The 135734-nt window shown below is 53.0% G+C and overlaps 2 protein-coding genes and 2 pseudogenes across 2 annotated transcripts; 1 reads left to right on the plus strand and 3 right to left on the minus strand.

The window, feature by feature from the left end:
* Window positions 1-6376: 6376 nt before the first annotated feature.
* LOC136303644 (zinc finger protein 391-like) lies at window positions 6377-11714 on the minus strand. Its single transcript, XM_066207241.1, has 4 exons — window positions 11379-11714; window positions 7480-7552; window positions 6922-7293; window positions 6377-6837 (listed from the first exon to the last, which is right to left on the minus strand). The coding sequence occupies exons 1-4, from the start codon at window positions 11712-11714 to the stop codon at window positions 6377-6379; spliced, it is 1242 nt and encodes a 413-aa protein (XP_066063338.1).
* Window positions 11715-19518: 7804 nt separating this feature from the next.
* Window positions 19519-94465, plus strand: LOC136303688 (zinc finger protein 850-like; annotated as a pseudogene).
* Window positions 41920-42848, minus strand: LOC136303684 (olfactory receptor 14J1-like; annotated as a pseudogene).
* A 6954-nt stretch (window positions 94466-101419) lies between the features above and the next one.
* Window positions 101420-114732, minus strand: LOC136303672 (spermatogenesis-associated protein 16-like). Its single transcript, XM_066207262.1, has 13 exons — window positions 114610-114732; window positions 114333-114413; window positions 112302-112527; window positions 111790-111968; window positions 109789-109934; window positions 109033-109122; window positions 108458-108542; window positions 107618-107765; window positions 107102-107242; window positions 106748-106860; window positions 104597-104761; window positions 103327-103404; window positions 101420-101658 (listed from the first exon to the last, which is right to left on the minus strand). Exons 1-13 carry the CDS (start codon window positions 114730-114732, stop codon window positions 101452-101454), a joined length of 1782 nt encoding a protein of 593 aa, XP_066063359.1. The 3' UTR covers window positions 101420-101451.
* Window positions 114733-135734: the final 21002 nt, after the last annotated feature.

A 135734-nucleotide genomic window follows, 5' to 3' on the forward strand; every position in this document is an offset into this window, starting at 1 on the left:
TGGTTCACAATTTCAGTCAGTGCAGGGTCTACTTTTATACACCTTTTCTGGTTTGCACAATCTATTACTTCATCCGTCTTTGTTCCTCTGGTTCTTGATGCATATTCACTGGGTTTCTTTTCTGGTCACTGGTCTGGTGAATAGTTTTTTCCAGGGAGGAACAGGCCTTTGTCTGGGCGTCTGGGAGTCTGGTATTCAGATGTACATCCTTGATGAGGTAGAAGAGATTGATATCAGGTGTTGATCACCCGGCCAACGATCGCTGATGGCTGTGCTTATCTCAGACAGCCCCATCTCCCATGGGTGCCACCCTCCTTTGTCTCGAGAGTGGGCGACTCTCGGATTCCTGGCAAAGGCAGTCCTTCCAGGAATGTTTCATTCCTTAAACCTAAAAATACGGTTTTATACAGCATATCATGATAAACACGAATTAATTCCAGGACATTTATCACAGATGGGAAGAGCTCTGCAGTGCTCATCTCATCCAAATCCCTGCCATGAGCAGGGACATCTTTCACCAGATCACGTTGTTCAGAGCCCTGTCCCAGCTAGACTGGAATGTTTCTAGGGATAGGGCATTGACCACCTCCCTGGGAACCTGTCCTGCTGGATCACCAACCTCATCATCAAAAATCTCTTCCTTATCTCTCCTTATCTGAACCTCTCTTCCTTTAGTTTAAAACCACCACCCTCTGTCCTATTGGGACAGGCCCTACTAAAACCTTTCTCCACCATTGCATTCCCAATGAGCCGGGTTTCCATGGCAATTGCCAGGACAGGTGACCCAGGTGTGGTGTCCCAGGGAGGGCTGCCATGGGAACAGTGGCCAGCACTGCCCCTTTCTGTCTGGCTGAGCTGCCTTTGGCCCTGGCAGTGGCGTTTGCTGCTGGTTCCGCGGCGCCTGAGCAGCCAGCGCGGCACAGGGCAGGTGGCCGTGGCACAGCCCCCAGCAAGGGATCCCCTCTGGCTCTGGCCACTGACAGCAGCCCTGAGCAAGGGGCCCAGGCACTGGGCTCAGGGCAGTGTCCATGGCCACAGCCCCTCACTCCTGGCCCAGGCCAGGCCTGCAGTGCCCTTCCCCACAACCTGTCTGCACAGAAGCACTCCCAGGCCTCTCTGCATTTCCCTTCCCCTCACTCTGGGGACACTCACACACCTCCCAACAACCCAGCTGCAGCTCAGAGCTGCAAGGAGTTCAAAGTTTGTCTGTCCTTCAGGAGTTGGTCTAATTCTGCCTTCAGCCAACTCTGGATTTGTGTTTATTGTACAACTTCCTGTGTGTCTAAAACATTCTTTGTTTGGTTGTTTCTTGGGGAAGGGGAACCTCCTTGTTGGCACCTTGGGTTTAGCACACCCATTTGAGGAGATTGTCTGAAATTTAGGAGTTTTAGATTGCTAAAAAAGGAAGAAAACCCCTCTTTGCCTGAGTGCAGCCAGTTCTCCAAGCAAAGCAGGTCCCAGGTGAGAGAGGAGAGACAGGATGGGCTTGTGGAATGTGGAGCAAGGTTGTCCATACTGGGTCAGACCTCAAGGCACAGCTTCACTGAGCAGGCCAGACCTCCTTAGGAGAGTCCCTGGGTTAATTTCAGCCACTTAATGCCGCAATCACTTCTTCTCTAAACAAAACAAACACACCCTTGAAAATAGGAATGTGGGTTTATTTGAAGCTCTTTGAAAGATTTCTCCATTACTCCAGGAAAAAAGACTTCCTAAAGAACTGCACTAGAGCAGAGGGAAATCAAGGCACAGCCATGGTTTGTCAGGAGTTGCTTGATCCTCATGAGCCCCGTGGTGCATTTGGTGCTGAGCCCTGGAACCTCAGGGCCTGAGAGGAGATTGCACAAACCTTTCCAGGAGTCAAAGTCGGAATAAAAACCCAAAGTGCCTGGAAGCATTAATGGGTCCCACTGATGTCCATGTCCAAAACAGGCTCCTCATGGAGTCCTTGGAGGAGAGAATTGGAGACCAGGATTGCACAAAAGCCTCTCAGAGACTCAGTGTGGGAAAGAACAAAGTACCTTAAACACCTTGAGTATCTCAAAGCATTAATGAGCCCCACTGAGTGTCAATGCAAAGCTCTAAATTGACTCGTTAAAGCAGATAATAGGAGGCCAAGATTGAACAAACCTCTAAGAGACTCAGTGGCACAATAAGTACTTCAATTAACCTGACTACCTTGAAGGATTAATGAGCCTGAGTATTGTCACTGGCTAAGAATCTCAAGGAACTAATTAAAGCAGATAATTGGAGGCCATGATTGCAGAAACCTCTCAGAGACTCCAAGGCAAAAGCCAAAATCCATGGTCCTTTGAAGAACCTGCAGTCCCTGGGAGCATTAAGGAGCCCCCCGGGGCCATTCCTGACCAAGGCTCCCCAGGGACTCCTTCCAGCAGATCCTTGAGGCCACTGGGATGGGAGGGGGATGCTGAGGGCAGGACAAGGGGCTGACAGTGCCCAGCCTTGCTGGGGCTGTGCCAGGAGGCCCCAGGGCCTCAGGACAAGGTATCTCCTCACAGCCCTTGGTGGCACAGAGGCTGCTGTGCCCCAGGACACCAGGACTTGGCTTCTCCTGGGCACTGCCAGCCTTGCCAGGGCCCTTGGCCATGTCCGGCACAGCTTGTCCTGCGCTGTCCCCCAGCTGCCGCTGTGTCCCTGCAGGCTGCACACTCCCATCTCTCTGCCCCCCTGGCTCTGCCCTGACATTGCCAGCCCTGCCCTGACCTCTGCCCAGGGCGCCTCTGCAACCCCCACAACCAATGGGCTGGGGGTGGGAAAGTGTTCCTGAGGGCACAGGGAGGGGACAGCTGGGCTGGACTGACCCCAGGGATGTCCCATTCCTTGTGAGGTCATGGTCAGCAATAAACTGAGGGAAAAGAAGGGGGATGGGGGTGGTGGTGAGGGCTGCGGATGTCTTTTACTGAGACATTTCTCATACCAAGTACAAAGTGCATGAATTCGCTCCTTTCCTGCCAGGAGCTGGCTGGACATTGTCTGCTGATGGGAAGGAGAGAATTGATCTCATTTGTTATTTCTGTGCTTCCACATGTGGCCTTTGCCTTTTGAGGCCCTTACTGTGGAGGGTGGTCACAGCACGGACACGCAGCAGGACAATGACCAAACTGCCACAGCAGCCCAGCCTTGCACCCACAGAAGGGCTCTGCGAAGGGGAGTGTGGAGCTGGGAGGAGCAGATGTGGAAAGAGCCAGGGCCATTGTCCCTGGCTGTGCTGGCTCTGCTGGGAGCCTCTTTCTTTCACATCTGCAAAAAATCATTATTTTATTCAGATACACAAGGAACAAAGCTTTTGAAAGTCATTGAGATACTGAAAAATGGCAGATATTCATGTGGAAATACTGTGAGTAATGATATTTGTTTGCGGAAAACATACAGTAAGAATATATTAGGAAAATGCAACAATGAAAAAAAAGGACAAAAAGACTGAGACTGAAAAAAGTTACATTCAGAAGGTTCTGCAGAAGAAAAGAGGCAGTTTATGGCTTCTGAAATCCAGTCAGCAGTTTCCTCATGGACTCCAGGAGTTCCTAATTCCTCAGACTGGAGATGAGGGGCTTCAGTGCTGGAGGCACCACTCAGTTCAGAACTGAGAGGGCCAGATCCAGTGATGGGGAAGAGATGGAGGGGGGTTCAGGTGGGCAAATAAACCACTGCTGACAAACAAGGACACCACAGCCAAGTGAAGGTGGCACATGGAAAAGGCTTTGTGTCCCAGGAGGCCCCACTTTGCCCAAGCAGAGCCTTGCATCCGTGAGATTCCATGTTGTCACAGTGGTCTGCTGAGTTCCATGGGGCTGTGCTGTGTCACAGTGGACACTGAGTTCCACGTGCCCTGGCACTGTCCAAGTGGCCCCTGGCTTCCATGAGGCCCCGCTGTGTTTGCAGCTGACACTTGGCTCCCCAAGAGGTCATTGTGTCACAGTGGTCTCCTGGGTGTCAGGAGGCCCCGCTGCGTTGATGCCTTACAGAACCTAGAAATAAACCTTTGGAGACAATATTATAGAGGAGGTAATAGAAAGGCTGATCTTTATTGGACACCTCCAAAAAGCAGATATGGGAAATGTCCACAAAACAGCCATCACCACCCACCCCCCAGGGAGAATACAGTTTTACAAATTTAGCAGATTAGCATATTTGACAAAAATCACCAGTTAGGAGAACAGCTGCAGAGGCATGACAAAGTTTCTTGAAAAGAGTCATTCTACCCCTGACTGGACACTTGAGGCACAATAAGAAAGCAAAGAAAAAAATACAACCAAACAAAATCCAGGCCATCAAACTAGAAACAAACCCAGAACTGTCCCTTTGTGTGTGTGACAAGAGGACAGTGAGGGCAAGGATAAAAGGAACACGGCCTAAAAACTGAACAGAGCTCAAACTTAACAGGACTTAACTTCTACCTTAACCTTCACTTACACCTTAAAGTTCACAATTTAACAGAAGAACAGCACTTGACAGTATTTCTCCGAACTTATAACCTATGTCTAAGCCATTTACAGAAGAATAGTATTTACCTTGCCTTATAACTTATCTTAAACCTGGAATTATGATAAGGCACTTCACCAAGCACTGACTCAGAAAACCCTAAACCCTACCACTCCAAGTTGTCCAGACTTTGAGAACAGGAAGTCAGGAGAAGAGAGAGAGATCCACAGTCAGGACTGTTGATCCAGCACCATCTCAGCTGCTGGGAGTTCCAGGGCCATGGGATGTGTCAGTGTCACAGCCGTGTCACAGCCTCACCTGCTCTGGTCCCTCTCACAGGTGGCGTTTTTGGGATGCCAGGGCCTTGGCAGCCACTTTGGGGCTGGAGCAGAGGCTGCAGTGGCTGGGGCAGGAGCAGTGAGCGCCCCACTTACGCAGAACTTGCCCTGGCCCCCCAAACACACCCTGCAGATGTCTGGGGCCATTCATCATTTCTCTGCTCTCCAGCACCAAAGCAACGGACTCTGGCTGCAGCTCTGAGCTGGTGCCCAAGGCACCCACCCCTGGCAATGGGGCTGCATGGAGCTGCTCTCAGGAAACCCCCCAAGAGCTGGGGAGTGCCCCAAAACCACCTCAGAAACGTGGGATGCACCAAAATTCTTACAAGAATGCAGAATACCCAAAAACTCACTCAGAAACGGGTTACTCCTTTCTTCATCATCCCCAACCTTATGCTGTCTCATTCCAGACTTCACTACACCCTCCCAATCCCCACCACAACACATCCCACCCCTGCTGGACATCAAGACCCCCTTCTCAAGCCTGGTTTCCCCCATCCCACCCCTCCCAAACCCCATCCCATCCATCCTGCTCCACCCAATGCCCATCTCACCCCTCCAGATTTGCAGCACACTTCACCCTAACTCCTTCCAACCCCATTCCACCCTGAGGGCCTGTGGAATCAAGTACTTTTGGGCTGAGACTGAGTAGTATTCAGTGGCAGTGAGTGGTTTTGAGCTGAGAGATCAATCCTGACGCAGTGCCAGAGCCGGCTGGCCCTTCCACGGCACCACGCCGGGAGTGGGACACTCCCCAGAAGCAGGATGACCTAAGGAGCGGCTTGGAGATGATGCTCTACGGCACTTGGGCGGTTACCAGGCACACGGTGGAGACAAGGACGAGAGGGAGAGCTCCGGGCTGGGTTCCAAAGGGTTTTATTCCAGTGGAGGGCCCAGGAACTGAAGACAGGGGCAGCTGTGTGCCAGCTCGTTTAAAACGGAGGAGGTTTCAGGGGAGGGTTCAAATCTTTAGCCAAGGGTAAGAGAGTAGGGGAGGAGTGAACGGTGGGGTTTACATTTGACAAACCAAGAGGGAAAACAAGGGGAGGAGCGTGGGTCACCTGAGGCCATGAGGCTTTGAGGGTCAGGGGATTGACAGGGAACAGTCTGGAAGGAAGGGGCAGGTGGGGGAAGGATTGACAACTGGCTAGGTGGGGACAAACTAGGAGAAAACCAACAACCCAGGGAAGTAACAGAACAAACCAAAAGAACAAAACACACCACAACACAATCCCCCATGTCTTTTGGAGTGCCAAGAAATGGAGACAACTACAACAAACACCTTAAACCCCCCATACCTTCCCAAGTATCTCCCTGATTCCCAGATTCCCCCAAAAGACTAAAAAGTGATGCTTTAGATGCCTGTGATGAATTGGTTGATTTTACCTGAATTTGGGTTGTTTTAAAGGGATGAAAATGAATCAAAAGATTGTTAGGGACCACCAAACAAAAGGACCACCAGCCCAGTGTCTCCCCAGTGCAGAAAACCGGGAATGTGGAACACCAGGGCTCTGCCTAATTAGGGCCCTCAATGGGGGAAGGAGTTGGAGCAGTGCAGGAAACTCTTCCCACAGTCAAGGCATTCCCAAGGTCCTCACTTACCGGTGCCCCCGTTGGTGTCGGGTCAAATTAGAGGTGTGGCTGAAGCTCTTCCCACACTGGGGACACTCATAGGGCCTCTCCCCAGTGTGGATGCGCTGGTGGACTACCAAGCTGGAGTTTTGCTTGAAACCCTTCCCACAGTCGGGGCAGCGGAAGGGCCTCTCCTCTGTGTGAATCCGCTGGTGCATGAGGAGATTGGAGCTGGTGTGAAATCTCTTCCCACACTCAGAACACTGATAGGGCCTCTCCCCAGTGTGGATCATTTGGTGGATGATCAGGTGGGACCTCTGGTTGAAGCCCTTCCCACATTCCCCACACTTGTATGGCCTTTCCTCAGCGTGGATGTTCTGGTGGCTGATCAAGTTGGAGCTCTGGCTGAAGCTCTTCCCACATTTCTCACACTCGTAGGGCCTCTCCCCAGTGTGGATGCGCCGGTGGGTGATGAGGGTGGAATTCCACTTGAAGCCCTCCCGGCAGTCGGGGCAGCGGAAGGGCCTCTCCTCTGAATGAATCCGCTGGTGCTTGAGGAGATAGGAGCTGGTCTGAAACCTCTTCCCGCACTGGGGACACTCATAGGGCCTCTCCCCAGTGTGGATCCGCTGGTGGCTAATCAGGTGAGATCTCTGGCTGAAGCCCTTCCCACACTCCAAGCACTTGTGGGGCTTCTCCCCATCATGAACCTGCCCATGGACCACAAGCGCAGAGCCCTGGCTGAAGCTCTGGCCACCTTCCTGGCTCAGGGTGGATCTTTCCTCCTCAGAGCACCCTGGGATGGGTTTGGAGCCCCTCCTCCTCTGGGATCTCTGGGGCTTTTCCTCCCCCTTGAAAAGCGTAGAGTTGCTCAAAATGGCCTCTTCTACGAGGTTCTGCTGTGGGCATTTGTCCTCCCTGGTCTCCATCCTCAACTCCTTGTCTGGGGGAGGAAGGACAAGGAGAGGATGGGATTTGCCTCCGTGCCAGAGGGAAGATGAAGGAGATCCCCTCAGTTCATCCCCAGCAGGACGGCGTTGGCAGCAGGGTTGTCCTGCAGCCGGGGGCCATGCTGGGCTGGGAGATGAAGCAGGAGAGAGGGGGAAAGGGGCACTGACTTCCTCCTCACCTGCCTGGCTGTCCCGGGGCATCTTCCTCTTCCTCGCAGCCTCCTCCTCCACCTGGCCAAGGTTTTGGAAGTCCTGGTTTGGGGTGAAAACAAGGGATGAGTACATTGAGTTTGAAAGTTGCCCTGCCCAAGTCCATCTCTAGAGGTCATTGGGCATCGAGGGTCCAGAAAAACCTCTCAAACACCAAGATTCAGCCCTGAAGACGCCTCCCAGGAGTTCCCTGTCTCTGCTCTCTCCCCTTGGGTGTTTGGGGGTTCCCCCCATCCCAACTGCTGGGAGTCACACTTGTACTGGGGGTCCCCGGTCTACTTGGTCCCTGCCCTCCCCAGACTGCTGAGAGTCCCAGGAATCTGAAGAGTTCCCCCCTTTTCCACCTCCCCATATATGGATGATGGCAGGTGTTGGGGCCTTGGAGTCCCTTCTCCCCTTATTCTCTGCTTTGGGGTGCAGGGGGTCCAAGGAGTCCCCCCTGCCCCTCTCCAGGCTGTTGAGGGTCCCGCCAATGGCGGCGCCCCCCCTCTCTGGGCTCCCCACTTTGGGCTCCTGGGGGGCACAGGGCTCTGCTCCTCCAGGCTTTCTGGGGACCCTGGGTGGGGACTACAGCCCTTGGGGCTCCTCTCAGGAGACTCACAATGGGGGGAACGCAGAGAGGGCTGGGGGATCCCAGCAGTGACATCACTGGGAGTGACTGGTTTGTACTGGGGTAACTGGAAACTTACAGGGGCAACTGGGACTGACTGGGAATGACTACAAGCGTGCTGAGGGCAACTGGGCTATACTGGAAATGTCTGTGACCGTAATGGGGGGACTGAAACCACACTGGGAACAGCTGGAATCATGCTGGGGAGAACTGGGACCATGCTGGGGGCAAGTGGGAGCAAGTGGGAGTGAGTGGGTCTACAGTGAGGCAACTGGGCATGACTGGGAGCGTCTGGGATCATCTATGGAGTGACTGGGACTATACTAGGGGTAACTGGGTGCAACTGGGATGACTCTTGGAAGAACAGGGAGAAACTGGAACCATGCTTGGGGCAACTGAGATCATACTGGGATCACAGTGGCAGCAACTGGGATTGCACTGAGGGTGACTGGGAGGGGCTGTGAGCAACTGAGATGAGGCTAGAGCAACTGAGCACAACTGGGAGTGACTGAGAATGTGCTGGGAGCAACTGGGACACACTGGGAGAGACTGAAACCACAGTGGGTGTAAATGGAAAAAACTGGAACCAGGCTGGATGATAATGAGAACAGCTGTGCCCATGCTGGGGTCGTACTGGGATCCTACTGGAACCAGATTGGGAGTGACAGGAAAGGTGCTGGCTGTGACTGGAACCTTGCTGGAGGTGACTGGGAGCAACTGGGCCCACACTGGGAGAGATAGGGAGTCACTCTCGGCATGACTGGAAATCATACTGGGAGTATCTGGGAGTGACTGGGGTCATACTGGGGGTGACTGGAACCATACCGGAGGTAACTGGGTGCAGCTGCGATCATCCTTGGAGCCACTGGAATTACAGCATGTGTGAATGAATCCTGACTGGGGGTTACTGGGATCTACTGGGCCCATGTTGAGATAAAATGTAGACATATTGGGAGCAACTGGCATCAACCTGAAGGTACTGGAACCATGCTGAGGAGACTGGACCACAACTGGAGTAATGAGAATAATACTGGGAGAAACCGGGACCACACTTTGGGAAACTGCCAGAAACTTGGATCATGCTGGAGGCAACTGGGAAAGACTGGGATCATTCTAAGGTAACCAGAACCACACTGGGCCAATTGGATAAACTGGGAGTGTCTGTAACCATACTGGGGGGAATGGAACCACACTGGGAACCATGCTGGCACCATGCTGGGAGCAACTGGGAGTGAGTGGGATCATCCTGAGATGAACTGGGCCTATTCTAGGGACAAGTGGGATCATACTGGGAGCAACTGGGAACAACTGGAACTTTACTGGCAGTAACTGGAATCATACTGGGATCACAGTGGGAGAAGCTGAGCCCCTCCTGGATGAGATTGGGATCACATTGAGGGTGACTGGAATCATACTGCGAATGATTGGGAGTGCCTGTGAGCAGCTGGAATCATGCTGAAAGTAACTGGGTGAAACTGAGAGTGACTGGGAGCATGCTGGGTTTGACTGGAATACACTGGGAGAGACTGGGAGCCATGAGGATCATACTGGAGGGTACTGGGGTCATGCTGGCATTGACAGGGAGCAACTGTGATGTCACTGGGGGCCACTGGCATCATACTGGGAGTGACTGGCATCATACTGGGATTATAGTTGGTGTCAATGGATCCTGACTGGGAGTTACTGGGAGCCACCAGACCCATGCTGAGAGCCTACTGGGAATACCCTGAGAAGAACTGGGACCAACTGGGATGTACTGAGTGACTGGAATAAAACTGGGGGCAACTGAACCATGCTGAGGGAACTGGGAGGGCCTGGCAATGACTACAAGAATATTCAGGGCAACTGGGATAGACTGGGAGTACCTGAGACCACGCAGGTGGTGACTGGGACAAGAGTGAGAGTCACTGGGAATGTGCTGGGGGCAACTGGGGGTGTGTGTGAGTGACTGAGGCCCTGCTGGGAAAGACTGGCATCATACTGGGAGGGACTGGGACAATACTAGGGGCAACTGAAAGAACTGGGAACACACCAGTAGGAAGAACTGGGAGCAACTGGGACCCTGCTGGGGGAAAATTGTATCATAATGGGGAATAACTGGGATTGACTGGGCTCGTACTGGGATCCTACAGGGAGTGAGGAGAAGTGACCAGGATCATACTGAAACATTAATTTTGAAGAATTAAAGATTTTAGTTAAACCAGATATTGCTGAAGTAAGACAGATAGACTTCCCTTTTGATAAGCAGAAGCCAGATTTAAGGAACTGATAAGTCATGAGGCCTGTCAACTTATGTTTGTGTATTCTGACTAATCAATAGGCTTCAAGCAGGACAATGAATTCATAAATCAAATACTCCTGGGAAAACAGGATTCAGTTGTCACACAACACTAAAAGGTTAAAAAGTCAAAGCGAAGAAGACTCACTTACTTCATCATTTTGAGACCCTGCCCCATAAAAAGAACCACCGACCCATTTCAAAGAACAAACCACGCATGCTTAATAGCTTTTGGCTAATTACCATACGAGGCGGGGAATGGGATGTACTAAAGTCAAGAATACACATTTGTGTTTTGGGTATTCAATACTTCTGTACATAAAAAGACCCTGTGATCTTCTGTGAGCGCGCGTGTTTGGGAGCTATCCCGCACGCTGCCCGGCATCGTAATTAAACATACACTTTCTAACTTTAAACTGTTAGAGAGTCTTTTGTCCGTCATAGTTGGATATCGGCGTTAGGGCGATATTCATATTTTTTTTAATAATTCAATACTGGGACTGACTGGGCTCATACTGGGAGTGCCCAGGAAACTGGAACCACACGGGGGGGACAACTGGGCTCATCCTGGGAGCAGCCACTGCCGGCAGCGGGAGCCCCGAACCCCTTTCCCGGCCATCCCGCCCCTCCAGCCCCAGCACCCCCCAACGGGGTCCCGGCAATCCCAGGGGTCCCCCCCTCTCGGGGTCCCCGCTTTGGGCTCCTGGGGCTCTCCTGTCTCTGGGGTCCCGCTCAGGGGGTCCCCAAAGCCCGGATCTCTGCCGGGCTCCCCAAACCCGGTGTCCCCCCGCCGGTCCCGCCGCTCCCCACGTGGCCCCGGCAGAGCTCGGAGGGCCCGGCCCGGGAAGCCCAACCCCCACCTGGGGGGACCCGCATTCCCCCGGCCCCCGCCGGGGCTCTGCCGACACCGGGACCCCCCAAAAACACCTCCCGGGGACCCCCCCGGGATATTTGGGGCGAGGTCCCCGCTCCCAGCGCACCTGCGGGATGGGGCCGATGGTCCCGGGGGGCTGCGGGTTCAGGGAGCGCTGCAGCCGCCCGGTCCCTCCTCTGCTCTTCTTCCTCCCGCTTCCCGCTGCCGCTCCGCCTCTTCCTCCCTCCCCCCCCTCCTCCTCCGTTCCCGGACCCCTCGCAGCCCGCGGGGCGCGGGACGAGCGGGGATGAAGCCGGGAAAGGTCGGAAGGCGGGGGGGGGGTGGGGGGGGGATGCCAGGAGTGAAAGTGACTGGGCTGTACTGGGATCCTACTGGGATCATACTGGGATCCTACTGGACGCGCGCAGGAGCAGCGCGATGGCTCCAGCCGTCCATGGGGCATCCAGGTGGGATCCCACCACTACAGGGGTGTTTTTTCCTGCCCATTTTAGGGTGTTTGTGGGACCGTAGCCCCACAAGCCCCTTTAAAGGGTTGATCATGACCCCTTCCAGTGACATTTTTAAGGGCGCCTCCATTCCAAGCCCCTGTGGGGGATGTTTTGCCCCCCAGGGTGGATTTTTGGGATTCTCTCTACCATCGCCGCTTTAGGAGCCGCCGCTGTTGTCGGTTCCCAGGATAACTCCCCTGAAAAGGGCAACACCACGCCCGTTGGTTCCGGCAGCGGAGCCCGGGGGGGGGGGGGGTTGGGGGTACCGGGGGGATTTGGGGATCTCGGAAGGGTTTGGGGGTCCGGGTGATGCCGATGATGGCGATGGGGACCCCGTGCTGGGTGTAAACGTGTGGCGGTTCCTGGGGTGGGGGGGTTCTGTGGATCCCAGGGGTTTATGGGGTCATGGTGGATCTTTGGGGGTTCCGGAGGGGGTTCACAGGGGTCCCGAAGGGGGGATTAGGCGATCCCAGGGGGAACCCAAAGGCTGTTTTGGGGAACCTGCCGGTGAGAAAGAGGGGGACCCCGTGCCAGGTATAAACCTTCTCAAGGGGGTCTTGGGGGTGTTGGGAAGTCCTGTGGGAATTTTGATGTTCTGAGACGGTTGGGGGGGGGGGGATCTGTATGGGGTTTTTTTGGTTTTGGGGAGCTTTTAGAGTGTCACAGCGATGTTTTTTGGACTGCAGGGTGGTTGGGGTGTCCTGAGAGGGTTTGGAGTATCCCGGGAGGTTTTGGGGGTCCCTGGGCGATGCCGGTGACAGAGCTGGGACCCCGTGCCGGGTCTGAACCTTCTCACTGTGCACGGGCAGCGTCAACGTGTTCAGGGACATCCTGGGGGCCCGAGGGGTCACCCCCAAATCCCCGGGGACCCCAAATGCTCAGGGACCCCCTGAACTCCCCTCAGCGCTGGATCTGCTGCAGGCAGGGGGGCACCAGCACTCAGCCCCCACCCCCCACCATCACAGGGGGGCAGGAATGGGGGAGGGGCACGGACAGGTCGGGGGGACCCCCAAAGTCCTGGGGAAGGGGACACGGGGGGACTCCCAGGAATCCCCGGGGGGGGATGAGGGGGGACCCAGGAGGAGCTTGGGGGGGCTGGGTGGGTCATGGGCGGACCCCCAGGAGTCTTGTGGGGGTGGGGAGGGCAAAGAACAGGGCCACCCCCAGGATGGGTTTGGGGGGAAACCGGATAGGAGCTTCCATGGCAGTGGGATGGGGATGAGATCTGCCCGTGGAATTCCCCATGGGAATGGGATGGCAGGGACATCCATCTACAGAATTCCCATGGGAATGGGACAGCAGTGGGGTCCATCATTGGAGGTCCCATGGGAATTCCCATGTTCCCAAATTTTGCCATCCCAAATCCCACATTTCTCAATCCCGCATTCCTATGGGAATTCTTCCCTCCCCCCCTTTGGGCCCCAGTGCCTCCTGCCCATATCTGACACATTTCCGGAGACATTCCAGGCAGGTGTGCCCCAGGGAATTTGTGAATTCCTCAGATTCCATCTCATGTTCCCGGCGCCTCTTGGTGACCTGGGCAGCGCCGTCGGCCACCACGAATCCCCCCCCCCCCCCCCGGATCCCTGTGTTGTCGGGGAGAATGCCAGGAGTGGGAGTGACTGGGCTGTGCTGGGATCCTACTGGGATCATACTGGGAGTGAGTAGGAGCAGCGCGATGGCTCCAGCACTGGGGCTGGGGGCGCTCCTGCGGGGGGAGGGGGAGTGGGACCCCGGCCCCGGGACCCTGAACCGCCATTCCCGGCACCAGAACCCCCCTGCTCCCCTTGTCCTGCACAGGGTCCCCCCTGAATCCCCCATTTCTGAATACCAGGACCCCCTGCTCCCCTTTTCCCGGCCATCCCATGACTCCCAGTCTCCACATTTCCTGTATGCTTGACCTGGGATGCCCTGGAATGCCTTGGACCCCCATTCCTGCCTTTCCCAGCCCCCAGCCCCACCTTTCTTCAAAACCAGAGATCCCCTGGAACTCCCTTCTTCTTCTCCAAGTCCATGTCCCCTCATTTCCCTGACCCTGAGACCCCCCTGCACCCCCATTCCTGAGAACCGAGGTGCCCTTTTACCCCTTTGCCCGGCCCTGAGACCCCCCTGCACCCCCTGATCCGGCACCAACACAACCTTTTCCCAGCCACCCCGCCTCTCCCAGCCCCCAGAGCCGCCCTTTTCCCTGACCCTGGGCGCCCTGGGCCCCCATTCCTGCATTTCCCAGCCCCCAGCCCCTCCTTTCCTCACACTGAGGAGCCCTGGCACCCCCATTGCTGGGCACAGGATTCCCTGGACACCCCATCCCACCTCTCCCACTCCCTGCACCCCCTTTCCTTGACTCTGAGCCCCTGAAGCTACTTCAGCTGTCCCAGCTCTTCAAGTCCCCCCTTTCCTTGGCCTCTTGACCCCCCTGGATCCCCAAACTCCCACTTTCAGCCCCCCAGCTCCCCCAAATCTCCGTGTCTCCCCGCTTCTCCACTCCCTGCAGTACCTGGAAGTGGCGCTGTCGGAGCCCAGCCCGGGGATCCCCCGGTCCTGGATTGTGGGGATGTGGACGGGACCCCTGCGAGCGCTGGGACAGCGAGCGGGGCCGGATGGAGCCGCAGACACCGGGGATGGCAGCGGGAGCTGAGCTGGGATATTGGGATAGGCAGAGCTGGATATTGGGATAGGCAGAGCTGGGATACTGGGATAGCCAGAGCTGGGAGATTGGGATAGACAGAGCTGAGATATTGGGATAACCAGAGCTGAGATATTGGGATAACCAGAGCTGGGATACTGGGATAGCCAGAGCTGGGAGATTGGGATAGAGAGAGCTGAGATATTGGGATAGGCAGACCCAGGACACTGGGATAGCCAGGCCCGGCTCAAGGAGAGGAACCGGCTCGTTGCCGACGGTGACCTGGAGACAGGGCCGGTACAACCAGAGCGGGGGAGTGGGGGGAGCCAGGGGCTGGGCTGGGATCTGTGGGAATGGAGGACTCTGAGGGGCTGGGATGGGATCTCTGGGGATGGGGGTGGATCTCTGGGGCTGGAATGGGAATCCAGGGAGCTCCAAGGGGCTCTGTGGGGCTGGGACACAACTCCATTGCTCCGTTCTCTCCTCATTCCCAGGTCTCCACACGGTGCAGGTGGTTTCCAGCTGTGACCTCCTGACCAATGGAGCATCCCTGGATCCCACAGGTACGGCTATGACAGATTTCATCTCCTTCCAGCTGGGATCCAGGAGCTTTGCGGTGTCCCACGGTGCCACCTGGATCCCCCAGAGGTGCTGGGAATCCAAAGGGATCATGGTGGAGCAGGTGATGCATTACCTGGGACACACCATTATTGAAGAGCTCCCAAAATACATCAGATATGGTTGGGAGGCTCTGGAGAACAAGGGTGGGTGTGAGAGGGGAAGGGGAATTCCTGTGGAAATGTAGGATTCAGAAATGGGGAGACTTGGGAATGCAGGAATTCCCATGGAATTTCCATGGCATGACCCCACTCTCATCGCAGTCAGGTGACAATTCCATGGATGGATCTCCTCTCCAGCCCACTGCCATTGGAATTCCATGGGCAAATGATTTGAATCGCTGACCAATGCAATGACAGCAGTGAGATGAGAAGCAATCCCTGCTGGGATTCCATGGGCCATGAATGCCAATCCTTTCCCCAGGCCGGCTCTGTTGTGCCCGTGGCAGCGCCAGGGGAGTGCCCTGTCCCTGCCCTGAGCCCAGCACGAGCCTTTCCTTGGCTGTTCTCTGCCCTGCCCGGGGCAGGAGGGCACTGCCCGAGCGGCTTTGGTGGCCCCGGGCACCCGGCTGGGCTCCAGCCACTGCAGGTGGCTCCTTGGGAATGTTCCAGAGCAAAGCTTAAAGCAAACAACAGTTTCTGGAGAGGATTGTCCCCCCTTGGCCTGTGCTGGGAGCCCAAGGGCAACAGCCCGGGCACAACAGCCCAGAGTGCTGGAGCTCAGTGTCCCTGGGCCAGGCCGTGTTCCCTGGCTGTCCCCTGTCCCTCAGTTCTGCCCTGTTCCTCAGCTGTCCCCTGTCCCTCAGCTGTGCCCTGTCCCTCGGCTCTGTGGGGCTGCGGGTGGCAGCCCTGGGGCAGAACAACCCTGAGCCCCAGCTGGGCCAGTTCCCCCAGTTCCACCCCAGGGAAGGCCCAGGTCACTCCCAGCATGGGCCCTCTGCCTCCCAGTCACCCCCAGTGTGATCCCAGTCACTTTCAGTTACACTCAGCATGATCCCGGTATGATCCCAGCATGGTCCCAGGTGTTCCCAGGTGTTCCCATCCCAGCATGGTTCCAGTCACCCCCAGGATCACCTCAGTGTTGGGGGTTCAGTGTAGTTTTTTTTTTTTTTCCCTTTTCTTTTCTTTACTCCTTACCGGTGGAATTTTTTCCCATTGTGTTGCTAAGAGGCACTGATGGCTGGGTGCTTGAGACGGGGCAGGGAGGGGAAACTCGCAATCATTTTCTGATCTGAGCCTTCAGAGGAGAGTGCTGTAGCTGCTGTTTGGGGAAAAGAACTCACTGCTGCTGCAGAAGTCCAGCTCGGTCCTGTTTCTTCTGGTGTGGGGTGAGCCTCTGCTCCTGGAGCAGCCACTGACCTGGGGCCCGGTTATCTCCTGCCTCACTAACCCGGGGCCTGTTGCCGTGCTGGGAGCGGGGTCGCTCCTGTCCCTCCCCTGATGCTTCTTGGGCCCTGCTCTGAGTCTTTTGGGGCTGCTCTGAGGCCCGCACCCCCTGCCTGCCGGGACCTCCCGCGTCTGCAGCCTCAGCTCCGGAGTTTGTGGTCCAGCCCTTCCATCCCTTCATCCTCAGCTCCGCAGTTCCCCATCCAGCCCTTCCATCCCTTCAGCCTCAGCTCCGGAGTTTGCCATCCAGCCCTTCCATCCTTTCCCCTCTGGTCAGAGGCGCCATCCCCTCGCGCTCCCCGAGCCCGCCCCGCTGCGCTCCCTGCTCCCAGTGGGTGCCAGTCCTGGGCCTGGTGTATCCCGGTGTATCCCAGTGTATCCCGATGTATCCCAGTGTATGCCGGTGTCCCAGTCCATCCCAGCCTGTCCCAGTCCGTGCCGGTCCCTTCCCGGCAGCCGCCGACCTTTCCCGCATCCTGCCCCTCCCGCCCCCGGAGCTGCCACCGGACGTCCCCCAAGATGCTGCCAGGGCTCGGGGGCTTCGTCTGCCGGGGCTGGGGCTCGGCCTCCGCTGCGGGAGAAGGTGAGGGGGGTCCCCGGGGCTCGTATCCCCCCTCGGAGCACCTGTGACTCCCCCATGTCCCCCCAGGCCGGGCTCACCCCCTTTTCTCTCCCCACAGCTCCTGACCCAGCTCCTTCTCCCCCCTGAGAGGGGCTTTGGGGAGCCCAACGGAACCCCCTGGAATCCCCATTCCTGGGAACTGGGACCCACCCGCATCCCCTTCCCCAGCTCCGGGACCCTCTGCATCCCCTTATTCTGCACCGACACCGCCCCGCACCCCCTTGCCCGGGGATCCTCCTCTCCCAGCCCCCGCATCCCGTTTCCGTCAGCCCGGGGAGCCCCGGAGCCCCATTCCCGGCCAGCCCGGGGCACCTCACCCCCAGGCCTCCCTTTCCTGGGAAACCCGGGCTGGGCACGCGGCTCTCCAGCCACTCTGCGATTGATGATCACCCGAAGGAAAGGGAGAGCACAGCAGAGAGCGAGGGAAGGAGATTGGGAATGAGGGATCGGAGTCCCCGCGCCCAGTCCTGCTCTGCCGGGGGTGGGAGCCGCAGCCGCAGGAAAAAATGGATCCGCGGATGGCGGCGCTTCCCCCGCTTTGGGCCGACGCCCGCGGGTTCCCGGCACAGTTGGAGCGCAGGCGCCGGGAGTTGAGCACAACCCGGCCCGGGGGTCCCGCAGGGCGTGGCCGAGGAGGGTCCCGGGGGATGCCCGGAGGGGATCCCGGGGCATTCCCGGGAATTCCGCCGTGCGCTCCCCCCGCGCTCCCTCGGGCACTTTCGGATCTGCCCGGCGACCGGTGACGTCACTGCACACTCGGGCTGCCATTGGCGGGCACCAAAGAGGGGCCCCCCAAACCCCCATTCCTGGGCGCCGCCATCGCCCCGAACCCCCATTCCCGGCCATGGCTTCCACCCTGCACCCCCTTATCCGGCACCGACCGCCCTGCACCCCTTTCCCGGACATCCCGCCTCTCCCTGCCCCCAGAGCCCCCTTTTCTTTGACATAGAGACCCCCCAGACCCCTATTTCTGCCCGTCCCAGCACCCAAGCCCGTCCTTTCCTCAACACTGAGTGAATTATTAAAAAAATATGAATATCGCCCTAATGCTGATATCCAACTATGACGGACAAAAGACTCTCTAACAGTTTAAAGTTAGAAAGTGTATGTTTAATTACGATGCCGGGCAGCGTGCGGGATAGCTCCCAAACACGCGCGCTCACAGAAGATCACAGGGTCTTTTTATGTACAGAAGTATTGAATACCCAAAACACAAATGTATATTCATGACTTTAGTACATCCCATTCCCCGCTTCGTATGGTAATTAGCCAAAAGCTATTAAGCATGCGTGGTTTGTTCTTTGAAATGGGTCGGTGGTTCTTTTTATGGGGCAGGGTCTCAAAATGATGAAGTAAGTGAGTCTTCTTCGCTTTGACTTTTTAACCTTTTAGTGTTGCGTGACAACTGAATCCTGTTTTCCCAGGGGTATTTGATTTATGAATTCATTGTCCTTCTTGAAGCCTATTGATTAGTCAGAATACACAAACATAAGTTGACAGGCCTCATGATTTATCAGTTCCTTAAATCTGGCTTCTGCTTATCCAAAGGAAAGTCTATCTGTCTTACTTCAGCAATATCTGGTTTAACTAAAATCGTTAATTCTTCAAAATTAATGTTTCACTGAGGACACCCTGGACCCCTATTCCCAGCCATCCTGGGTTTCCTTGCCCTGTCATGGGAATGGGTACACCGGGGACGCTTGGAACTTCTTTTTCTGAGTACAGGAACCCCCTTAACTCCACCCATCCCACATCTACCCACCCCCACCACCCCTTTTTCTCAACCCTGGAAGCCCCAAAGCCCCTTCCCTGCTCTCCCAGCTCTCCCCGTTGCCCCTTTCCTTCAGCCGTGCCCCCCCAGCCCCCAAATGTCCGTGTCCCCCCAGTTCTCCTCTCCCTGCGCTCCCTGCCCGTGGTGCTGTCGGAGCGCGGCCCGGGCTTCCCCCAGTTCCTGTCCATGGGCTCCCTGGATGGGATTCCCTTCCAGTGCCGCCACCGCCAGCGGGGCCGGGCGGAGCTGCAGCCGCCGGGGATGGCGGCCGGAGCCCAGCCGGGATTTTGGGATGGCCAGAGTCGGCACAACGAGCGGCACCGGCACGGGGCCACCAGGCAGCTGCAGATGCCGCAGGAGCGGCACAGCCAGAGCGGGGCTCAGCGCGGGGAGCCGGGGCTGGGGGATCTGTGGGGCTGCCACGGCACCTGTGGGGCTGCACTGGGGATCCGTGGGGCTGCACCGGCACCTGGGCTGAACTGGGGGACCCTCAGTGGGTCCCACATCCCCCTGTGCCCCCTCTCCCACCCCCTTCCCATTGTTCCCCCCAAACTTACGCTCCCCCGAGCTCGGCCTGGAGTGACCCAGCCCGTAGCAATCGTGTCCCGGCTGGGAGGAAGAGGAGGAAGAGGAGGGACAGAGAAGGAGGAAGAGGAGGAGCAGAAGGACCTGGAGGAGGCAGAGGAAGCACCACGTGCATTCCCCGCTCCCTGAATCTGCAGCTCCTTCGCCCGGACACCATCGGCCCCATCCCGCAGGTGCCCGGAGAGAGGGAGCTCGCCCCAAATATCCCGGCGGGGTCCCTGAGAGGTGTTTTTGGGGGGTCCCGGTGTCGGCAGATTCCCGGGGGGGGCGGGGGAATGCGGGTCCCCCCAGGTGGGGGTTGGGCTTCCCGGGCCGGGCCCTCTGAGCTCTGCCGGGGCCACGTGGGGAGCGGCGGGACCGGTGGGGGGACACCGGGTTTGGGGAGCCCGGTAGAGATCCGGGCTTTGGGGCCCACCTGAGCAGGACCCCAGAGACAGGAGAGCCCCAGGAGCCCAAAGCGGGGACCCCGAGAGGGGGGGACCCCTGGGATTGCCGGGACCCCGTTGCGGGGTGCTAGGGCTGGAGGGGTGGGATGGCCGGGAAAGGGGTTCGGGGCTCCCGGTGCCGGCAGTGGCTGCTCCCAGGATGAGCCCAGTTGTCCCCCCCGTGTGGTTCCAGTTTCCTGGGTGTCACGATCCGCTCACACAAGCGGGATTCGTGATGGTTCGTTTTAGGGATCTCAGAGCGCAAAAGACACAGCGGGGGACAAACTCAGTTTACTCAATCACTAATGGACCTTTATTTAGTGCCAACAAATGTGATAGTAGGGAGAGAAAAGAGAATAGTAAGAAAGACAGAAAAAGAGGGGAAGGGGTTTATAGCTACCAACATGGAGGGTCGAGTCCTCGAGGCTTTTGAAGATACCTATAGACGCGAGTTTCTCCAGTGGGGTGATCACAAAAGTGAGCGGGGGTCTCCAGGGTTTTTATAGTCCTCTCCGAAGCGACAGGCAGTTGGCCAAACAGGTGGGGGAAATCATTGCAGTGTGTTCATTTCCATCAAACACACCTGCAGGCAGCACTTGGCCAACATCCCACCTCAGCCAGGCCAGAACTCCTGTGTTGAGATTTTAAAGACCCTTTTAGGGGTTTCAGTCTCTGTTGTTGATGATGGTTGTGAGGCAGATGAGGGGTCTTCGGACCATCTCTTACACTGGGGACTCCCAGTATGAGCCCAGTCAGGCCCAGTATGATCCTGGTCACTTCCCCTCACTCCCTGTAGGATCTCTCTTGCTTCCAGTATAAACCGAATAAGTCCCTATTATTCTCCATTATGATACAATTTTCCCCCACAGGGTCCCAGTTGCTCCCAGTTCCTCCTACTACCGTCTGTTGTGTTCCCAGGTCTCCCAGTTGCCCCTAGTATAGTCCCAGTCCCTCCCAGTATGATGCCAGTCTTTCCCAGCAGGGCCTCAGTCACTCACACACACCCCCAGTTGCCCCCAGCACATTCCCAGTGACTCTCACTCTTGTCCCAGTCACCACCTGCATGGTCTCAGGTACTCCCAGTCTATCCCAGTTGCCCTGAATATTCCTGTAGTGATTGCCAGGCCCTCCCAGTTCCCTCAGCATGGTTCAGTTGCCCCCAGTTTTATTCCAGTCACTCAGTACATCCCAGTTGGTCCCAGTTCTTCTCAGGGTATTCCCAGTAGGCTCTCAGCATGGGTCTGGTGGCTCCCAGTAACCCCCAGTCAGGATCCATTGACACCAACTATAATTCCAGTATGATGCCAGTCACTCCCAGTATGATGCCAGTGGCCCCCAGTGTCATCACAGTTGCTCCCTGTCAATGCCAGCATGACCCCAGTACCCTCCAGTATGATCCTCATGGCTCCCAGTCTCTCCCAGTGTATTCCAGTCAAACCCAGCATGCTCCCAGTCACTCTCAGTTTCACCCAGTTACTTTCAGCATGATTCCAGCTGCTCACAGGCACTCCCAATCATTCGCAGTATGATTCCAGTCACCCTCAATGTGATCTCAGTCTCATCCAGGAGGGGCTCAGCTTCTCCCACTGTGATCCCAGTATGATTCCAGTTGCTGCCATTAAAGTTCCAGTTGTTCCCAGTTGCTCCCAGTATGATCCCACTTGTCCCTAGAATAGGCCCAGTTCATCTCAGGATGATCCCACTCACTCCCAGTTGCTCCCAGCATGGTGCCAGCATGGTTCCCAGTGTGGTTCCATTCCCCCCAGTATGGTTACACACACTCCCAGTTTATCCAATTGGCCCAGTGTGGTTCTGGTTACCTTAGAATGATGCCAGTCTTTCCCAGTTACTCCCAGTTGCCTCCAGCATGATCCAAGTTTCTGGACTGTTCCCATTATCATTCAGCCTGGTTCCAGTTGTTTCTATTTATTCCCACTGTGGTTTCAGTCTCTCCCAGTGTATCCCAGTTGCTCCCAGCACATTCTCAGTCACTCCCAGTTGTGCTCAGTTGCTCTAGCCTCATCTCAGTTGCTCACAGCCCCTCCCAGTCACCCTCAGTGCAATCCCAGTTGCTGCCACTGTGATCCCAGTATGATCTCAGTTGCCCCAAGCATGGTTCCAGTTTCTCCCTGTTCTTCCAAGAGTCATCCCAGTTGCACCCAGTTACCCCTAGTATAGTCCCAGTCACTCCATAGATGATCCCAGACGCTCCCAGTCATGCCCAGTTGCCTCACTGTAGACCCACTCACTCCCACTTGCTCCCACTTGCCCCCAGCATGGTCCCAGTTCTCCCCAGCATGATTCCAGCTGTTCCCAGTGTGGTTTCAGTGCCCCCATTACGGTCACAGACATTTCCAGTATAGCCCAGTTGCCCTCAGCATGCTTGTAGTCATTCCCAGTCAGTCCCAGTTGCCCCTGTAAGTTTCCAGTTACCCCAGTACAAACCAGTCACTCCCAGTGATGTCACTGCTGGGATCCCCCAGCCCTCTCTGCGTTCCCCCCATTGTGAGTCTCCTGAGAGGAGCCCCAAGGGCTGTAGTCCCCACCCAGGGTCCCCAGAAAGCCTGGAGGAGCAGAGCCCTGTGCCCCCCAGGAGCCCAAAGTGGGGAGCCCAGAGAGGGGGGGCGCCGCCATTGGCGGGACCCTCAACAGCCTGGAGAGGGGCAGGGGGGACTCCTTGGACCCCCTGCACCCCAAAGCAGAGAATAAGGGGAGAAGGGACCCCAGGACCCAACATCCTCCAACATTCCTTAAGCGAGGAGGTGGAAAAGGGGGGAACTCTTCAGATTCCTGGGACTCTCAGCAGCCTGGGGAGGGCGGGGACCAAGTAGACCGGGGACCCCCAGTACAAGGGTGACCCCCAGCAGTTGGGATGGGGGGAACCCCCAAACACCCAAGGGGAGAGAGCAGAGACAGGGAACTCCTGGGAGGCATTTTCAGGGCTGAATCTTGGTGTTTGAGAGGTTTTTCTGGACCCTTGATGCCCAATGACCTCTAGAGATTGACTTGGGCAGGGCAACTTTCAAACTCAATGTACTCATCCCTTGTTTTCACCCCAAACCAGGACTTCCAAAACCTTGGCCAGGTGGAGGAGGAGGCTGCGAGGAAAAGGAAGATGTCCCGGGACAGCCAGGCAGGTGAGGAGGAAGTCAGTGCCCCTTTCCCCCTCTCTCCTGCTTCATCTCCCAGCCCAGCATGGCCCCCAGCTGCAGGACAACCCCACTGCCAACGCCGTCCTGCTGGGGATGAACTGAGGGGATCTGCTTCCCCTTCCCTGTGGCACGGAGACAAATCCCATCCTCTCCTTGTCCTTTCTTCCCCAGACAAGGAGTTGGGGATAGAGACCAAGGAGGAAAAATCCCCACGGCACAACCTTGTGGAAGAGGCCATTTTTACCGGCTCCACATTGCAGGAATCCGATGGGGAGGAAAATCCCTGGAGATCCCACAGGAAAAGAGGCTCCAAACCCATCCCAAGCTGTTCTGAGGCTGAAAGGCACACCCTGCGCCAGGAAGGCGGCCAGAGATCAAGTCAGGGCTCTGCGCTTGTGGTCCATGAGCAGGTTCATGATGAGGAGAAGCCCCACAAGTGCTTGGAGTGTGGGAAGAGCTTCAGCCAGAGATCCCACCTGAGTAGCCACCAGCGGATCCACACTGGGGAGAGGACCTACGAGTGTCCCCAGTGTAAGAAGAGGTTTCAGACCAGCTCCATTCTCCTCAGGCACCAGCAGATTCACACAGAGGAGAGGCCCTTCCGCTGCCCCGACTGCAGAAAGGGCTTCAAGCGCAACTTCCATCTTCTCAGACATCGGCACATCCACACTGGGGAGAGACCCCACGAGTGTGGGGAATGTGGGATGAGCTTCAGCCAGAGATCCCACCTGATTCACCACCAGAGGATCCACACCCGGGAACGGCCCTACGAGTGTGAGCAATGTGGGAAGAGCTTCCGCCACAGCTCCAACCTGATCCATCACCAGAACATCCACGCTGAGGAAAGGCCATATGAGTGTGGGGAATGCGGGAAGGGCTTCAACCAGAGGTCCCACCTGATCATCCACCAAATGATCCACACTGGGGAGAGGCCCTATCAGTGTCCTGAGTGTGGGAAGGGGTTTCAGACCAGCTCCACTCTCCTTGTGCACCAGCGGATTCACAGAGAGGAGAGGCCCTTGCGCTGCCCCGACTGCAGGAACGGCTTCAAGCGAAAGTACGACCTCGTCACCCACCGGCGCATCCACACTGGGGAGAGGCCCTACGAGTGTCCCCAGTGTGGGAAGAGCTTCACCCAGAGCTCTATCTTGACCCGACACCAACGGAGGCACCATTAAGAGAAGCCCTGTGAGTGCCCTGACTGTGGGAAGAGCTTCCTGCACTGCTCCAACTCCATCCCCCATCAAAGGACCCACACTGGGCAGAGCCCTGGATCTCCACAGGCACCTGGATGAACACAGGGTCAGGAACATCTACTGGGACTCTGATCAACAATGTAAATGAATTGAGAAGAGCGGATTTTTTTTTTTAATTTACAGCCCAAAAAATTCGTTTTGCTGTGTTTTTTCTTCTGATGGCATCAAGACAAATTGGATGATCTTGGAGATATTTTTGTACCTGATTAATTTCTCTGATCTTTCTATAAAACACCCAGAAGTGGATTAAAAATAAGCAAAATTAAGTGAAGAGATCTAAAGCTGAATCATTTTACCTGGATTTGAGTGTGAATTTGTGGTTCAGGGGAATATTCAGGAGGGTTTAGGTGTTCTGGGAGCACCCTAGCCAAGGGACATGGCTATGGTCTCATAGTTGTTGCAGCAGAACGTGTCCACTTGAGCCCATCTGTTCTCCAGGAATTCCAGCTTTCTGTCCCTGTCTCTGGCCTGGATCTCCGTATTGTTGGTGTCCCCCGCAACGTGCCCAAATCACTGCTGAAGTGCCCGAGGTGCTCCTGGCTGTGGATGTTCCTGTCCACCAGCCTCTCCTGGTCAGTGCCATAGGGGCCTGTGAGGAGTTTCTGGGACTCCTGGTGGGACTGAGAGAGGCTTTTGTGGCTCTTGGTGGCATTTGTGTTGCTGGGAGGAGGTTTGGGGGCCTTCTAGGGGGAGGGGGGGTGAGGGAGTTTTGGGGTGGTGGCAGGGCTGTGTGTCTTGGAGAGGATTTGGGTGGATCTTGGGGGGAGATGGGAAGGGGGAATTGTGGCTTTTGGGGTCATTTATGTTGCAGGGAATGATTGGGGATGTCCTGGGCAGGAGCTGTGAGGTGGTTTGAGGGGTCTGGGAGTGGGTGTGGAGCTGGGAGGGGGTTTTGGGGAAGTTGTGACTCCCCCAGACCCCCAAAGCTCCCACCAAACCCTGTCCCATAGATGCTGCCGGGGTTTGGGGTCTCCATGTTGGGATTTATCCTCCTGGTCCTGCAGGAAAAGGTCAGGGGGAATCCCCAGGGCCCGTGTGTGTCCCCCCAGAGCGTGTGTGACCCCCCATGCCGGTGTCACCCCCTTTTCCCTCCCCACAGGGCTCCTGCCCCAGCTCCTGCTGCCCCCGGGGGGAATTTGGGGAGGGGGCAGAGGGGGTGCGCAGCCCCCGCCGGGGGATGACCCCGGCCCAGCCCCTTTGTTTAGCACCAAGCTGGGCTTGGGGCCGCAGGGGGAAGAGGCCCAGGGGAAGCAGATCCTGCAGGTGGGACAGGGCTTGGGCTCAGGGCAAGGTCCTGCCCTGCACACCTAGCTCAGGTGTGACCCTGCCCCGGGAAGGGAGCGGGACATTCCCATCCCCACAGATCAGGGCTGGGAGCAGCATTTGGAGCATGGACGTGGGAATACTGGCAGTGACTGGGACCACACTGAGGGTTACTAAGAGTGACTGGGAATGACTGGTGCATGCTGGGGGTAACTGGGATATACTGGGAATGAGTGAGATCATGCGGGAGGCAACTGGAACCATACTGGGGACTCTGGGGTGACTGGGAATGAGCATGCTGGGGGCAACTGGGATATACTGGGAGTGTCTGGAATGATTCTGGAAGGGACAACACTGGGAACAACTGGGACCATGCTGGGGGCAACTGGGAGAAGCAGGGTGTTACTGTGTCTGTACTGGGGGCCACTGGAATCATTCTGGCAGTGACTGGGACTGTACTAGGGGAAACTGGTGCAACTGTGATCATACTGGGTGGAACCGATCTGACACTAATGGGGGACTGGGATCCCACTGGGAGTGACCAGAAGCAGGCTGAGGGCAGCTTGGAACATGTTGAGGGCAACTGGGATATACTGGGAGCAACTGGAATTACCCCAAGGGTGACTTAGAGTGGCTGTGGGCCACTGGAATCATACTGGAAGCAACTGGGAGGAAGTGGGAGTGACTGGGAGCATGCTGCGGGTGACTGGGATATACTGAGAAAGACTGGGAGTCCCTGGGACCATACTGGGAGTGACTGGAACCATGGCAGTGGCCTTGGCTGGGTGCTGTGGGGCCTCAGGGTGCAGAGGGAGCACTGTGACCCTGCGGGGCCTGCTGGAACCAAGGGGACATTGTGACACTCTGGGCCCGCCCTGCCCGTGGGGTGTTCCAGGAGCCCCGGGGTGCCCAGGGTGGCAGAGCAGAGCCCCTGGCTCAGGGCCTCTGTTTCCTCAGAGCTGGAGCCAAGGAAAGATGGAAGTGGCCCCTTAAAGAAACCCTCAAGTTTCCTGCAGTGGCTTTCATTTATTCCCTGCATGTTTTCCATTGGAACTCCGTCCCTCTGGAAGGGACACACACAAACCAAAGCCCCTCCTGACACCCCTCTCTGGCCCTTTGGGCACGGGGCAGCTGCTCTCAGTTGGCAGCAGGGCTCCCTGCACTCCCACAGGCTCCACTCCTGGGGAACTGGCACCACGCAGGAACAGCCCCAGACCCCACAGCCTGGGAACACTGCCCCTGACCAAAAACACCCACCCAACCTGACAGATCCAGCCATGCCCAGGAGGATGCTGAAGCCTTTGACCTCCCTGGGGATGACCTGGCTGGAATGAAGGAAATACAGGGCCTGCAGGCTCTGACAGAGGACAAAGAAAGATGAGGGTCAAAATGAAAGACCTGAATTCATCCCACAAAGAAAGGAAATGGCTCCAAGAGATTTCTTGTCTTGGGGAATGGTGAGTATAACAGAACATGGTGTGGCCAAGAGGAAGAGCTGCTGCTCCAACACCATTAGAGTAGCATCTTTCTAAGTGAAGGCAGATTAGGGTATTTTTGTTCTTATCACCTGTTCACCAGGGCAAGCATGTCCATGGCATGGGAAGCACCAGAGAGATCCCTCACCACCCAACTGAGAGCTGCCATCTCTCCTTCAGCCACAACATCCTCTAAAGTGCCTCTGTCCACGAATTCCATAACCAGCCACAGTTCCTTAAGGACAAGGTAGCTCAAAGAAGAAAAGAGTGGCCTGGAGATCAATGTGCACAGCTAAATCACCTCCTGGAAAAGGCTCCAGCTGAGTCTTGTTCTCAGGTTACTTGTAAATGAAAACAGAATCAAAGGGAGAGACATTCTTTTGAAGCCAAACAGCCCTTGGAATCTGCACAGTCTGAATGAGAAAGGCCCATCCCTGAAAAAGGAGATGTCTTAGATGACAAGCATGGGAGAAAGGCAGTTTAGAACCAGCAGAGATGAATCTGGCAGCAGGACACAGCCCATCAGCTGGGTCACCATCCTAACTCATCAATGCCACCAGGAGCTCCAGGAACAAGGCAAGGCAACTTCGACAGTTCTCCATGGGAGGGAGTGAGGGGAAGGCAAGGCAAGGGAGGGGGAGGCAGGGCAAGGAAAGGTCAGCGAGGGGCAGGCAGGTCCAGGCAGACAAGTCAAGGCAAGGGAGGAGTAGGCAAGGCAAGGGAGGTGTGTACAGGGCACGACAAGGCAGGGTTATGCCAGGCCAGGCAAGGGACAGGAAGGCAAGGCAAGGCCAGGCCAGGTGTGGGTAGAGCAGGCAAGCAGAGGAAGGGGGAGGCAAGACAAGGAAGTCAGTGGGGGCACAGAAAGGGAGGGTGTGCAAGGGAAGAGAAGTGAGAGGTAGGCAAGGCAAGGCAGGGGAGTGGAGGGGACAGGCAAGGCAAGGGATGGGTCTGCAAGGCGAGGTAAGGGGGAGGAAGGCAGTGAAAGGCAAGGCTGATATTGGGACCCCTCTGGGTTTGGCTCCTCCAGAGCACACAGTGGGTCAGACCCTGGGCTGAGGGAAGGGGTCCCATGTAAACCCAGCACAGGCATTGCTCTTTGAAGAGGGCAGGGAGAAAGGAGAAGAGACTTTCCTGTCTCCAGAGATTCCCCCCTCCTCCTTCAGCAGCCATACCCCAATCAATCACTGCCAGAGTTCATATGATCACTTCCATGCCAGGGAGCACAAGGCACTCAAAACTGAACCCTGCCAGAGCCCAGCCCTGCCTGCCCATTTGGAGGCTGTGGGGGAATGGAATTTCAGCGGGAATTGACCCACAATGATACTTTGCCACTTGTGGGTTTCTCACAGCCTTAGAAGTTGTGTGAGATGTCTGTCCCAGCAACTGCTCACCCTTCAAATGCACACAGGTGCCTGGGGGCAATTCAGCTTCCCTGCAGTGGTGGCTGATTCCCTTTGAAACAGAAGCTGTTGCCTTTTCTGGTGTGCTTAACTCCCTTCTAACGACTAGAAAGTGGGTGAGTAAAGGAAATGACCCTGGGGGAAGGGACCAAAACCTTGGAAAAGGATGAAATGCATCTGAATTACAAATGAAATCTATTTCATTCACTTATTTAGTACTAAACTATTAATACAAAAAAAGCCATGTTTCTGAGCTGAAGCTACTCACACCCTGGAAAATTTTTCGGTTGCTTTATTATTTAAAGGATGTTCCCAGCCTGTGGAGCAGCCCAGTTCTCTGCCACTCTGCCCATAGGGTAGAGCACTCCCAGCTCCCCCAGGAGCCACAAGAGAACTGGGAGAAGGGCCCCTGGGAGGGAATCTTGGGGTTCCTTTCAGCAGGATCCTTTTGTAGCTTCAGGCTGGGGTGGGCAGCACTTCCATCTGCAGCTTCCATGTGCTGCTCCAGCAGCTGCTGCTGGGGGCCCTGAGGGAAGAGGCCCCAGGAGGGATGGAAATGCTGCCTGGACAGCAGCAGCCAGGGCCAAGAAAGAGCTTTGCCTTCCTGGCTGGTGCAATGAGGCTCCTTTCGTGCAAGAGGAGGCAAAGATAAGGTCAAGTTCAACAGTTCAAGGAAAACTGTAGAAAATTGGAAGCCTCTGAATAAACCACACACATTCATCTGTTAGCTCTTCAGTGTCAGTCCTTGTGAAAAGCCTTTCCAGATTTCTTTTGGATTCCAGGGCCCACAGCTGGGCTTCAGAGTTCAACTGATTTGTATTTTCCAGGTTTTTAAACAGAGCTCTGAATTGGGCAGCTCTTGTCATTTTTCTTCTGCTCTCCTGATGTTGAAAAATGTTCCGTGCTCCTGTAAGCCACATCTGGAGGGGTGGTTGGCAACCACGGAATCCTCGGGGAAAGCACCTGATTGACTTCAGGGCCTGGCTGGAGAGCTCAGCCTGAGGACAGAACTGTTCCAGATGCCTCTGTCCATGTCCAGCTCCTCACAGCTGAGTCCCTGAACACACAGGGTGGTTTATAGGGATTGATTTTCCCCTCCTGTTCACGTGGAGGTGATTTTGTGGTCCTTTAGAGGAACATCTGACCAGCCCCTGCCCCCATTCCATTTTATTCTCTCCACTTTGGAGACAGCCTGCTGGGTTTGACATGGAAATTGGTGGTGTCTCCCCATTGTTCCCTCCAGCCCTCAACTGCAACTTGTATTAAACACTGCAAATGGCCTCATTTGTCTGGTGGGGAAGATGTGAGGTGGAGAAAGTTAATAGGATTCGTTTTCATGAACCTTGTGCTAGTAAAGAAAAATGAGGTTTGTCATTTTGGGGTGGTGCTGAGTGTTTGGATTTGGGAGTTTATTACTTGCTATAGTTATTATTATTTATTAGTGTTACTTTTCATTGGTAAGCCTTTCAAATCGTAGACATGATTAACTAAAGCTGGATGTCACTCACTCGGAAAATTCCCTTGCTTTTCCCACTGGGATTAAACTGTACAGTGGACTCCAAGTTGCCAGTAGCTTCTAAAGAGGGACAATCCTGTTAGCGGTGGGTTTGGTGTGGTTTGGAGCTGGGGAAGGCTCTCATCCCCTCCCAGAGATGCCCCAAGCCCGCTCTGCTGCCACGTCTGCACTCGCGGCCCCTCACGGCTGCCCTGCCCTGGGGACATGGTGGGACCCCGCTGCTGCCAGGGCTGAGGCTCCTCACGGCCCCTCAAAAACCCTCCTGGCTACACAGAACCTCTCCTGGCCCCTCACAGCCCTTCATGGCTCTTCATTCCCCTTCACATCCCCTCATGGCCCCTCACTTCCCCTCACAACCCCCACAGCCCCTCACTTTCCCTCACAGCCCCAGGCATGGGGCTCCTCCCAAAGGAGAGGGGGTCGGGCCCTGCTTGTTCTCCTTTCATTTCGGTCCCTTCCCAGCCATGAGTCAAGAAAGGCTGAAATGGAGCCTTTCCCCAGCCTTTCCCTCTGCGTTAATTGCGGCTGAAGCTCTGTGCTGGCGCTGGCCCCAGCGCCAACATCCCCGCAGCCCCGCCGGCCTTTGGTGTCCCCCCGTGTCCATTCCCTGTCCCCGAGGCCCGCCCGGCTCTGGCAGCAGCAGGAGCCGCAGCGCAGCGGGCGCCGGCCCGGCCCGGCCGGGGCTCCCGGGCAGGAGCAGCAGCAGCGCCGGCCCCTTCCCACCTGCTCCTGCCTCGCCTTCCAAGGCCTTTGTCCAGATCAGTTCTGGACTAGAGCAACAATCACCCACCAACAGCCCTGATTCCTCAGGGCCCGCCTGTGCTGCCCTGACCCAGCCTCCAGAGAAAGAAAGGATTGGGTTGCAACGCTGTTTTCAGCACTGTTTTACTCACCCTGAGTGACAGCAGGAGGCTGCTGCTGCCTTTGCCTTGGCAATTGGAGATCATGGCTGCTCTTGTCCCTCTTCTGCTTGCCACTTGAAATTTTATTCGTAAAGCTGCAATTGCCTTTTTTGATCAGTGCCACCCAGAGTGCTGTCATGATGGCAAACTCTGGCATCATGAGCAGCTGATCTCCAAATGTTCACACGTCCCTGAGCACAGTGTTGAGGAAAATTAAAGCCACACAGGCCACATGTGCAGCACTCAAACACAGCCCTGCTGCTGGTGCTGCTGAAATAGAATCAACTGACAGAGGCCACCACAGAAATTGCCTCTGGCCTGTCAAATAAAGTGAAAAAAATCCACCAGGAGAAAGAGAAAGCAGAACTTCCCAATTCACTTCATTGCTTCCTCCGAGCAGCAGCAGAAAGTGGTGAGCAATGCCCAGAGGTATTTCCAGCTCTGCTGATCCCAGCTGGAGCCCAGCCTGCGGCCCAGGGCCAGCGGGAACCTGAGCCCAGCCCGGGGAGCTCCCGCAGTGTCGGGAGCTCAGCGCACGCGGGGCCAGGCCCAGAGCCCCGGGCACGGCCGCCCATTGCGGGGCAGCGGCGCAGGCGGAATGTCCTGGGCCCAAACCTCCTGCTCCTGCCACACAGCGCCCATCCTTCTCCCCCTGCTCCTCCTCTCCCAGCACGGCACAAATTCTAGCTCGGAGGAGGCTTCCCAAGACAGGGCTCAGGCTCCTGTTTCAGCCTGAGTGTCCCTGCAGAGGAACAGGGCATCTTTCAGGTACTTCCACAAGCTCAGGCTTCTCATTTCATGAGGTATCTGGGATGACAGTTGTTTCGCAGAAACACAACAGCCGAGGGAATGGATTAGAAATGATTAGAAAAATATGACCCTTCTTGCAGACAAACTTCACCAAATCATTCCCTGCATTTCTCCTATTCCAATTCTTTCAGTCATCTGTTTGGAGAGGTTGAGCTTGTTCTGGTGCTTATCATGAACTGACTATGCTCTTGATTTAAATCAGTGCATGAGATGTAGAATCATCAAAACTTAACACAGAAACAAACTCTCCCTGTCAGCCCATTTTCATGTTCTAGATCACTTTCAAGGTGTCCCTGGGGATGTTGGAATGATTATCACACAAATCCCTACTTCTGGATGCAGCCTCTGGAGATTCTTTCTCTGCATTCAGCGAGGTTTGCATTCTCTAACCACTCCTGGTACCCTGTCATATTTTCTTAGGGTAGAACAGTAACAATGAAAACCTTAAAAATGGCACAACTCCCCAGTCCAAAAGGAAAAGAAAGAACAAGTTACAAAGTTCTCCAAACATTTTTCCTGCTTTGCTGCAAGAGTCGTGCTGCACACACTGTGTGGAAAGCCAAGAGAAGTTGCAGTTTGTGGCACATCTCATGACAGAAGCTGCACCTCATTCTCCAGGAGAGGTCCTTGAAAAAAGCAGACCGGACTGTGGAGAAGATTCCCGGAAAACTGAAACAGCTTTCCAGAAGTGAAATGAAAATGGAAAGAAACAATCCAATATGTTTTCCTCTAGTTATTTCTATGCTCCTCTTTTCTATCTTGCACTACATCTTCATCCTATTCATTCCAAATGGATTTCACCTCTATGACCGATCACTTAAGAAGTTTTAGACACTAAAATACTATGAGCTACACACAGTTTGCCTTCCCCCATTTTTGTTGGAAAGCAGTGCTGGAGCCACAAGTGCAGTGCTTGGGTTGAGCACAAATCCTACAGGCAGGGAGTGTGCCCTAACAGTGTGTGACCCTCAGCAGGGACAATGCACAGCTGCGTTGCTGTGCTCGGCTTCCATGGAACCATCCCAGGAGCAGCTGCTGAGGTCAGGAGCCACGGCAGCCACCAGCCTGCTCCAAAGGCCCTTGGCAGGGTGGGCTCCTGGCCTGGCTCTGTGTGCCAGGAGCTGGCAGGGCTGGGTGCAGGGAGCCCAGGGAGGGCACAGAAATGCTGGGCTGAGAAATGCTGGGGGGGACAGCGAGATGGGCATGTGCAGCCGGCCAGGACACAGCAGCAGCACGCACAGGGGGCACAGCCTGCAGGACACATGGCCAAGGGCTGGGCAGGGCTGGCAGGGCCACAGGCACCCAGCCCTTTGTCCCCTGGGCTCTGCCAGCGCCTCTGGAGGCCCCACAGAAGGAACTTTCCTTTCAGGGCCTGCACTTTGCTCCTCCCTGGCCCCTCCCTGAGGAGGCTGGCCGGGCTTGCAGGTTGATGCCATTTGTCCTTGCTGCCCCTGCCATCCCACTGCCCCACAACCAGCCCCGAGCCAGCCAGGAGGGACAGGCCCTGCTGTGCCAGGCCTGGGCTCAGGGCTTGGCCTTTCTGCTCCCTCCAGCCAAGCCAGGCCTTGCTCAGCATTGCAGTTCCTGCCCCCTTGGGCGGCGCATGGGAGAAAACAACAAACTTCTCAGGAGGGTGGAGAACAAACTTTTAGTCGAAAACTTCAGAGAATGAGATACTTGGAAAATCTGAAAGCAAGATGGAATAACAGTAAATCATTTCACAAAGCACTGACTGATCAAACTCCACCCTGTCCAACTTCCAGTGCTCCAGAATTTGAGAAGAGGAAGTCAGGAGAAGAGAGAGAGGGAGAGAGAGGTCCACAGTTGCCCTTGGATCCAGCACCATCTCAGCTGCTGGGAGCTCCAGGGACGTGGGACATGTCAATGTCAATGTCACAGCCGTGTCACAGCCTCACCTGCTCTGGTCCTTCTCACAGGTGGGGGTTTTGGGGTGCCAGGGGCTTGGCAGCCACTTTGGGGCTGGAGCAGAGGCTGCCGTGGCTGGGGCTGGGGCAGTGACCGCCCCACCTACACCGAACTTGCCCTCGCCCCCAAACACACCCTGGAGATGTCTGGGGCCATTCATCATTTCTCTGCTCTCCAGCACTGAGGCAACGGACTCTGGCTGCAGCTCTGAGCTGGTGCCCAAGGCACCCACCCCTGGCAATGGGACTGCATGGAGCTGCTCTCAGGAAACCCCCCAAGAGCTGGGGAGTGCCCCAAAACCACCTCAGAAACGTGGGATGCACCAAAATTCTTACAAGAATGCAGAATACCCAAAATCTCACTCAGAAACGGGTTACTCCTCCCTTCATCATTCCCAAATTTTGGCTTCTTCATCTCAGACTTCACCACACTCTCTCAATCCCCACTGCAATCCATCCCACCCTTGCTGGACATCAAGACCCCCTTCCCAAGCCCTGTTTCTCCCATTTCACACCTCCAAACCCCCCTCTCCCCAGTCCTGCTCCACCCAATGCCCATCTCACGCCTCCTGATTTGCATCCCACTTCACCCAAACCCCCTCCAACCCCATTCCACCTTGAGGGGCTGTGGAATCAAGTAATTTGAGGGTGAGATTGAGTAGTATTCAGTGGCATTGGGTGGTTTTTAGGTGACAGATCAATCCCTTTTGTCTTTTGTAGTGCCAAGAAAGGGAGACAACTACACCAAATAACCCCCCAAATCCCCTGTATCCACTCAGGTATCTCCCTGAATTCCAGATTCCATTGAAAAACTGTTTAAAAATGAGGCTTTAAATGCCTTTGATGACTTTGTTACTTCCACCCCAATTTTGTGTGTTTTAAAGGGCTGAAGATGAATCAAAAGAAAATTAGGGCCAAAACAAAAGGACCACCAGCCACTCACCAACATGGATCATAGGGAATGTGGGTCATGAGGGCTCTGCCCTGTGTGGGTCCCCAGATGTGGATAGAGTTGGAGCAGTGCATGAAGCTCTTCTCGCTGTTGGGGCACTCACAAGGCTTCCCTTACTGGTGTTTCTGTGGGTGTTGGCTCAAGACAGAGCTGTCAGAGAAACTCTTCCCATACTGGGGACACTCGTAGGGCCTCTCCCCAGTGTGGAAGTGCTGATGGGTAATGAGGTGGGAGTTATGCTTGAAGCCCTTCCTGCAGTCGGGGCAGCGGAAGGGCCTCTCCTCTCTGTGAATCCGCTCATGTACGTGGAGATGGGAGCTGGTCTGAAACCTCTTCCCACACTGGGGACACTGATAGGGCCTCTCCCCGGTGTGGATCCTCTGGTGAACAATCAGGTTGGAGCTGTCTCTGCAGCCCTTCCCACATTCCCCACAGATGTAGGGCCATTCCTCCGTGTGGAGCATCTGGTGGCAGATCAGTTTGGAACTCGTGCTAAAGCTCTTCCCACACTCCAAGCACTTGTAAGGCTTCTCCCCACCATGAAGCTGCTCATGGAAAACCAGCTCCAAGCTCTGGATCGATCTCCGGCCACCTTCCCAACACAGGGAGGGTCTTTCCTCCTCAGAGGACCCTGGGATCGGTTTGGAGCCCCTCCCCCTGTGGGATCTCCGGGGATTTTCCTCCGCGTTGGATTCCTGTGCTGTGGAGATGCTCAAAACCACCTCTTCCACAAGGTTCTGCTGCGGGGATTTGTCCTCCCTGGTCTCCATCCTCAGGTCCTTGTCTGGGGAACAAGGACAAGGAGAGGATGGGATTTGCCTCTGTGCCAGAGGGAAGGGGAAGCAGATCCCCTCAGTCCATCCCTGGCAGGACGGCGATGGCAGCGGGGTTGTCCTGCAGCCAGGGCCATGCTGGGCTGGGAGATGGAGCAGGGGAGAGGGGAAAAGGGACACTGACTTCCTCCTCACCTGCCTGGCTGTCCTGGGGCATTTTCCTCTTCCTCACAGACTAAACTATAAAATTTTAAAAAACCTAAAATTGGAGTAGGAAAAAAACAAACCAACTCTGACAGGGACAGAATACAACCTGACACCCCGTTAGTCAGGGTGTTGGTAGCAGTCCAATCAAATCGTGGCTGCAGTCCTCCTGGAGTGACAGATGTGGTTTTCTTGAAGCAGCACTCCTGTAGAAGGCTGTAGTTTTCCTCTGAAGGTCCAGTGGTGGTGTAGATGGGTCTGGTCCTCCTCTGGGAATCCAGTGGAAACAGGCTGCTTCTGATGTTTTCAATGTCAGATTATATCCAGGTAGGAATGCTTGGCTCCTCCCTCTGGGTGGAGCATCTCGCAATGGGATGATGTAATTTTATCAGTGACTCAGTGAGACTCAATGGCCCATTAACAGATGATGTGCCCCTGTAGGGAGGATGGGTCGTGGAAGAGATAAAGAAAACCGCCCCACCTTTGTTTAACAGCTGGCTCATTAACAGAAGATATCCTGCAGAGTGATGAGAAATGGGTCATGGAACAATTCTTACTTGGCATCTCCAGCTGGTTTGTTTTCAAACTGCCACACTGGGGAGAAGTGGGACCTTGCTGGGAACTACTGTGAGCAGGTTTAGAGTGACTGGCGTCTGTGGGCAACTGGGCATGACTGGGAGCATGCTGGGAGTTACTGGCATCATATTGGGAGTGACTGGGACTATACTAAGGGCAACTGGAAGAACTGGGAACACACAGGATGAAAGTGAGAGCAACTGGGTGTAACTGAGTGTAACTAAGACCATGCCTGGGGTAAACTAGCTAGCCCAACCCCCACCCAGAGGGGAACCAACATCTCATCGCCCCGCCAAGGCTCTGCCGACACCGGGACCCCCAAAACCACCTCCCGGGGACCCCCCGATGTCCCCCCGGGGGCCATCTGCGGCTTGGCTTTGGAGCGCTGAAAGCTCCAAACATCCTCCCCAAAAAACCTCAAACCCAGGAACAACCCCTTGGATATTTGGGGCGAGCTCCCCCTCCCCGGGCACCTGCGGGATGGGACTGATGGTCCCGGGGGGCTGCGGGTTCGGGGACAGCTGGAGCCACCAGGTGTCTCCTCTCCTCTTCTTCCTCCCGCTCCCCGCTGCCGCTCCGCCTCTTCCTCCTTCCCTCATCCTCTTCATCTTCCTTCCCCTTTCCCTGGACATCTCACAGCTTGTGGGAAGAGCAGGGATGGAGCCGGGACAGGTCGGAACATGGCAGGGGGAGGTGCCATAGAAATGTCATCACTGGGAGCGACTGGTGTGTCCCGGGGTCATACAGTGACTGGGATTGTACTGCGTTTGTACTGACATCAGACTGGGATCATACTGGGAGCAGCTGGGCCCATGCCAAGGGAGACTGTGATCACACTGAGGGAGACTGGGATCATACTGGATTCATCCTGGAAGTGAGGAGCCTGCAGGGGGCAATTGTGGCCATGGTGGGGGAAATTGGCATATACTGGGAGTGACTGGGATCATGGTGAGCTTAACCAGGAGCAGCTGGGAGCAACTGGGACAAACTGGAAGTGACTGGGTGCATGCTGGAGATGATTGGGGTCATACTGGCAGTGAGTACAGCTAGAGTGAAGCTGAGTGGTTCTGAGACAATGGGATGATGCTGGAAGGAACTGGGGTACTCTGGGAAAGACTGGCACCGACTGGAACAAAAGTGAGGGTGAAAGAGTACAATTGGAACCATGTGGGACAAAACTGGTTCATACTGGCAGTGACTGGGACCACACTGGGCCCATCTGTGGTTCATATTGGGAGGGATGGGACTAATACTGGGGGTACCTGAGAGTGACTGGGAACATACCCTGCACATCATCCCTGTAGTGGGGGTGACTTGGAGCATGATGGGAGCAAATGGCATCATACTGGGACTGATGGGGTTGATCTAGCTGGAGGGAACTGGGACCATACTGTGAGTGATCAGGGGTAACTGGGATTATACTGGGACCAGACTGGGAGTGTTGGCATGTGTCAAGTATCATACTGGAGGTTATTGGGCTCATGCTGGTGTTGAAAGGGGGCAAGTGGGATCACACTTTGGGCTACTGGGAGCAACTCTCCATGAGGCCCTGCTGTGTCACAATGGTCCTTAGGATAGATGAGGCCTCAAAGAGTCACAATGGTCTCCATTGTTCCATGAGGCTGCACTGCTTCAAAATGGCCTCCTTGGGTCCATGATGCCCTATAGTGTCACAATGTCACTCCTTTCTCACAGTGTCAGAAAGGACCTTTCTTCTCATGGAGCCCTGCGATGTCACTGTGGTCCCCTTGATTCCATGACGCCCTGCTGTGGTAAAATGACCCCGTGGTTAAACAAGGCCCTCCAGTGTTCCAGTGGCCCCTTGGATCCTGTGGCTCCCAAAGAGTCATAAGGGTCTCCATTGTTCCATGAGGCTCTGCAATGTCACAAGGGACCTTTGGTTCCATGAAGCCCGACTGTGAAACAACTGTGTCCTTGGTACCTTCAGAATGGCCCCTTTGTTTCATGGAGCACCACAGTATCAGAACAATCCCCATGGCTCCACAGGGCCCCCCAGTGTAACAATGGACCCTTTGTTCCATGAGGTTCCTCAGGGTCACAAAGGTCTCCTTGGATCCCCAGTGTCACAATGGCCCCTTGGCTGCAACTGGCCCTGCTGTGTCACAAGGGCTTGTGTCTTGGTTTAGATAGACAGGTATCTGCCAGGAAAGATTGGAGTCTCCCTTGGAATGTACGGGCCCTCCCCGTTTACAATTTATTATAAATTTGCAATTAATAGGCTGTCAGGCAAAGATTTTGGGAATAGGTAGAGCAGGTCTTTACTAGGGATATAAAAAAAGACAAATGTTGTGGAACAGAAGAACAAGCAAGCAAGCAAACAAACAAGAAATCCTAGAAAACCCTGACAGAGTCAGAAATACAACCTGACACCCTGTTGTTCAGGGTGTTGGAAACAGTCCAAAGGGAAGCCCTCCTGAAATGGCAGATGTGGTCCTGTTGGAAGCAGAGATGGTGCTGTGGAGACAAGGGTGCAGAGATGGGTCCAGTCTTCCTTCGGGAGTCCCATGGGAACACTGGGATGACTGGTGACACTTGTGACTCCCTTTTATCTAGATGAAATCGGTTTGGCTCGTCCTCCCTGGGTAGAGCATCTCACAATGGGATGATGTAATGTGTCATGTCATTGGTGAGCTTTAATGGCCCATTAACAAAAGATATCCTCACGGAGGGAATGGGAGGGTGAGCAGAGATAAGGAACAATGACCCACTTTGTTTTAACAGCTGGCTTGTTATCAGAAAGGCCATTGCACACTCCCTCCTGGAGTTACAACAGGTAAAGAAAAAACACCTCCCCAAGTGGATTTCACCAGATGGAATCGAATATTTTTTTTTTCTTTTTGGTTACAAAACCCAAGACAGCTTGTGGTTCCATGAGGCTGCAGAGTGTCACTATGGACCTCTGGTTCCCTGAAGCCTTGCTGTGTCACAATGGACTTCTGGTTCCGTGAGCTGTCCTGTTGTCAACAACGGCCTCCTTGGTTCTGCAGTGTCACCATGGATCCTTTGTTCCATGAAGTTTCTCAGAGTCACCATGGACTTCTTGGCTCTGTGAGGCCCTGCTGTGTCACAATGGCCCCTTGGTTCCATGAGGCCTTTCTCTTCTGTCACATGGACTTTTGATTCCATGAGTTTCCATAGTCCCACAATGATCTGCAGCATCAGTTCCATGTGGCCACACTGTGTCAAAACAGATTTTGGTTCTGTTGGGGGTTAGATTTGTTCCTTCTTTCTCTAAAGATTTTTTTCCCCATAAGTTACCAAGGAGACCAAGTGTTGGATACTTGAGAGTACTTAACCAAAACAAAGAGGTGGACAAAGGTGGAAGGGGGGGATAACGCAGGTAAAAGACAGAGCTTGAGGCAGCTGTGGGCTTTTCTTTTTCCGGCATTCGGGGAGGGAGAGAACGGCTGTTGCTGGCTGGAAGAGTTTCACTGTGGCCAAAGGGATCCAGTCCTGGGAAATCTACTATCACCGGTTCAGCCTGAATCCTGAGTTTTCTCTGCCACTCGCGGGAGCTGGGCCGCTTTCTGCCTCGCCTTCGGCTCCTTCGGCGCTGCTGCCAGGACATCCTGCCCCTGCCTGCCAAGACACCCTGCCATCCCAGCTACCACCCCAGGACTTTTCCACTGTTTCAGCTTGGTGCTCTGAGGATCCTGCAGGGACACCGAAACCAAACTGCCCTGGGTTTTGTGAAACAAAGCCCTCAAGGTTCTTGGTAGTGTTTTCGTTTGTTATTAATGCTGTAGTTGTTTGGTGGGGGGTTTTTTTGTGTTTGTTTGCTTTGTAATACATACTAGTAAAGAACTGCTATTCCTATTTCCCAACTCTTTGCCAAAGAGCCTCTGATTGTAATTTATAATTGAAAAAGAAAATAAAAGAGGGGGGGGGGGGTTACACTCTCCATCCCAAAGGAAACTGCAGTTGTTGTTTTTTTTATTGCCTGGCAGATACCTGTCTTCCCAAACCAAGACAGGTTCCATGCAATCCCACTGTGGCAAAATGTCCCCTTGATTCCATTGGATTCTGCAGTGTCCCAATGGACCCTTTGTTCCACCAGGTTCTAGTGTCACAGTTGACTCCTTGGGTCCGTGAGGCCGTTCTCCAAAATATCAGAATAAGACTCCTTAATACTAAAATGGTGTTAAAGAGGGCATCATTTATTCAGGGCTGAGATCCAGCAGGGGATAACACCAAACCTTATGTGGATACATGATTCTAAGTGTGCTGCTTATATACATTTGCTAAATGTGTATTTCAGTTTATGCATTTTCATAAAACCCACCCCAAGTTCCCAGTTTCCGTCCGTGCTTATTCTATCACTGCACCCGTGAGCCAGATTTCTTCTTCTTTTGTCACCATCCCTGCTGGGAAAGCAGCCCCTCAATGCCTTGTTTCTCTGCTGAATTTTCACAGGCACAGAAAAAATTGAATTAACCCTTTTGGCATCAAGCCCAAGGCTTTGTGTGCCCAGGCAGAGGCAGGCAGGACGCAGAGCTGTCAGCAAAGGAAGAGCCCAGCCAGGTGGGGCAGCCGGGGGGTGACGACAGCCTGCAGGGACAGAGGCGCAGGGCAGGGACACCGTGGGACAGCCTGGGCTGCACAGGGCACAGGGATGGGCAGCAGCTGCAAGGCCCTGACAGAGCCAACTCCTGCAGCACTCTGCCCATGGCTGCTGGGCCTGGGCCTGAGGCCAGCAGGGGACAAGGGACCCTTGCAGCCCTGGGGCCTCATTGCCTCCTTGTCCCTGCTCAGCAGCCTGGCAGGGGCTGCCCCATGGTGCTGCCCTTGGCATTGCACATCTCCACATCCCAGTGGCCCTAGAAGAGCCCTGAGCACCGAGGAAGGGACAGGATCTGCCTTGCCAGGGGCTGGGGCTCAGGCCTTGGCCTTTTGGATTCACGGAACTCATCCAGGTTTGCTCAGCACCAGAGACACCTTTGCCTTGTCTGTCCCTACTTGTCATCACTGCTTGCAGTGTTCTGCTCTAACTAAAACCTGAGGACACTTTCTCAGTCCTGTCCCCCAGTGAGACTCCTTTAAACGATAAGAATCTTCAGTGTTTCAATTTCCCTTTGAATTCTTGAGAAGTTTTTTCAGCACACTCTGAAGGGCTGAGTCTGATGTAAACAGCACCAAAGCCCCGAGAGGGTCACATTGAAGTCCTTGTGCTGTGTCTGTGCTGCTGAGCTGGGCCGGGCTCCTGGCACAGAGGCAGCTCCTGGCAGGGGCAGCGCTGCAGAGAGACAACTCTGCCCAGGAGCAGCCCCTGCGCACAGCACAACAGGGCTGGGGCACTGCCAGGGCACCTCAGGGACACGAGCAGGGCGCAGACAGAGCTCACAGGGGCTCAGCACTGGCAGGGGCTGTGTGCTGTCCCAGAGGGGGCTGTGCCACAGTGGCACCTCTGTGGCTGTGTCACAGAGCCACAGAGCAGGTGAGATGTCAGAAAGGGGCTGTGTGACAGCACAGAGTGGGTTGTGTGAGGTCACAGATTGGGCTATGACATCTCGGAGTTTGTTGTGTGATGTCATCGAGCAGCTACAGCATCACAGACGGCAGTGTGTGACATTGCAGAGCTGGCTGTGACATCATGCTGTGGCTTTAAGACATCATAGAGTGGGGTGTGAGGTCATAGAGTGTGCTGTGACATTACACGGTGACTGTATGGCATTACTGAGGGGGTTGTGTGGCATCACTGAATGGGTTGTGACATCACAGAGCTAGCTGTGACTTCACAGAAGGTGTCTCTGTGACATCAGAGAGTGGATTGTGACATCACAAAGCAGTAACACTAGAAAAAGAATAAGGAAAGATCCCAATGAAAAAATGGGCAAATAGGAAAATAATGGATTACATTCTGAGTTACATTCTGAAGGTTCTGGAGCAGGAAAGAAGGAGTTTATTGCTTCTGAAAAGATCCAGGCATCATTTTCCTCAGGGCATCCTTGAGCTCCTGCTTCCTCAGGCTGTAGATGAGGGGGTTCAGGGCTGGAGACACCACTGAGTACAGAACTGACAGGGACAGATCCAGGGATGGGGAGGAGATTGAGGGGGGCTTCGGGTAGGCAAATGTGCCAGTGCTGATGAACAGGAGAGCACGGCCAGGTGAGGGAGGCAGGTGGAAAAGGCTTTGTGCCAACCCTGCTCAGAGGGGATCCTCAGCACGGCCCTGAAGATCTGCACATAGGAGAAAACAATGAACACAAAACAACACAATCCTAAACAGATGGAAAATGCAATGAGTCCAACTTCCCTGAGGTAGTAGTTAGAGCAGGAGAGTTTGAGGATGTGTGGGATTTCACACAAGAACAGGCCCAGGGCATTGCCCTGGCACAGGGACAGGGAAAATGTATTGGCTGTGTGCAGCAGAGCATGGAGAAAGCCACTGGCCCAGGCAGCTGCTGCCATATGGGCACAAGCTCTGCTGCCCAGGAGGGTCCCGTAGTGCAGGGGTTTGCAGATGGACACGTAGCGGTCGTAGCACATGATGGTCAGGAGGAAATACTCTGCTGAGATGAAGAGAAAGAAAAAGAGTTGTGCAGCACATCCTGCGTAGGAGATGGTCCTGGTGTCCTAGAGGGAATTGTGCATGGCTTTGGGGACAGTGGTGCAGATGGAGCCCAGGTCGCTGAGGGCCACGTTGAGCAGGATAAAGAACATGGGGCTGTGCAGTTGGTGGCCGCAGGCTACGGCGCTGATGACGAGGCCATGGCCCAGGAGGGCAGCCAGGGAGATGCTCAGGAAGGGGCAGAAGTGCAGGAGCTGCAGCTGTCGCGTGTCTGCCAATGCCAGCAGGAGGAAGTGGCTGATGGAGCTGCTGTTGGACATTTGCTGTGGCTGCATATGGAGGCATGTTCATGGATAAAGGGCAGTGACAAGTCAGGACTGGCTGCTTTGAGCCAAACTTGTGCCATTCCCTGTAGCCTGTCCTGCTGGTGTTGGTGTCTTTGGTGCTGACCCTGTCTGCTGACAAAACAGCAACGCATTCGCTTAAGAGCTGGACTAGGTCGGTGCAAAAGATGGTGGCCAGGGCTGGAGAACCACACACAAGATGGCGGCCAGGGCTGGAGAACCACACACAAGATGGTGGCTGGGGCTGGGCTGCCAGGGCGGCTGATCTCACTAGGAGGCGCAGCCTCAGCCCTCTGGCTGCCATCCTGTGTGGGGCAGGCAGAGCCCCCCTTCAGTGCCTGTTGAAATGGACATTAACGGACACCCGGGAAAAGGACACGGTTTGGCACCTTTGGTCTGTGCACACAAACATAGACCAGCCAGTTTGGAACGTTGGCTGGCAGTGTTTTGATGTCAAGTCAATTCAAATAGGTGAAAATAGAAAGAAACTCCAGGCACTGAACGTTTTAAAATAAAACCTTCTCTTTTTTTTTCTTTTTTTTTTTTCTAAAAGAGGGCTAAAAGCACTTCTTGTGCACATGGACTTCAATTAGCATCAAGCAGCATCACAAGTGGTTTCATCCAGGCAGGAGTCACAGTGACTGTGAGGTGATGAAAATGGAGATGGGATCTGCTTGAGATGGATGGTGCAGCGGCTGCTCACCTGCGACGTGTATCCCTCAGGGTGCCTATTTCTTTAGAACACTATGAAGACTAGAGAGAATTGAAAGTCCACTGCAGTTTAGGTTGTTCTTCACGAGATTGTTCAAGTTGAGCACAGCCATTCTGTTCAGCAGACACACGGGCAGGGGCTTCTTGGAGCGCTGCTCTGGCACCCATTCTTTGGAGGAGGGGATTGCAGGAAAGAAGAAAAGAAGCTCATCAACTACTGAAGAGGAAGAGTCACTGACAGGAAGCAGTGGGTTAAGAAATGTGAGGGGAAAAAAGGCAGAAAACATGAGGTGACAAGTGTGAGAAATGGGAGTGGAAAAAGGAGGGAAGTGTGAGGGAAGAAAAGAGTAGGAAACCTGTGTGAGAAAGGGTGAGAAAACTGAGGGGAAAATGGTGAAGATGTGAGTGAAAATAGGAGAGGAAGGTGAGAGGAGGAAAAGGCAGGACATATGATGGGAAAATTCTAAGAAACGTGATCAGGAAAGGCTGAAAAACATAGGGGACAAAATGGAGGGAAATGTGAGGGGAAGAGAGTGAGAAAATTACTGGCAGAGAGAGAGAAACAGGCAGCAAATGTGAGGGGAACATTGTGAGAATCCTGAGGGGAAAAGAGTGAGAAACCAGAGGGCAGAAAAAGGCAGAAAAGATTAGGGGGAAAAAAGGGGTGGGAAGTTGGATGGGAAAAGTGGCAGAAAACAGGAGTGAAAAAAGGGCAGAAAATGCTAGAGGAAAAGTATAAGCAACATGAGGGGGAAAAAATGATAAATGTGAGGGGAAAAGTGGGAGAAATGTAAGAGGAAAAGCCTGGGAAACATGAGGGCAAAAGTGAGAAACATGAGGAGACAACTTGGAGAAAAATGACTGAGGAAAGGAGAAAGGCATGAGGGGAGAAAAGGGCAGGATAAGTGAGGGGAAAATTGTGAGAATCGTGAGAGAACAAAAAGGCAAGAAAAAGTGGGAAGCTGGGGAAATGTGAGAGGCAAAGTGTGAGGAAAGTGAGCTGAAAAGGGTGCAGAAAATAAGTAAAACTTGGGAGGCAAACATGACAGGAAAACTGTGAGACTCGGGAGGGGGGAAGGGGTGGAAATGTGAGAGGGAAAAGAACAGGAAATGTGAAGGGAGAAAAGGAGAGAAGGCAGTATTGGCAGAACAGCTGAAATGATTCCTAACACATTCCCCCATGCATTTGCCCATTTATTGCACTAGCCCAGGGCTTCTCTGTATGTCCGTCTCCCCCCGCCCGGCCTTGATTCCTGTTTGGAAGCAGTAGAAGTGCAGGATGTGCCCACCAGCAGGAGCTGCTCCAAGCTGGGAAGGGGCCAGGTGGTGCTGATTTCCAGAGGCTTCTGTGTCCCAGGTGAGGCCAAGGCAGGAGTGGGTTGAAAGGTGCTGCTGCTGCTCCTCTGTGCCAGAGAGGCCTGGCTGGGCAGGGCACGGCGCCCACCGCACTGCGGGCTCTTTCTCCTGCCACAGCTGGGCACACCTGGCAACAAATCATGATGACTTGTGGGGAAACCAAGGGCTTTGTGGAGGCTGCATTGCTCTGCACACACCCGGGCCACCTGCAGCACAGAGCTTTGGCCCCCAGAAAGGTAAACCCGAGGGGAACAGCTGGAAAAGGTTTCATTTTCACCTGTCAATAGATGACTTTATTTCAGTGCTGGGTGCGTGGGGAATCACTTTCCTAACACGTGCTCAGCCAGAAATCCCACCTACTCATTTGTAACCATGGAAATAAGACCGACTCATTACTCATTACTCAAACTCACAGGCTAAACATTCCCTCAAATTAGTTGACATATTTAAATCACTTCTCAGAAGTTACCGACAGGAGAGTAGGGCTCTCTTGAGAGTCTCGGGTGGTCATTTGGGGAACATCCCATTCCTGCAATTCTCCTCTGATGCTCAAGAGCCTCCTACAACCACTCTTTTCCCCTTGAATGCATTCCAGCTACCTTCTTAGGAAGACTACTCTATTCTCAAGGCTAAGGTAGCCACTTGCACACATTAATCACTGCGCTGAGGGAATAGAGGGCTCAACACTCTGTTAATGCAAAGGGAATTCACAATTTGGTACAGTTCAACATTTTCTCAAAACCTGCCTTCTCTGGGAATTGCTCACAAGCATTTCTTTAATTCACCTTGAAAATGTTTTTGCTGACTGAAGCCAGAGTGTGTCTTTCCTTCAGCAATTCAGAAGAAAAACACAAACTGCCTACTGAAACCCTTCTGCTCCCTTCCAAATCAGTTCACTGCTCAAGCACGAGCCACAGGCTCATGCCCGATTCTCTCAGTGAGATAGGATATAATATTTTGCTGCAGCTTAAGAATTATTGGAAGAAAGAATAAAAGCTGTTGGTTCTTGGTGTTGTTATTTAGGGTTTGGATTTGTTCTAGTTAATTTTTTGGGTGCTGCTGTGAGCTGGGAGAGGGGCCAGCTTGAAGACCAGACCAAAAGGGAAGTAGGAGAAGAGGAGAGGGGACAGAAAAGGAGGCGGTGGGGACAGAATACAAGTTTCCTATTACCCAGCCAAAGGGAAAGGGGACACGGTTTGCCCTGGGCTGGGAAAGGCAATAAAAAGCAGCATTCTGTGTGAGTGTGTGTTGTGTGTGTGTTTGGCTCTTGGGAGAGGGAGATACACACCCAGCTCAGGTGAATCCTTACTAAGAAACAGTTCTCTTTGGCTTTGATGACTTTGTCTCCCCATCAAATTTCATCTAAGAGTTGGCTCCTCTCTAACACCTCTCTCCCAGCAGCTCAGGGCTGTATTGCGCAGTGCTTGCTGTGTGCCAGACAGCACAAGGAGGGCTGGCCTGGTGCCCCTGAATATTTCTGCAGAACACTCTGCATTTCGCCCCTTTGCTCTGGCTCAGTGTACAACTCCAGCACTGCAGGCACTTTCTCCCAGAGCCGTGTGAGGCCCTGGCTCCTGCAGATGTGACCTGACAAGCTGTCCCTGCCTCCCGCTGGCCTCGGTTCCCCCGGCAGAAGCGCCGTGCCTGAAGGACGCTGCCCTGTGCCGGAGCCTGCGGAGCAGCCCGGCTCCCTCCCCTGTGCCCAGAGCGCTGCACACACTGCTCGCCTTGGCCAGGAGTTACAGGGCAGCCGGCACAAGGGTGGCAATCCTCAGCCAGGCCTGCAGCCCTCTGCTGTGGTTTGCCTTTCTCGCCTCCTGTGCACACTCTGGACAGCCGATGGCACCAGTCTGTGCTGTGCCCAGCACAGCCACGCTTCCCCTCGGGAGAGCCTTCCCCACTTTCCAACTGTACCAAAGAAGCCATCAATGTCACTCTCCACCTCTAAGAGAAAACTGACAGTTCAGAAGAAAATATTGAGCTTTCTCAGAGGCTCAGAAGGAGGGGAATCATTCCTATGCTACTATCCTACTCCACTGTCCTAGCTGCAATCCTTCTCTACAGTCCTAACTACAGTCCTATTCTACAATCCTTCTCTCTACTGCTCTTGGAGAAAACAGTTCAAAGGGCATTGTCGCCATCTTGTCTCCTTCTTCCACTCTTTCACTGAACTGATCAGTGGCACCAGGCCAGACACAGGCTTGGCTGATGTTACAAATGGATGCTGCACAAAGAAAAAAAAACCAAGAATGAACCATTACTTTCCAAGCTAAGAGCCGCAAAGGCAGGGCAATATTTTTAAAAGGAAGAGGAGATTGAATCAGAGTAGGTCTAAGGAGCAACACTGGGGCCACATTGGCATGGCTTGCTGCAAGAGCTGCTAAGTGCCCCAGGCCTGGAAATATCTCAGGTCTGAGCATCCTGATCTCTTTAAAGAGCTCCCTGGTCATATTGCAGGGCACTTGGACCAGATGAGCTTTACAGGTCCCTGCCAGTCCAGCCCAGTCTAGGATTCCTGGCTGTTTTCATTTGAACAACACCAAGAGTGGAGGTGAGGAGGAGGAGGCTCATCTGATGCCTGGCAGTTCAGTGCAGGAGGAGCCCATCCCTGGGACACTGTTTCCCCTGCAGCCCCTTGGCATTTTACCTGCAGCAGCTCCTTGGCAGACCAGCGCTGCGCCTCGTCTCTCTGCAGGCAGCACCTCAGGAAGTCACGCAGAAAAGGGGAGCAGAGCTTGGGCTGCTGCAGCTTTGGGATCCCTTTGGTGGCTAGCAGTTGACCCTGGAGAAAAAGGAAACACGAGTTTTTCACCTGCTTCTTTCAAGTCTGGAACTGCTCTCCTAGATCCCATTGTTGAAGCTGCACTCTTCAGTGACAGTTTCTGCCATGGCACAGAGGCAGAGATGACTTTCCTGGACCAACAAAACACCCAAAGCCCAATGCAGCCACAGCTTTTCCAGCAGATCTTGCCTTGGCAGTTGATTTCATTGACTGACCTTGTTAGTGGAAACAATATCAGCAAAAGCAGGTTTCCTTCTCTGAGGATTCACCTGAGCAGCTTGACAGGCTATTTGGAAGAGGGACTTTGCTCTACTAACTCACTCTACTATTTCCAAAGATAATTACATGAAAAGCATCTCTGCAGCGCTTGTTGGTCCCTTAAGCACAGCTGCCATCAAACAAAAGTCATCAAGCTTTTTTCTTGGTTCTTGAAAACAATGGGAATTGCAAGCAAAGAAAGGAAATCCCTCAGTTATTCCTCAGGTAAGGAAACAAACATTTGGAATCTCATCTTCCACACAGACACATGAAGATGCACGCACAACTGTCTTGGGACGAAAATGCCTCTTTGGGCACACAGGAAACACCTGCACCTCCGTCTCTCATCAGACTGGAAATTTCAGCTTCCCTTATGCAGCAAAAGGAAAATTTTGGTGGTCAAAGCAGCAGATGGAGAAACGCCATCCATGTGGTAGCCCTCTGCTCATTTGGACACTCAAGTCAATGCATTAATGGTATGGCCATCCTAGAAAGTGCCAGGAAACAAAGGGGTGGGTTTGGCAGGCTCTCCACATGGTCAGGTTTCATCTTGGTGACATGGAGGTGGCGGCTTGGGTTAGGAAAGAAAGACGGTCACTAAGTGTTTCAGCAGCACCGCACAAGAAGCACAACAGACTCTGTGGCCTTCACACCCTCTTGTCAAGGTTTCAGGCGAATTTCCCTGTCAGAAGAACGGGGGTGCACTTCTTCTCTCCAAACCACTGTTTTATAAACTTTCTTGGGTTTGGGTTACTTTCCTTCATTTCAGGAAAGATAACACCACTTCTAAGATGCTTGTTTGCTGTTATTAGGGCCATCTACAAAGCCAAAAGAGCTGGAACGACTTCTAAGCCAAAGCCAAATGTTGCCTGAGAAGGGAGATTGTTTGCGTGGGCTAAGGCTTGAGTTCCCCCACGGATGCAACCAAAACTCCAGCAGATGCTGATGTGCTGCAGGGACATTTTCAGAAAGGGACTGTGGTGGAAGTAGTTCTTCCAGCAGATGGCAATGGCATTTTTTCCAGTGGCACACAAAACGTGGGATGGGGGAGAAAGACAGTGGGATCAGAGAGTATTTACACCTTACCGAGGCACAATTTTTCTTCCAGTAAGGAGGTTCTCCTTCCACCATTTCAATGGCCACAATTCCCAAAGACCATATGTCCACTTTGTGGCCATAGGGTTCACCGTTCACTTCAGGTGCCCTCCACCGAAGAGTCCCGACCACCGATCTCCGTCTACTCTGCCCAGGGGTGAGTTGAGCAGAGAGGCCAAAATCAGCTGGGGAGAAAGCAAAAGACTGTTTTTATTTGAATCCTGTGCAATTAGGAAAGCAAGCAAAAGAATTTCCCGGTAGAAGTTTGAGGATGTGCTCTTGAATCTCCTGGACAGCTGTCCCTGCTCTGTTTCCTCAGGACTTTAGCCAAGGAAATATGGCACTGGCTGCTTCAAAAATCCCCACATTTTTTACACTGCCTCCAGCAGGGGCTTTTCAAACTTTAGACATGTAGCTCCCTCCCTCTGGAAGGGACACACACAGAGCAATGCCACTGTGGACTGCTCGTTCCTTGCCATAGGTCTGTGCACGTTGCCACCGTGTGGTCAGTTCACAGCAGGGCTCCCTGCACTGCCACCAGCACCATTTGGGGGGGGCTGGCACTCACTCAAAAGCAGCCCCACACCCCACATATCCCTGGAACGCTGCACCTGCCCAAGAATATACTGACCCAGCTTGACAGAGCCATCGGTTTTGAGAAGGATGTTGGAACTCTTCAAATCTCTGTGCATCACATGGTTGGCGTGGAGAAAATGCAGTCCTTGCAGGCACTGAGAGAGAAACCAGAAACAGGAGGGCAAAAATCAGTGATGTGATTTCATCACACAAGAAAGGAAACAGCTCTCCAAGATTCCCTCTCCAGGGGAATGAGGAGTAATGGCAGAACACAGTGCCATTGAGGGGAAGAGCTCGCTGCTCCAACACAGGCAGGGCAGCACCTTTCTAAAGAAAGGCATGTCAGCTTGTCAAAGAGCAACAGCAACTGCTGGTGTAGACTCTGCCCTGCAAACCAGCCAGGATGACTGCTGCTGAAGTCGATGTGCTCAGAAGTAAAGAGCATTCTGGCTGCACTGCTAACCTTTCCAGCTGAGGACTGAGAGAAATGACTCTCTCTTTCTTTGCTGTTCCTTTCAAATGCTACCACCACCACCTTTGCTTTTACAGGCAAGGAATGCAGTGCCAACAGGCCAAAGTTTAGAGAGGCAAGATGGAGAAGAGCAAATACAAGAACCAGAGTGAGAATGCAACAGCAGGAGAGAAGAGGACAAGAACAGAGTCCAGTGAGTGCAGGGGCACTGGCAGGCAGTTCACTTGAGATGCTCTTGCTTGCCCAGAGCATACCAGCGACACAGAAACAAAGCCTGGCTCACGGAATCGCTCCTGTTCTGAGCCCCTTTCCCAGACAATCCTGCCCAAGCTCTGGGAAGCACAGCTGGGATCCCCGACTGACCTCCCGACTGATGGTGGCGATCTCGTCTTCTGTCAGGCGAGTCTTTTGGATTATGTTGTAAAGAGTGCCTCCATCCATGTACTCCATCACCAGCCACAGTTCTTCATGCACAAGGTAGCTGAAAGAAGGAAACAAGGCCATGCAGATGAACATGCATTCGTTGGTTCCTTTGCTTGATTCCTGTTTCCAGGTCCCTTTGTGACAAGGGCAGAATTCAAAGAATTAAAGACATTCCCTCCAGGCTGTGGGTTGTTTGCAGTCTGTGCAGTCTCAAGGAGAACAGCACATCTGGGAAAAAGGAGATGTCTCTGATGGCCAGCAATCAAAAAGTGCAGTTTAGTAACAGCCAAGATGAAAAACCTGTCATGCGTGGTATTTCTGGAAATAAGCACCTAGTGTTCCTGGCATGGACAGCCATGGAAAAGAGGGGCAACAATCCAAGGGAAATCCTCCCTAGCATGCTTCATCAGCATTGAAGAAACCTTAAAAAATCAATCCTGAGACAACATGGAGGCAGTGAACTTAGAGAGTACTGACTTCTTATGGTAGAGTTGATGCAGGTTTTTGAACAATTTTTCAACTATGTGTTGGAAAGCCAGGGATGACTCATGGAGACAAACTGCACTCTCTTCCCATCCATTGGAGATGAGTAGTGAAATAATAATGAACCAATAATAATGAACAGCTTTCTTTTCTGCCAGTGTCCAAAGTGGGGTTTTAACCTTGCATGCTTTTACTATGTAAACAAACCCTCATGGGATGAGACCACGACCACTCACCCGTCTAAATAATGGACAAGATGGGGACTCATATTCCTCTTCATGACCGTGATTTCAGTAACAATATCTGGCATCTCGCTTGGTCCTTGAAGATCGATTTTCTTGATGGCCACCTAGAATGACATTGAAAATCAGTAACTTTAGAAGTTGGTGGAATGAGACCACAACACACATGGGGAGAGAGATTTTGCAATGACACCGCCAAGCCGTGCCAAAGTGCCTTGTAATTAGACAAAGGAGTAATTAGGAACTGACATTCCTACAGCCCATTTCTCTGCTCCTTTGGGGGCCAGATACAGAACATGTGGCCACTGACCACATTTTGCCTTGTCCACTTGTTAGCAATGGTGTGTCAACTATCATCCCCCAAGCTCTGAGCACACTCTCTGTCTGTCTGTACTTCAGAAGAAGTAATGCGTGCCTTGGTACTCTGTGGATACATCTTGGGCTATAGGCAGGGCTTGGGGCTTTTAGGGACGCCTTGCAGATCTCTCCCTATGTGCAGTTCCCAACTGCAGCACTGCAGGTGGCTAAGGAACTGCCAGGAACATTCAGATGGATTTGCTGGCAGCCAGAAATGAGAATTCAGGACTCTGAAGCCGTAGCCCCAGAGAGCAGTGAGATGCTCCTTTGTTGGAGCAATTGAGAGCCAGGGAGAGCGTCCTTCTCTGAAAGGAACCGCTGCCCTCCTTGCCTTCCTTCTGGCAGCTGAGCAGGACAAAGACTGTCCCAAATGCAGCTGGCAGGCTGGCACCAGTCTGTGCTTCTTGTGCCTTTGCAGCACAGCTCTAGCCACAGCTGCAGCCACAACAGACACGAGAGAGGAAAGCCCTGGAGAGCAGCAGAATCTGCAGGGGCTGTTGACATTTACCTCTCCTCCCGTGGCAGTGTCGATCGCTCTGCAAACCTCTCCAAAAGCCCTAGAAACAAAACAGCAGCAAAGAAAGGAGAAAGGAGAAGCCGTTTAGACCTTGGAGTGAAAGCCAGCCCAGACAGGAGATGTCTGCTGGAAATGCCTCAAACCTGCAGCATGCAGGAGGGCTCTGCCAGAAGGCAGATGATGCATTTTCCTCTCCAGTGCATGGGCACTGGGCCTGTTTCTGAAGCATTGGGGTTTAGTGCCTCAGGTCAAATGGCCAGGTGATTCTTTCATCTTGGATTTCAGTTTCTAAACTGGGCAGTTTTTATCCTCACCACAGACTATTTCCTTCAGCAAACTCTTGGGAAGAAATGTTCCTGAGAAGTGTTATCTGACTGCTATGATAGGGGGTAGGTTGCTGTTTCTGGTAATGAAATAGAAGTGTCTTTGATAATGCCTTCTGACCACACTTACAAATTCTGGCCGGTACTGAGAGATGGGGCAGACTAACCCCAGTGTCTGAATATGTTTGCAGCTTGCCTGACTTCACACTTGATAGATATTCCAGCAGCAAATCACCTGCCCCATGATTATGTAGAAGCAACTGTGGTTGGACTCACCCTCTGCCAACAATTTCCTTTTCAGTGTATTTCTTTCGGGGATTCTCTGTGCTCACCATTTGCCCTGAGGGAAACAAAATGCAAGATGCTCACTTGAAAGCAGACATCCCACCATCCAAGAGATACAAAAGGCAGCCCCACTGGGGCTCTACAGTCCGGGCTTCTGAGTCCTTTGTGGCCAGCTGGGTAACAACAACAACAACAACAACAACAATTGCAACAAGACAGGCAGCTCTGCAGTACAAGCAGGCCAGCACAGAGAATGGTTTTCTACAGTCCTTTGAAGAGATCTCTTGACAGAAAACAAAGCACAGGGAGAGGCATTCCCAGGAGAGGAGGGCATCTTCCCCACCTTGCAGCAGTTTACCAAAAGAATGCCTTTCCCTTTGTAAACCCAAGCAACTCATGGTCTAACCAATCCCAAGGGGCCTTCAGCAGCAGGACCCTCTCCCTTGATGAGCAGGCTGAGCTGGAAGACGCCCTTGCCCGTGGCCCACGTGAAGAACCACACTGCTTCTCCTCCCCCTGACAGCAGGGATCAGTCCCTGCCATTGTACTCGCCCTCTCAGCCCCGCACACATGCCCATCTTCCCGCAGCGGGCAAAGGCAGCAAGGACAGCAGCGCTCCTCAGGTGCTGGCGGGACACGGACAGCTGCCCAGAGGAGATGCTGACCCTCTGTGAGCCCAGCCCAGGCCGTGCAGGAGCCGGCCCAGAGCAGGGGCTGCTGCCTCGGGGCAGCTCCGCGCTGCAGCGGCCGGGCGGCAGCGGGACTCTCCCAGCTAAGGAAGGCTCCAGCCTCGGCACTCACACCAGCCCTCAGGGCCAGGGCAGCCACCGCCACAAAGCTGCCAAAGCCCAGGCACCAGCACTGACAAGCAATGGCAAGAAGGCACGGCCACACCCAGCCCCTTCCAAGCTGGTGCCCCCACTGAGGACACGGCAGGATTGGCTTTGAGAGCAGACACACCCAGGTGCACATCAGTGCCCTTTTGTGCCAACAGGTGATGGGAGACAGAGAGTCAACTGGGCTCTGTTCTCAGCCCCACCAGGTCTTATCTGAGAGCACAGCACTGGCAGCGGTTCTGGGCAAGAAGCAGATTCAATGACTTGTGCTGCAGAATCACAAAGGGCACCCAAGTGAGGAGGATCATTGGGTCCAGCTATGCTGACACGTGCTCACAATACACTGTCCCTCAGAGAAGAAAGACACACGACGTACTCAGGAGCTTCAGGGAGTCATACTCCATGTCCTGTTGCTGAGCAGCAGCTGTGTCAGTGCTGGAGATGAAGAAACTGCCCGGCCTCCGCTGCTCAGCTGGGGCAGCGAAGGCGCCTTCATCAGGTGACACTGCTGCTGCTGCTGCTGCTGCTACTGCAGCAGCTTCAATAGAAGAGCCTGTGGAGATCTGAGACAACAAAAGAGTTTGTGTCCGAAAAGTGACTGGCAGAGATTAGCCCCAGATCCCATTTTAAATGCAAGCCCTTAGGAAGGTGCTGTCAGCCACATGCAGGGCTCTCCATGGGTTTTTTTCAGATATCCACTTCTCAAACTGGATGGGTAAAAAGCCAAAGGCTGGTTTTACTTGAGTTCAGGGCCAAATTCATTTTCCATTTCCTCCAAAATCCATTTGCATGGATTTTCTGAAGGGTGACTGCCAGAAGTCCCCTTTCTCCCAAAGACTCTCTTCCCCCTCCAAGGGCTGCAGACACGCTTGCAGCTCCTTGTTCAAATGTTCTACCTCCTCCCATGGAGTCCTCTTTTCCTCCACCATCCTCAGAACGTGCCCAACTGGCAGCGCTGCTGCTTGGGACAGTTTCTGTGCCTCACTGGAATCCTGGGGCTCCTCGCCGCTAGTCACTTGCTGGAAATCTTTGCAGGCTGCCAGGTGAGATGTCAGCACTTCCACCTGAAGTCAAAGAGAACAAAGCAGTCAGAGAGTCCAGCTTGTCCCTGTCAGCCAAGAGTCATCGATTGTGAGGAAAGGGAGAGGACCAGATTCACAAGGGATACAGACAGCTTCTTTCCAGATCCATCTGGGTCACCGTGTTCCCCTGCAAGAACACCTCAAGAAACAAGCAGAGCAGGAAGAGGCCAGCAGGAATGCACTCAGATGACTGCCGGCCAAAAGGCCAAAGCACTAGTGCCACTGTGCAGGGCAGCAGCTGAGATTCAGCAGGGCAGGGAGTGTCCTTCAGAGTGCCTGTGACACACACTGGAGCAGGATGGCACTCAGAGGCATCACCCCACCCCCCTGCTGCTCTGCAGGGGAAAGGCAAGAAGGGCAAAAGCACCAGGTTGGGGACTGCAGTGGCTATTGCTCTCTCACTCACGGGTTTTTCTAGAGCCTCTTGCTCCTCAAGGAGATCAACTTTCTCTTCTCTTTCTCTTGGAATTTTCATTTCTTCGTCCAGCCTCTTGTCCGTCGCCCTGATCCCAGACTGACTTCGCTGCAGCTCTGCCTGCAGCTCCTCCGCAAAGTTTTGTGAGGAACAAGAGAAAGAATTATTAATGAGTGGCTGCCACTCGCCCGCTCACCTGGTTTTGTTGTATGTGCCTCTGCCAATAAACATTCCAATGCCCTTGAATTCTTCTAATGTCTTCGTCGTTCCTCCTCTTCACTACCATCATATCACTGGGAGCTTTGGGCAGGTCTGCCTCTGCCTCAGCCTCACAAATGCAGAGCAAGTGACTGGGAGCTGCTGTCAGGCTGAGCTTTTTCACTTTCTGCCCACAAATCACATTAATTCAGCCACTTCTTTCTGCTTCCCTGCCCACCTCTGCTTCCATTTTACCAAAAGAACAACCTGGCAACCAAGGCACCAAAATCCCTGACTTCAAGCAGAAACTCCATGTCCCCAGTGTGTCCCTGAAATGCTCCCAGGTAAGCACAGCCAAGAAGCTCACGGGGACAAACTACCCCAAAGAGTTTGTGTTGTCACATCAATACTTTTTGTGCCTGTGGGTACTTGGCGAGTCTGTGGAGGGGGACAGGTGTCCCCAGACCACAGTGTCCCCTACGTATCCGACAAGGCTGAGCGCAGTGTCTTTGACATGCTCCCTCCTCTGCACACAGGGAGCCTTCCTGCTCCAGGCTGGCCTCTATCAGAATCCCAGCAAGCTGGGGCCTAAACATGGCAGCTCAAAGCCCATTTTCCAGCTGTCACTGGCTGAGGGGAATGGCTAGGTCTGGCAGGACTGCAGCACTCAGCATCCTCAGCCACCAACAGCAAGAGCTGGCTGCTCAGAAACTTGCAGCTCTGCCTTGTACTAAAGACAGCACCCTCCAGAAGTGGCACTTACTGGCTGGGAAAGTTCCGGCTGTGGTGTGACCACAGCTGGAGCCTTGTGGTCATTTGGCTCCTCTTTGGCTTCTTGTCCAGGAGCAGAGGGAGCCAGAGGGGAGTCTGTTCTTCCTTCACTGATCTGTGGACAGACAGGAGCGTGAGACACAGGCTCATTTAGAACCTTCCTTCTCTTCAGCTCTAGAACCAGCTCTACTAAGCACAAATCATCAACTTGGAGAGCAATGGGATTCTAAGTCACTCAGACTAAATTCTAATGGGCTGATTCAACTGGACTTGGCAAATTGCTCTGAATTAGATATTCCCCCCCTGGCTACTATCAGGAAGCAGCATTCTCTCTGCAAAACTGGGCTTTTAGTTCTTTCAAAGCTCTGAAATGGAAAATTAGGAAATAGCCAGTGATGCCTTTGCTCTTGCTGCTGTAGACATGGAAATGGATTTTCTTGCAGCCTACTCAGCTGGCCCTCTACACTCTACTGCCACAGGCCAAGCTCACAGCTTGCTGCACAATTCTTAAACACCAGGAATATCAAATGTGCCTTTCTTACTCACCTCAGGGTCAGAACCTCTGAATACCCGGCTCAGGTGACCTGCAATGTGCAAGGGAAAATGAAGCAGACGCTTTGAGAAAACTGGAGACAACCACAGCATTTTCAGAAGATCTTCCAAGAAGGCCTCCCAGTCTACATTTTCAAAGTTGTCCTGCTTGACCCAGCAAATGGAGGAAATGACAGACTCTGCTGCCACAGACTCTCCCATGGAGGGAACGCAACCCCTGCAGGTTCCCTTGCAAATGCTGCCCGCACAGCCCTGGCTACAGACACCCCCTTTTGAGCTGAACGTGTTGACAACACCTTTACCCAAGTGGCATCCAAAAGGTCTTTCTGTTTCCAAATCAACTCAGTCCCCAAGAAAGAGCAGGAAGACATACAAAAGGCAGGTTAGGTGACACCCAGGGAAAACCTCTACTTACGTGCCAGGTGAGTCAGGAAATAGGTGGAATATCCAACTCCATAAATGGAGAAAACTACAGCAGCCAGTTGCCCAATCATTGTGGCAACTGCTGTGCAAGTTTGCCAACTGTTCTCTAACACTACAGAAAAGCAAGTCTCCTGTCAGTGTGCACCTGCCCACTGACAGAAGCCTCAAGCAGCAGGATGCTCCTGCACTGAGCAAGCTCAGGAGCTGCTCTGACACCCCTGAGGCCTTCCGTGCACCAAGGCAACCTTGTGATGTCACCACGACCACGTGGCAACCGCGCCCTGACATCACAAAGCAAACGCTCTGCCTTGGTCTGTGAATTGATACAGATGGAGAGACTGATGTTTGTGTAGGCCTAGGCTGCATTTTTACCTCTTTCCCCCCTCAGCTGCCTGTTTCAGCTCTTGTTTCTCCCCCTGTGCCCCCTGTGTCCCCTGTTGCTGTGCTGGGTCCCAGCTGGCGGCCGGGCCGGGCGGAGCAGCAGTTCCAGCCCCGGCTGTCCCTGGAGCGCTGGGAGCTGCCGGTGGCCCCAGGCACTGTCCCCTGAGGAGCTGCTGAAGGACGGGGAGACACAGGGGGCTGAGGGGGCCGAGGAGGCGCTGACGCTGCAGGGACGGTGACCTTGAGCTGCTGGGGGACTGAGGGCTGTGGGGGAGCAGAGGGCCATGGTGGCACTGAGGTGACAGGGAAGGGGCACAGGCTGAGGGGGGTCTAAGGGGTCGGGACGGGTCAGAAGGGATTGAGTGGGGTGAGAGGACTGTGAGGGGCTGAAGAAACCAAAGGGGGATGGGGGTTTGCCGAGGAGACGGTGGGGCTGAGGGGATGGAGGGGGCCAGCAGGGAGCACAGAGGGCTGCGGGCCTGCAGCTCTGCCAGGCCTTGGAACCAATTCCAGAGGCTCCACTTTTGCCACGGCTGCCCTGCAGACCTTGAGGACAGGCGGGGACTGACAGGAGGCCGCGGGGAGAAGCTGAAGGCCACCATCTCCAGCAGTGACCAGGGAGCTGCTGCTGCCAGCCCAGAGCTCAGGTGAGGCCGCAGGGCCGGTGAGGCAGCTGGGGGTGAGGGTGGCCTGGGCTTTGGCCGTGGGCTTTGGCCAAACTTTTTCTTTCTCACCCTCCTGGGGAGGCGCTGAGATTTTCCCTTCCCTGACTGAAGGGCAGGTGCTGCCAAGGGAAACGTCCCGACCCTGACTCAGTGTTCCCTTTGCTTCCCACATGTCCCATCTGCTGTCCCTGTCCAGGAGAGCTGCTCTGCACGGGAGGAAGCAAGGACGGAGCGAAAGGCCTTGAAGATGGGGCAGCTGGAATCCCTCTGCTTAGAGTTCTGTTTAAAAGATAAGTGTGTGGAGATTTATAACTGTATATTTTTATTAGTGCAATTGGATGGATATTGAGATTGGTAGCTACCTATTCACAGAGAGGTTTTTTGATGCATTAATATATTTATATATTTTATGTAATATGGTATATTTAATCTATATTTACTTCTGTATAGTGAATTGGTTATATATGTATATCTTTCTATTTAAACATGTTTGCAGATGTATAGTTGAATTAATTGTATTGACTGAGTTCTTTGTAGAAGGCTATTTAGATAGAAATACTGATATTTTTGTATTCCTAGATGGGCTTTAGCTTGTAGTAATATGCAATAAATTAAGTTGTTAAACACCTAATTGATCTTTGTGTATAGTGAGTTGTTGTAGAGGGTGGCAATAAATTAAGATTTTGTTAAATGAAGTTGGTATTTGATATTTTTACCTGGCATTGCTTTAAAAATCTAATAAATTCCTTTTTTTAACCTAAATTGAGATCGGCGTAGTTCTATACTGTCAGCACAGGTGCAGCAATTTGTAATAAATGACATTTTTCATGTGAAATCAATTCCTGTGCATTTGTTGATCAGCAGTGCAGCTTTAGGAATCTGCAAGAAATTACAACTGTCAACTGCAATGAGTGTTTTGTGATTTGTGCTGTCCAGAGCAATGAGCAGATCTAAATGCTGGAGGATTTTGGCCATGGAATTCTCCATCCATGCCCAGCACATGCCCCACTTGCACTCAGGCTGGGCAAGGCAGGCGCAGATTTGGGATGGCAGCAGAGCCACACGTTGGCTGAGAACTCACTGCAAAGGCGGCTGAGAACTCACTGCAAAGGCAGCTGAGAAAAGTGAGAATCCACAAGGATGGGGGAGAACTGGCAAGCAACAAGTTCTCACAGCCACGACAGTGATGGACACCCTTGGTGTGAAGTTCCCTGGAGGAAATCCCAGGGGAGTTGCTGCTCGGATCAGCAGCAGAAGCCAGCACGATCTGCTCCTTTTCCTGGCTCTGTGTGCAGGGCACAGGCTGTGATGGCCCCTGCTCCCACAAAGCTCTTGCCCGTGGAGGCTGCAGGCTCAAAGCAATCCCATTGCAGAGAGAGGCTTTGCAGTTCAACACCACTGCCCTCGTGTTTCGGGCTGGAACGGCTCTCATGCCAAAGCACAGCAGGTCACCAGGGCTTTGGGAGGCAGAGCCTTTAGAGGGAAAGAGAGATCAGGCACTCACATGCCTGAAACCCCTTCAGCTCTCTTCTTTGGTAGAATGAGAAAGAAGCAACCTGGGGAGAGGTACATGCAGTCCTTTGAGAAAACACAGTGTCTAACAAGTCCTGTGGCAGAAGAAAAAGAGGTAGCAACCTTGCCTTCTTTTCATAGCCTGTGTCTTCGGCAGAGGAGACAATGGGATGGACAGGAGGAAGGGGAGGGGAGGAATGACTGTGCTAACCCAGTCTGCCTTGCTGTGTACTGCTATACTTTGTACCAGTGAACATTAGAGGTAATGCCAGATTATTATTTAGCATCATGACACGCTGCCGCTTCATTTGAAAACTGACTCAGTGTTGTTATAAATACATATTAAGTGTTTGGCTTTTTACAAATATGAAAATGAATCTTATATGTGTTATGGTAGAAAGCTATGCTACAGTAATATACCCTCTTGTAGTAGTGTGATAAATACAGTTTTTAGGCTATAGCAGATGCTTTTTGTAACTAGCTAAAAAACAAACAAAACAAAACAACACACGCACAAAAAAACCCCACAACTCAAATGGGAGAAGCAATTAAGAAATTCCTCACATCATCTCACGTGGATAGACATAACAGCAAGGACACCGACGACTCCAATAGGAAGAATTTATTGCCTTTGTTATCAAGAGATTTGCGACTTTCGTGGAGCCATGAAAAATTTATGTGCAAGAAAGAATGGTGGGGGAGAAAAGTTGCAATTAAGCAGAAACACCTAAAGTCAAAAGGATTGTGTAAATCACATATGAAATTTATGAATATGCAATAACCTATGGTATTTAAAGGAAAGATCCTTTGTTAGCAAGCTGTGCTTTGGGTGGAAACACCAGGCACCCAGACATCTGTAGTTTTGCTTTTGTTATGCCTCTTCTTGTCTTATTTTTTATTATTAAACTTCTAAAATCTTAACAAAAAGTGACCCGTATTTTTCACAGAGAAAATCAGCTGAATTTCTTGTCAGTTGAAGTAGATGTGGTGAGAAACAGTGACAGCGATTCAAACTGATTTTCTAACCTCGTAATCCAGAGGGAATTTAGTGTTGATTTTCTTCATTGTATGCACAACATTTTGGAGTTCTTCTGGATCCTTCAAGGAGGTATCCACTACGGACCAAAAACTAAAAGGGGGATTATGGCATTCATTCTCTTGTAACACCTATTTCCACTAAGCTGTAGCTTCAACTTAGTAAGGAAAAGGAGAGATTTTCTTTAGTCATGCAGTGTGGAATAAATGGTGTAGGAACAGCCACAATCCCAGGTGTAAGAACAGCGTGTTCTTGCTCTTAACAGGACATTGTGGACAAAAAAAGCCCCAAAATCTTCATGATTCACCTCTTAGGTAAAACCAGAATGGTTCATGTTGTCAAACTAGCAGGTAATAGAAATAACAAATGTCCCTGGGCTGGGGCAGAAGCCTGGGAGTCAAAGGCTTGGGAAAAGAGAGCTGGCAAAGCCAGCCCAAGGTGCAGGCAGGCATTGGGCTCAAGGCAAGAGGGAGCCTGTGCTGCCAGCACGGGAAGGGACTCCAGGAACAGGAGCTGGCCGGTGGCAGGAGCAGCTCCTGCTGTCGCTGCCAGGGAAGGGCTGGCAGCGCGCAGGAGCTGTGGGCACTTTGCTGATGGACAGCTGGCAAGTTTGAGCGGGCCAGCCGAGGAACAAGAGAGGTGCTGCTTGTTGGAAAAGCCGTTTATGACATGGCTGGATCAGTCTCACCAGGGTCAGTGTTACAGTCCGTGCCATGATGCAAAATGCCTTCCAGCATAGAGTCCCCATGGCCCAAGCAGAAGCAGCAGCAGCAGCAGCCCCGATACAATGCATTCTATTCCTAAATCGTCCAACCGGCTACAAACACGATGCTATTCCTGTCTTTTTGCACCTATCCTGGTCTAACACAGCTGTGTGACAACGCTCATCATTTCTTATACAAGGCCTATGCCCACAGCCTATCTATTCTGTCTAGCAATGTCAGCAATGCTCTGCTATGTTTATAATATGTCTAAGACTTAGTTAACTTTGTACAAGGTAATGCTACTGAACTTTAAACTGGACTTCAGGGATTTTCTGTCAACTAATACAGTCTCTTCTTTGCTTAAGGCACTTAAGGAATCTCTTTACTCACCTAAAACTACAACTTACGTTCCCACTTCATGTCGGTGTGACTTTATGGATCTCAGTTTCTCTGAGGGTTTCAAACCAACCCCTGCATCCTTTTCTGCCTCTAAGCTGTGTGCACGGGGTCCTGGGAGATTTCTATCTGCTTTCCAACAGGGCTGGGACACAACTCCATTCGTCCTTTCTCTCTTCATTCCCAGGTCTCCACACAGTGCAGGTGGTTTCCAGCTGTGACCTCCTGTCCAACGGAGAATCCATCCCCATCACCATCATCGGCATCACTCAGGTACCCCCAAACCCTCCCGGGACCCCCAACCCCACCCTCGGACCCCCAAGCCCCCCCAGGCTCCGCTGCCGGAATCAGGGGGAGTGGTGTTGCCCTTTTAAGGGGAGTTATAGTGGGAACTGACAAAGGGGCTCTTAAAGCGGCGATGGTAGACAGGACCCCAAAAATCCACCCTGGGAGGCAAACGGAATGGAGGCCCCATAAAAATGTCACTTAAAGGGGTCATGAGCCCCTCTTGAAAGAGACTTGTGAGGCTGCGGCCTCACAAACACCCTAAAATAGGGAAAAAACACCCCTGTAGTGGTGGGATCCCACCTGGTTACCCCCTGAGTGGCTGGAGCCATCGCGCTGCTCCTACGTACTCCCAGTATGATCCCGGTATGATCCCAGTGTAACTCAGTCACCCAGGAGCTGCTCCCAGTATGATCCCAGTGCAGCGCAGTCACTCCCACTCCTGGCATCCCCTCCCAAGCCGTCTCTGCGTTCAGACCGGTCCCGGCTCCATCCCCGCCCCTCCCGCGGCGGCGAGGGGTTCAGAGAACGGGGGAGGAGGAGGAGGGGGGAGGGAGGGAGGGAGGGAGGGAGGAAGAGGCGGAGCGGCAGCAGGAAGCGGGAGGAAGAAGAGCAGAGGAGGGACCGGGCGGCTCCAGCGCTCCCTGAACCCGCAGCCCCCCAGGACCATCGGCTTCGTCCTGCAGGTGCCTGGGGAGGGTGAGCTCGCCCCAAATATCCCGGGTGGGGTCCCTGGGTTTGGGGTTTTTGGGTGGATGTTTGTAGCGTTCAGGGCTTCAAAGCCGAGCAGCAGACCCCTGAGGGGGGACATGGTGGGGTCCCCGGGAGGTGTTTTTGGGGGGTCCCGGAACCGGCAGTGGCTGCTCACAGGATTAGCCCAGTCAGTCCCAGTATGATCCCAGTCTCTCCCAGCAGGGCCCCAGTCACCTCCTCCTCCTCCCAGTTGCTTTCAGCATGATTCCACTTGCTCACAGCCACTCCCAGTCAATCCCAGTAGGATTCCAGTCACTCTCAGAGTGATCCCAGTCTCACGCAGCACAGGCCCAGCTGCTCCCACTGTGATCCCACTGTGATCCCAGTAGGATCCCAGTTGGCCCCAGCAGAGTTCCAGTTGTTCCCAGCTCCTCCCAGCATGATCCAAATTGTCCCCCGTGGCCCCTAGAGTAGTCCCAGTCCCTCCCAGCATGTTCCCAGTCATGCCCAGTTGTCCCCAGTGTGGCCCCAGTCCCTCTGACTTGTTCCCAGTTGCCCCCAGCGTGGTCCCAGCTGTTCCCAGTGTGGTTCCAGTCACCCCAGTATGGTTACAGACACTCCCAGTATATCCCAGTTGCCCTCAGCAGGCCTGTGGTCATTCCCAGGCACTCCCAGTTTCCCCAGTAAGGTTCTAGTTACCTCAGAATGATCCCAGCCTTTCCCAGTTACTTCCAGTTGCCTCTGGCACAGTCCCAGTTTCTGTCAGTTGTGGGAAGTGTGGTCCCAGTTGTTCCCAGTGTGATCCCAGTTGCCCCAGTTGTGGTCACAGTCCCCTCAGCATGGTTCCAGCACCTTCCAGTTGATCCCAGTTGCTCCCAATATGTCCACAGTTTCCTCCCGGGGTGATCCCAGTAGGCCTCGAGGTCACTGCCAGTATGGTTCCAGTCACTTCCAGTATGATCCCAGTCACTTGGACTACAATCCCAGTCCCTCCCAGTATGGTCCCAGTTGCACCCAGTCACCCCCAGTATGGTTACAGTCAGCCCCAGTATGACCCCAGGCACTCCCAGATACTCCCAGTAGTATTCCAGTCATGGCCAGACTGACTGACCTTTCACTCCCAGCGTGGGCCCAGTTGCTCCCAGTGTGAATCCAGTCACTCCCAGTCACTCCAAATAAGATCCCATTTGTTCCCAGCGTGGGCCCAGTTGCTCCCAGTCACCTCCAGTATGGTTCCAGTCATGGCCAGCACCTTTCCAGTCACTCCCACTCTGGTTCCAGTATGATCCCAGTCACACTCAGATTCTCCCAGTACTATTCCGGTCACTCCCAGTCTGATCCCAGCCAGTTCCAATTGGATCCCAGTACGACCCCAGCATGGGCACAGCTGCTCCCATTAGCATCCAGCACGGTTCCAGTTGTCTCCCATTTACCCCCACTGTGGTTTTAGTCTCTCCCAGTGTATCCCAGTTGCTGCCAGCATGTTCCCAGTCACTTCCATGTGTCCTTAGCTGCTTGCAGCCTGATCCCAGTTGCTCACAGCCACTCCCAGTCACCTTCAAGGCAGTCCCAGTTGCTCCAGTTATGATCCAGTATGATCCCAGCATCCCTCAGCATGGTTCCAGTTGCTCGCTGTTCCTCGCAGTGCAATCCCAGTTGCACCCAGTTTCCCCAAGTATAGTCCCAGTCACTCCCCACAGGATCCCAGTCCCTCCCACCATGGTCCCAGTCATGCCCAGTTGCCTCCAGTGTAGACCCAGTCACTCCCACTCATTCCCAGTGTCCCCCAGCGTGGTCCCAGTTCTCCCCAGCATGGTCCTGGCTGTTCCCAGTGTTGTTCCAGTCTCCCCAAGTGTGGTCACAGACACTTCCAGTATATCCCAGTTGCCCTCAGCATGCTTGTAGTCATTCCCGGTCACTCCCAGTTGCTCCAACACAGTTTTAGTTGACCCCAGTACAATCCCAGTCATTGCCAGTGTGATGCCAGCATGATCCCAGTACACACCTTTCCCTCCCAGTGATCCACTACTCCTCTCTGTGTTCCCCACTGCTGGATCTCCAGGCTCCAGAGGGGAGCCCCAAGGGCTGGAAGTGCCCAGCCAGGGTCCCCAGCAAGGCCCAGTGTGGATGTGCAGCGCCCAGTTTTCCCAGTTTCCCTCTCCTTTTCCCCGGGCCGGGTTCCCCCCGGCCCCAGCGGGTGGGAGCAGCCGAGAGCCCCGCGCTGCCCATCCCGACCTGTCCCGGCTCCATCCCCGCTCCTCCTGTGGGCTGCCAGGGCTTCGGGAACGGGGCACCGGGATGTGCCTGCTCCTGGGGGAGGAGGAGGAGGAGGGATGGAAGAGGGGGGGATGAAGGAGGAGAATGAGAAGGGATGGAAGTACATGAGGAGTGTGGATTAGGGAGGAGGAGGAGCAGTGATGGAAGAGGAGGAGCGGGAGCAAGAGGAGGGACAAAGGAGGATCAAGAAAAGGAGAAGGAAGGAGGAGATTGAGCACTCCCTGAATTCAAAGCCCCCCACCCCTGGGATCATCACCCCCCCATCCCACAGGTGACCAGGGAGGGGGAACTCGGGCCGCATATCCTGGGTGGTCCCTGGTTCGGGTTCTTTTTGGAGGGCAGACATTTGGAGAATGAAGAACTCCAAAGCTGAGTGGAAAATGCCCCTTGGGGGGTCCCAGTGGCAGCTGCTGGCAGAGGCAGCCTGGAGGAGCAGAGCCCTGTGTTCCCCAGGAGCCCAAAGTGGGGAGCCCAGAGAAGGGGGAGCACCACGATTTGTGGGACCTTCAACAGCCTGGAGAGGGGCAGGGGGGACTCCTTGGACCCCCTGAACCCCAACGCAGAGAATAAGGGGAGAAGGGACGCCAGGATCCCAAAAACCCCTAGCATCCCTTGATGGTGCCATCAAGGAGAGGGGAGCTTTCTGGATTTCTGGGATCCCAGCAGCCTGGGCAGGGCAGATATGAAGTAGGTGGGGGAACCCCAGTACAAGTGTGACCCCCAGCAGCAGGAACCGGGGGAACCCTCAAACACTAAATGAGAGACACCACAGATGGGGAAATCCTGGGAGGCATTTTCAGGATGGAGTTGTGGTGTTTGGGAGGTTTTTGTGGACCCCAGATGTCCGGTCACTTCTGGAGATGGACTTAGGCAGAGGGACTTTCAAAGTCAGTGTACTCATCCTGTGTTTTGCCCCAGACCAGGATTTCCCATTCCCAAACATTGGCCAGAGGAAGGAGAAGGCTGTGAGGAAGAGGAAGATGCCCCGGGACAGCCAGGCAGGTGAGGAGGAAGTCAGTGCCCCTTTCCCCCTCTCTCCTGCTCCATCTCCCAGCCCAGCCTGGCCCCTGGCTGCAGGACAACCCCGATGCCAACGCCGTCCTGCCGGGGATGAACTGAGGGGATCTGCTTCCCCTTCCCTCTGGCACGGAGGCAAATCCCATCCTCTCCTTGTCCTTTCTTCCCCAGAGATTGAGCTGAGGATGGAGACCAGGGAGGACAAATCCCCATGTCAGAACCTCATGGAAGAGGCTGTTTTGAGCAGTTCCACATCGCAGGAATCCAATGGGGAGGAAAAGCCCCAGCAATCCTGTAGGAGAAGGGCCTGCAAACCCATCCCAGTGTGCTCTGAGGAGGAAAGACCCACTCTGTGCCGGGAAGGCGGCTGGAGATCAAGCCAGAGCTTGGAGCTGGTGGTGCATGAGCAGCTTCATGACAGGAAGAGACCCTACAAGTGTTCTGAGTGTGGGAAGAGCTTTAGCAAAAACTCCCACCTGACCCACCACCAGGTGATCCACACTGGGGAACGGCCCTACAAGTGTGGGGAATGTGGGAAGGGCTTCAGAGACAGCTCCAGCCTGTCTGTCCACCAGAGGATCCATAATGGGGAGAGGCCCTACGAGTGTCCCAAGTGTGGGAAGAGGTTTCAGTCAAGCTCAGAACTCTTTGTACATCAGCGAATTCACAATGGGGAGATGCCCTATTAGTGTCCTGAGTGTGGGAAGAGGTTTCAGACCAGCTCCAATCTCGTCCAGCATCACCGGATCCACACTGGGGAGAAGCCCTATGAATGTCCTGAGTGTGGGAAGAGGTTTCACACCAGCTCCGACCTCCTCATACACGAGCGGATTCACATGGATGAGAGGCCATTCCGCTGCCCCGAGTGTGGGAAGGGATTCAAGCACAACTCCACCCTCATCACCCACCAGCGCATCCACACTGGGGAGAGGCCCTACGAGTGTCCCCAGTGTGGGAAGAGCTTCACCCACAGCTCTGCCTTGACCCGACACCAACGGAGCCACCAGTAAGGGAACCCCTGCAAGTTCCCCTGACTGGAGGAAGAGCTTCGTGCACTGCTCCAGCTTCATCCCCCATCAGAGGACCCACGTTGAGAAGAGCCTTGGTGACCCACAATCCCCATGATCCTTGTTGGAAAATGCCTGGTGGTTCTTTTATATTGTTATAATTATCTTTTGATTTAGCTTCATCCTATCAAAACACAGAAAATAGGAGTGAAACCCAACCAACTCATCAAAGGCATCTAAAGCCTCACCTTTTACTAGTGTTTCAGGAGAATCTGGGATTTAGCGACATACTTGGGAGGATATGGGGGGTTTGGGGGGCATTTGGTGTACTTGTCTCCATTGCTTGGCACTCAAAAGGCAAGAGGGATTTATCTGTCACCTCAAAACCACTCAATGCCACTGAAAACTACTCAATCCCACCCCAAAATTACTCGATTCCACAGCCCCTTAGAGTGGAACAGAGTTGGAAGGGGTTTGGGTGAAGTGTGCTGTAAATCAGGAGGGGTGAGATGGGCATTGGGTGAGGTGGGATGGGTGGAATGGGGTTTAGGAGGGGTGGGATGGGGGAAATAGAGCTTGGGAAGGGGGTCTTGATGTCCAGCAGGGGTGGGATGTGTTGCGGTGGGGATTGGGAGAGTGTGGTGAAGTCTGGAATGAGACAGCCAAAGGTTGGGGATGACAAAGAGAGGGGGAACCCGTTCCTGAGTGAGTTTTTGGGTATTCCACATTCCTGAAGGGATTCTGGTGCATCCCACACTTCTGAGACAGTTTTGGGGGTGTTCCTGAGAGCAGCTCCATGCATCCCTATTTCCAGGGGTGGGTGCCTTGGGCATGAGCTCAGAGCTGCAGCCAGAGCCCATTGCCTCAGTGCTGGAGAACAGAGAAATGATGAATGGCCCCAGACATCTGCAGGGTGTGTTTGGGGGTCAGGGCAAGTTCTGTGTAGGTGGGGTGGTCACTGCCCCAGCCCCAGCCACGGCAGCCTCTGCTCCAGCCCCAAAGTGACTGCCCCTGGCACCTCAAAAATGCCACCAGAGAGGGACCAGAGGAGGCCAGGCTGTGACACAGGTGTGACACTGACACGTCCCACGGCCCCGGAGCTCCCAGCAGCTGAGATGGCACTGCATCCAAAGGTGACTGTGGATCTCTCTCTTCCTCTCGCTCCTCTCCTGACTTCCTCTTCTCAACCTCTGAATAACTTGATGTTGTATGGTTTTGAGTTTTCTGAATCACTGCTTTGTGACGTGCCTTACCATAATTCCAGGTTTAAGATAAGTTATAAGGTCGTTAAATACTATTCCTTTATAAATGGTTAGTCATAGGTTATAAGTTAAGATAAATACTGTGAAGTGCTGTTCTTCTGCTAAATTGAGAAGTTTAAATTGTAAGTTAAGGTTAAGGTAGAAGTTAAGTCCTGTTCAGTTTGAGCTCTGTTAAGCTTTTAGGCCGTGTTCCTTTTATCCGTGCCCTCACTCTCCTCTTGTCCCACACACACAGGGACAGTTCTCAGTTCGTTTCTGGTTTGATTGCCTGGATTTGGTTTGCTTTGGTTGTTGCTTTGCTTCCTTGGTGTGCCTGAAGCATCCAGTCAGGGATAGAGTGACTCTTGCCAAGGACCTTTGTCATGCCTCACCACCTGTGCTCCTAATTGGTGATTTTTGTCAAATATGCTGATCTGCTAAACTTATAAAGCTGCATTAACCCTGTGGGCGGATGGGCATTTTGTGGCCATTTTCCAGATCTGCCCCTTGGAGGCCTCCAATAAAGATCAGCCTTTCTATTACCTCCTCTATAATATTGTCTCCAAAGGGTGATACTTTATTTCTAGGTTCTGTAAGGCATCAACGCGGCGGGGCCTCCTGGCACCCAGGAGACCACTGTGACACAATGACATCTTGGGGAGCCAAGTGTCAGCTGCAAACACAGCGGGGCCTCATGGAAGCCAGGGGCCACTTGGACAGTGCCAGGGCACGTGGAACTCAGTGTCCACTGTGACACAGCACAGCCCCATGGAACTCAGCAGACCACTGTGACAACATGGAATCTCACGGATGCAAGGCTCTGCTTGGGCAAAGTGGGGCCTCCTCAGACACAAAGGGATGTGTGTCTGTGATGTCAACCCTGTGTGTCCCTCACCTGGCTGTGGTGTCCTTGTTTATTTGCCTACCTGATCTATTTGCCCACCTGAACCCCCCTCCATCTCTTCCCCATCCCTGGATCTGGCCCTGTCAGTTCTGTACTTGGTGGTGCCTCCAGCACCATCTACAGCCTGAGGAATAAGGAACTCATGGATTCCATGAGGAAACTGCTGACTGGATTTGAGAAGCAATAAACTGCCTCTTTTCTTCTGCATGTAACCTTCTGAATGTAACTTATTTCAGTCTCAGCCTATTGGTCCTGTTTTTCCATTTCCGCATTTTCTTAATACATTCTACTGTCACATTTTCCACAAACGAATACTATTACCAACAGGATTTCCACATGAATATCTGCCATTATTCAGTATCTCAATGACTTTCAAAAGCTTTGTTTCCTGTGCATCTGAATAAAATAATGATTTTTTGCAGCCGTGAAGGAAAGAAGCTCCCAGCACAGCCAGAACAGTCAGGGGCAATGGCCCTGGCTCTTTCCACATCTGCTCTTCCCAGCTCCACACTCCCCTTCCCAGCCCTTCTGTGGGTGCAAGGCTGGGGTGCTGTGGCAGCTTGGTCACTGTCCTGCTGCGTGTCCCTGCTGTGACCACAGGCAGGGACAGGCCATGGGCACTGCTGGGACACAGCCAGGCTCCAGCACAGCAGCTCCATCAGCAAAGGGCATCTCCTGAGGGCAGGGCAGGAAGGCTTTGCTCTCCTCCAGAGCTGCTGTCAGGAAGATGCTCCAGGAATGCCCTGGCCAAGCAAAGCCCAGTGCCTGGGACACAGGGGGAGTGTGCAGGGCGGGCACACAGCAGTGTCCTGGCACAGCCAGAGCTCCTGGCATGCAACTGAGGGAGCAGCAGAGCAGGGCCTGGGCTGTGTCTCTGGGGACAGCCTGGGAAGGTGCCCCAGGGCAATTGTCCCACAGCAGCCCCTGCAACCACCATTGGCAGCACTGGCCTCTGCCCTCACCTGCAGGAGCTTGTTTGTCCCTGCATGGAGGGACACCAAGGGTCCAGGCCAGCAGTGCCTGTTTGCTCTGTGCTGAGGAGACTTCAGCAGTGCATCGAGTGTGTGTGTGTGGGGAGATGAACCCCAGGGAGCACAAACACCATCATTAGCACTCAGGGCTGGCACAATTCCAGTGGCACAAACAGTGCCTCGAGGCCACTTCACTCCAGAGGAATGTCCTCTGGTGTGTTGGTTTAGCACGGGTGGTAAAAAACCGATTAGTGACTGACTTTCAAGATGGAAGGCCGGATTGGCCAGTTAAATATAGATATACACCTCTGAGTCACACAAGCTTAAAATCACCCCGGGGACTTCCTTTTCCCTTCCAGCCCCAGAAGGAAGAGGTAAGAAGACAGCCCAGCTCTCTCCCTGCAGTGGGGCCCGGGCTTTTCACCTGGCCCAGTGACTCCCGGGCCGGGGGACGGGATGACCATATGCCCCATCCCATCGGTTTTTTAGCAGTTGTAAAACACCCTTCTGCTCCCCTATAGCAGGGAAGCTGGCCCGAGAAACCACACAACCCCAGTATTGAAAGATGAAAGGTGGCCACCAGAGGCCAAGGTCAGCCAGACCTGTTCATCTTGGCAGCTTTTGTCTGGGAGAAATCCTTGGATAGATGAAAATTTGGAGGCCAAATTCCAATTTTGGCCATGGGCACCTGGAGGAGAAGGATGGTTCTTTTCCATAGGAAGAAAAGCACAGCCCCAGTGTTTCAATGCAGCTGAGAGCTGGCCCTCAGGAAGCCAAGGGAAGCTAGACTTGGCGGTACTGGTGACTTTTGTCTGGAAACAATCCCTGGATGAATGGAATTTGGGAGGTGGAATCCCAAGTTTTGCGATGGGTGCCCAGTCAAGGATATGAAAGAAAAGCACAAGGTCCAAGTGTTTTGGAAGGAGATGAGAGGTGGGCACAGTAAGTGAGGGCAGCCAGACCTGTCTCTCCTGGCAGTTTCTGTCTTGGAACAATCTCTAGATATATGGAATTTGGGAGATGGATTCTCAGTATTGGCCATGGGCACTTGGACATGAAAGATGTTTCATTCCATAGGAAGAAAAGCACAGAGCCCCAGTGTTTGGAAGGCAGATCAGACGTGGTCCCCAGGAGGCCAAGGCCAACAAGACTTGTCTGTCCTTGCAGCTCTTCCCTGGGAGAAATCCTTGGATAGAATCTGGGGGGTAAAATCCCAATTTTGACCATGGGCTCATGGACAAGAAGGACAGTCTTTTTCCACAGGAAGAAAAGCACAGAGCCCCAGTGTTTTGGTGATAGATCACCAGAGGTGATCTGGTGGCCAGACGTGGCCTCCAGGAGGCCAAGCCAGACAGACTTTTCTCTCCTGGCAGCTTTTGGCTGGAAGCAGTCCTTGGATATACAGAATTTTGGAGGCCAAATGCCAATTTTGGCCATGGGTCCGTGGAGAAGGACAGTTCTTTTCCATTGGAAGGAAAGCATGGAGCCCCAGGGCTCCAGGGGCAGATGGGAAGCGGCCCTCGCCATGCCAAGGTCAGCTGGAGCTCTCAGGCAGCCCCTGGGAGGCCAAGTCAGCCAGAGCTGTTCCATGTTCCCTTGGTTCCAAGGGGGCCTGCAGTGTCACAAACGTGTCCTTGGTTCCTCAGTGTCACAAAGGTGTCCTTGGGTCCACAGCGCCCAGCAGTGTCACAAGGGACTCCATGATTCCAAGGGGACCTGGAGAAGCACAATGGTCTCCCTGGATCCACGGGGCCTCTCAGGATCACACTGGCCCCTTGGTTCCATAGGGTCCAGCAGTGCCCCCATGATCCCCTTGGATCAAATTCCAAACTTACAGGGCTCCCAAGAAAAACTGTAGCAAAAGGAAGACCAGTTCTTCACTATAAAATACATAGAGAACGGAACAGAACAAACACCACCATGGTTGTAACGTCGTGTTATTTAGGAATGGAGCTAGAGCCTAGACCCAAAAAGCCTCTCCAGAGGAAAAGTCACTCAGGCAAAGCAGTCAAGCTCAAACATCCACACACACCACACGGCTAGCTCAGCAAGGAGAGGCAGAAGGCCCTTGCACTAGATCACTTCCAGCCAGGTTTATTTCCAGGAGCCAAAGGGAAATCCAGGGCAAAAGGAGTGAACATGTGCCGGTCTCAGGCTTAAGTATGAGGTTCAGCAGCCAAAGACCTTGAGGCATGGAGGTGGAGCAAAGGGCAGGAAAGGTCAGTGTCCCATAGGGAAAATGGGGCCAGTCACCGGGGTCCCACAACCCATGGAGACACGGAGGAATGGAGAAACCAAAGGGCCAGGGGCATTAGGGAGGGGAGAAACTGGGGCAAACCATCATCTACAGAGCACCACTGGCAAGTCCCCTCTCTCAGGCTGGGCAGGTAACTATGGTCTGTACTGCCAAGGCCAGACTCTGGGTAAGATGTCGAGGGGCTGCAGGGACTCCACACATGATAACAGAAGGTTCCCACCTGCTAAGCACAAATGATCATGGCATACTCCATCCCTGAGCCACCCCCAGGACAGATTTGAGGAATAAGCCTTGTGAGAGCCCACCAGCAGCAGAGGATTTTTCCTCTCCCAAGCAGCAGAGGAGCAGAGAAGCAAGTCAGCAAGCCCTAGTCACCGTGCCAAAGGAGAAAACAAACAAGATAAAAGCAAAACGCCAAAACCACAGGGCAAAAGGATCTCAAATCACATGCACTGTGCCACATGGCTGCTGAGCCAATCACCCCAACCAGAATGAAGAGCAGCCCCTGGCCCCCAACCCCTGCAGGATCCCGGGCTGCCCCTCCACCCATCGGGATATTGCCAGAGCCAGGAGAGGGGAGGCAGTGACTATTCCAGACACAAAACAAAAACCAACTCAAAATGTTGATGGCAAATGAACCATCCCCAAGACAGTTCCATGAGGCTGCACTGAGTCACAAGGGGCACTGGGTTATACAAGAGCTGGCAATGTCCAAGGGACACCTGTGTCTGAGGAGGCCCCACTTTGCCCAAGCAGAGCCTTGCATCCGTGAGATTCCATGTTGTCACAGTGGTCTGCTGAGTTCCATGGGGCTGTGCTGTGTCACAGTGGACACTGAGTTCCACGTGCCCTGGCACTGTCCAAGTGGCCCCTGGCTTCCATGAGGCCCCGCTGTGTTTGCAGCGGACACTTGGCTCCCCAAGATGTCATTGTGTCACAGTGGTCTCCTGGGTGCCAGGAGGCCCCGCTGCGTTGATGCCTTACAGAACCTAGAAATAAAGTATCACCCTTTGGAGACAATATTTTAGAGGAGGTAATAGAAAGGCTGATCTTTATTGGAGGCCTCCAAGGGGCAGATATGGAAAATGGCCACAAAATGCCCATCCGCCCACAGGGTTAATGCAGCTTTATAAGTTTAGCAGATCAGCATATTTGACAAAAATCACCAATTAGGAGCACAGGTGGTGAGGCATGACAATGGTCCTTGGCAAGAGTCACTCTATCCCTGACTGGATGCTTCAGGCACACCAAGGAAGCAAAGCAACAACCAAACCAAACCAAATCCAGGCAATCAAACCAGAAACGAACTGAGAACTGTCCCTGTGTGTGTGTGACAAGAGGAGAGTGAGGGCACGGATAAAAGGAACACGGCCTAAAAACTGAACAGAGCTCAAACTGAACAGGACTTAACTTCTACCTTAACCTTAACTTACACCTTAAACTTAATTGACCAAAAGAACAGCACTGGGTTGGCAGCCACTTTGGGGCTGGAGCAGAGGCCGCCGTGGCTGGGGCTGGGGCAGTGACCGCCCCACCTACACAGAACTTGCCCTGACCCCCAAACACACCCTGCAGATGTCTGGGGCCATTCATCATTTCTCTGCTCTCCAGCAATGAGGCAACAATGGACTCTGGCTACAGCTCTGAGCTCATGCCCAAGGCACCCACCCCTGGCAATGGGACTGCATGGAGCTGCTCTCAGGAACACCCCCAAAACTGTCTCAGAAATGTGGGATGCACCAAAATCCCTTCAGGAATGTGGAATACCCAAAAACTCACTCAGGAATAGGTTCCCCCTCTCCTTGTCATCCCCAAACTTGGGCTATCTCATTCCAGCCCCCACCCCACCTCCCCAGTCCAATCCCAACCCATTTCACCCCCCCTGGACATCAAGACCAGGCTCTATTTCTCCCATCCCACTCCTCCCAATCCCCATCCCACCCCACACCATGCCCACCTCACCCCTCCTGATTTACATCCCACTTCATCCAAACCCCTTGCAATCCCATTCCATCCCGTGGAATCAAGTAATTTTGGGGTGGGACTGAGGAGTTTTCAGTTGCATTGAACGGTTTTGAGGTGACAGATAAATCCCTCTTGCCTTTTGAGTGCCAAAGAATGGAGACAAGTACACCAAATGCCCCCCAAACCCTTCATATCCTCCCAAGTATCTCCCTGAATCCAAGATTCCCCCAAAACATAAGTAAAAAGTGGGGCTTTAGATGCCTTTGATGAGTTTGTTGGTTTTTACTCCACTTTTGTGTGTTTTAAAGGAATGGAGATGAATCGAAAGGTAATTAGAGGCAAAGCAAAAGAACCTCCAACAACCTCTTCCCACACTCAGAACACTCCTAGGGCCTCTCCCCAGTGTGGATCCTCTGGTGGTAAGTGAGGTGGGAGCTGAGGGTAAAGGTCCTGCCACATTCCCCACACTTGTAGGGCCTCTCCCTGGTGTGGGTCCTCTGGTGGACAGTCAGACTGAAACTCCGGCTGAAGCTCTTCCCACATTCCAAGCACTCCTAAGGCCTCTCCCCAGTGTGGGTCCTGTGGTGGCGGATCAGGTCGGAGCTGTCTCTGAAGCTCTTCCCACATTCCCCACACTTGTAGGGCTGTTCCCCAGTGTGGATCTTCTGGTGGAGGGTCAGATGGGAGTTTTTGCTAAAGCTCTTCCCACACTCAGAACACTTGTAGGGTCCCTCCTTGTCACGGAGCACCAGGTCTGAGCTCTGGCTTGATCTCCGGCCGACTTCCCGGCACAGAGTGGGTCTTTCCTCCTCAGAGCACCCTGGGATGCGTCTGGAGCCCCTCCTCGTGCGGGATCTCCAGGACTTTTCCTCCCTGTTGGATTCCTGTGATGTGGCGCTGCTCAAAACAGCCTCTTCCATGAGGTTCTGCTGTGGAGATTTGTCCTCCCTGGTCTCCATCCTCAGCTCAATCTCTGGTGAAGAAAGGACAAGGAGAGGATGGGATTTGCCTCCGTGCCTGAGGGAAGGGGAAGCAGATCCCCTCAGTTCATCCCCGGCAGGACGGCGTTGGCAGCGGGGTTGTCCTGCAGCCAGGGGCCAGGCTGGGCTGGGAGATGGAGCAGGAGAGAGGGGGAAATGGGCACTGACTTCCTCCTCACCTGCCTGACTGTCCCGGGACATCTTCCACTTCCTTGCATCCTTCTCCTTCATCTGGCCAAGGTCTGGGAATGGGCAATCCTGGTCTGGGGAAAAACACAGGATGAGTACACTGACTTTGAAGGTCCCTCTGCCTAAGTCCATCTCCAGAAGTGACCGGACATCTGGGGTCTATAAAAACCTCCCAAATTTCCCCCTGTCCCAGCTGCTGGGGGTCAGGCTTGTACTGGGGTTCCCCATCTACTTCGTCCCTGCACTCCCCAGGTTGCTGTGAGTACCAGAAATCCAGAAAGCTCCACCCTCTTCGCTCTACACATGTAGAGATGCTGAGGGTTTTATGGGGTTCCGGGGTCCCTTCTCCCCTTATTCTCTGCTTTGGGGTTCAGGGGGTCCAAGGAGTCCCCCCTGCCCCTCTCCAGGCTGTTGAGGGTCCGACAAATCATGGTGCTGCCCCCTCTCTGGGCTCCCCACTTTGGGCTCCTGGGGGACACAGGGCTCTGCTCCTCCAGGCTGCCTCTGCCAGCAGCTGCCACTGGGGTCCCCCCAATGTCCCCCCCAAGGGGCATTTTCCACTCAGCTTTGGAGTTCTTCATTCTCCAAACGTCTGCCCTCCAAAAACAACCCAACCCAGGGACCACCCAGGATATGCGGCCCGAGTTCCCCCTCCCTGGTCACCTGTGGGATGGGGGGTGATGATCCCAGGGGTGGGGGGCTTTAAATTCAGGGAGTGCTCAATCTCCTCCTTCCTTCTCCTTTTCTTGATCCTCCTTTGTCCCTCCTCTTGCTCCCACTCCTCCTCTTCCATCACTGCTTCTCCTCCTCCCCAATCCACACTCCTCATGTACTTCCATCCCTTCTCATTCTCCTCCTTCATCCCCTCCTCTTCCATCCCTCCTCCTCCTCCTCCCCCAGGAGCAGGCACACCCTGGGTGCCCCATTCCCGAAGCCCTGGCGGCCGCGGGAGGAGCGGGGATGGAGCCGGGACAGGTCGGGATGGGCAGCGCAGGGCTCTCGGCTGCTCCCACCCGCTGGGGCCGGGGGGAACCCGGCCCGGGGAAAAGGAGCGGGAAACTGGGAAAACTGGGCGCTGCACATCCACACTGGGCCTTGCTGGGGACCCTGACTGGCCACTTCCAGCCCTTGGGGCTCCCCTCTGGAGCCTGGAGATCCAAGAGGGGGGGACACAGAGAGGGCTGGGGGATCCCAGGAGTGGCATCACTCGGAGGGATTGGGCTGTACTGGGGTACTGGGGTTGAATGCCTATGGGTAAGAATTAAGGGGAAAGCCAACAAGGCTGACATCCTACTGGGAGTTTGTTATCGTCCGCCCAACCAGGAGGAAGAAGTGGACAACTTACTCTTTAAGCAGCTGGACAATGTTTCAGGATCATCAGCCCTTGTTCTTGTAGGTGACTTCAACCTGCCAGACATCTGCTGGGAACTTAATACAGCAGCAAAGAGGCGGTCCAGGAAGTTTTTAGAGTGTGTGGAGAGCAACTTTTTGCTGCAGCTGGTGAGTGAGCCCACCGGGGGAGGGACTATGTTAGATCTGTTGGTTGCAGACATGGGCTGGTGGGAGATGTGATGGTTGGAGGCTGCTTGGGGCACAGTGATCATGTAATTATAGAATTCTCAATATTTGGCAAAACCAGGAGGAACATCAATGAGATTTTTACATTGGACTTCCAGAGGGAAGAATTTGGCCTCTTTAGGAGACTTACTCAGAGAGTTCTTTGGGAAGCAGCCCTTAAAAACAAAGGAGCCCAGGAAAGCTGGGCATTCTTCAAAACAGAATTTTTGAGGGCACGGGGACAGACTGTCCCTGTGTGCCGAAAGAGAAGTCGACGAGGCCAATGTCCAGCCTGGGTAGGCAAGGAGGTTTTGGAGGAACTTAGGAATAAAAAGAGGATATATCATCTTTGCAAGGAGGGTCAGGTCTCTCAGGAAGTATTTAAGGGGGCTGCTAGAGCATGTAGGAAAAAAAATCAGGGAGGCCAAAGCTCAGTTTGAATTTAAAATGGCAACTTCTGTAAAGGATGACAAAAAAATGGTCCAGAACAGAATGGTCCCCCCATTATCCAAGAGGAAGCAGTCAGAGAACTGCTGAGCCACTTGGATGTTCATAGATCTATGGGCCCAGGTGGGATCTACTCCAGGGCGATGAGGGAGCTGGCAGATGAGCTTGCGAAGCCGTTCTCCATCATTTACAATCAGTCCTGGCTCACTGGTGAGGTTCCAGATGACTGGAAGCTGGCCAATGTGACACCCATTCACAAAAATGGTAGGAAGGAGGGTCCTGGTTATTACAGGCCAGTTAGCCTGACTAGCAAGGTAATGGAACTGTTTATACTGAGTGTCATCACACAGAATTTACAGGATGGCCAGGGTATCAGACCCAGCCACCATGGGTTTAGGAGAGGTAGGTCATGTTTGACCAACCTGGTCTCCTTTTTTGATCAAGTGACCCGCCTGGTGGATGCAGGAAAGGCTGTGGATGTTGTGTACCTGGACTTCAGCAAGGCCTTTGACACTGCCTCCCACAGCACACTCCTGGAAAAGCTGGCAGCCCGGGGCTTGGACAGGAGCCCCGGATTAGGAACTGGCTGCATGGCCAGGCCCAGAGAGTGGTGGGGAATGGTGCTGCATCCAGCTGGCAGCCAGGCACCAGTGGTGTTCCTCAGGGGTCTGTGCGGGGGCCAGCTCTGGTCAATATTTTTATTGGTGACATGGATGAGGGTATTGAGTCTTTCATTAGTAAATTTGCAGATGACACTAAGCTGGTAGTGTGTGTCAATCTGTTGGAAGGTAGGAGGGCTCTGCAGAGAGACCTGGAATGGTTGGATGGATGGGCAGAGTCCAGTAGGATGAAGTTTAATAAGTCCGAGTGCTGTGTCCTGCATTTTGGCCACAATAACCCCTGAAATGTTATAGGCTGGGGATGGTGTGGCTGGACAGTGCCCAGGCAGAAAGGGACCTGGGGGGACTGGTGACAGCAGCTGGACATGAGACAGCAGTGTGCCCACATGGCCAGGAAGGCCAGTGACACCTGGCCTGGATCAGGAATGGTGTGGCCAGCAGGAGCAGGGAGGTCATTCTTCCCCTGTACTTGGCACTGGTGAGGCCACACCCCGAGTGTGTGTCCAGTTCTGGCCCCTCAGTTTAGGATGGACATTGAGATGCTCAAACACATCCAGAGGAGACAACGAGGCTGGTGAGGGGCTTGGAACACAAGCCCTGTGAGGAATGACTGAGGGAGCTGGGGTTGTTTAGACTGGAGAAAAGGAGACTCAGAGGTGACTTTATCACCCTCTACAATCTCCTGAAAGGTGGCTGTAGTCAGGTGGGGGTTGGTCTCTTTCACCAAGCAGCAAGCAACAGAACAAGAGGACACAGTCTCAAGCTGCACCAAGGGAAATACAGGTTGGATATTAGGAAAAGGTTTTCCATGGAAAGAATAATAAAGTACTGGAATGATCTGCCCAAGGAGGTGGTGGAGTCACATCCCTGGATGTGTTTAAAAAAAGACTGGATGTGGCACTCAGTGCCATAGTCTAGTTGACTTGTATGGGCATGGATTTGACTCCATGATCTTGGAGGTCTCTTCCAACCTAGTCATTCTGTGATTCTGTGAACCACTGACAAAACTGCAGAAGATTCTTAATACTATAGCTTTTCTTTTATTAAATCTTTTATCAGTAGATATGTTGCTCCTAACTACTTTATGCCTTTAGAACCACAGGTATTCATCATTATTTCATTTTAGTATTTATTATGCCTTTTGAACCCCATGTACAACAGACTAATGCAATTGAAAGTCATTTTCTATCCCAAATAGACCAAAAAAATTATTTCTTTATCCCGGTGAGACTAAATCTTGTGTGTCTGGTGTCCCATCTCACTCAACCACTCCAGGTATCTCCACAGGGGATTTCTGACCTGCTTGGCCATGGTGACACCCCCAAGCGTGGCCATTGGGGCCACTGTCCAAAGGTGTTTGGGACTGCTCGGATGTTCTTTAGCAGCAATGTCTGTCTTTTCTCTCTCTGTCTTTATCCTCTCTGTCATTACACTCTCTGTCTTTATTCCCTCTCTTTATTCTCTCTCTTGATGCCTGAAAAAGGCTGGAAATAAATCCCCATAGACTGGTGTCTATAGAGCAGGTATTTGTTTATTGCAGTGCTGGTGGTGAGGGGGATATCTCCACCTATCTCACCCACCCTTGTCATGTGCTGTGGTTTATTTACACAGTAATTATTGTTTAATATTGCCGCGTCATTATAACATCATGGTGAGGCGAGGGTCCGGAGTGACACAGGGTCCCCAGGCAGGTGCAAAGGAGAGCTGCTTTATTCCAAAACCCTGGCCTTTTAAAGCACTTATTATTAGCTACACAGTTTTAAATCGTAACAAACATATTTCAACCGACCACCGCACCCCACAATGTGAACAGGATATGGTTACATAACTTGTTTTTCTACCTTTGGTTCAGTTGAGCCACTTTCCCATAGCCCTCTTCTGCTTGGCCAAAGCAGGAGCCCTGAGCCATGATTTTACAATGCCTTCCCTTTGTAAGGTTGTACCTATACAACACATCATCAAACACATGCAGTTATGGTGTTCCTTGGTCTTTCTGGATCTAACCGGTCTAAATTCTCCATTTTGTAGCTATTTGGATTTACATTTGCCAATTTCCCATTAGTACATGCTGCTGCTTCCCAGTATAGCTATACTTGTCTATTTTGAAATTATTCACCTGCTGAGTTTCTGTTTATTTAAGTGTTAAGACACTAGTTAACAATACAGTAGCTATTACATTGTATAGAAAGGTATGATTCAGGTTATATAGATATAAAAAGTTATGATTCAGGTTATATTATATATTATATATCTTATAACTCAAACTGTATAAGCGTCTTGAAACTTTGGCCCAAGTTACATAGGCATCATTCTCTTTACTCTGTCTTTATTTGCACCTTCTTTATCCTCTCTATCTTTATTCTCTCTTATTCCCTCTCTCATTATTCTCTCTTTACTCTCTCTTTACTCTCTAGTCTCTTTATTGTCTCTTTCTCTCTCTTTACTCTCTTTATTCTCTCTTTACTCTCTCTTTATTCTCTCTCTTTACCCTCTCTCTGTTTTCTCTTTACTCTCTCTTTACTCTCTAGTCTCTCTCTTTATTGTCTTTCTCTCTCTTTATTCTCTTTACTGTCTCTTTATTCTCTTTATTCTGTCTTTCTCTCTATTCTCTCTCTATCCTCTCTCTACCCTCTCTCTCTCTGTTTTCTCTCTTTATTCTCTGTTTATTCTCTCTCTTTACTCTCCGTTTCTCCCCGCAGCCGAGCGGGGCTGGCGGCAGCCGCGCTCCCCTCAGAGCCCCTGAGGGCGGCAGCAATGGCGGCGCCGCTCCCTCAGCGCGGGCCCGGCGCCGGCGGGCGGGGAGCCCTCGGCAGCGCCCTGGCGGCAGCAGGGACCGAGCCCCGGCACCGGCCTCTGCCCCGTGGGGCCGCGGAGCCGAGGGGGACACGGGCAGGGCGCTCGGCGCCCTCGCCCCCAGCCCCGAAGCCCCTCTGGAAGCCGGCCCGGGGCTCGCCCCCGCCTCCTCCCAGGCCCTGCTGGGCCCGAGCTGTTGCTCAGCGCTGGGCGCGGATCTTGTGCTCGCCCCGAGCGGGGTTTGTTTGCGGCCCGGGGTGCTGAGGATCACTCGGGAAATGTCACTGCAAGGGCGGTGTTTAAAATGATCAGCCCCGGGGCTTCCTTTGTGCTGCGCCTTACGCCGCTGTTTTATTCCGCTTTTAGCGCCTGCCTGTGAAGAGAAGCCCCCCAGGAGAGCGAAGGCTGCTGAAGTCTGACATCCTTGCCCTAAGCAAGGGCACACTGCTGAAAAGATTACAGCTCTTCTCAGGGCACAGAGAAAGCTGACGCTGTTCCACTTGCTATTTGCTCATCCATCTCTGAATATACAAGAAAGCCCTGAAATGTCAGCTTTCAACAGAATGCCTTAGAGTGATGCTTCCTGTGCTGATGACGGTCTTTTAAACCCAGCCTTCTGCCTGACCTCTCCACTGTTGTCTCTCTCTCAAGGTTGTTGTCTCTTACCCCCTCCCATGGGCAGGCCAGTGTTCAGCCATCCCCAGGACAGCAGGGCCCCACCCCACCTCCCTGTGACCTGGGAAGACAAAAAGCATCACTCCAAATGTTCCCCCTTTCCTCCTTCTTCCAGGCATTTGGCCCTGGCAGTGGGGTTTGCTGCTGGTGTCTGTAGGAAGGAGACACCACTCTGACACTTTGGGGCCCATGGAACCAAGGAAGCCCCTGTGACACTGTGGGGCCACATGGAGCCAAGGGACCATTGTGACACTGTGGATCCGAGGAGACCATTGTGACACAACAAGGCCTCGTGGAACCAAGGAATCCAAAGGTGCAAAACATTCCTTGTGGGGTTCTGCCCTGGGGAAGGGGAACCTCATTAGTGGCAGCTTGGGCTTGGCACACCCTTGAGGAAGGTACCTGTTTGTGATGGGGAACCTTAGGAGGTTTAGATTGCTTTAAAAAAAAAAATAAAATAAAACACCTTTTTGCCTGTGTACAGCCAGTTCTCTGAACAAAGCAGATCCCAGGTGACTGAGCAGAGACAGGAGGGGGTTGGGGAATGTGGAGCAAGGTTCTCCACACTGGCTCAGACATCAAGGCACAGCTTCTCTGAGCAGGCCAGACCTGCTTAGGAGAGTCCCTGGATCAATACCAGTCAGTGAATGTTGCAATCACCTCTTCTCTAAAGAGAAAAATACACCCTTTAAAATAAGAATGTGTCTTTCTTAGAAGCTCTTTGAAATATTCCTCCATAACTGCAGTAGGAAAGCTCCCTAATGAACTGCACTACAACAGAGAGAGATCAGGGCAGAGCCATGGTGTGTCAGGACTTGTTTGATCTTAATGAGCCCCATGGTGCATTTGCTGCTGAGCCCTCATGGCCTGAGAGGAGATGGCACAAACCTTTCCAGGAGTCAAAGTCAGAGCACAAACCCAGAGTGTCTCAAGGAATTAATCAGTTCCACTGAGGTCTATCCCCAACACAGGCTCCTCATGGAGCCCTTGAAGGAGAAAATTGGAGGCCAGGATTGCACAAAAACCTCTCAGAGACTCAGTGTGGAAAGGAAAATCCAAAGTGCCTTAAACACCTTGAGTATCTCAAAGCATTAATGAGCCCCCTGAATGTTGTTACTGAGGAAGAATCTCAGGGGAGTAATTATAGCAGATAATTGGAGGCCATGAATGCACAAACCTCTCAGAGACTCCAAGGCAGAAGCAAAACCCAAAGTCCTTTGAAAAACCTGCAGGCCCTTAGAAGCCCCACCAGGGCCATTCCTGACCAAGGCTCCCCAGGGACTCCTTCCAGCAGATCCTTGAGGCCACTGGGATGGGAGGGGGATGCTGAGGGCAGGACAAGGGACTGACAGTGCCCAGCCTTGCTGAGGCTGTGCCAGGAGGCCCCAGGGCCTCAGGACAAGGTGTCTGCTCACAGCCCTTGGTGGCACAGAGGCTGCTGTGCCCCAGGACGCCCAGACTTGGCTTCTCTTTGTCCCCACCTGTCATCACTGCCTGCACTTCTCTGCTCTGGCTGGGGCCTGGGGACACTTTCTCGGTCATGCCCCTCAGCAGGACCCATTAAAACTTCAAGAAACTTTGGAGTTGCATTCTGACTGGGAGCTCAGGAGAGGTTTCTTCAGCTCCCTCTCAGGGACTGATGTTGAGAGCCTCAGTACAAACCCCAAGAGGGTCATGAAAGTCCTTGTGCTGTGTCTGTGCTGCCGAGCTGGGCCGGGTTCCTGGCACAGAGGCAGCTCCTGGCAAGGGCAGCGCTGCAGAGAGACAGCTCTGCCCAGGAGCAGCTCCTGTGCACAGCCCAGCAGGGCTGGGGCACTGCCTGCAGCCACCCCGGGACCAGCACACAGGCACTGAGGGGCTCAACTCAGCCTGGGCTGGCAGCACGGAGCAGAGCTCACTGAGGGCTCACTAGAGGAGAAATCCTCACAGTGTCGGGAACAGTCACTCTCTGGCTGGGGGAAGAGAAGCTGCAGCTCCTGCAGGGATCTCCTGAAGCTGGCACATCCCACAGCTCTGAGGCCCTTCCAGGAGGACTCTCAGAGTTGCTGCTGGGCAGGGATGTGGCCCTAGGGCAGGGCTGGGTGTCCCTGCTGCACCACCCGAGGCACAGCACAGGGCAGCTCCCTGCTGCCGGGCTCTGCTGCAGGGCTGAGCAGCCGGGGCTGCAGCCAGGGGTGCCCAGGGCTGTCGTGCAGAGCAGGGTCCTGCGGCCCAGGGCTCTGTGCTGGGCCACGGAAAGCTTTGCTGTCCCTCCAAAGTCACTCTCAGAACTCTCAAGAGGCTCCTTGTGTTCCTTGTTCCTCCAGGGCTCAGTGGGATCAGATCAGGGTCCCACTGCAGCCTACAAGAGACTCAGGTTTTGCTTGTTGGTGGCCAGCGCCCATCAGATGGTGAATGGTCTGTGCTGAACCTTCCTGGGGCTCTACAGCTTGTGCCAGGGCTGATGGCAGGGGAATGTTTGTCTGGAGGGATTTGAGAGCTGCCAGGAAAGCACAGGGGTCCTGCAGGGACAGCGTGTGCCAGGGATCAGCAGGGAGTGGAGCTCACTGGGCACAGTCCCTCTCCTTGTGATGCCACAGGTGCCAGAGCACATCACAGCCCTGCTCCTTGTGATTTCACAGGCACCAGAGGACTGTGAAATGTGTCCTCTCTCTGCTTGATGTCACAGGCAGGCACCAATGCACATCACAGCCATGCTCCACGTGTTGTCACAGCCACCAGAGCATATCACAGCACCGCTCCTTGTGATGTCACAGGCACCAGGGCTACCTGACAACCCTGCTCCTTGTGACATCAAAGGAACCAGAGAACATCACAGCCCATCTTCTTGGGATGGCACAGGCATCAGAGCACATCACTGTGGAAAATCAGACAGCTACAGAAGCTGAGCTGGGTGGCACCGGCAGACCCTTTGGCCCTGGTACAGTGAAAGCCGTGGGAGAGATAAACTCAAGGCAAGAACAAAAGTGAAGACACCATGTCTGATCACGCTGACCGCTCTGACGAGAGAGAAAGTAACAAGGCCATTGCTAGTGCAAGAATGTAAGAAGGACTTGATAATAGAAAAGATTGTGTTACTAAGGGAAACAAGGGCAAAGGGGTCTGAGTGGAAAATTTTGTACGGAACGTAGAGACCTATGAATACTGGTGAACTTGTGTACTAAACTGGCTTTGCTTTGCTGACGTAGCGGAGCCCGTGTCTCTCATTTCCTGCACATCACAGCCAGCCCCGCACCTTGAGACATCACAGGCACCAGAGTAAATCCCAGCCCTGCTCCTTGTGACATCACAGGCACCAGAGTAAATCCCAGCCCTGCTCCTTGTGATGTCACAGGCACCAGAGTAAATCCCAGCCCTGCTCCTTGTGATGTCACAGGTACCAGAGTAAATCCCAGCCCTGCTCCTTGTGACATCACAAGTACCAGAGTAAATCCCAGCCCTGCTCCTTGTGATGTCACAGGCACCAGAGTAAATCCCAGCCCTGCTCCTTGTGATGTCACAGGCACCAGAGTACCTGACAGCCCTGCTCCTTGCAATGTCATGGGCAGCAGTGCACATCACAGCCAATCCCTCTCCTTGTGATATCACAGGCACAAGAGCACATTACAGCCAGCCCCGCTCCTTCCGTTATCACAGGCACCAGAGCACATCAGAGCCCTGGTCACTGTGATGTCACAGGCACCAGAGAACATGACAGCTTTGTTCCTTGTGATTTCATGGGCACCAGAGTAAATCACTGCCCCACTCCTTGCAAAGTCACAGGTGCCTGTGACATCTCAAGGAGCAGGACTGGCTGGGAGGTGTTCTGTTCTGGCTGTGAAATCACAACGTGCAGAGGTTCCAAAGGAAAAAGAACACTCTCCCCCAGTTCCCTCACTACCAGTTCCTCCCAGCTACTTCCAGCATGATCCCGTTTGCTCACAACCATTCCTAGTCAGCCTCAGTGTAGTCACTCACTGCCAGTATGATCCAAGTCACCTCCAGCATGATCCCAGTTCCTCCCAGTATAAGCCCAGTTGCTTCCAATCAGCCCCAGCACACACCCAGTCACTCCCAGTTCCTCCCAGTTGCTCCTAGCATGATCCCAGTTGCTCACAGCTGCTCCTGGTCACACTCAGCATGATCCCAGTCAATCCCAGTATATCCCATTTGCCCACAGCATCGTCTTAATTGGCCCTGCAGGCTCCTACTCATTCCCAGTATGATGCCAGTATGATCCCAGTCTCCCTCGGTGTGATTGCAGTCTCCCCCACCATGGGCTAAGCTCCTCCCAGCACGATCCCCATATAACCCAGTCACTCCTAGTGATACAGCTCCTGGGATCCCCCAGCCCTCTCTGTGTTCCCCCCTCCCGGGAGGAGCCCCAAGGGCTGGAAGTGCCCAGCCAGGGTCCCCAGCAAGGCCCAGTTTGGATGTGCAGCACCCAGTTTTCCCAGTTTCCCTCTCCTTTTCCCCGGGCCGGGTTCCCCCCGGCCCCAGCGGGTGGGAGCAGCCGAGAGCCCCGCGCTGCCCATCCCGACCTGTCCCGGCTCCATCCCCGCTCCTCCCGCGGCCGCCAGGGCTTCGGGAACGGGGCACCGGGGTGTGCCTGCTCCTGGGGGAGGAGGAGGGCTGGGAGAGGAGAGATGGAGAAGGAGAGCGAGAAGGGATGGAAGTACGGGAAGGGGGTGGGGTTAGGGAGGAGGAGGAGGAAGGATGGAAGGGGAGGAGCCGGAGAAGGAAGAAGAGGAGGGACAAAGGAGGGTCAAGAAAAGGAGAAGGACCACGAGGTCGAGCGCTCTCTGAATTCACAGCCCTCGGCCCGTGGCATCATCACGCCCCATCCCAGAGGTGACCGGGGAGGGGGAGCTCGGCCCAGATATCCTGGGTGGTCCCTGGGTTGGGTTTTTTCGGAGGGGATATTTTGAGAATGAAAAACTCCAAAGTTGAGCGGAAAATGCCCCTTGAGGGGACACTGGGGGGTCCCAGTGTTGGCTGCCGTCAGAGGCAGCCTGGAGGAGCAGAGCCCTGTGTCCCCCAGGAGCCCAAAGTGGGGAGCCCAGAGAGGGGGAAGCGCCACCATTGGCGGGACCCTCAACAGCCTGGAGAGGGGCAGGGGGGACTCCTTGGACCCCCTGCACCCCAAAGCAGAGAACTGCGGGAGAATGGACTCTGGGACCCCAAAACCCCCCAGCATCCCTAAACGGGGAGACACGAGAGGGGGGAGTTTTTTGGATTTCTGGGGAGGGTGGGAACCAAGTAGACAAGGGACCTCTAATACAAGCCTGACTCCCAGCAGCTGGGACAGGGGGTAACCCCCGAACACCAAAGGGGAGAGGCCAGAGACAGAGAATTCCTGGGAGGCATTTTCAGGACTGAATCTTGGTGTTTGGGAGGTTTTTATGGACCCCAGATGTCTGGTCACTTCCGGAGATGGACTTGGGCAGAGGGACCTTCAAAGTCAATGTACTCATCCTGTGTTTTTCACCTAATCAGGATTTCCCATTCCCAAACCTTGGCTAGAGAAAGGAGAAGGCTGTGAGGAAGAGGAAGATGCCCTGGGAGCCCCAGGCAGGTGAGGAAGTCACTGCTCCTTTTCCCCTCTCTCCTGCTCCATCTCCCAGCCCAGCATGGCCCCAGCTACAGGACAACCCCGCACCGACGCCGTCCTGCTCAGGACAAACTGAGGGGATCTCTGTCCCCGTCCTTCTGGCACAGAGGCAAATCCCATCCTCTCCTTTTCCTTCCTCCCCCAGACAAAGAGCTGAGGATGGAGACCAGGGAGGACAAATCGCCTCAGCAGGACCTCATGGAAGAGGCTGTTTTGAGCAGCTCCACGGCGCAGGAATCCAACAGGGAGGAAAAGCCCCAGAGATCCCACATGAAGAGGGGCTCCAAACCCATCCCAGGGTGCTCTGAGGAGGAAAGACCAAACCTGTGCTGGAAAGGCAGCTGGAGATCCAGCTGGATCTCTGAGCTTGTCCATGAGCAGGCTCATGATGGGGAGAAGCCCCACAAGTGCTTGGAGTGTGGGAAGAGCTTCAGGCGAAGCTTCCACCTGATCCGCCACCAGATGATCCACACCGGGGAGAGGCCCTGCGAGTGTCCTGAGTGTGGGAAGAGCTTCAGAGACAGCTCCCACCTGATCCGCCACCAGATGATCCACACTGGGGAATGGCCCTATGAGTGCTTGGAATGTGGGAAGGGCTTCAGTGAGAGCTCGAACCTGATCGTCCACCAGATGATCCACTCTGGTGAGAAGCCCTTCGAGTGTGGGGAATGTGGGAAGAGCTTCAGCCAGAGATCCAGCCTTATTGTCCACCAGAGAATCCACACTGGGGAGAGGCCCTTTGAGTGTGGGGAATGTGGGAAGAGCTACATCCAGAGCTCCAACCTGATCAGCCACCAGAGGACCCACACTGGGGAGAGTCCCTATGAGTGCTTGGAATGTGGGAAGACCTTCAGCCGGATCTCCCACCTGTCCTCCCACAAGAAGATTCACACTGGGGAAAGGCCCTACGAATGTCCCAAGTGTGGGAAGAGGTTTCACACCAGCTCAGACCTCCTCATACACGAGCGGATTCACACGGATGAGAGGCCATTCCGCTGTCCCGAGTGTGGGAAGGGATTCAAGCACAACTCCACCCTCATCACCCACCAGCGCATCCACACTGGGGAGAGGCCCTACGAGTGTCCCCAGTGTGGGAAGAGCTTCTCCTGGAGCTCATCCTTGAGACACCACCAACAGAGCCACTGGTAAGGGAACCCCTGTGAGTGCCCTGACTGTGGGAACAGCTTTGTGCACTGCTCCAACTTCATCCCCCATTAGAGGACCTACATTGGGCAGAGCCCTGGTGACCCACATTCCCAGTGGAATTCCCACCTGGCAGGTGGTCTCCACACTCTCCTGGATTCCCATGGGCACCTGGATGAACCCAAGGGCAGGAGCATCCATCAGTAGTCAAATCGACATTGGAAATTCACTGGGAAGATCTGATTTTCTAATTTTACAGCCTAAAAACCTTGACTGCTCTGTCCAATTGTTTCTTCTGGTGGCATCAAGCAGTACTGGATGATCTTGATGATCTTTTCCTACCTGAATAATTTCCATCTTTATCACATCAAAACACCCAGAACCAGGGTAAAAATAAAGAAATTTAGTAAAGGGATCTAAAGCAGCCCTGTTTTACCAGGATTTGGGGGTGCATTTGGGGTTGGTTCACTGGATTTTTTGGGATTTGTGGGGGTTGCCCAGGCTGGGCGGACAGGGCCACAATTTCATACGTGTGTGCGCAGAATGTGTCCACCTGAGCTCAGCTGTTCTCCAGGAATTCTGGTTGTCTGTCCCAGTCCCTGGCGGGGGTCTCCCCATTTTGGGGTGTGCTCCCCAAAGTGCCCAAATCGCTGCTGAAGTGCCCGAGCTGCTCCTGGCTGGGGATGTTCCTGTGCACCAACCTCTCCTGGTCAGTGCCATGGAGCGCTGGGAGGAAGTTTGGGGGGATCGTGGGGGAACTAGGAGAGGCTTTTGTGGCTCTTGGGGCCATTTGTGGTGCTCGGAGGGGGTTTGGGGGGCTTTTGGGGCAGTCTGTGTGACAGTTTTGGTGGTCCTGGCCAGGCTGTGTGGCTTGGAGAGAATTTGGATGAGACTTGGGGGAGATGGAAAGGGGTTCTGGTGGTTCTTGGGGCCATTTATATGGCAAGAAGCATTTGGGGGGGTCCTGGCCAGGAGCTGGGGGGGTGGTTTGAGGGTTCCAGGAGTGTCTGTGGGGCTGGGAGGGGGTTTTCGGGCAGATGTGACCCCCCTCCCCAGACCCCCAAAGCTGCCAGCAGACCCCACCCCCCAAGATGCTGCTGGGGGTGGGGGTGTCCATGCTGGGGTTCATCCTCCTGGCGCTGCAGGAGAAGGTGAGGGGCGTCCCCAGGGCCCGTGTGTGTCCCCCAGAGCGTGTGGGACCCCCCATGCCGGTGTCACCCCCTTTTCCCTCCCCACAGGGCTCCTGCCCCAGCTCCTGCTGCCCCCGGGGGGAATTTGGGGAGGGGGCAGAGGGGGTGCGCAGCCCCCGGCGGGGGATGACCCCGGCCCAGCCCCTTTGTTTAGCACCAAGCTGGGCTTGGGGCTGCAGGGGGAAGAGGCCCAGGGGAAGCAGATCCTGCAGGTGGGACAGGGCTTGGGCTCAGGGCAAGGTCCTGCCCTGCACACCTGGCTCAGGTGTGACCCTGCCCCGGGAAGGGAGCGGGACATTCCCATCCCCACGGATCCTATCCCCAAAATACCACTTTTGGGATCCCTCATCCGTCTCTGCAGTCCCCCCTCCAACATCTCCAGGCCTCTGGGAAGAGCTCAAGGGGATGGAATTTCCCAACCAGCAAGGCCCAGTGTGGATGTGCAGCGCCCAGTATTCCCAGTTTCCCTCTCCTTTTCCCCGGGCCGGGTTCCCCCCGGCCCCAGCGGGTGGGAGCAGCCGAGAGCCCCGCGCTGCCCATCCCGACCTGTCCCGGCTCCATCCCCGCTCCTCCCGCGGCCGCCAGGGCTTCGGGAACGGGGGAGGAGGAGGAGGGGGGAGGGAGGAAGAGGCGGAGCGGCAGCGGGAAGCGGGAGGAAGAAGAGCAGAGGAGGGAACCCGCAGCCCCCCGGGACCATCGGCCCCATCCCGCAGGTGCCCGGGGAGGCGGAACTCGCCCCAGATATCCCGGGTGGGGTCCCTGGGTTTGGTTTTTTTGGGGGATGTTTGGGGCTTGCAGGGCTCCCCCCTCGGGGGACATGGCGGAGTCCCTGAGAGGTGTTTTTGGGGGGTCCCGGTGTCGGCAGAGCCCCGGCGGGGGCCGGGGGAATGCGGGTCCCCCCAGGTGGGGGTTGGGCTTCCCGGGCCGGGCCCTCCGAGCTCTGCCGGGGCCACGTGGGGAGCGGCGGGACCGGCGGGGGGACACCGGGTTTGGGGAGCCCGGCAGAGATCCGGGCTTTGGGGACCCCCTGAGCGGGACCCCAGAGACAGGAGAGCCCCAGGAGCCCAAAGCGGGGACCCCGAGAGGGGGGGACCCCTGGGATTGCCGGGACCCCGTTGGGGGGTGCTGGGGCTGGAGGGGCGGGATGGCCGGGAAAGGGGTTCGGGGCTCCCGGTGCCGGCAGCGGCTGCTCCCAGGATGAGCCCAGTCAGTCCCAGTATGATCCTGATCACTTCTCACTCCCTCTAGGATCCCTGTTGCTCCCAGTATGAGCCCAGTGAGTCCCAATATGGGCCTGGTCCCTTGCCCTCACTCCCTGCCTGATCCCAGTATGACCCAGTCACTCCCAGTCATTTCCTATTACGTTACAATTTGCCCCCAGCACGGTCCCAGTTCCTGCGAGTTCCTCCAGCTTTTGTGCAGTGTATTCCCAGTTCTCCCAGTTGCCCCTAGTACAGTCCCGGTAATTCCCAGTATGATCCCAGCCTCTCCCAGCAGGGCTCCAGTCACTCCCACTTGCCCCCAGCACATTCCCAGTGGCTCCCAGTGTGGTCCTAGTCCCCACCTGCATGGTCTCAGGCATTCCCAGTATATCCCAGTTGTCCTGAACATTCTTGTAGTCATTCCCAGGCACTCCCAGCTACCCCAGTGTGGTTCAGATGCCCCCAGTTTTATCCCAGCCACTCCCAGTGCATCCCAGTTGTTACCAGCATGCATCCTATCATTCACAGTTGCTCCCAGTTCCTCCCAGTGTGGGAGCAGTTGGCTCTCAGCATGGGCCCTGTAGTTCCCGGTAACCCCCAGTCTGGGTCTAGTCACGCCTTAATCCATAATCCCAGTATGATTGTAGCCAATCCCAATATGATCCCAGTCACTTGCAGTCTAATCCAGTCACTCCCAATCGCTACCAGGATGAGGCCAGTGGCCCCCAGTTGCTCCCTGTCAATGGCAGCATGACCCCAGTAGCCTCCAGTATGATCCCTGTGATTCCCTGTCTATCCCAGTATATCCCAGTCACTCCCAGTTGTCCTCAGTTGCTTTCAGCTTGATCCCAGTTGCTCACAGCCACTCCCAGTCACCCTCAGTGTGGTCCCAGTTGCTGCCACTATGATCCACTATGATCCCAGTCTACCCCAGCATGGCCCAGCTGCTCCCATTGAAATCCAGTAGTATCCCAGTTTCCCCCAGCATGGTGCCAGTTGCTTCCTGTTCCTCCCAGTTGTGCCCAGTTTCCCCTGGTATAGTCCCAGTCCTGTCCCCATATAATCCCAGTCCCTCCCAGCATGGTCCCAGACATTTCCAGTTGCCCCCAATGTACACTGTGTCAATCCCATTCACTCCCAGTAGCCCCCAGCATGGTCCCAGTTCTGCCTAGCATGGTCTTGCCTGTTCCCAGTGTGGTTCCAGTCATCCCAGTGTGGTTAACAGACCCTCCCAGTATATCCCAGTTGCCCTCAGCATGCTCTTAGCTATGCCTAGTCGCTCCCAGCTGCCCCACTAAGGTTCCAGTTACCCCAGTACAAACCTGTCCCTCCCAGTGATGCCACTCCTGGGATCCCCCACCCCTCTCTGTGTTTCTCCCTCCCAGCTCTCCTGAGAGGAGCCCCAAGGGCTGGAAGTGCCCAGCCAGGGTCCCCAGCAAGGGTCAGGGGCAGCTGACTCTTGGGGAACAGGGAATGGGGCATCGAGGGTGTCGCTGCTCCTGGGGGAGGAGGAGGAGAGATGGAAGAGGAGGGACAAATGAGGATCAAGAAAAGGAGAAGGAAGGAGGAGGTCGAGAGCTCCCTGAATTCACAGCCCCCCAACACATGGGAGAATCGCCCCCCACCTCCCCCACCAATCCCGCAGGTGACCGGGGAGGGGAGCTGGGCCCGGATATCCTGGAGGGGTCCCTGGGTTGGGTTTTTCTGGGGGGAGGGATGTTTGGAGAATAAAGATCTCCAGAGGTGAGTGGAAAATGCCCCTGGAGGGGACATTGGTGGGTCCCAGTGGTGGCTCCCAGCAGAGGCGGCCTGGAGGAGCAGAGCCCTGTGTCCCCCAGGAGCCCAAAGTGGGGAGCCCAGAGAGGGGGCAGCACCATGATTTGTGGGACCCTCAACAGCCTGGAGAGGGGCAGGGGGGACTCCTTGGACCCCCTGCACCCCAAAGCAGAGAATTAGGGGAGAAAGGACCCTAGGATCCCAAAAGCCCCTGGTGTCTCTAAATGGGGAGATAGAAGAGGGAGTAGGTTTTCAGATTCCTGGAACCTCTGGCAGCCTGGACAGGGAGGAATCCCAGAACCCTAAAATGGAGAGACCAGAGACAGGGAACTCCTAAGAGGTTTTTTCAGGGCAGATTTTTATGGACATATGATGCTGACTTCTAGAGATGGACTTGGGCAGGGGGACCTTCAAACCCAAGGTGCTCACATCTTGTTTTGCCTGCAAACCAGGATTTCCCATTCCCAAACCTTGGCCGGATGGAGGGCGAGGCTGTGAGGAAAAGGAAGATGCCCCAGGACAGCCAGACAGGTGAGGAGGAAGTCAGTGCCCCTTTTCCCCTCTCTCCTGCTTTGTCTCCCAGCCCGGCATGGCCCCAGCTGCAGGACAAACCCCCTGCCAGTGATGAACTGGGGGGAATCTCCTTCCCCTTTCCCTCTGGCACGGAGGCAAATCCCATCCTCTCCTTGTCCTTCCTTCCCCAGACAAGGAGCTGAGGATGGAGACCAGGGAGGACAAATCCCCACAAAAGAACCTCGTGGAAGAGGCTGATTTGAGTGACTCCACGGGGCAGGAATCCAATGGGGAGGAAAATCTCCAGAGATCCCACGGGACAAGCTCCAGCCCCAGCCCAGGGAGCTCTGAGGAGGAAAGACTCACCCTGTGCCAGGAAGGCAGCCAGAGATTGAGCCAGAGCTCTGAGCTGGTGGTCCATGAGCTGTTTCATGAAGAGGAGAAGCCCCACAAGTGTGGGGAATGTGGGAAAAGCTTCAACTGGAGGTCCCGCCTGATCCGCCACCAGATGATTCACACTGGGGAGAAGCCCTACGAGTGTCCTGAGTGTGGGAAGGGCTTTAGAGACACCCCTGGATTGATCATCCACCATCGCATCCACACCGGGGAACGGCCCTTCGAGTGTGGGCAATGTGGCCAGAGCTTCAACCGGAGCTCCCACCTGACCTCCCACCTGAAGATCCACACTGGGGAGAGGCCCTACGAGTGTTCTGAGTGTGGGAAGACATTCCAGACCAGCTCCCTTCTCCTCGTACACCAGCGGATTCACACGGATGAGAGGCCATTCCGCTGCCCCGACTGCAGGAAGGGCTTCAAGTACAACTCCCACCTCGTCAGGCACCGGCGCATCCACACTGGGGAGAAGCCCTACGAGTGTCCTGAGTGTGGGAAGAGATTCAGAACGAGCTCAGTCTTGAATCAGCACCAATGGAGACACCGGTAAGGGAAGCCCTGCGAGTGCCCCAGCTGCAGGAGGAGCTTCATCCTCTGCTCCAACTCCATCCCCCATCAGAGCACCCACGCTGGGGAGAGCCCTGGTGAGCCACATTCCTGGTAATCCAGGTTGGGAAGACACCTGGCTGGTGGTCACCACATCCTCCTGGATCCCCATGGGCACCGGGATGAACACAGGGGCAGGCACATCTGTTGAGACTCAGATCGACATTGGAAGTTCATTGAGAAGAGCTGATTTTTTACCTTGTCTTGGTTTGAAAGACAGGTGTCTGCTGAGGAAAGCAGGAGCCTCCCTTGGAATGGAAAATGTAAACCCCCTCCCTCCAAATTATTATAATTTTGAAATTAAGGAGCTCTCAGGCAAAGGTATGAGAATAGGAATAACTGTTCTTTAGTGGTGTGTATAATAAAGCAAACAAACAACAGCTACAGCATTAACAACAAACAGAACCACAAACCCAGTGACCCCTTCTTGGCCGTGGGCACTTTCCCCTGATTCCCCTAGAGCCGCAGGGGTGCTGTGGTGTGAGCTCGGGGAGCATGTGGTAATAATGGCAGCTTGACCAAGATAGGAAGGGATGAAGAGAGGCTTTTCTTCACAAACCCCTGGGGCAGTCAATCCCAGGGCCCCAGCAGCAAGCTGGGCTGGCACCTATATGTAGAGTTATAATCCAATTAGTTTTAGTAAGTTGACAATATGGGGATAGAGAGTAAAATGTCCTAAAGTAACTTTAGGATGCTTATATCCCCAGTCATCTGTTCTGTATATTCTGTATGTGTTCTGTGTCTTTAAAACTAGCTCTAAAAACAAAACAAACAAAAAAACCCCACACACAATTTGTTTTAGAAAAACAGCATTCACTCCTACACATTTTTTTCTCTAAACCCTATGTATTCATCAAAAACACAACAACCAAACAAAAACCTTTTCTTTTTGCTTTTAGTTAGTTTAGCTAGCTGAAGCAAACAAGCTCCCTAAACTGTTTTTTTTTCCCTTAAAATTGTTTAAACCTATCCTAAACTAAAACCACCAAAAAACACCAAAATCTCGCACCTACAACCCACCAAAACCTAAACCTCAAAAAAACCCTAAAAAAACCTAAAACGAATAAAAAAACTAAGTATAACTCTAAGTGTAACTACATACAGGCAGGGGTGTGGGGCTACAGTGCAGGGAAAGGTTGGAGCAGTGCACAAGAAGCAGCGGGGTGGGGCAGCAGGGGCCTGGCTCCCAGCAGGGCAAGGAGAGGCAAACTCAGGGTCAGGGCACCCGAGCAGATGGTGCTAGGTCTGTCTTTTAATGAGTAACACTTGATAAACAAGCACTCACTTTAAAATTTCAAAGGTTTATTGAACCTTAACAAAAGGAGAAAGGGACAGCACTGGGAGCGCGGCCGACTGCCAGAGGCTCATCCACAAAATGGCAGCTCCACTTTTTATACCCCTGGTATGACATCAGCCAACCCTGGGCCCTCCCAAAGTCTGCCGCTCAACTCTTCTTTGCCATCCAAAAATGGAGTCCTTCTTGCAGCGTGACTGGAGGTGAGGTGCTGTCATGCCAGGCCTCCCCAGTACGAGCTTTCCCCATTCCCAGCTGCCCCATGCAAGGGTCCGTGGCCTGGAGACCCCCGCACAGCCAGGCTGGTGTTTCCGTGCCTGGTGCTTCCAGCAGCCTCTCCCCACCTCTTGTGCACTTCGTGTCTTGCCTCCAATCTGACACATTCCAAATCCACCCAACTGTCCAATGTCCTCAAGCTCCAACAGACTCAGGTACAGATCTTGGCAGTGCTGACCAGAGCTGAGGTGCCTGCACTCAGATTATGGGCAATCTGGCCATCCCACTTATGAGGATGGTGCCTTTTCAAACCAGTTATGAGGATGGTGCCTTTTCAAACCAGTTATGAGAACAGTGCCTTTTCAAACCAGTTCTCCCAAGTCTGACTCTCGCACTAACCACACTCCCAGACTGCATCCCACTCACACCCCAAGCACACTCCCGGACTCCGTCTCCCCCTCGCACAATACTCTCAATCCTCCAGATCTTTCCATCTGCAGTTTTTCAGAGGGCCTTTCCCCTTCTTCCCCCTCCTCTTTATCCTTATTTGGTCCTTTATTGTCCCCGAGGTGTCGACCTGCAAATCAGCAATGACCCCAGGAGAAGCCAATCGAGCCGCGAGATCAGGGGGTGGAACTCTCGTCGAAAATCTCCTAGGGCCATGGAGACGAGGTTTTAATGCCAGATGAGTCCCCAGTTGTGAGAAACGACCGCTCACTTTAAAATTTCAGAGCTTTATTAAACCTCAACAAACACAACAAAGGACTGAATAAGGAGAAAGGACCAACCCAGACTGTCCAGTGGCAGCAATACAGAAAGGGGCAAAGGGGGCTGTAGAGAGAACTGGGGGTGTCCAAACAACAAACTACAATAACACAACCATACATCAACAGAACTTCTTTTAATGTACACACAGTATTCATCCGATAATTGTGAGAGCCAATCATCATACTACTCATCTCTAACAGTGAGGTAGGTGATGATGATGAGGTCCCAGTGCAGTGGCTGCTCTCACGAGCAGAGGATCACCCCATGGCAGAAGAAGCAGCTCTGGGCTGGGCTCTGGCAGCAGCAGGGAATTCCTTACCCCAAGCAGCAGCTCCGACCTTCCTCCTCTTGAGAGGAATGACAGACTTGTCTTTACAAACAAGCAGTGGATCTGCTGGTAGATAAAACCAGCACTGAGAGATGAAAGAAACAATGGGGAGGATTCCACTGATTGATGAATGGAAAACAAGATATTTGCCATTACAAACAAACTGTATGTTTGCTGATAAATGAAATTGGATATTGAAAGATGAAAGAAACAATGGGGAAACCCCATAAATTCTGTAAGAATTAAAAATTAAAAGGGGGGTTATACATTCAAGGGGAATTTTAGGTATTAGGCACTCCGGGAAGTCTGTAACTCTCAAGTACCTCAGCCAATGGAGAAAGAGAGAGGGAAATGCGGCCGGGAAATGAGGATAAATAGGAGGCTGTATCCTCCAAAAGTTTGAGGGACCCCAGGGGAAATGCCTCATGGTCTCTCCCTTTATTCGAATAAGGAAAAAGGATTCCTCTGTCGGCTTTTTGGACAGAAACCTCTGATGTTTGTGGAATAATTTTCCTAACACTCTGAAGCCAAGAGAGAGAGAGCCAGCAGCTGCCCCAGCCCCATCTTTTACCTGCCCGATTCTCTCGATATCTCTGCCCCTCAGAAAGAAATTCTTAAGTAAAAGAAGTGCAACCAGATGCTCTCTTCCCCTGAGCTTGATCACTTCTTTCATTTTCTTAAGTGCCCAGTTGTTAGTGTTTCCTAGCAAGAAATGGGAAAAAAAATCTATAAAAAGGAACAAAAGGAAGAAAACCCAAACTTTACACCCTAAAAAACATGCCCCATCCAATTGTTTCTTCTGGTGACATTGAACAAAGCTAAGATGATCCTTGGAGGTCTTTTCCAGCCTAAATAATTTCCATCTTTATCCCATCAAAACACCAAGAACTGGGGTAAAAAATAAAGAAACAAAGAGATCTAAAGCTGCACCATTTTACTGGGATTTTGAGGTGAATTTGGGATTCAGAGGAGTCTTCAGGAGGATTTGGGTGTTGTAGGGCTCTAAAGCCAGGCAGATGGGGCTATATCTCCTAGTTGTGCTGGCAGAACGTGTCCCCCTGAGCCCGGCTGTTCTCCAAGAATTCTGGTTGTCTGTCCCAGTCCCTGGCCTGGGTCTCCCCATCCAGGGTGTCCCCCCCACAAGTGCCCAAATCGCTGCTGAAGTGCCCGAGCTGCTCCTGGCTGGGGATGTTCCTGTGCACCAACCTCTCCTGGTCGGTGCCATTTGGGGACTGGGAGGGGTATTAGGGACTCCTGGGAGCACTGGGAGGAGGTTTGGGGGGCTTTTGGGACAGTCTGTGAGGGGGTTTTGGTGGTCGTGGCCAGGCTGTGTGGCTTGGAGAGAATTTGGGGGAGATGGAAAGGGGTTTTGGTGGCTTTTAGGGCTATTTATATTGCAGGGAGTGTTTGGGGGAGTCCTGGCCAGGGCCTGTGGGGTGGTTTGAGGTGTCTGGGAGTGTCTGTGGGGCTAGGTGGGGGTTTTAGGGCAGATGTGACTCCCCCCCAGACCCCCAAAGCTGCCAGCAGGCAGCCTCAGTGGCCAGCAGCACCCCAGACACAGCCCGCAGCCACAGGCACATCCAGCTGCTCCTCAAGGTGCCAAGCGGGGCACACAGACACACCCCGGCACAAGAGGAGCCACATTCACCTGCTCCCGAGTCCCCACGGAAGGAATAAGAGCTTGACTCAGCCAATATATCAAGCAACAATTGATTTATTAATTCGGTAATTCAAACGATAAAATGTGAGCAAAGCAGCGTGCTGGGTACAGTGGGGGGGTTTCCCCTCCAGCTGCACACCGAATGCTGATTTTTGCTGGTATTTTTTTTGTGGTTTCCTCCTAGTTTCTATTTGTGAAGTCCGATTTCCATACCCCATTGTGATCAGTTCCTATTGCTGACGTCGAATTTCTATCACCCCAAGGTTGTAAATTAGTGATGGTGATGTGCAGTTTCCCGTGCCCAGAATCATACGTCGGTGATGGTGAGGCCCAGCTCCTCTTTCCAGGGCCATAAATCAGTGATGGTGATGTTTGGCTTCCCCTCCCAGGAGCATGCATCTGTGATGATGGGATCCAGTTTTCCTTTCCAGGACCCTCAATTTTTTTAACTTTTTTTTTTTTCCTTAAGATAAGCTCACTTCCTTCTTTTATTTAGGTGATTACCACTTTTTTAAATCCTAAAGCTGTAGTTCAAAACCTCTCACTACAAAGCAGCTCAAAGCTTACAATAATTTTGTTTCAAAGCAAATAATAATACTTATGCATTCTTCTATCCTACATGCTAAAGGCCTAAAAAAACCCTTAAAACTTATATTGTGAGAACGTTAAAACTCACATCATTCACTTATAAGCATGCAAAATATTTGTCCAAAAGCCTCTTTCCATGCTTTTTTTCCATTTGTTTATTAAAACTCATTTTTATAACTGTCCCGTGGCCTCATTCGACATATTTCACAACAACTACACCGGCCACCTTTTTTGTTTTACCTGAGAGGAAGCACAACCGCACGTTTCACACCCACAGCGGGGCTGCCCCTGTGCTCCTGCAGGCCTGCACAGCTCTTTCCTCTTTCCTGGCACAAAATCCCCTCGGGCAGCTTCCCTGGAGCCCTCTGCGACTGCTACCCGGGGTCTCAGCTCCTTAGACCTCTGTGTGCCAAAGACTCCAGGAGGTACCTGGGAGGAGTCTCAGGAAGATCCTGGAGGATGCAGGTTCACTGCAAAAGCGGAAAGTGATCAAGGTCAGCTTTCCTGGAGCAATCTGGGGCTGCCAGACAGGATTTGTTGTCCTGAAACTGGAGGTTGAGACTGAGAGATGCCTGGGAACAATGTCAGGTTGATTCACAGAAGATCCAGTTTCCAAAAATCATCTCAGGTACCTGCCTTGGAGCTGTTATAGATACATACTATAAAGTTGGCTTTTCACAAATACTAAAATGAATGCTACATGTATAACATGGGAAGGTTTTACTGTATTCATCTAGTTTCTTTTATTATTAAAAGGGTTTAGAAATGGTGATGTGATGAATGTGTCTATTTTTTGCGGGGGTTGTGGCATAGTGTTAAAGACTGTTTTCACAACATCTAAACTGGCTAAACCAGGAGGATGAAGAGGGTCCTCCGGCATTCCTGAATTATCCAGATGAAGACAGTGGTGAATCAAAGCTCCAAGAAGGAATTTATTGAACCTGTGCTAGCAGAGGAATGGAGCCACTCGCAGAAGGGTCTGCAAGATAAAATGGTTCGGGGGGAGTTAAAACTGAACAGAGAGAATTCAAACTCAAGAGGAATGTTTGAATCATGCACTAGGATCTATTGAATGTGTAACAATTCTGTATCCTAATTGTCTTTTTATTAAACTTCTTAAATTTTACCAAGAAAGCAAACCTCGTTTTTCACACCCTCTTGCTGTGTTTCTGTTTTGCCTTCTCCTGTTCCCCTCCTGTTGTGTTTCTTTTTCACTTTCTCCTGTTCCCCTCTTGTTGTGTCCCTGCCCTTGCAGCTCCTGCAGCCTCCAGGGCCACTTTTCCCCTTCGGGTGGTCCCGATGACTCAGGGAAAGGATGTGGGAAACGGATTTGTAGAGAATTCTCAAAGCCTGACGGAAGGCTCACACAGTATATGTGTCTGTATGCAAACTCTGAGATAAGAAATGCTGACTTAGAAATGCCATGGAATAGGACGGACGTTGTTGAGAGAGAAATGGAACTGGAAACAAGTTTCAAATGATGGCCTTGCAAATAAGACTGGATACTTTGGAGAAATTAAACTTTGAAAGATGCATTGTAGTAGGACCCACGAGGAGTAATTTTGGATGATTGGCTTTAAGGCATTACAGCATTGTGTGGCAAAAGCTGACAGGCCAAAAAACCCTTATAATGTGTTGTAATTAGGAAATAGTTTGGCTCCTGATTGTGATGGCAATAATTATAACATCTGTACTGTCTCACCCTTCACACGAGACTGAAAATGGAATAAAAGTTTTTAAAACGCCTCTCAGCTGCCCCATCTCTGGGTCAGAAAAGGGATAATGTGACAAAATCCTCTGCCCAGCTTAGGATGGAGGGGTCCCCGTGTCCAGAGCTGCTCGGGCCAGCAGGACAGGACTGAGCGTGGACACAGGATATGCCCAGAGCACAAGGCTGGTGTTGCTGGTAATGTTAAATTAAATACAGCCTAGTAAGATTTCACACAACTGAATAAAATCTAAATTGAAACTCGTACAACTCACATTTTATACCGTTCAGTACCGTTTACTACAACTGACATTTAAACAAATGCAGCTTAAAAGTTTACAACATCAATTGCAATTTAAATTGAAATTCATACAACTTAAAATTAATACAAGTAAATCTAACTTACTGGAATGTAAGCCTTATTTCATATAACTTAAAGTTAATGCAAGTAAATACTATTTAAATTTAAACTGATACAACTTAGTTTTATGCAATTAAACAATAGTTAATAGAATTTAAATTCACATAACCTAAAGTTAATGCAACTAAATACTGTTCAATACCATTGAAAGTAATACAACTTAAATTTACACAACTAAATACAGTTTAATACAATAGCAATTTAAACTTATCCAATTTAAAATTACTACAAGTAAATACAAATGAATGCAATCTGAATTGAAATTTGCAAACTAAAGTTAATGCCACTAAATACTACGTAATACCATTTAAATTTAAAATACAAGTTATATTTATACAGTTAAATATAATTGACTACAATTTAAATTTACATTAATACAACTTCAAGTAATACAATGTAAAATGAGATTGCCATCTATCAGATTGCTATCAACAGCTACAAAATGCCTACAAAGTCAACTTTTTGCAAAAACTATGCGTCTTTTTTTGGGCCCTGTGGCCAAGCTTTCTGGGTTGGGAATGAACATGTTTGTATTTTTCAGCCTCAAATATTTCTGTCCCTTTGGAGTCCAGTTGATGTTTTCCCTTCCGGGTATTTGCACGTGTGGGGTGCTTAAGAAATACTCTTCTCCCTCCCTCAGGTACTCTTCGAGTAGTGCCACCTGCAATCCCAAAGAAGTGGCGTCACAAGCAAGTCCATTTGCTTCCATAAAAACTTTCAAAGCCGCTGCAGTTCGTTTGTTTCAAAACTGATAGCACTTAGAAACCAAAATACACAGAGGCTCCTCTTGGACAACTGGTGGCAGCAGTGATACCCGAGTTTGTCGTTATTTTTGTTTTCTCCATTTCTGTTTGGATTCAATTCCTTCATTGCTGTGGAACAGACTCCCTTCACACAGAGCTCTGCTCTACAGACCCTGCATCATGGGAGGATCTAAAGAATCAATCTGCCCCTTGCATTTAAAGCTGAAATAATTAAAAATAAAAATAAAAAAACTCCTGCTCTGCCATGCTGACAGGCATTCAGTGAAGTGTGGCTTCTTCAGGCACAGCACAAAGCAAATCAGTCTGAGTGTGGCTTCCTCTTGTACAGATCCATGTCCTGAGCTGTCCCCAAAGTGTCCTCAGCCCTGGCCTGGCCTGGAGCTGTGCCAGATGCTCTGGCTGTGCTTTGGGTCAGCCAGGGGGTGTGTTTTTGACAGAGGCAAGCAGGAAAGTTTCTGCACCGTTCCATCTGCTGCCCTGGGGCACCCAGGGCTCAAAGAGTCTGGGAGAGAGGCTCTGCCTCCTCCTCCTCCTCCTCCTGGTGCCCATGGAGCTGCCCAGGGGGACCTGTTCAGGGGATGGGCTGCACATTGCACCGTGCACGAGGCCACGGGAAAGGGTTTTCTGCTGTGCTGCTGAAGCTCGAGGGGCACCTGTGCCTGGGCTTTGGCTCCTTTGCTGCCAAAAGATCCACTGCCACAGGAGCACGGGGAGCTTGGGGCTCTCCAAAGAGCCTCGTGGGGCGGCTCTGCTGTGATGTGCTCGGCACAGAAACGTGCAGAGGAGCAGAGAGAGCGTTTCTGATGCCAGCCTTGTCTTGAAGACGTTGAAAGAAAAGCCTTGGAAGTCCTCAGCTAGTATATGGGGAGTCTGGGGAAGACTGATCACATAGTGCTTGGCCCTATTAACCACAACCACCGAGCCCGCAGGACCCTTCAGCCAGAGACCAAATTAAAGTGTCTGCACGACTTTCCTCCTCTGTTAAACGTGCCTGTTCTGTTTTGGGGGCAGTGCTGGTCTCTGCGTGAGCACCAAGGGCAGAAAGAGGAAGGAAAATGGGTCCCAGGTGGTGGGTGGGGTGTGGAGTGAGGGCAAAGGGGACACCAGAACAGCAGCAGGATTTACGGCAGCTCCTTTAGGGCCATCCAGCAGCGTCTGCGCTGCTGGGGATGCCACCAGCAAGCAGCAGAGGAATGATGTCCCTACCCGGAACTGCTGTTTGGCACAGTCTGCCTGTGCTTTTCATATATATAGAACAGGAGTGGGCTCCAGCCCCCCGAATTAGAACTGATCTGGCACATCAGGTGCTGACATGACTGCGCTGCTGCTGGTGCCGCGGCAGCGATGGTGTTTGCACGGCAGGGATGCAGCCGGACCCTCGCTGGCTCCCAGGCAAATCAGACACGTCTCCCTGCGGCTGCTGCCTGAGCCCAGGCACGGGTCAGGATTCACCTGCTCTGGTTTCACCTGCTCTGGTTTCACCCTGGCACCTCCTGTCTTTTCTGCCGTTTGAACAGACCAGGCTCAGGGACATTTCCTGCCCTTTGCTGCAGGCTGTTTGTTACCTTCTGTATTTTAGCCCACGCACGCTCTCCAGGTCCTCCTGCCAGGATGTCCACGGCGTCTGCCATCAGTGACTGCAGCTGTGGCACCGGGACACAAACAATCAGTGTGGAATTCACAGAGAAATCATTTCTCTGAACGCACAAAATAAACCCTAATTCAAATCCTTGAATGATGATTTTGCGACTCATTTTTCACACACTGAGCACGGCCAACTCATCTTTGTTTCAGCCCTTGCACTGCATTCTTGTAGATCTGAAATACCTTTATTGCCTCTACTCTTAATTCAGAGACAGAGAGACACGGGTTGGATCCAGGGTGTCCTGCCCTTTAACATCAGTGTTTAGGAACAAACTGGGGAAAACTGGTACTTGAGACCTGTGCTGTTGGTGCTCTCTAAAAAAATTATCTTCCAAAACGTTGGGTTAAGTTAAAGGGAATCCAAACGAACATTTTTGGAGTCTCTTCACAAGCATTTTACTTGTGACAAAGAATTAAGATCTACTAGCACCGTGTCTGTAGGTACCAGCATCCCTGGGTGTGCTCAAGGCAGAAGGCTTGAGGCATCCCTTCAGGGGAGGTGAGGAGACACCACCTGGCCACTGATCCACAGCAAGGAGATGCTCCCCCCTCCTCTTTTTTCCCAACCCCCTTGGAAACCATCCCTTTTGGCCTCGTTGGCTGCAGCACTCATCCCACTGCTGGCTCTTGCTGGAGCTGGGTTGGGTCTGCCAAGGGCCCAGTCCGTGTTTCTCAACAGCCTGACGGATTCTTCACCTCTGCAGCAAGTCTGACAAATTACCAGGAGCTGGCAGACAGGTTTGTTCCCAGACAGGGAGCATGTCTGTTAGATGCACCCAGCACAGAAAATCAGTTTTCCCTCCTTTCCCCCCCCCTCCTTCTCAGCTGTACCCCAGTTCAGGCTGTTTTGCTGCAGGTGCCTTCTGAGGTGTCAGAGGTGTCAAGGCAGCATGAGCTGAGTCATTGCTATCCTGTTTCCAGACCAATTTGGAGAGGTTTTGGGGGCAGAGAAGGGATTTTCAATAGACAGTGACAGGTGAGTCCTGGTGGTTCTGTCAGTCACCCTTGCAGGTGATCAGCTCCTCCTCTGTCAAAGCACTGCAGGAGGATTTGAGAACCCTTTCAGGTCCCTACATTGGAGAAAGGACTTCCAGAGCACATGGCAACAGCACAGAACTCTGCCCTGGCCCTTCCTGCTCTCCCTCTCTCAGCCTGCAGAGGCCAAAACAAGTGTTGGAAATCAAAACCTACCAGCTGGCCATCCTCCTGAGAGACTCTCTGAAGGTAGGGAACAGTGGCCAGCTCAGCCATGGCCTGGGTCATCACCTGGGCGTGTTCCTCCCCTCTCTGCAGGTGGCTGAGCAGGCTGGCATGGTGGAACTTCTCGATGGCCCGTGTACAGGGGCCACGCTCATCCTGTGTGCCCAGAAAAAAGAGAAGGTGAGAGGAGAGGCACAGGGAGCACCCTGATCCTCGGTGTCCTGTGCCTCCAGGCTTCTCATCTGTGTTGGCTGGTCCTGCTGTTAGCAGTGAGCCAGCCAGCGCCTTTCAGACCATGCTGCTGGGACAGCCTTCAGAGAGGCAGCAAAAAGACTTTCTTGCCACGAGCTCTCTAGGAAGACTAGGAAAATAAAGATGTCATCGTGATAGATGGGAAGGGGAGACAGCAGATAACAAACACCAACACAATTTTCTCCTTTGGAAGGGGTTTTTCCATCACCCCCTCCACTGAATGTCACCTGACTTTCCTGGATGGCTTTTCCAGTCTCGGGAAAGCATGCAGGCTGTCAGCTCATGGTTTGGGTGCAGACCAATCCATGGTTTCAAAGACAGACCCTGGAGGAACTGAAACCTGCAGAGGTGGTCTCTGGCCTCGAGGCAGCAGGACCATGGCCGGTTTGGAGCATGTTCCAGCTTTCCTTTCCTATCTCAGCCACAACAGAGTGTGTATAAATGATGTTCCGAACTCCAGGCTGTGTGGCTGCAAAACCGGGGGGGCAGAATTGACTTCTCTTAAGTGGTGCCATGGTTGAATGAGCTTGGGTTCAGCACTGAGTGGGTTTGGTCAAAACCAGCCTGAGCAGAACAAATTAGATCGCATGTTTGCATCCACAAATGAGGAAGAGGGCAGCAGAAAGAAGTGTTTGTTCTGTTAAACCCCAAATATATTATTTTTTCCTATCCAAGTAAGTGGTAGTGCTTGAGTCTGTAGCTGAAGTTTGGCCATTTTTAATTTAGCTGATGTGTGATGGAAATAATGTGGAATCATGTTTGTGGCTTGAAGACAATTGTGGAGTACTTTAAAGGAAACAAAAGTGGCCGAAAAATCTCTGTCAGGGCCATAAAGAGATGTCAGTCCCCATCAGCAGAGCAGCTCTGGCTCTGTGCCCATCTCTGTTGCCAGGTTGGACTGGCACTGCCATCTGCTCATGGGTCAGAGGTTTGGTCTTGCTGGGATCACTGAACGCTCTGAAAGCTGAAGGGAACGGGAATGTGTTTCCTCTGACTATGGACATGGACCTGGCAGCTGTTTGTTCCAACTCAGTGACTCTCTCTTCTCCCCTGGGGCTTTCCTCCTCTCCGTGGCAGCTCCCACACTGATCCCTGAGGCTGGTTATGAACCCCTGGTTCAGCCCAGTTCCCTGTCCTGGCTGCTGTGGACGTGGCACCAGGGCAGCCCCTGCCCGGACCCCGGGGCTGCTGTGCCAACCTCCTTGGGGAAAAGGTCAGTTGGCTGCTGCCTTCTGTGCTGCTGGGGTCTCACCTGGCTTTTCTGCGAGGGCACTTGTGCTGCAGCAAGAACATTTAAATGTCAGAGGGGAGGTGTAAAGCTAGTGGAAAATACTGCTCTGCGGGAGCAGTGTAAATTCCTACAGTGGGGACTGGCTTGGGCAGCCCTAAGGCAGCACTCTGCTCTCATCTCTGACAGGATGCGTTCCTTTTCCCTGTGCCCTGGGAAGCAGACCTCTCTGCTTATCTCTGCTCGAACTGTGTGGTCCTGTTCCTCCAAATCCATTTACAGAAGAGGGGAGTCGTGGGGAATGCAAAACCTGCCTGATTTCAAAGTTTTTTCTCTTCCTGTTACTCTTTTGAGACTGCAGTAGTGGCAATAGAGGAATCTCATCTCCAAAAGCAAAGAGAGAATTGGGAGGGGTCAAAAATTTAAAAATTGCAGTTTTTCTGGGGCTTTCAGAAAGAGCAGGATTTTCTTGTGTTTCCAGTGTCCAACCCACACTGTTTGTAGGTGCAGCTTCTTGAAGTGCATCCAAGGGAATGCCCCCAGCAGGAACAGATCCTCTCCAGGGAGCATTTCCAGACCCTGGAGGAGCATGAGCAGCAGGAATTCCTCCCCAAAAGCACATGTCCCTCCCACACACCACATAACCGGAATGGGATATTCACCTTTATCTTGGTGCTTCCGATAAAAGCCAAGGCTGCCATGATCCTTTCCTCAGTGCTCCGCCAAAAGGTGTCGGCTTCTTCCTCCGTGCTGGGACTGAAAGTTATTTTCTGGCCTAGGAAATGAAATCACAGAGCCACAGAGGCTTCGTTCATTCATCACCATTTTCTTTAGGGGATCTGGCAGAATGTTGGATGAACTGCAGGAGGAGCGAAGAGGATGGGAAGAGCTGCCTGGGCTGTCAGGGCTGCTGCCACTGATGGAAATGGGTCCTGAGACACCCCTCACAACCTGATCTAGTAAGGACTGTGGGGGTCCCCCCTGAGCCAGGCCAGTTCTTCAGCAAGTTGGCACACCTGGAAAGACTGGCAGTTTTCGAGTTACAAACTTTTCCACGGTTTTACCAATCTCTCTGTTTCTGAAGCCAAGAGTCAGTAAGTACTGCTGGCCAGGGTGAGATTCAGCCTTCTCTGGCAACAGGTGAATTCCATAAGGATCTGCGTAGGAAAAGGAAAATAATTTCCACTGTCATATTTCTTTACAGCTGTAAGAGAAGTTACTTTTATGCAGGAAAGAAAAGGGAAGTCTAAGAAGGAGTGAAATGGTCTCCAGAAACCTTGCCAAAACACAGATGGCAAAACCAACACATCCAGCTCTCACTGGGCTTTGAATCTTTGGGCTCTGCACCTGTCTGCATCAACAGTTTAAATTTTGCTGATGCCTGAGATAAATATATTCAGCCCAATTCCCCAGAGCAGCAGAAGTGTTTGAAGGCCAAGCAGCTCAAACTCTCCAACTGTCTCCAACCCTTTTGAATTCGGCTGCACAAACAGAATCCACAGTGCTTAAGGGCAGCTGAAACCTGCTGTTACCTGTAAATATGTGCTGCACATAATCAGGGTACTTCTCAGCAAAGGTTTTGTTGGCCTCCTTTATCTTGTCAGCCTTGTCCTCTTTCTCAAAAGGTGTGTACAGAGCAGAAAAAGAGTCTTCTCCACTGAGGGCTTCTTGAATCATAGCCTAAAAACGGGCAAAGAAATGATAGGTTTCACCTTGGGTAAAGGCTAGTGAAAAAAAACCCAAACAAAACAACCTAGATGGTTTGGGTGGAGACTCCATGAGCCTCCATCTTCAAGCAGGAGACAGGGACAAGAGAAACTGTCGTTCAGATGGAGAGAAAAAATGATTCTGCGCTCTCTGAAAGCCTCATCATGAAGCCTTATGAAAAAAGGACACAGTCTCGAGGGAAATACAGGTTGGGTATTAGGAAAAAAGCTTTTCATGGAAAGAATAATAAAGGACTGGAGTCACCATCCCTGGGTGTGTTTAAAAAAAGACCGGACGTGGCACTCAGTGCCGTAGCCTAGCTGAGGTGTTGGGGCATGGGTTGGACTCCGTGATCTTGAAGGTCTCTTCCAACCCAGTCATTCTGTGATTCTGTGAATTCTGTGAAATGCCTCCAGCAGCCGTATCCAGAATTGTTGTGTCAGGGGAGGTTTAGGTTGGATATTAGCCACAAGTTCTTCCCCCGGAGGCTGTTTGGGCACCGGAACAGGCTCCCTGGGGAAGTGGTCACAGCACCAAGCCTGACAGAGCTCCAGGAGCAGCTGGACAATACTCCCAGGGACAGGGTGTGACTCTTGGGAACCAGGAGCTGGTCTGGGCGATCCTTGCGGGTCCCTCCCAGCTTGGCCCAGGCTGTCAGGTGTTACCTGCCAGTACAGCTGCAGGAGGTCACTGGTCTGCAGCCCCGCGCCGTCAGCCAGGACGTACAGACACTGCGCCACCATGGCGCTCCTGGGGACAAAGCAGAGAGTGGAGGAGACAGCCACAGGAGGGGACAGCCACAGGAGGGGACAGCCACAGGAGGGGACAGCCACAGGAGGGGACAGCCAGAGGGGACAGCCACAGGAGGGGACAGCCACAGGAGGGGACAGCCACAGGAGGGGCTCTGTGGCCAGGCTGAAAGGAGGTCCTGCTCAAAGAGTGTCAGCTGAGCTGAACACCAAAGCTCACACAGAACTCCCAGTCCTTGCCCAACTTTTAGACAAACATCAGCAAACGCATTTTTAAGCTCACCAAATTCTGCCAGAAAACAGTTGGGATTATTCACATTAACGTGAACTGGGGGGGCTGGAGCTCTGCTCTGCTGCCCCTGAGATCACACACGCAAAGCCAGGGCGAGGCTCCCAGAGATTTGGGAAAAGCCTGGCTCCTAGAGGATGTGTCACTGCTGCAAGGAAAGGGATGCAGAGGAGCCCTGTGGAAGCCCGAGCAGCAGAAGTACCTGGCGGCCTCTGAGTATCTGTGCAGGCAGCGAAAGCAAGCGGCTTGGCGCAGGTGATTGCAGAAGTGAGAGGGGTTCTGAATGATGCTCCTTGGGGAGAGAACAGGGATGGACAGGGTGAGACTGGGGCTTCTCAAAAGCTCCTGAGAATCAAGCGGTGCCTGAGGCAGACACTGTGTGCCTCAGCTCAGTGCTGCATCTCAAGCGTCAGGGGAACTCCCTCTCTCTTCCTCTCTCTCCAGCTGTGCTCAATGAAGAAAACATTACTAAAAAATGTCACTTAAAGGTTCATTTCACTGTGGTTTTATCCTAAATGCAATTTCGTTAGAGGTTTGCGTATTGCTCCAGAAAAAAATGTTCCGGGGGTAATAGTCTCTCTTGCCTTTGGCATGTAAGTAACATAAACAAAACTGCTACAGCACCAGCTCTTGTTAACCCCCAGCTCCCCTGACAGGAGCAGCCGGTGTCTGGCCCATCTCCCCGGCAGCACTGTGCATCTGGAATGCATCAGAAGGTGAACCTGAGGTATTCTGAAATACTCTCTGTCCAAGGCAGAGGTGCAACGTGGGCAAAACTTGACCCTTCAACAGAGATGATCAGTCCGATCCGAACACCAGTGCCACGTGTAAGGTGTGTTTGCTTGATTCCTCTTTTCTCACTATCACACTGGTTCTTCCTGCACAGCATTTATTCCTAGTCTTAGCTTCAGTTTGGATTTCAGTCTCAGCAGTGGATCTAATCTGTATCTCCTCTCACCTGTGTGCATGATGCAGAGCAAGGTCAGGCTGCCCCAGTTTTAAGTAGCAGATGACGAGCATTGACTCGATCCAACTGGAAAGCCTGGAAATATCATCTGGAGAGGACTTCAAGGGATCCTCTGGAGCGAAGCCTTTGCTGCAAAGCTGCACATGAAACAAAACCGTGATTTCCAAATATTAAAATACACCATTTGCTGGGTGGAAATGCTTTTTCTCACTGATCAGTGGAGAAAACTGACGTCTAATAGACTCTGCCTTTAACTAAAGTCAGCATTACAAAAATCAGCACAGAGGACAGGAGCATCTTTCAGGGATGTTCTGGGTTTTTTGTTTCTGAGGAGAGCTGGATTTAGAGACTGCTGAGGTGTTGGAGTCCTAGAAACTTAGAATTTGGGGTTTTAGTGTATGGTAATACATGTGAGTCAAGATGGAGGATTTTGGCTGTTGTCTTTGTCCTTCTTCACCTTCTTCTTCCTTCTTCTTCATGGGTTTAGGTGGTTTTCTGTAATTGGGTGAAAAAGGTCTACATTGCAGGCCCTGAGTGGTCATTATTGGATCAAAACCATAAATAATATAGTGTCACCTTGGTACTGGGTAATTATCATTTAAAAGGCCTCGGAAGGAGTTAGAAGCACTCCATTGTACCTCGTTTTCCTGGCGTGCTAGTTGTGCCTCACAGTGTGTGAGCCTGTAAATACTGTAAATTGATAAGATATAATGAACAGTCCAAGTCCACACTCAGTCCTTCGTTTCCCATGTATTCATCCTGACCTTGGCAAGAGAAAAAAGAAGCCTAAACCCTTACACTGAGGAGCACCAGCCCTACAATTCTGTGATGTCCCAATCCCTCTGTCTGCAATCCCAGGGATTAATTCCTTCATCCATTTTCCTGGTATGTTCATTCGCCAGCTTTTCCTCATAGGAGGAGACAAAGTCCTCCTCTCTTCTTAAGTGACCCGTGGTGCTGCCTCTACCACAGCTCATATCAGAATACAGGGGGCAAAAAAGCCCTTAAGGAAGATGACACTTTGTCATTTTACTCACTGACTGCTATAATATTTATTGATTAAGAAATTACTTCATTATTGCAGGGAAAAAAATTAAGAATAGGATATTTTCTTGTGAATTGGGTATCTCTAATATTTGACAAATGTTTTCGAATCAAGTTTGGCAGAACAGTGCTAAAGAAACATGCAGTGCCCTGCTCAGAGTTTCAAGTGCCTGGCTGAAGGGATTGCAGTCAGAGTGGAGAGAAAACATTCGCTGAGGCAGAGTGAAAACTCCCCAGTTATTGAGAGGGCATTTGTTGCTAATAGAGCTAAGATTAAAAAGAGAAGCTTTTTTCCCCCCCCCCTCACTCTATGGGACCTCAATTTCCTCCACACATTAATACAGTTAATAACTGGAGAAAAGTACGAAATCACCTGACATTCTTTAGTTCAGCCCAACACTTCCCCCCTTCTGTGGCTTATTTATAACCCCAGTTTTCAGTTTTCAGGATTTCTCCCCAACCCCAGGCACTCCAGGCTGCTGCTCCTGGTTCCCTTTGCTATTCCTGCCCCAGGGAGAGCGGGGACAGCCCTGGCTTTGCCCTGCAGGTCACACCCGTGCCCCAGCCGTGGCTTTGCCGTGGGGTCACAGCCCTTTAGCCCCGTACTGGGGGAGCTGACAGTGGTCAGAAAATAGATTTTAGGCTCCGGGCAGTGCCTCGAAGCCTGTGGGAGAGCCAAGGACAAAACTTTCTCAGTCTGGCCTGGGAAATCGTGAGGAGGAACCCGAAACAATCCCTGTAGATATCCTCCTCCTGACACCTGGTGTTTTCCCAACTTATTCACTGGTAGAGACGTTAGCAAAAAGGTGGTGCCCTAAAGGAGCGATCCTATTCATTGTACCCAAACACTGTATAAAAAGAACCTGTCCTTCAATCAACTTTGCTATAGTGCCCTCTGAAGAAGTCGGAGTTCTACACGAGCCGTCCTGAATCGCACCGATACCGTACCTCCAGCGCCGCGGAGAACTTGGCGGCGGCTGCTGCGAACTCCCCTTGCCGGCACCGGGCGCTGCCTTCCCGCAGGGCCGCCTGGAGCCCCGCGCCAGCGCCGAGCCCGCGGCTGTCCTCCCGGGCTTGGCCAGGAGCCCGAGCTGCTGCCGCTGGCACCGCTGCTGCTGGCACCGCTGCTGCTGGCACCGCTGCTGGCACTTCTGCTGCTGGCACCGCTGCTGGCACCGCCGCTGGCACCGCCGCTGGCACCGCTGCTGCTGGCACCGCTGCTGGCACCGCTGCTGGCACCGCCGCTGGCACCGCTGCTGTCACCGCCGCTGGCACCGCTGCTGCTGGCACCGCTGCTGGCACCGCCGCTGGCACCGCTGCTGCTGGCACCGCTGCTGGCACTGCTGCTGCTGGCACCGCTGCTGGCACCGCTGCTGGCACCGCCGCTGGCACCGCTGCTGGCACCGCCGCTGGCACCGCCGCTGGCACCGCTACTGGCACTGCCGGCGCCGCCGGCTCACAGGAGCTGAACTCCGTGTCCGCCTCGTCAGCGCAGATCAGCTCCGCTTCTATTTCCCGGAGCCCGGCGGGAGGGATGTGAAGCGGCAAGCCCGGGAATGTCCCTGTGCCGCTCTCTGCCCGTGTTTCTGCTCTCGTCCCGGACGCTTTCCCATGGCTTCCTGCTTTTCGTTTGCGTCTCGCTCTGTCTGCGCCGCTCCGGGGTCGTTCTTTGTGTTCTTTTGCCTCCTGCCACGCCTGCAGGAGACGGAGCGGGTGGTGAGGGGAGAATCGTGGGGTTTAAATTCATTGCAGAGAATCCCGGAATGGTTTGGGTTGGAAGGGACGTCAAGGATCATCTCATTCCATCTCCCTTCTGCTATCCCAGGCTGCTCCGAGCCCCGTCCAACACGGCCTGGGGCACTTGCAGGGCTCGGGGGCAGCCACAGCTTCTCCGGCCTCAGCACCCCCACAGCCCAGAGTTTCTCCCTAATATCCAATCTACATCTATTTCAGCTTAAAGCCGCTCCCCCTTGTCCCTGTCACAGCTTGCCTGCCTTTGTGAAATGTCCCAGGAGAGCTTCCTTTTGTTTCCAGAAGTGATTTCTGAAAATGCTTTACCATGGATTTTAGCACCAAACAAGATGACATGAAGGGGCAATGTGTTAAACGAAGAAAAGAAAAAAGAATGAAATGAAATGCAAGTGTCTGGGGGAAAAAAAAAAAAAAGTCTTCTCATAGTCTGGAATGGAGATCTAATGTTCCTTCTCTGCTTTATCCTGCTAAGAGGACGGCAGAGGTATTCCGTCCTATTCCAAAGTACCATCTGAAATGCCTCCTCTGCTCCCAACAAGAATGCGTGTTCATTCATGGAGCACCGATTTCAAAATCTGCTGAAACGTATGAAATCTATTTCTACTCTGAGCACATTGCTTGTGCTGTGACTGTAAGAAATAAAATCCAAGTTTCTAAACTCAGTTAAAGAATTCTACTGTAAAGTGCCTTCTCTCAGTTAAAATACCGGTTCCCTTGTTATCTCGTACCTATTGAAGGGTCTCTTTTGTTAAATACCGTTTACCCCATACCGGCCTTTTTCCCGGTTAAAGGCTACTTATCGCATTATCTAGTACCTACTGAAAGGTCTGCTTTGTTAAATACTGTTTACCCCATACCCATTGTTATTGTAATGCTTTCCCTGTTCAATGCCATTTACCTCAAAGTCTCTTCCCTTAGAACTGTATTCTTCCCCGTCGAGTGCCCATCCCTGCCCTGCCGCTTCCCCTGCCGCTTCTCTCCCCCGCCCTGGCCCTGCTGCCTCTGCCGCTTCCTGCCCTGCCGCTTCCCGCATGGCCACCAATGGCACCACCCGGTATGTAAATGAAGAAGACTCCCATGGACCTCAGCACCCAGAAGGAGAAGAAAAAAACCCCTAAAAACAATGAGCCAACATGAAACCAAGGGCCAAGGTTAAAACCGCTCTGGGTCGGCAGAACCATAGAGCACCTCAGCAATCAGAGCTGGATTCCACCTCGTCACCATAACTTCAACAGCACTCGACCAGACCGGCATCTCTAGACCAGGAGGCCAATGCCGTTTTTCCCGGAGTTTTATCCGAAAAACTTTTACGGGAACGGAAAACCCAGCTCTGCTCTGCGGCAAAGCTGAACACCTCCTCCCCTGCGTCGTTCACAGCCCCACGAGTCCCCACCCACCTACAGCTGATTTTAATAAAAGAATTATAAAGGAGCTGGTCTCCTTGCCCTTCCTTATCGGTGACTACAGTGAAATTAAACAGCACCATCAGAGATCAGGTTCCTGTTCTCTTTGTTCGTGTTCCCCATCAAAAGTGTTGTTAAGCCAACCAGACAGAGAAAAGAAGTCTCCTTTGGGGTAAAATGGGCGCCCAGAAATGAGGCACAGAGAAATGAAACCCACTCAGGGCTGGACAGGAGAGCCACGGCCGAGCAGCTTCCCCCTTGCAGGGTTCTTGCAGTTCCCTTCCCGAAGTTCCACCTCAAAAGGGTCCTGAGGCAGCTCGGCACAGCTGTACTCACCTCTGGGGCTCTTGAGGAAGGTTCCTGTTGAAGGAACATGTGGGAAAGGATCTGCTGGCTCAGACCAAGCTCCTGGGCCACCTGGAAGAACACAGGGATGAGCACACTCAGGTTTGCATGGCTGTCCCTGAGGACGTTAGTCCTAAATGGTCCCTAAATGTTTTCCCAGCCTACCCCAGCTGAGGAATTCCAGCTCGGGTCTTCCTCCCCTCCCTGGGAATCCTTTCAACCCCAGAGTTTGAAAATGGAACAAGCAACCTGCAGGAAAATATCTTACCTGATGAGAACACCAGGAGGGAAGTTGTTCAGAGCCCCATCCAGCCTGGCCTGGAACACTTCCAGGGCAACCTCTGTTTGCTCTGGGCAACCTGTGCCAGGGCTTCCCCACCCTCCTCACCATTCCTCCTCCAGGGAGGAATTTCTTCCCCAGGTCCAGTCGATCCCTGCCCTTTCTCAGTTGGAAGCCATTCCCCCTTGTGCTGTCCCTGCAGATCCTTGTCCAAAGTCCCTCCCCAAGTTCCTTTAGGGAACTCTCCCTGAGCTCCTTCAGGGGCTGGAAGGAGCTCTAAGATCTCTCCTGAGCCCTCTTCAGGCAGTGGTCTCAGCTCTCGCAGCCTTTCCCATGGCAGAAGTGCTCCAGCCCCCGGAGCACCCTCTGACCCTCCCTGCGGGCTCCTCTGGGCCACGAGCAATCATCTGGGAGGGGACTGGGAGAAACCCAGCGCGGCGTCTGGGCAGCGCTGAGGCTGGGCTGTAAACTGGGGTGCTGGGGATGCAGCGAAGAGCTGCTCCCTCGTTAGTGCCCGCACTGACGGAGGAGATGTGAGGCCTTGGCATGGCCAGGAGCCCCCGCTCCCTGCCAGGCTCGTCCCCACGGCCAGCACCAAAGCTGCTGCCGGCTCCAGAACAGCCCCGGGAATGCCCCGTTGTTCCCAAAGGGAAGCGGCTGTTCCCCGTGGGACAGCCCACGCCCACGAGGCCCCTCGGGGCCCGGCACAGGGGGAGCTGCCCCTTCCCCACCCACCTGCCGGGGCTCCATGGCTGTTCTGGCAGCTGCCGGGTTGCAGTTACACACCCGGGGCGGTTGGAGAGCCCTGCCCCGGCCCAACTGCCCCGGCCCAACTGCCCCAGACCCCGCCCAGGCCCGGCCAGCCCGACACTGTTAGGAAAATTAATCCACAAACGCCAGAGGTTTATGTCCAAAAAGGAGACTAAGGAGTCCTTTTACTGTATTCAGATTAAGGGAGAGGCCATGGGGCATTCCCCCTGGGCTCCCTCAAATTTTGGAGGACGCAGCCTCCTGTTTTATCCTCATTTCCCGGCCGCATTTCCCTCTCTCTTTCTCCATTGGCTGAGGTACTTGAGAGTTACAGACTTCCCGGAGTGCCTAATACCTAAAATTCCCCTTGAATGTATAACTCCCCTTTTAATTTTTAATTCTTACGGAATTTATGGGTTTCCCCCATTGTTTCTTTCCTCTTTCAATATCCAGTTTCATTTATCAGCAAACCTACAGTTTGTTTGTAATGGCAAATATCTTCTTTTCCATTCATCAATCAGTGGAATCCTCCCCATTGTTTCTTTCATCTCTCAGTGCTGGTTTTATCTACCAGAAGATCCTCCACTGCTAGTTTGTAAAGACAAGTCTGTCATTCCTCTTGTTATAAATGCATATTAGAAAGTGGGCTTTTCACAAATATTAAAATGACCATTATCTGTATAATTATACTGTATTGTGTTTTATTAATAGAGTTTAGAAAGGTGATGAATGTATTTTCTGATTGTGACATAGGGTGAATAGTAAAAAGACTGGGTTTTTTTTCTCTTTGTAATATCTGAACTGACCAAACCAGAAGATGCAGAGAGAGAAGATTCTTCTACATTGCTGAAATTGATAAGACCGAGACAGTGGTGAAACAAAGGCTACAAGAGAGAGTTCATTGATCTTCTGGTATCAGAAAAACTCCTAGGCACCAACAAGGACTTCTATCTAATAAAATGATAATTTAGTACAGTGGGGCAAGTTTCGAAGGAAGGGGGGCCAAAAACCAAAAGGACATCTGGACTCAAAAGAATGTTTGAAAAAAAACGCATATGTAAAAGGTTAATCCTTAAAAACAAGGATTTTGAAGGAGTGAGTGTCCTTTTCTGGGGAGGCACCCTCGGCCGAGATACCTTTGCTTTCCTGTCTCCTAAACTGTCTATTTTTTTTTTTTAAATTAAACTTATAAATTTTTCCAAGAGAGCGAAACTCATTTTTTCACACTCTCAACACAGACGGGGCACACTGGGCAGTGCTCCTGCTCCTCAGCTGCTGCTCAGCAAGGCAGGGATGGCTCCGGGCTCAGCTGCACTGGGGGCACTCAGGAGCTTCCAAACCAACCCCTCCTTCCCCTGCTGGGGTTCCTGCAGTGAAATGTGGGGTTGTGTTTCCTGTCAGGTAAAAAAAAAAAAAAAAAAAAACAAACCAAAAAGTGACCCGTGTAGTTGTTGTGAAATATGTCGAATGAGGCCACGGGACAGTTATGAAAACGAGTTTTAATAAACAAACAGGAAAGAGAGCATGGAAAGAGGCTTTTTGGACAAATATTTTGCATGCTTATACGTGAATAATGTGAGTTTTAAAGTTCTCACAATATAAGTTTAAAGGGTTTTTTTAGGCCTTTAGCATGTAGGATAGAAGAATGCATAAGTATGATTATTTGCTTTAAAACAAAATTATTGTAAGCTTTGAGCTGCTTTGTAGTGAGAGGTTTTGAACTACAGCTTTAGGATATATAAAAGGAGTGGTAACCACTAAATAAAAGAAGGAAGTGGGCTTATCCTAAGCTAAAAAACTGAGGATCCTGGAAAGGAAAACTGGACCCCATCATCACAGATGCATGATCCTGGGAGGGGAAGCCAAACATCACCATCACTGATGTATGATTCTGGAAAGAGAAAACGGACATCACCATCACTAATTTACAACCTTGGGGTAATAGAAATTCGATGTCACCAATAGGAACTGATCACAATGGGGTATGGAAATCGGACTTCACAAATAGAAACTAGGAGGAAACCACCAGAAAAACCTGCTGAGTAGTGTTTTATGAAGATGGGCAATAAATACCAGCAAAATTCAGCATTCGGGAACCCCCCACTGTACCCAGCACGCTGCTTTGCTCACATTTTATCATTTGAACTAATGAATTGATAAATTGATTGTTGCTCGATATATTGGCTGAGTGAATCTCTTGTTCATTACAATGCAGCCAGGCCCTGGGCTGGGCTGGTGCTTCCAATGACCCCAAAGCCCATTTTCCTGTGGGAGCAGCAGCTGTCACTGTGCAATTGGTGGCTGGAAGGGACGTCACCCAGGTCCAAACACTTCTGTCATTGCGGGCCCGGGTTTCAGAGCCGCTGTGCACAATTCTGCCAAAGTTCATCGCAGGCTTTGGGGTCAATCACTTTGGGAACCAAACTCAGAATTGGTAACAGTTCTCATCTTGTCTCCGGCTGGTGTTGGCCAGAATTAGATTTAAGATTTTTTTTTTAGATTTTCGTGTGAAAGGGCATTCCAGTGTGTTCTGTCTGCAAATATTGCAGGCAAGAGGCTAATTTTATTTAAGCCTTACCTTCAAGCCTGGGAGTTATCTGACTTTAGTGAAAGTCATTTTTAAATGCACCTCAAAGCTTAAATAACTCAAAGCATCTTTCTTCCCAGGCAGAATATAATCAGTCTTTGGTGCAATCTGCCTTAAAGAAATGGAGGATGACCATGGAAAATATCTTGGAAAATATGGATTTGTTCGTTTACTCCCATTCTGAATGGCCAGTGGGACAAACCCTGCTGTGATTTGGTGCAGAAACTCAAGTCAGATTTCTTTTGTACCTCTGAACTTGCAGGATGATTTGATTGTTTTTTCAGGAGTTTCATGACAGTAAATAAAAATGAGGTTTGTCTTTTTGGTATAGTGGGGGGGTCTTTTTATTTATTTATTTTTATTTTTTGAGACTCTTAAATCTTGCACTTTATTAATAGTGGCTACAGTAAAATTAAGATAAATCCTTCATTGCGTTGCTCACATGTTAGAAAGAGAGGGTTCATTCCAATTCATTTTATTGCCTGAGCTCTTCTAGTCCAAGTGCTTGAAGCTTGTTTTCGAACGTTGTTGACTTTCTCAGCTTTTGTTAATACTTGTGATTTTATAGCGAAATGTTCTTGGGCGGGATTTTGCAGGATTCTGGAATCTGCTATTTAGTCTTGGGGTTTTTAATGCTGGGTCAGAACTGAACTCGGCATTTTGGGAGGGGACCTGTCAAACCCAGCGGGGCCGGGACCCGTGGGGCTGTGAGGGGTCCCTGGGCAGGACCTGCCCGAGGGGCACCGCCTGCAGGGGTCGTGGAGGATGTGGGAATCATTTGTTGTGTCCGGCTCTTTTGCATGTTCCACCTCTGGAGCTGGGTGGGCTTCTGGGGTTCTGCTTGTTAGTTTGTTTCTTTTGTTGCTGGTGGTTTTACTTTGGGGTTTTTATGGGGGTTTTTGGTTGTTATTATTTTTAACTAATATCTTTTCTGTTTTATGATTAGCAGAAACCCTTCCGTGCCTGTTGGCAGCCAGATCTAGGGTGAAAGGAGGTGGAAGTTGGTGCAGAGGAGCTGTAACGTCACTACAGAACTCAGTGGACAAGTCTCATGTCACAGAAAGTGAGGCAGGTCCCAGATGGTCACTGAGACAAAGGGCCGGGGGTGGGGGAGATGGGCAGAGTTCTCCATCCCGTCTTGGGCCATGAGGAACTGTTTCTCCATGGGTCCTTAGGATATCCTTAGGATACCCTGGATCGGTGTCAGCTGCACAATGCTGTTATCACCCCTTCAAAATGGGCATTGGAACCTTCATCTCACGTCCTCGAACCTCTCTAATTAGCTGTACAAGTCTTAAAGACTTGACAAAGGGCTGGGAAGGTAACGACTCATTAGGCCTTTCTTCCTTTGAATGAGCCCTGGGGTGGATTTGGTGTCCTGAGTCCAGGATCCTCAGATCCTGACAGGAGACAGCAGCAGTCCCTCAAGAAATCCAAGTCAGAAGAAAAACCCGAAGAGTCTTGGAGCCTTAAGAGTTGCCACTGGAAGCCCTTTCTGATGAAGCCTCCCCAGGGCCTCGTTACAGCTGGGAATTGGAGGCTGTGATTGCAGGCAGAGGCACTGGGCACTGGCTCTGGTGCTGAGCAAACCCTTTGTTTGAGGGAGCGGAAGGGCCAAGGCCTGAATCCTGCTCCCTGGGACGGGCGATCCTGTCCCTCCCAGAGCCCAGGGCTCTCCCTGGAGCAGCCTGGGCTGTGCTGGGCCATGCCCAGGGAAGGACAGCAGTGTCACGGTGCCCAGCGTCCCCAGGGCCGCAAGGACACAGCCCCAGTGCCACAAGGACAACCTGTCTCCTCACAGACCTCACTGGGGCAGACGACTGCCATGGCCAAGGGCACCAAGAGCTCAGGCACTTGCAAAGCTCTTGGGGAAGGACCCTCTGGGCAGGCAAGGACAGGGAGTCCTCTTTCCTCATCCTCCTCATCCTCTCTCAAGCCCTCAGCCCAGCCCTGATTGCTCTCTCACCACTGGCCCGGGTTTGGCTTCCCTTGCCCTGCCTGTGGCCTTTCTGAGCCGTGGTAATCCTGCCCAGGCCAGCAGTGCCATCGAATGAGTCTCTCCCTTCCCTGAGCTGCGCTGGCCTTCTGCTCCTCACACTGTCATCCAAGGGATCCCACCAGAGGCAGAGATTTTTTACACGGAGGGTGGTGAAAGCAAGGAACCGGCTGCCCAGGGAGGGGCTGGATGCCTCATCCTTGCAAACATCCAGAGCCACGCTGGACGGGGCTTTGAGCAGCTCGCCCTGGTTGGAGATGTTCCTGCCCATGGCAGCTGGTTGGGCTCGATGGCCTTTAAAGGTCCTTCCCCACCCAACCCATCCTATGATTCCATCATTCCATGATCCCCTTAGCAACTGTGCTTCAGGATGAGCCATCCTCACCCATCCCAGCTCTCAGGAGGGACCTTGAGTGCAGGGGGACCTTGGCACCCTCAGAGATTTTGCCAATGTAAACATCCTGACGATTTCCCCTAATCCCTGAACTCCCAGGCTGAGACTTCAGGAATGTAGTCAAAACAAAGAGGTCTCAACCTAAGGAGACAAATTCAAACCAGATGGATTTTGGAGACCCAATTCTGCATTAATGCAGACGTATTTAGCTCATCAGCCTGGCTTCAAGGAGATTCTGCAGAGTCTAGAGCCGTGCCATGGACAAGCCCAATCCCTCCCAGAGGAAGGCTGACATGCCCACAGGAGCCCCAGTGCCCACTTGTGCCAGAGCTCCAGGATGGGCGAGACTCCCTCAGCAGGACCTTCTATTCCTGGACACCTCCTGGTGCTTCCTCTGCCCTTCCCAGCATCTCTCAAACCCCTGGGAGCTTTGCTTTTGGTTTCATCCCTACATCCTGGGGCGAGGTGTGCTAAATCCCTGCTTTGCAACTTGCCCCGTTTCCATCTCTTGTTTGCTGCCTCTCTGTCCTGGAGTTGTGCCTGTTGAGCCAGGCAGCCTCGGGAGAAGGATGCCTATTTCATGGGGATTTGGAGGGATCCTTCTTGTCCTGGCAGGAGGCTTTCCTGCAGGACCTCTTAAGATTTCCTGAGCTCCTTCAGCCTTCAGACCTGCCTTTGCCATGGCACCTCTTGTGTCCCAGCACATCAAATTCTTCTCCTCTGCAGTGCCCTGGCCCACGCTCTGCTGCTGGCCTTGCTCACTGCCTTTTGGCACCTGAGACCCCACGATTTCATTGTCGGGACAGCCAAGGGGGACACTGCTGAGCCCATTCCTGACCAGCTCCTCCCTGTTGGTCAGCTCCAAGTCCCAGTGAGAATCACCTTTCTTAGCCCACCCAAGAAGTTGTCCAAAACTCCTTCAGGCCGTTGGCACCCCATTGCTTTGCCTGGCCAGGGAATGCCAGGACAATTACAGTCCTCCACAGGAACCTGCTCCTTTTCCTGGGGACGTGGGACCACCTCTGGCATTTGTGCCTGGGTATTTACCTGGGACCAGCTCACTCCTGCCCTCTGTGCTCATTAATTCCCATGGCAGCTGAGAGAACACACTCACACACAGGTGCCTGGTCTGGGCACACACGTACAGAGGCAAGAGGAAACTCACCTGCTGTGGCTCAGTGGAAGGTATGGGATGGGAACTGGGTGTTCCTCCAACGCTGGGAATGCAAACCCAGGATGAGATGCCTCCATTGGTGGGAGGGTTAGGGTTAGGGTTAGGGTTATCCCTCGCATCTGGTGGGAGGCAGAGAGAGGGGAAAGGCAGCCTGGGCTGGGAGTACACAGGAGAGCTCCCTCGGAGCCAAGGCTTGGCAGCCCCTGCCATGGTGAGTGTCTGCCTGCAGGGCAGTGCAGCTGCCTGGAATGATGTCCCAGAGCTGGCACAGCCCCCAGCCTGCAGCCTCCCTGCTGCCCTGCCGGAGGCACGGGGTGTGTGGGCTCCCTGGGCATGGCTGCAGGCTGGGAAGCTTCGTGTGCCACCAGCGGTGCCCAGGCAGGAGAGGGGGCTTCTGGTTTCAGGAGGGTCTCTGTGGGTCAGGTCTTCTCCCAGCTCTACATCACCTCCAGGACATTGCTGAGGGCACTTTGCAAGGGAAAGATCAAGGGAGGGATCACTATAAAGATAAGGAGCTTCCCTGAGTCTGTGATTTCAATTTCATACTCTTGGGGAATCGGGAAAATGCAAAAGGAGCTCTCCTTGAACAAGTGACTGAGAACCCCGAGCTGTGACTTGGAGTGACCAGCAGGTCTGATTGAAGACTCTGAAAGTGCCTTCAGCAGCTGCTCTGCTGACAGAAGCACAAGCATCACCTCTGCTGGACCCACCGGGTTGTTGTGCCCTGCCCTTTCCCGCCTGCAAACAGGGAGATGTGTCCAGCCAGCCCTCTGCCAACAGGCAGGTTTCTGGAGGGCCACGGTGAGTGCAGGGATGTTGTGCTGGACTCTCTGAGTGCTGACAGAGGGAAAAAACAAAAAGCTTCCCTAGAGTAAAAACCCCAGGCAGCAGAGATCACGGAATGAGGGGAAACTGTGACCAGAAATGCTGTGTGGGGGAGACTGCAAAGAACTCCGTGTGACTCCCTCCAAGGCTCTCTGGCACTGCCTCATCTGTTTTGTCACTCTAGGCCTTCCACATACCATCAAAACAGACAATGGAGCTCAGAGCAAACAGCTCAGAGCAAACCCATCACTTCTTACAGCAGCGGGGCGTGTCTCACCATACAGCCATTCCACACTCGCCCACAGGGCAAGCTATTGCCCATAAGACCTTGAAAACCGTGCTTGAGAAACAAAGAAAGGGAGAACTGGAGCACCCTCACAACAGACTAACCAAGGCCTTATACATTCTCAATTCTTTAAATCGTGATGATACAGGACAAACGGCAGGTGAGAGGCACAGCTCCTTTGACACAAAGCCTCATCCCAAACCTCCTGTGATGATAAAGGACTTACTGATTGGAGAATGGACTTCTTGACATGGGGAGAGGTTATGCCTGTGTCTCCACAGGCCACCGAGTTAAATGGATTCCCTCAGCGTGTGTGCGGCCTTTTGTCTCACCCTCCCGATTCTATGTGCACATAGTTACAAGGTTGTATGCCTGTGTTAGGTTTTGAAAGGTTGCTATAGTTCTGACTGTTACCACTGTTATAAATGTCTTAGAAGTTGTTTGGGTTTTTCCTAGCAGGCTTCTGTTAACAGTTATTCTTGTTACCACTGTTGTTAACGTCTTAGAAATTGTTTGGGGTTTTCTTAGCAGGTTTTTGTTGCTTAATTAAAAAAGATGGGGGAGACGAAGGGTTTGGTTTATAACTGTAGAAGTGGTTAAGGTTTGTTCTCATGGGAAGGCCCCGTGGGAAAGGCACAGCTGCAGGCTGCATGGTTGGAAATCGCTTGAAGGATGAGAGGCAGCCGGGAGTGAGGCTGGAGAGACGCGTGGACAGAGCAGGACGGTGACCGGATGGTGGAACCTGCGGGCAGCAGCACTGCAGCTGGGCCAGCCAGCAGGTGCCTTCCTTCTGCTCACTTCTGTTGGGTCTCAGTCTAGTTACAGTTATGTCAGGTACAGAGAAAGGTACATAAAGGGGGAGATTTCTACAATCAGGTGATCTCCTTTGGGGGTCTGTGTCGCTTTGCCTTGTTACACAGACTACTGAAGAACTGTTATTCCTTTTCCCATCTCTTTGCCTGAAAGCCCCTGAATTTCAAAGTTAGGATAATTCAGAGGGAAGGGGGTCACATTGTCTATTTCAAAGGAGGTTCCCGCCTCCTGTGGCAGACTCCTGTCTTTCAAACAGGGACAAGTGCCACGTCCATTCTTTCTTTAACACGTCCATGGATGGGGACTCCACCCCCTCCCTGGGCAGACGATTCCAGTGCCCAATCACTCTTTCAATGAAGAATCTTTTCCTGATGTCCAATCTCAACTTTCCCTGGCACAGCCTTAGGCTGTGTCCTCTCCTTCTGCCAGTGGTTGCCTGGGAGCAGAGCCCAACCCCCACCTGGCTGCAGTCACCTGGCAGGGAGTTGTAGAGTGTGATGAGGTCTCCCCTGAGCCTCCTCTTCTCCAGGACGAACAACCCCAGCTCCCTCAGCCATTCCTCACAGGGTTTGTGCTCCAAGCCCCTCACCAGCCTCATCGCCCTTCTCTGGACACAATCGAGCACCTCAATGTCCATCCCAAACTGAGACACCCTGAACTGGACACAGCACTCAGTGTCCATCCTAAACTGAGACACCGTGAACTGGACACAGCACTCAGTGTCCATCCTAAACTGAGACACCCTGAACTGGACACAGCACTCAGTGTCCATCCTAAACTGAGACACCCTGAACTGGACACAGCACTCAGTGTCCATCCTAAACTGAGACACCCTGAACTGGACACAGCACTCAGTGTCCATCCCAAACTGAGACACCCTGAACTGGACACAGCACTCGAGGTGTGGCCTCACCAGTGCCAAGCACAGGGGAAAATGGTCCCTTGCGTGCAGGAGGTTCTGTCAGGTCACAGGGGAACCTTGGTGCCGTGTTGGCCCAGAGCCTCACAGGGCTCTCCTGAGCTCCACGAGGCCCCTCTGTGTCACACTCTGCAGCCTTGGTGCCATGAGGTGCCATAACCTCACTCTGCTCTCCCGGGCTCCCTCTGGCCCTTCTGTGTCCCAAGGGACACTTGGTTCCATCAGTCTCCACTGTGTCACAAAGCTCTCCTGGCTCCCACGGGGCCCAGCGGTGTCACACGGGGGCCTGGGTTCCACCCTGAGCTCTGGCAGCTCCCCGTGGCCCCGGGGCTCCGCGAGGCCCAGCTCTGCCAGGGCTGACACCTGCTTCAGAGAGGTTCCATCCCGTCCCTCGGCTCTCCTGGGCTCCCTCAGGCCCCGCGGTGTCACACCAGCCCCCGGCCCCCCGCGGTGTCCCCAGGCCCCTCGGTGCCATCAGGGGGTGGCTCGGAGCTGCTGCCCCCTCAGCGGCTGGGGGCGAGGCCGCAGGGACAGCGTGCAGACAGTGCCACCAGCCCTGGTGTCCCGGTGTCCCCACGCCTGGGCCTGTCCCTGACACGCTCCGGGCGTGGATCCCCCCGCTGAGTGCTCAGGCGACAGCGGCGACACCGGTGCTACGGCAAGGCCACGCCCCCTTCTGCTTTGGCCCCACCCCTTCCACTCTGCTGCCTCTGAATTGGCTGCTGGCCTGTTGGCCCCGCCCCTCCAGTGTTCCCATGGCAATGGCAACACATCCTCATTAGCATAACCCCTTCCTCATTAGCATAACCCCCTTCCTCATTAGCATAAACCCCGCCCCTGCGCCTCAGCACCGCCCCCGTTGGGGGTCCAGGGGCTCCCCCCTCCCACGCAGTGGGGATGGTGCCCCAAAAGTGCCGGGGGTCGTGACCCCCCCAAGTGTTTGGGTTCTGCCCCATAAGTGCCATGGGGGGGCGGGGGTCTGCCCGATAAGTGCCTGGGGGCAATTAGAAGGTGCTGGTGGTAATTAATTAGCCAAAGGTGGGTTTAATTGGTCCTGGTTAATGGCGAGGTAATTGATTAATTGATTGGCGTTAAGCATTAATTGCTCCCAGCGCGGGGGGGGAAGGGGTAATTATGCTTCGGGGACTCGATTGGAGGGTGGGGGAGCTTTGGTCCCAGCTGCGGCGGTTGGGGGGCCCAGGGGGGGTCTATGGGGCAAGGCTGGGGGGCTCTATGGGGCGGGGGGGTTTGGGGGTCATCCCCAGCCCAGGAGTGTTTTTGGGGGGCTGGAGTGTGTTGGGGGCGAGGGGGGGTCAATGGGTCGGGACTGAGGGGTCCATGGGGTAGGATCGGGGCGATTATGGGGCACGGGGGGTCCCGTGGGGCACCAACCCCCAGCCCAGAGCCCTGGAGTGTTTTTGGAGAGGCCCCTGCGAGGGTCCCCCCCTGGGTCCGGGGGTCCAGCCGTGGGTCAGGGGTGGGGGTCGGGCCCGGGGGGCGGCACCCACCGATAGGTGCCCTCGTACAGGAACCCCGCCCGCCGCAGCAGCTCGTCCGCCTTGGGGGGCCCCGGCTGGGAAAGGGGGGACACGGGGTCAGGGGGGAGCCCCGGGACCCCCCGAATCCCCAGTGAGACCCCCGGGACCCCCCAAATCCCCAGGACACCCCAAATCCCCAGTGAGACCCCCGGGACCCCCCAAATCCCCAGGACACCCCAAATCCCCAGTGAGACCCCCGGGATCCCCCCAAATCTCTTGGACCCCCCGAATCCCCAGTGAGACCCCGGGATCCCCCCAAATCCCCAGTGAGACCCCCGAGATCCCCCCAAATCCCTGGGACCCCCCAAATCCCCAGTGAGACCCCCAGGACCCCCCAAATCCCCAGGACCCCCCGAATCCCCAGTGAGACCCCCAGGATCCCCCCAAATCCCAAGTGAGACCCCCGGGACCCCCCAAATCCCCAGGACCCCCCGAATCCCCAGTGAGACCCCCGGGATCCCCCCAAATCCCTGGGACCCCCCAAATCCCCACTGAGACCCCCAGGATCCCCCCAAATCCCCGGGACAACCCAACCCCCCAGTGGAACCTCTGGGACCCCCCAAATCTGCAACAGGACCCCCGGGACCAGCCCCTCCCCCTCAGGTGTGTCCCCCAGACCCCCAAATTCCTGCACCAGGTACCCGCACCCCCCGCCCTCCCAGGTTCTCCCCCAGGTACTCCTCAGCCCCCCGGGTCCCCCAGTCCAGCCCATATCACCCCCAGCCCCCCCGCAGGTGCCCCCCCGTCTCACCTGCCGTAGGGGTAGGGGATGGGGGGCTCGCGGCGCTGCTCGATCTGGTGCAGGAGGGGGGTGAAGATGCGCCAGGCCTCGCGCAGCTCGTCACTGTGGGGGGGGGGACACCCCAAAAAACTGAGCTGGGGGACCCCAAAACTCCCCCAAACCTCACCTGGGCTCACCTGGGCTTTCCCCAGGGTTACCTGGGAAACCCCAGGGCTCACCTGGGCCCCCAAAATGGTCCCACCTGTCCCTCTAAACTGGTCCCACTGGCCCTCCCCAAGCTGGACTCACCTGTCCCCCTCGCATCCCACCTGTGCCCCCCCAGACTCTTCAGCTCCTCCAAAATGGTCCCACGTGTACTGGTCACCTGACCCCCTACATCCCACCTGTCCCCATGTCTTACCTGTGCCCTCCCCTCTATGTCCCACCTGATCCCAAGTCACACCTGCCCCCACGACGTCACATCTGTTACTGTGTCTCACCTGTCCCCACCATGTCCCTCCTGTCCCCAGTCCTGTCACTGTGTCCCACCTGTCACCACCATGACCCACCTGTCCCCACCATGCCCTCCCTGTCCCCAGGAGTCACCTGCCCCCATGTCCCACCTGTCCCCTGTAAGAGACGGTCCGAAGATCCCTCATCTGCCTCACGACCATCGTCAAGGACAGAGACTGAAACCCCTAAAAGGGACTTTAAAATCTCAGTACAGGAGTTCTGGCCTGGCTGAGGTGGGATGTTGGCCAAGTGCTGCCTGCAGGTGTGTTCGATGGAAAAACCCAGCACCCATATCGGAACATCAGAACCTGAGCAGAAACAATGGGCAAGTCACGGTGAAGTGACTGTGCCTGCTGACACTGTACTGGTTGACACTGTACCTGCTGACGACCGACTTGTTCTGGGTTCTCTAAATGAACACACTGCAATGATTTCCCCCACCTGTTTGGCCAACTGCCTGTCGCTTCGGAGAGGACTATAAAAACCCTGGAGACCCCCGCTCACTTTTGTGATCACCCCACTGGAGAAACTCGCGTCTATAGGCATCTTCAAAAGCCTCGAGGACTCGACCCTCCATGTTGGTAGCTATAATCCCCTTCCCCTCTTTTCTGTTTTTCTAACTATTCTCTTTTTCTCTCCCTACTATCGCATTTGTTGGCACTAAATAAAGGTGCATTTGTGATTGAGTAAACTGAGTTTGTCCCCCGCTGTGTCTTTTGCGCTCTGAGATCCCTAAAACGAACCATCACGAACCCCGCTTGTGTGAGCGGATCGTGACATTAAATTGGCGTCACGGACAGGATCTTGATGGACAGAGGGGTTGCGGGTTTTATATAGTTTGTAACAGGGGAAGGACCCTCGTCTCAGCCGCACCTAGCACGCCACTTCGGTGAGCGCTGTTAGAAAGCAAGGGGGGCGAGGGAAAATTCCCGCAAACTGTATACACCCAGGCGTATAGCACTCCCTGTCATCAGGATTTCACAAAAGGATCTCGTTGTGCAAAAGATGGGACTGTAGTTAGGTTTTGGTGTTTTTTTTGGTGTTTTGGGCTGCTTGGTGTAGTTGAGGAGACAATCATTTGTAACTAAGGTGAACCTCCCAGGCAGTTTTGGTCTCCTCGCCCCTTCCAGGGAAGCGAAGGGAAACACAGTTTTAGCTGTGCCTTTGGTGTAACTTTAAGCGTACCTCCCTGAGAGTGGTTTTGGTCCCTTCACAAAATGAGTGAAAAACATAAGAATGCATTTTATGCTTTGCTAGCAAAACATAGTGCTAGACCTTCTCCAGACGGAGAAAGGTGGGCACAGAATAATTGGTTTAACTTCAAAAACATTGTAGATAGAATATATTCTTTGCAACATGATGCTAGATACAAACTGGGCAGAAATAAAACCATTCTTTGCTCAGTTTTGGGGGCCTGCCTTTCGGCAGCCATAGAGACCCGTTCTGAGCGGGTAAGTGAAGAAAAAGCAGTAATAGAATCCCTGCAAAATTTGGTAGAAGCTTTGCAAAAACAATTAGAACAGGAAAGAAATCAGAATTATTTGCTGCAAATTTCTCTTGCAGAAGACCGAAGCAAAAACTTAAAATCTGTAGATTCACCCACAGAAATAGAAGGAAAGGAGACATACAACATTAAACAAATATACCTTCAGAAAGAATTAGTACACATGCAAAATTGTGGGGAACACTGTTGCTCCAACTTGAGACCTCTCATCAAAACAGAATATAATTATATAAATGAAGAAGATCATGATCCCCACAAAACCACCAAAGAAATACCATACACAGCCACTGAATTAGCTAAATTAAAGAAAGAATACTCCCGCCTCCCTAGTGAATCAGAGACGGAGTATGTTTTTAGAGTTTCCCTCACAGGGGGCGACCAAATTAAATTAAGTGAACAAGAAGCAAGTGGCTACTGGGGACATGGAGTTTTCTTAACAACAGGAAATATGCGTGCTCCATGGTCCCTGACACAGCGTGCAGCTCACTGGGCAGGGGGGTTAAACCCCCTAGAGACGGGCGACCCTCTGGCAATAGTCGGCACCTCAGACCAACTCCTAGAAAACATACACAAAGCTGCATGCTTGCAAATGATACATGAAAGAAAATTAATCTCTGGCTGTGAGTCACCAATGCAACAGCCTGTCAAACCTGAGATTATGACCCCTTTAATTCGAGGTTTGCCAGAGTTTCTTAAACCAACAGCAATTCTTCAAAAAACAATAGCATCTATCTCTCCGGTAGAGAGACTTGAAAGATTTCTTGGCCATACAAGAGATCAAACTGGTTCCACTGACTCCTCACCTTTCACAACTCCTAGCACACAATATAACAGCAGTCATAAACTTTGGACATGGAGTGAGGTAGCAGAGGAGTTAATAAGTTACAGTAGAAAATATAGACCAGTTAAGTACTCAGAGGACAAACCAGAAAAACCCAGAGGAGTCAGGCACATTGCCCCTCCTAATGAAAAATCAGAAAAGGGAAAACAAATTTCCAACCAGCAGCAGCTGTGGTCACTAGGACTGAAAAGGGGAGTGCCGCAAAAAATTATAGATAAATTGCCTTATGATAAATTGGCTAAAATAATTTCTAATTGGCCCTGTCCCAAACCCATTGTGTTGGAATCATCCAACCAACAACCCAGCGCACCTCCTCTTCCACAAACCTTGGGCAACAAGCCACAGCACTCCCTAGCACAAGTTTTAAACAATGAGACACAGCAAGTGGGGGGTGTTCAACAGAAAATAACTTCCCACTTAGAAAGCCTTAGTTTGCAAATCCCCTCAGAAAAAATACAAAAACCTTCTCAAGAAGTAAAATTTTTGGGTATCTGGTGGAAAAGAGGTATGACATGCATCCCACCTGACACCCTAACCTCCTTAGATCAAATTAAAGTGCCTGAGTCCAGGAAAGATCTACAGCATGCCTTGAGATTATTAGTGTTTTGGGGAAAACACATTGCAGATTTTTCAATTTTTGCCAAGCCTCTTTATGATTTGTTGAGAAAGGGAGTAAAATGGGACTGGAGCCCTTCTCAGGAAAAAGCATTACAACTGTTGATTTTTGAAGCAACTGCTCATCAGGCCCTAGGCCCTATCCACCCAACAGATCCTTTTCAGGTAGAATGGGGATTTGCTTCCTCAGGGTTGTCAGTACACATATGGCAGTGGGGTCCTGAGGGTCCGACATGGCCTGTTGGTTTTTATTCCCGTGGTTTCAGAGATGCTGAAAAGAGGTATACTACCTGGGAAAAAGGCTTGTTTGTGGTTAGCCTAGCTCTCATAGAAGTAGAGAAGATTGTACAACAACAACCAGTTGTTTGGAGAGGGCCTTTCCAAGTTTTTAAGTCAGTCACTACTGGGACTCCCCCATTTGACGGGGTGGCCCAAACAGCCTCAGTAAGAAAGTGGTATGCTCAGATTGAACATTATTGTAACATCTCAATAACCGAAGGAGCTGTGAAAAAACTGGCAGTACAAGAAGCAGAAAACTTGGATAGCATCCAAGACAAACCTGCCTCAGTCATTACCCCTCCCTTTTCCCCCGAACAGTCAGCAAGTCCTTGGTTTACTGATGCTTTTCCTTTTGGCCCAACAGCTCCAAGCATAGTTCCCTCACTACGGGGACCAAGTGATTCCAAGAATCCAGCACATTACCTTGGACAACCTGTTTTGGTGGACCTCCCCACGGTGGGGGAGGTACCACTAGTGCTAAAACCCCCTCTGAATAAATACACATGGGTAACCTTTGATGCTCTAGAGAAAGAGTATCGAATAAATGCACACTGGAGAATTTCCATCATTTTAACTTTCTGCCTTTTGGTGGCAGATTTTGTTGTGCTTACTTTTTGCAGGAGAACTCCGAGGGACATGAAGGTCATATAAACCATGATAAATACTTTAAATTGGGAATTTTTAGAAGTATTAATAAAAAAAATGGCTGCCAAAACTAAAGATTTGACCAAATTACAATAACCATTGCAGTTATCCTTACTGGCTTTGGGGACACATCAGTGGTTGCTATCAAACATATTACCAAATTGGGAAAAGGTGAATGTGAATGATCACAAAATGATAATTGATGCTCTTGGTGCTACTCAAAACAATGTTTCTTTGGCTCTTAGCTGCATCCAGACACAGCTTTGGATGCAGACAGTTGTTGCCTCAATCATAAGGGAAGGAGAAGAAGGCACTTTTCCTACTGAAATTTGGAAAATAATTTGAGACAATGCAAATGATTTTGAAAAGGAATTCCAATCCTGGTGGAAATTGGTAAACTTTACCTATAACCCCAATACCAACACAGTTACAGCTTTTGTGTTAACCATATGTAATGCCTCTGTACACTCGATATTTCCTATCATTGCATTAGGACTGAATCATGATGGAGCTATTCTCTATGCTTTTGAGCACAGAGAATGGGCCCGTCAAAATGGCGAGAGATGGCAAACTGTTAATTTAGAATCATGTGTTGTTCAGGAACAGTAAGGTTTCATCTGTGAGAGTAATGCAATCATAGCCCAAGACATTTGTCTGGACACTGAACAAAATATCTGCCACTTTGAAATTCACCCTAACCAGACTTCTGAAACAGTGCTAATATATATAGGCAATGGGTGTGCATGCTTTAAAACTGCTTGTGATATAGTGTTTGTAGAAAAAATAGTAGTGAATCTTAAGAATCACTCAAATTATTGTGTTTGTAACTTTACTACAATTACAGGATGTGATTTTTTTTTATACATAGCCCCAGTTACCTCTTATCACCTTTTACAATCTGATTATACAGTGATGCACAAATTATTGCCTCCCCCTACTGGGATGAATCTTACTTTGGTGAAGCAATTGTTGCTTCATCAGGATTTAATTGAGATTTTGGAAAAGATCAAGAAAAACAGACAGAAAACCGTGGTAACTATTCATTACAAAGTGAGAAAAATACATCATGTCATGGAAAGGGTAAGAAAAGATGCTGAACACAGGTGGTGGGATACCCTTTTTGGGTAGTCACCTACGGCTACAGGTATCCTAAACAAAGTGTGTCATCCCAATGTTGTTTTTTTTGATTTTGGTTTTGATTGGTTTTGTTTTATCAGTCATTTTATACATCCTAAATTGGAAAATGATGAAGAAGTTGACACACTTGGCATTTCTAATGGAAGCACACAGTTTAATCAATACCCCTTTTGCAAAAGACACTCCCAAAGTTATTGACACGAGATGTACTACCCAAACAGCGAAAATTAGACCTCCAACAGCAGATTAATTTGAAAATGTTAATGGCTTGTTTTGATTATTGTTATTTGTTTTAATTATGTTATATTGTAATCAAAATTAAGCTTTTGTTTGAAAATTGTTATAACTTTAAGAAATTTGATGATTTGTTTTGATTATTTTGATGAAATTGTTTTAACCAATATTGATTGATTTTGTTTTGTTTTTATTTCCTTTTCCTATTTCTCTCTCTCTCTCTCTCTCTCTCTTTCACACACACTCTCTACTGTCCCTGTTTTTTCCGGGATATGCTACTGACATGGACGAGTCCTGAAGACTTTGCAAGACTACGGAACCCTGCAGAAGGAGCTCTCTTGACGACAATCGTGAGTCATGGGGTGGTGTAAGAGACGGTCCGAAGATCCCTCATCTGCCTCACGACCATCGTCAAGGACAGAGACTGAAACCCCTAAAAGGGACTTTAAAATCTCAACACAGGAGTTCTGGCCTGGCTGAGGTGGGATGTTGGCCAAGTGCTGCCTGCAGGTGTGTTCGATGGAAAAACCCAGCACGCATATCGGAACATCAGAACCTGAGCAGAAACAATGGGCAAGTCACGGTGAAGTGACTGTGCCTACTGACACTGCACCTGCTGACTTGTACTAGTTGACGCTGTACCTGCTGACGACCGACTTGTTCTGGGTTCTCTAAATGAACACACTGCAATGATTTCCCCCACCTGTTTGGCCAACTGCCTGTCGCTTCGGAGAGGACTATAAAAATCCTGGAGATCCCCGCTCACTTTTGTGATCACCCCACTGGAGAAGACCGCGTCTATAGGCATCTTCAAAAGCCTCGAGGACTCGACCCTCCATGTTGGTAGCTATAATCCCCTTTCCCTCTTTTCTGTTATTCTAACTATTCTCTTTTTCTCTCCCTACTATCGCATTTCTTGCCATTAAATAAAGGTGCATTTGTGATTGAGTAAACTGAGTTTGTCCCCCGCTGTGTCTTTCGTGCTCTGAGATCCCTAAAACAAACCATCACGAACCCCGCTTGTGTGAGTGGATCGTGACACTGGGGGTGCCCTGGTTGTCCCCTAGGTGTCCCTGGAGGGCCCTGGATGTCCCTGGGGTGCCCTTACTCTCCCTAAGGTGTCCCTGGGGGTGACCTTCCTGTCTCCTAGATGTCTCTGGGGGTGCCCTGGCTGTCCCTTGGGTCCCCAGGCTGTCCCGTAGGTGTCACTGGGGGTGCCCTGGAGGGCCCTAGGTGTCCCTGGGGGTGCCCTGGCTGTCCCCGAGGTGTCCCTGGGAGTGCCCTGGCTGTCCCTAGGTGTCCTTGGGGCTGCCCTGGCTATCCCCTAGGTGTCCCTGGGGGTGCCCTGGCTGTCAACTAGGATTCCCTGGGGCTGCCCTAGCTGTCCCTGAGGTGCCCTGGCTGTCCCCTAGGTATCCCTGGGAGTGCCCTGGCTGTCACCTAGGTGTCCCTGGAGTTGCCCTGGCTGTCCCAGGGGTGCCCTGCCTTTCCCTTGGGTGTCCCTGGGGATGCCCTGGCTGTCCCTAGGTGTCCAAGGGGTGCCCTGCCTGTCCCTTGGGTGTCCCTGGGGGTGCCCTGGCTGTCCCTACGTGTCCCTGGGGGTGCCCTGGCTGTCCCTTAGGTGTCCCTTGGGGCGCCCTGGATGTCACTCAAGTGCCCTGGCTTTCACCTAGGTGTCTCTGGGGGTGCCCTGGCTGTCCCTGGGGGTCCCCTGGCTTTTCTCTTGGTGTCCCTGGGGGTCCCCTGGCTTTTCTCTTGGTGTCCCTGGGGGTGCCCCGGCTGTCCCCTAGGTGTCCCTGGAGGTGCCCTGGCTGTCCCTGTGGGTGCCCTGGCTGTCCCCAAGATGTCCCTGGGGGGGCCCTGGCAGTCCCTGGGGGTGCCGTAGCTGTCCCGTAGGTGTCCCTGGGGATGCCCTGGCTTTCGCCTAGGTGTCCCTGGGTGTTCCTTGGCTGTCCCTGGGTGGGGCCTGGCTGTCACTTAGGTGTCCCTGGGGGTGCCCTGGCTGTCCCTGGGGTGCCCTGGCAGTCCCCTAAGTGTCCTTGGGGGTGCCCTGGCTGTCCCTGGGCATGCCCTGGCTGTCCCCTAGGTGTCCCTAGAGGAGCCCTGGCTGTCCCTGGGCGGGCCCTGGGTGACCCTTAGGGGGCCCTGGCTGTCCGTTTCGTGTCCCTGGGAATGGCCAGGCTGTCCCCTAGGCGTCCAGGCGGATGCCCTTGCTGCCCCCTATGTGTCCCTGGGAGTGCCCAGGCTGTCCCCTAGGTGTCCCTGGGGTGCCATGGCTGTCCCCTACGTGTCCCTGGGAGTGCCCTGGCTGTCCCTGGGAGTGCCCTGGCTGTCCCTTAGGTGTCGCTGTGGGTGCCCTGGCTGTCCCTGGGGTGCCCTGGCAGTCCCTTACGTGTGACTGGGGGTGCCCTGGCTGTGCCATAGGTGTCCCTGGGGGTGCACTGGCTGTCCCTGAGGGGGCCCTGGCTGTCCCCTATGTGTCCCTGGGGTGCCCTGGCTCTCCCTTAGGTTTCTGTTAGGGTGCCCTGGCAGTCCCTTAGGTGTCCCTGGGGGTGCCCTGGCTGTCCCTGGGTGTGCCCTGGCTGTCCCCTAGGTGTCCCTGGGTGTGCCCTGGTTGTCCTCTTGGTGTCCCTGGGGGTGCCCTGGCTGTCCCCTAGGTGTCCCTAGAGGAGCCCTGGCTGTCCCTGGGGTGCCCTGGCTTTCCCTTAGGTGACCCTGGGGGCGCCCTGCCTGTCCCTGGGGTGCCCTGGCTGTCCACTAGGTGTCCCTGGGGGTGCCCTGGCTGTCCCTGTGTGACCTGGCTGTCCCTTAGGTGTCCCTGTGGGTCCCTTGCCTTCGCCATAGGTGTCCCTGGGGGTGCCCTGGCTGTCCTTGGGGTGCCCTGGCTGTCCCTTAGGTGACCTTTCGTCTGTCCTTGCTGTCCCTGGGGTTGCCCGGGCTGTCCCCTTGGTGTCCCTGGGCGTGCCCTGGCTGTCCCCTTTAGTGTCCCGTAAGTGCCCTTGCTGTCCCCTTGGTGTCCTTGAGGGTTCCCTGCCTCTTTGTGGAGTGCCCTGGATGTCCCCTAGGTGTCCCTGGGGGTACCATGGCTGTCCCCTAGGTGTCCTTCGGGATGCCCTGGCAGTCCTTGGGGTGCCCTGTCTGTCCACTAGGTGTCCCTGAGGGTGCCCTGGCTGTCCCCTTGCTGTCCCTGGGGGTGCCCCTGGCTGTCCCCTAGGTGTCTCTCGGAGTGCCCTGGCTCTCCCCTAGGTGTCCCTGGGGGTGCCCTGGATGTGCCTTAGGTGTCCCTGGGTGTGCCCTGGCTGTCCCCTAGGTGTCCCTGGGGGTGCCCTGGCTGTCCCTGGG

This window comes from Chamaea fasciata, unplaced genomic scaffold (assembly GCF_029207755.1).
Source record: "Chamaea fasciata isolate MVZ Bird 193981 ecotype frontalis unplaced genomic scaffold, bChaFas1.0.hap1 SCAF_40, whole genome shotgun sequence".
Lineage (NCBI taxonomy): Eukaryota > Metazoa > Chordata > Aves > Passeriformes > Sylviidae > Chamaea > Chamaea fasciata.

Bases quoted from the DNA above. Each gene is read 5' to 3' on its own strand.
- LOC136303644 (XM_066207241.1), bottom strand. From the start codon at position 11,714: ATGCCCCATGGACGGCTGGAGCCATCGCGCTGCTCCTGCGCGCGTCCA. The intron at 7,553-11,378 runs GTGCGCTGGGAG...ACCCCAAACCAG, and splicing joins CCATCGGCCCCATCCCGCAG to GACTTCCAAAACCTTGGCCA. The intron at 7,294-7,479 runs GTGAGGAGGAAG...TTCCTCCCCCAG, and splicing joins GCCCCGGGACAGCCAGGCAG to ACAAGGAGTTGAGGATGGAG.
- LOC136303672 (XM_066207262.1), bottom strand. From the start codon at position 114,732: ATGGTGAGGAGGGTGGGGAAGCCCTGGCACAGGTTGCCCAGAGCAAAC. The intron at 107,766-108,457 runs GTAACACCTGAC...GCCCGTTTTTAG, and splicing joins TCCTGCAGCTGTACTGGCAG to GCTATGATTCAAGAAGCCCT. The intron at 101,659-103,326 runs GTAACAAACAGC...TTGGGATTGCAG, and splicing joins CGTGGGCTAAAATACAGAAG to GTGGCACTACTCGAAGAGTA.